Source organism: Artemia sp. Qi Xiang Cuo, chromosome 6, assembly GCF_049724085.1.
Source record: "Artemia sp. Qi Xiang Cuo chromosome 6, ASM4972408v1, whole genome shotgun sequence".
NCBI classification, from domain to species: domain Eukaryota; kingdom Metazoa; phylum Arthropoda; class Branchiopoda; order Anostraca; family Artemiidae; genus Artemia; species Artemia sp. Qi Xiang Cuo.
The window spans coordinates 39,038,458-39,151,253 of record NC_142799.1 but is presented as its reverse complement, the minus strand read 5'-3'; the positions used below and the strand labels follow the sequence as shown (position 1 = coordinate 39,151,253).

The 112,796-nt window shown below is 36.3% G+C and overlaps 1 protein-coding gene across 4 annotated transcripts; it reads right to left on the bottom strand.

Annotated features, from left to right (window-relative positions):
• Positions 1-6,028: 6,028 nt before the first annotated feature.
• Positions 6,029-101,949, bottom strand: LOC148951210 (putative sodium-coupled neutral amino acid transporter 10). 4 transcript variants are annotated; one of them, XM_089090728.1, is made up of 10 exons: positions 101,911-101,949; positions 93,329-93,506; positions 90,297-90,414; positions 44,018-44,194; positions 27,892-27,998; positions 21,705-21,820; positions 16,650-16,932; positions 14,529-14,771; positions 12,497-12,680; positions 6,029-9,199 (listed from the first exon to the last, which is right to left on the bottom strand). In XM_089090728.1, the coding sequence occupies exons 2-10, from the start codon at positions 93,410-93,412 to the stop codon at positions 8,226-8,228; spliced, it is 2,286 nt and encodes a 761-aa protein (XP_088946854.1). In that variant the 5' UTR covers positions 93,413-93,506; positions 101,911-101,949; the 3' UTR covers positions 6,029-8,225. The 4 variants fall into 4 exon arrangements, with proteins under 4 accessions (XP_088946854.1, XP_088946853.1, XP_088946855.1 ...); XM_089090727.1 differs by having other exon boundaries at positions 101,861-101,932; XM_089090729.1 differs by lacking the exon at positions 101,911-101,949 and adding an exon at positions 101,358-101,380.
• Positions 101,950-112,796: the final 10,847 nt, after the last annotated feature.

The window sequence follows — 112,796 nt, the reverse complement described above, 5'->3', positions numbered from 1 at the left end:
AGCTCGGGATAAGAATGAAATTCATTAATATTTTTCCTTCCCAACAAGTATTTATTCTCTGGTTAAATAGTACGTAAAAGTTCTAGTACACGAAGAATATGAATATCCTTTTGGAGTTGTCGTGAATGGAGAAGCAGACAGGGTGCAATTAGAAATTTGCTTCGCGAATCAGACACAGATATCTTTGGAGCATATTAATTTTTTTCAGATGAACATTCTGCAAGTAAAATTAAATGTCAATGATAATTGTTTATCGGGTTCGCACAGTCCCTATATCTAGACTAGAGGAATTTGAAAGAAATACAGTCCTTTTAATAATATTTTTCAAGCACCTTTAGCTCGGGATAAGAATGAAATTCATTAATATTTTTCCTTCCCTCTAGCACGACAGTTTGAAAATTTTTTTTTATTTTATTTGAATAAATCAACATAACAAAAAAACATATACCCCCAACAGAGAGCAAAGCTCGTAAAATTGGTTTTTAATAAAAAAAAAAAAAAAAAAAAAAAAAAAAAAACATTTCCTCATCATAACAAAAGAGAGAAAGAAAAAAAACCTGGTTAAAGAAAAAAACAAAGAACATAACAAACATAAAGAAAACAAACGCTGGACAAGTGGGGCATGGAAGGCTATCCCAACATGGGTAACAAATATAAAAAAAAAAAAAAATAATAATAATAAAAAAAATTCTATTCCACCATCACAGGTCAATACATAATTTTAATATTTTCTTCCTTAGAACTGATATTTGCCGAAATGACTCAATTTGAATTCTATCTTTCAGCCTATATTTATTTGAAATAAATGGTATTTGGTATCTAATTGAAAATCTAGATCTTTCACAATTAACAAAGGGAATTCGATATGTTCCAGAACACCTAAGAGCCGAAGGAGGGGGCAGAATCAACAGAGATTTTTCATAAAAATAACTACTAGGATCTTGTATTTTAAAATGCCATATTGATATATTAAGTTCTCTTATATGTTTCAGATCTAATAAATTCAAGAAAAGAAATAATGTTTCAGTTTCCGATGCATCTCTAAGTTTTGATGGACGATGTAAAAAATTTCCAAGTATTCTCACTGCTTTATTTTGAAGGATCTGTAGGGGTTTTATATGCGTCCAAAAAGTATTTAAATAAATAATTGTGCAATAATTTAAATAAGGAGCAATCAAAGAATGATAATATTTTTCCTTCCCAACAAGTATTTATTCTCTGGTTAAATAGTACGTAAAAGTTCTAGTACACGAAGAATATGAATATCCTTTTGGAGTTGTCGTGAATGGAGAAGCAGACAGGGTGCAATTGGAAATTTGCTTCCCGAATCAGACACAGATATCTTTGGAGCATATTAATTTTTTTCAGATGAACATTCTGCAAGTAAAATTAATGTCAATTATTGCCATTTTTTTCTTTATGTAGACAGAACACGGCAGAATCGGGGTGGTTCAGCGATCATGGTAAAAATCATGCTCAATAATGAGAAACTAGTAATTGTGGTAATTTATCGGCCTCCATCATCTAGTAAGACAGATTTCCTAAATATTTACAAAATATGTTTAGTCTATTGACGAATCTCTGAATGCCGTTTCTGATTCTTAATGACTTTAATCTCAATTTAATGGACAGTCTCCCATCCACCCAACAAGAAGCTGACAGGCATGTGTTGTATTTTTTAAAACTCACTATGTCTTATTCAACTCTAATATCTAATTCCTCTTCTTCTTTTGTTATGAATAATTTTTGAACCTGGTCCATGTGAAGCTACTTCTGTGGTTATGGAATATTAGTGTAATTTCAACACAAAGGATAGTTATAAAAGTAATTCTATAAAAAGGGAAATCACACACAAACAGATATAACAGCGTTAAAGTCAAAACTTAGTAAAATAAACTGGAGTGAACTTATTAAAGAGGAAAATCCGAATAATGCCTTAGATGCATTTTATAAGATATCAAACGGAAAATTGGATCATTGTTTTCATAAAACTACACCTGAAAAAACTTTCACCCAAAAAACAATGGAAAAGAACCTCAATCTTAAATTCTATTCATGAAAAAAATTGATTGTACAAGATAAGAATGTGATACTCTTTAGACCATAATATAGAGCGTTTCAGATCTAAAATAAAAATTTGCTAACAAATATTCTTAGAATAAGTGAAAAGACCTATTACGCAAGTTCATTTCAGAAATCAAGCTCACCTCAAACTACTTGGAATTTGAATAAAGAAAAAATTGGAACTAAAAATAAAACAAGACACCACGGTTAAATATAAATGAAAGTGGTGTTGAGCTGAAACACAAATTATAGCATTGCTGAATGTTTTAAGTCCTTCCAATTTAAAAAAGGACATAAGACAGATCCAACTAATTATCGGCCAATAGCTATTTTTTCCCCTTCGTCTAAGGTCACTGTAGAAAAATATAGGCAGTACGATCCTCTCCTATCTCAACCATTAGACAAAGCCGGACCAGGATGCTGCTCCTCCGTAGAGCATATAAACCAAAAGAAACACACGCGACATTAGATTTTTTCATGGGTAGGCACGCATGTGGCATCGGTATTCACCGCCTGGAGAACAGGAAAAGAAATAAGACGAATCGAGCGTCTAGGGAAGAGAGAGTTGGAAGAGTTAAAAAAGGAAAATAATTGGTCTGGCTGTAATAATGCAAAAGGTAAAGATAACATTGGTTTGAGGATGGAAAGGAAAACAAAGAATGAATTTATATAAGGATAATCAAGTTGCAAAATAAGTTTTATTTGAACAATGCCTTAAGGTGATGCCATTTGATGAGGAAGTTTAGCGTTTCGCATTGATATTTCAGCTCCCTAGTTTTATAATTTTTTCTCAAAGGGAAATTGTGTGGTCGGCATGAATGCAGATTTCCAGCTAAATTACACTTAGTCACTTCTTTTTTTCACATATGTTTATTGATATTGTTTTGATTTTTATAGTACCAAGGAGCTCATTAAGGGGATAATAAAAAAAATTCAACCTCCTCCCTTTCTGCGAAGAAGAAAATCCTAGAAATGCGCATGACTTAAATTATTTTTTTTAGCATGTACAAGTATTTTCCTCCATTATATTAAAGCTTAATGATTAGGCTACTGCAACTTATGTAAGTAAGGCCATAAATGGATCTAGTGAGGGACCATACCCCCCCCCCCCCTCCCTCTGGCTCCAAACATGCCCTGGACAAAACAAAGTTTGATTAGAAACAGACAAGAAACTTGGTAACTATAATGATTAAATAATCTTAACACAATTCTGTAACATTTTAAGTCTTATAAAAAATTTAAACGTAACCCGAAACTGGAAAGATAATGAAAATAATCGTGATGGTTAACTTAATGAGTCATAAAAAAATGCTTTCTGATGAGAAGTTTTACATAACTTGCAAGTTTGTGGCAGAATATTTACAACAATAATAACAACAAGCATTACTTTATATTCTTCGTATAATACAATTCTTTTGTATTTGTCCTTCAATTCTCTGAAAACTCACTAAGAATTTCACGACAAACCGTCCTTAGACGACGTTTGATGTTTTCTTGGATAGGGCTATTCTACCAGTTATTAGAAGAAAAAACAAAGGTCCTACATCAAATTTCGAAGGAAATTTTTATGGCCCCAAAAAATTATAAAAGAGGAAAAATTCAAGGGAATATTTTTCCTTACCAAGAAGAAAAGAAGTCTTGACGCAATATTACTATCTAAAACCAGAGATTATTGCGAAACCTAACAGATAATCTGTGCTAAAAATATTAGGTTGCCCCTTTGTGGTAAAACATTTTGTCGTAAATTCCGAATAGTCCTACCACCTCGTGGATCCCTCTCCTACGATTTATTAAATTCTGGCAATTTCCCTGTTGCAGCGTTGATCAGAAGTGAGCACTGGAAGTTTCCGCATTTGCTAAAATTTAATACTAACCGCCCTTTTAGAAATCCTAGATCCGTGACTCAGTCAAGTCATACCTGTGAGATGGGACAGTAGCGAACCACTTCGCCAGCTCACCCCTTTTGTTCCAGGTTCGCACCATCTTCCAAAGTTGATGGAGGAACTGAGAAATATACAATGGATCGCTTAAACAAAGGAAATGGGTGGAGCTTTTATACGCGCCGGCAATTTAGGTGACATATACTTTTTAGGATGATCGTACTGTCTATATTTCTCTACAGTGTATAAGGTATTAGAAAAATAAAAAAAAAACAAATTGTTTTAATATTGGTAAAAAAAATAATCTAAGAGTCAATTTGGATTCAGGTTTGGTCATTCAACCGAAGAAGCTAATACCACACTTTTACTATTAATTGATGATTCTCTGAATGATAAAAATCAAGTTTCTGCTCTTTCCATTATGACATAAAAAAAAGGCCTTTGACATGATTGACGAATTGAAAAAATCATTTACGGAGGAATTAGAGGTAAAAGGTTAGAATCATTAAAGTTGTACTTGCATGGCTAAAAAATTCATATGGATGTAGTATGATCATATACCAGGCCCTAGCTCTCTAGATAATATTGATGTCCCATAGGGGTCAGTACTATGACCCTTATTATTCCTAATGTACATTAATCAAACAGTTCGTGATAATGAACTGTGTGTACGAGGCGACCCGGCTCAATAGTAACCGAAACTCGAAAAAACGAAATTTTGATACCAATAGATATATCAGAAGAATCTGATTTTATGTTGATTTGAAATGTATAAGTTTCGTCACGTTTAGTCTGACCCATCAGAGTCTACGTGTCTGGGAAAATGTACTCGATTTCGGAAAAAAGGGGGAAACACCTCCCAAAAGTCACAGAATCTTGATGGAAGTCGCATCATAAAATTTAACACACGAGAGATCTTTACTTTATAGGTTTCAAGCTTCTATCTGCTCCTATCTACCAATCAGAAATTCTTAACCCCTATCCTCAAAGATGAGGAAAATCACTTTTTCCCATGGTTAGCATGCATCTCCGTATTTATTTCTAATTTGATTTTTTTTTTTTTTGCCAGGGTTAGCGGACTAGCACGAGAGCGCCGAGATGTTTAATACCTTGTTTACAACCTACTGCTCATGTCCAAGTGCCTATTATAAAGTCAACTTAATAACTGTCGTAAAAGTGCCATATGGCAGAAAAAATTAAATTTTTGGTGCCATTTCTGGGGTGTGAAAGGCAGGGAAGCTTAACAAGGGTACTATTGTAATCTCCATGGTAAAAAATCCTTAACCGGAGATAATACAAGTTTAAAATATTTTCGACTTTTGAATGTCATTGACTTATGGTAAGTCAATAACCACGCAGAAAAAGGTTAGATTCCAGCGGAGTTTCTTTCTAAACACAACAGTCAGCCGAGTCGAGAATCTTATTAGTTAGAATAATCTGTGATACAGGCATAAAATGTAGCTAAATGCCGAAGAAGCTTACACAAGGAAACAGTCTACAGAGTAAACTCGGCTAGAAACAGATTAGAGCTTGCTTGTCGACACAACCAATTTCCAAGTCCAGTTCCTATGCAATCCAACCTCCTTTTAACCCATCCCTCATTCAGCTCAAGCCCCGTGCATATCGAACCCTCATTTAACCCAAACCCCATTCAACTTAACCCCAATCCAATTCAACCCCACAAGAGGTTAAGTTGAATGGGGTTAAGGCGCAAGGGGTTTGTGGTGAATGGGGTTGAGTTACACGCACACCTTCAAGGCTTTATAGATTTGTTTTAATTAACTGTGTTTTGAATTAATACTTTATTCTGAGGCTCTCCAGTTTTATTGTTGTGGCAATAGCTCTGAGAGGAGAAGCCTCGATACAAGGTAAATTGCAATATTCAATAATATGATAGCATGTTGTGTTAAGATCAAGATAAAACGGCGAAACTTGAGACAAAATACTGAATATATTTCAAAGCGAAGCATATGAGATAAAATCAATGTAAAGGAACGTATGGACCTCTAATATTCGGATAAATGCTTAAAAATAGTCACTAAGCGAATATTGAAATTGGTTCAACATAGTTTGCAAGTTTAGTTCTAACAGATATAAATGTTCAAAAACACTTAATTGCCTAATCGTTCTTTTAATCAAAAATTTAGTACAAAAATAAATAAGGAATGCACAAATTTTGAAAATAACAAATAAGATATTTGATTAAACATGGAATTTAATAGTTAGGATCAAAAGACAGCATAAAGATATTTCGTTATCAAGCGATACTATCTACATACCGAAATTATGCGAAACATTTGTAAAACTGCACACAGGGGTGGAACGAGAATCAGTTATACACTCTTAATAATCTAGACATTGTGCCTTTTTACCTGACTCTAAAACATTAAATTGCATCCATACTCACGCCATTCCAAAGTAGTGGATCCGCTATAGAAAATTTCTATGTTCAACGAAAAATTTAGAATGCGTTGACTAGAATAATTGAATCATCAACTACATATTGCCCCATTTATTGTTGTTTTGTTAAACTTTAGCTTTTAAAAAAATGCATTTTTCTGTTCTTCTTTTTGGTTTCAAAAACGTTAAAATACTAGGTAAAAAAAAATATCTATAGGAAATATATCAGAGACACTTATTTAGAGTTTAATTCTTTCTATTTTAATTCCTACAGCATCCCAAGAAGACTTCTTTCACATACACTTCCTAGCTTCTATTTCCCAATGCGCTAATTGTAATTAAGTTATACAGATAAAGAAAAGCTTCCCTTTTTTTATTATGTTTTAAGTTTGAAATTATTCAGCGATCGCTAGACTCAGAATTTAAACTTGTAGCAAAAGCTTGGAGGGCAAAATTAAACTTGGCTGTAGAGAACATGACGCTAATATAGTCAATAACTCTAATAAGCACCGCTTAATTTGTAGCTATGTGTACTAAGCGCTAAGAACTACGCCGGTGGCTATGGGAATAGGATCCTAATTGCTATTTGATGGGCTCTTGTATCAGAGCAACCAGAAAACATTTATTCTTCGGCTTCTTTTTTTTTGCTAGAATATTAAATAGGTGCAACTGCGATTTAGAGCCTTAAGAATAGCAAATGTGAATGGAAAGTAAAGAGACAAGATGATTGAAGAAAATACCGCTACTTGGGGTCTAACAATGTAACAAGGATTGCAAGGATTTTTTGGCTTTATCTATTTTTTTTATCGATCTCTGTTTGTTTCTTTGCGAATACCTAGCTAGAATGTTGACCATTCTTTGTCTTTTTCATACTCAATAGCTTTTTATTGTGGTTATATATATATATATATATATATATATATATATATATATATATATATATATATATATATATATATATTACATATGATGCTATGTGCAGGTACGGTCCTTTTTTTTAGCCTTTTAACTTCCTATTTATTTATTTTTCTTGTACGCCCGGAACAACAACAACTTGCAAGACATTTTATTTTTTTTAAGTCCAAAATTAAATAAAATTTTTCTTTAGAGAATGGCCAGGAACAACAAAATAAAAGCTACTTTACTCCAGAATATCCTAAATGCAACAAAACCCAAATTAGAATACAATAAGCAAATTCACCACCACCAACCAAACTTATATTCAAGATTCATCTGTATGCATTTCCCTTCGAAAAAGCCTTTTTTTACCAAGATTTTTCACAGAAGCAGGTTTTTTTGCATCATTGACGCAAGTTCGGTGCATTAAAATATTTATATGCAACTGACAAAACGTGACCGACAAATCAATGAAATAAAATATTAAAAGGAATTCGCTGAACAACTAAACATATTTCCTTTCCTCTTAAGAATCGTGTTAAGGACTGCTCCCCCATTGAGATAGACAAACGGTTCCCCGACATATTTTTATCACTTGTTTTACATAAATATATGCTTCTTACTATCGTCACATCCAAAATGAAATTTGACTAATGAATAGATGGTAAGAAAACCTTTGACAAAAATATGGAATATAGATTTTTTGGCTGGGAAAATGTCACATTTTAAATTATCCGATGCCAAAACGTTCAGACATTTTTTTATGAATGAATAGAGTACTTCTTACGACATTGTATTCAAACATCATGACTGTAGCTATAGGCTAAGAAAATAGCTAGTCTATATAACTAGCCATATGACGAGAAAAAAAAACTGATCATAAACAAAAGCCTAAAAAAAATTGTTGTGAATCATACTTTTCTGACGGGCAAGGCATGTGATCTAGCTACAATAGAATTCTTGATGCGATATACAAGCCAAGGGTTAAACCTCTTTTTCTGGAACTACATTTACAAGTTTAATCACAGTAGTATTATAATGTACACTTTCATTTGCTTTGACTTGTCTCTTCACTGGGTTGGATTGTACACTGTCCTCTTTCAAGACAGTCTTGTTAATAGCTTTTTCTCCCAAAGCTTGCTGTTGAACAGCATTAATTGATGCATCTGCTTTATCAACTGAAAGAATATCTCTCCCTCCACCATTAATCGATTCTTGTTTACTTTCTTCTTGGATAAGGTTAAATCGATTTTCTTCACCATCCTTTTTGGTAGCTAAATTAGCTGAATTCTGCAGGCTCTCTATGTTACCTCCAGGTTTGTCTTCATAGTTTGCATTGTTATTCATAATTTTTAGATGTACAACATCTTTTCCAGTACTTTTAAGTGTATATTTAGGGTTAATCTTTCCTTGATTTTCCCTCATTTGTTTTTTAATAGCGTTTGATTTTTCTTCTTTATCGATACTTAATTTTTCTTCTATATTATTCAACTCATTATAATTTCTTTCTTCTTTATCGATACTTAATTTTTCTTCTATATTATTCAACTCATTATAATCTTTTTTTGGAATAATTAAGGTTAAATTTTTATTCAATGCTTTCCTACCCTTAGAAATAAAATTGTTTGTTTTGTCAATTTTCTTAATGGGCTGGTATTCACCTGGTGAGATTCCGACTTTTTTATATTCAGATTCGGCAATATCCCTTTCCTTGCTTATAGGTTCTTTCTTCAAATTCTCAAATTTAACAGTAAGTTTATTTTCAACGTTTCCATCTATTTCGGGTTCCTTAACTACACTTTCGATATGTTCTTCGTTTTTAATCTCTTCTTTGATAATCTCCTTTACTTCCTTATCTTCTTCTTCTTTTGTTTCAACAGGTGCACCACCATCGCTTTCAAAAGGTAAAGCTGGCTCAACACGCTTATCTCCAGTTAGACTTTCATCAATATTTCCTTCTAAAAAGTAAAAAAAAATAAGCTCATAGGAAAAATGACGATAATCAGAGCTAACTGATTATTACGGGAATGTCTGATAAAAACTGTGTGTTCTTCAGAAAATGAAATAAAATTTAATTTAGGAACTAATGCCAAGTTCAGAAACACTGGAAAAGCGGTATCCCAGTCGGTAATAATGGTCGTCTAGCCTGGAAAAACATTACCGAAATTTTATTTGAGGTGCCACAGGTTTCTGCACATGGTACCCTATCTCTCTTTGCTTGTATTAATGATATGAACAATGCAGTGCATGGTCTTGATTCTATTCTTAACACGCATTTACTAGGCCTTGGGGTTGGAATGAGAAAAAAACTTATCTGCATTTACAGATCGCGAATTCACAGTCGTTATGAAAAAAAGGAAACCATTGTATGGAAGGAAATTTATGAATAGCACAAACCACAAACTGGCTACTAGTTATGTTATTGAAATCATCTTTGGTTATTTACAGACGGCCCAATACAATTATTATCCAAGGACAACATGATTAACCTTTGGGGACTTTACTAAATTCAGAATGGATTTGTTCTCGTATTAGGAGGTAAATACAGACGAGATTTTAAGTTTTTTAAGACTCATACAGGCAAAAGCGGCCAAAATTGCTCGTGATATTAGTAATGTACATATTAATACTGCTACTACTACTAACAACTCACAGCAGCGCCAAGCTGCCTGAGGCCAACACAGCTACGCATGCTGCTCCTTTATCCCAATCTATTCAAGTCCTCCGTGTTTACACCCACCCAAGACGTTCCATTTTCCCTTAAATCTTTCCTTCAGACCTCCTCCAACTCCATTCGGGAACGACCTGCTTTTCGTTTGGCCCTAGATGGACGATCTTTGGTAATCTGACATCCTTCACCCAAAGACCGTGTCCTAGCCATCTTCAACCTTTCTCTCATCATAGCCCTAGAAAGCGGGATTTAACCGCATTTTCCGTACAGATTAATTTTTGAAATACGGTCAGGCAGACGGGTAACCAAAACAATCCGTAGACCATTCTCTGGAATAATCTAACAAATCCTCCTCGTCTTTCGGATGATTCATCGCTGTAAGTCACTGCAGCTTCCAACATTCTGAACTTGGCTCTCGGACTTATCTTTCTATTCTTCAAAACTTTTTTTTCAAACGTGAAAAACACCCCAAGCCTTGGCTATTCTACTTTTAACAGTTTTACTGCACTCACCGTTTTTACTAATAATACTACCTAGGTAAGTGAAGTTGTCTACTTGATCGATCATCCCGTTACCCGTCAACACCTCTTTAACATCACTCATTGCCAGTTTTAGGGACTTAGTCTTCTTAACATTAATCTTCAAACCTCTTCTTGCCCCCTGAATTCTTAAAACCTCCAAATAATCATTCATTTTGCTAATATTTCTATCTAGGACGCTCGAATCATCAGCATAATCAAAGGCTAGGTGAGTTTTACTTCCCCATTTGATTCTGTGCTGTCCCATAGTCTTTGCTGTGCTCCTTGGAACAAAATCCATCAAATGATCCATATAAATGAGGATAAAACGCAATTCTAGTTAACTGTTGATTCAATACGAAACCAGTTTCTAACCTCATCTCCTACCTTAACCGCAGCAATTTTATTCTCACATCTAGCACTAAATGCTTTAATGTAGATATCTGGTATGCCATAAAAGTATGGGACCTTCGCCAAAACTCTTTTATCTGCTGAATCAAACGCTTGCTCACAATCTATAAAATTGAGGACTAAGGGGCCTGATGAGCAAGGACTTCTCAATTATTAATCTAAGTGTGAAAACATGGTCGGCGTTTCCTCTCCCCTTCCTAAAACCACATTATTCTTCTCTTAAGACTGTATTTACAGCACATATAAATACATAAAAAAAACTATTTGTCCTACGCAGCATTTTACTGATGTTCAATTCAGTCTAGTACGCTCGACAACTTATGCAGTATTTTAAAGAGTGCCGATGCAAGTTTGTTTTTCTGGTAATGTTAAAATTGTGCATCACACTTTGAACAATATTCTTGGAACACATTTTGCTAATATATTTCTCTGTGGTCATGGAATAGGTGGCTAAAATTCTAAAAAAGACTTTAAAATGTTAGGATACCAACACATTTGTCGTCACATTCGGAATCAACGCGTGTTTATTCATTCGTGAAGATGATATTCATCATACTAAGGTATAATTATAATAGTTGCGCAACTTCGTAAGCGTTTTCTCAATTTACCTTTACAAGTCTTTTGTTTCATTTCATGCTGGATTTGTTATTTGTTCTAGCTATACAGGATTCCAAGAGTTTAAGAGCTACCTCTTTCTTGTTCATTTTTTTCCTATTTTCTCCCAAGCCAAAATAAACTTGGCTCATGGCAAAAAATGTCAATGATTAGAAACAACTAATTATTTACAGAGTATCTGTTAACATTGCGCGTTATATTAAGACAAAAAAGTTGAAACTTATTCAAGGACTTAAACATGTGTTTCGCCTTTAACTCCATCGCACCCACATTATCATTGATAAAGGGCATACTGAACTCGCAAATAAGACAATTAAAAATAAAACAATTTTCTGTATTCGATGGGATCATTCGGAGATACCTACAACACAGCACAGAACTTCTATACGAGTATCAAGCCTTAATGTTCCAAATATGCCTGAAGATGGGACTAAGACATTCCAACCTCCAGAATAGTCACATATCCAACACCCTCAAAATGAACAGGGACCCAGTACAGCTCAAAAGCTGCAGGTCAATCAAAATGTTGCCTATATTATGTCGCACACGCTAGTGGAAGACAAACACACTTGTTGAGGAACGCTTTGGGCTATGGAAATTGTGTCAAAGAAAAATAATGCGAAGCACATCTTCTGGTAAAAAGCCGCTATTTGCCTGCAGCATTGAAATTTCTGCTACGCATTCGTAAGTATTAGTGTACCTCTCAGAATCAGGCGATGACCCCACACAGTTTTCCTTGATAGGTGCTCTCACACACACTTTCGACTTGTATTGGGGTGAGAAGCAGCAGCTGGGCAACGTAAGGAAAGGCAGCCTGGGCCGATTAAACTCTTTAGGGGAGTGCGCTAAGGATCTGCTATCTATTCCGCAACAAGAGTCATGCGAGGGACATCTTTCGCAGATGGCATGGATCTCAATTTCATTTCTTATGCAGACGATTTGCTGCAGTTGGGAGAGGCGGCAAAGCTGGCATAAGCCAATTTTCATGATTGTATAAGTATGAGTTTGGTATCGATATTTAAGGTGGAATATTGTCTTACCTTTATTCAGCATATCTGCTTGTTCAATTTCCGGTTGAGCCTTTTCCATAAGCTTTATGACTTCATCGTCTTTGACAAATGAGGGAATGGCATTATCTAGAGATATATCCACTTTGCTTCCTTCTGGATAAATGGAATAATATGTACCAAAAAGAAGAATGGTCAAACCAATAAGTAAGACTACCTATAAGATAAATCGAAAGATAAAAGAACGAACAAAATAAGTAAAGAAAAGTTCGCTGAAAAAAAACTGCTAGCAAATATTATTGCTGAATAAAACAAACTGTTTACGCAATTAGTACGAACTGTCATGCTTGCAAATTTTTCTCTGTGGCTAATTCACACAAAAAAAAGTATACTTCATAAGTACAAAAAGGAAGATTCTGAACATAAATTCTGAATGAGGAGGGAGACCCCTTTTCTATGTCTTTTTTCATGCAAAGAAAATAACAGGTAGAAAAGAAATATAAAAAGTGAAAAAACTTACCAAAGATACCAAGATAGTAAAAATAACGTACCAAAGATAGTAAAAATGATATCTTGATTGCTTGAACTGGTCTAGTTTAAACTTAAATAAAGGATACGAATAAAGATCCTCCAGAGCCCTTGATGGCGCATAGCTTGTCAACGTTTCAGTGGTGGGGTCTATTTATATATATATATATATATATATATATATATATATATATATATATATATATATATATATATATATATATATATATATATATATATATATATATATATATATATATATATATATATATATATATATATATATATATATATATATATATATATATATATATATATAATATATATATAAATCTTTACAAAAATAAGGGGAAAACCGAGAATTAAAATCTTATTGAAAAAGGCAGTTATATAGCTTTAAGTAGTAGCGGGTGCCAAATTAAAGAAGAAAGAAAGAAGAAATACGAGTGGAAAATCAGCAAAAATAAGATAAAGACATCTAATACAAAACAGACTAAGAAAGTATAGCTTTCTCTTGAGGGTGTGGTTGTATTAGAGAATAAACAGATTGTTAATGCTTGAATTTTTACTCACCAAAAGCATTGTCAAATTTAAATAAGTAGTTTTGCTTCTTTTTTTTCATGATTCAACGTGACAACATTGATGAAAATGTGGTACTGGCCTAAAAACTTCATAATTCTGAAACACCCGAAAGAAACATCTTAAAATATGGCAGTTTATATATATATATATATATATATATATATATATATATATATATATATATATATATATATATATATATATATATATATATATATATATATATATATATATATATATATATATAGCAAAACTGTTTAGACGTCTGTACTCTACAAGTACATGCTTTGCATTTTGAAAAGTTATCCTAATTAGAGGTTTACTCCAACCAAATCTCTTATTTTCTTAACTCAGAACCCTGTTGAACATATCCCTGCGTAAACTCATGAGTAACACGAGTAACTCATCAAGACCTTGTTTCTACCAATTACCTTCATCAGGACATACCCCAGCAAGAGTATTATCCAAAAATCTTTATCTGGTGTGGAGTTTCTGGAGTTTCTTACGATGAAAAAAGATCATTAAAAAGACTTACATCATATCATCATCACTCCATATGTAACAAATCTTGCTAATAAGAAGCCAAAAAAACTACAAAAAAACACTACTTTATTTTTAGGTTCGTCAAGATAGTCATGATTATTACGATCTCATCTTTTAAAAGTCTACATAATAAGAAATTTTCTTTTTGTTTCTTGCTTTTATTTTTACATATTCAGTCATTTATTTTCAAGTTTCTTGATTTAGCTTCAATTTTCAGTTGTATGAAACATATTGAAAACGACAAAATATATGGCTCATAACTATACTTTGAAAGTAGCTCAGATAAGACCCTCTATGGCTCAGGAGCTTATCCTAGGAGTTTTTCTTCGGACCACTCAACCCCTGTTGCCTTATCTGCGTTACCTAAAAAACCAAAAGTGATCAGAAAAAGTATTTCAAAAATGGTTAATACCTGAGCTTTTGGTCTATCCTTTGATGACTTATCAACATCTGTAACTTGCAGCAAACAAATAGATGGTAGTATAACACATACGACTGTTCCAATAGTCGCCCCAACCAATCCAAGCACAAATTCGATATTAGGCACAGCCAATCCTACAAGTAATGTAGATCCAATAATAAAGGCAGTAATTGCTTTGAAGCGGAATTCAGGCATTGATTCATTTCCACTAGGATCATACGGGGATACAGTCACCTGTCAAAAAGGTGAGAACCAGCATTAAATTACACATAGGTTAGTACCATGAACTGACTGATTAGATCGTATTAACGATGTTAAGCAACAATTTTGAAGAGGGACTTCTCGCTAACGGAAACTTCCAGGAACGGATCAACAGTCACAACCAGGCTCTAGGAATGTTTTCCAAACTCTTCTACCCACCCTTTCTTGCGAGGCCTGGAAAACTCTATGACGAAATAAAAACAAACTTTGGCTTAAAGGTTGCTTATCGCGATCTTTGACCTTGTAAAAGTGGTACCCATGCATAAGCTGGATCATATCTCTTGTCAATTTTAAGACAGGTCAAGCTTGACAGAAAATTGGCATGCTTCCATTTTGTTTTTCAAACCTAACAGAAAGGGAAGGGGAGGAGTTAGGAGCTCGAGAACACATTCCCATGCCTTAGTTCTGGCTGATGGAACAATCTTGACAGTTTCATTCACGCAGCCCCTTAAGTTTCATAGTTCAAGGGAGCTACTCTTCTGGGGGTGGGGAAGGGGTCGAGAAGCAAACTTTGAACACTCAAATGGGCCATAATTTTGGGTATAGGTCCACCCCTGAACTTTTCATTAATACATCACAAATATGTCCCACCTTGGCGAGAGGCTATTGTTTTGCCTGTTTACTTGGCGTCATGTCTACAGAGGAAAATTTATGAATGAATGATTTATTGTTCCTCCGGTCCCCTTTTTATCTCATTGTTCTCAAAGCCTCCCAAATTAATTGGATAATACCACTGAGAAGGTGCATAGAAAACTATTGAGACCACTATAGAGCACAAAATTGCTTGCTTAAATGCATTTGTGGAAGGATACTAAGATTTAAATTCTAAACTATAAGCTTATGATCTTCAGGCTTACCACTGTCAACATGAACCATTCATTTCCCTAATATCGCAAAATCCTGCGGTAAGGACAAAAGCAAAGCAACAAATAGACAAAGCGTAGAAAAACATAACAGAGATATAAAAAAACAAACACAGAAATAGTAAAAATACAAAGGGGAAAAAATGGAAAAGAGTCCATAACAGTTGTCAATAGAATCCCACAAAAGCAGAATATAAAAAACTAGGATGACCAGGTGGGTCAAAGTAAAATAGAAAAGGCTTCAAAGAAAGACCAAAGTCTTAACAATTAAGAAAAGATTTGATGTTTTTAAAAAAATTTCTAAATATCAGAGAACAAACAACAGCTTTGTCTACACTATAACAGAAATTAAATGAAAGAACACACAAAAGTGAATCTCAAGATGGGAGTGAGGATAGAAGAAAAGCTCTATGAAGGATCGTTTTTTTTCCAATTTCGGCACACAACCTATGTGTAGTTTTAGCTCAAAAGGGCGCAGCACTTCTTATCCCCGGCTATACTGACGAATAGCGTTTCAAATTATTTACAAATATATCAACAAATTCAAAGTTAACCCATGCCGCTTAAACTTCGTAAACAATACACTTTCTTTTCTCATAATTAATATATCTCGTTTCTTTTACTCTTCGTGTCTTCTACTTTCTCTTCTATTTTTAGACTTGTAGTGAAAAACAAACTGATACTGAGCCACCAAAACAATTCCAGAATCAGATGAAAATTCTATGTTGTGTGAAGACTAATCTTTAAAATCATTTTTTCTCACTTTAAAAAATAATGCATTTTATAAAACTCCTGAGGAAAACGAGGGTGAGACGGGGGAGAGGGAGAGAGGGGAGAGTGAGAGGCGAGAGAAAGAGAGAGAGAGAGGAAAAGAGGAGAGAGAAAAACGGGCAGAGACGGACTGAGAGGACTAGTTGATCGAAACAAAAATATGAACAGGTTCTACAAATAATTGCAGTTAAATAATAAATACTGATAATTAACTTACCCTTCCAAAAAGCATTGAGTATATACTGGAACGACAGGGAAACACCAGCAATGGGAAACTTAGTAGTACAGACATCACGAAACCAAATTTAATGACTTCGGTGAACATCGATGGCTGCAGATCGAGAATAGCGTTGCCAGATGCTGAGTTACCAAATGCTACGTATCCGAGAATTCCTGTTGCTGCATAAACAAACGTACACAGATCTATAGCACGGGAAACAATATGATCCATCGTCTTTAGCGAAGGCTCGTGAAGTGACTCATAAACTTCAAATACTTGCCTAAAAATAAGTTAAATCAGCAATAGACCTTTCAAGAAATTCAAAGTTATAGCTAAAACAGACGATAGCGATCCTCAACATGAGTGGTCATCTCGAAAAAGCCTATTGTTACAAATAATGTTCTGTAGACCAGACTATTAGCATCTGGTACTGATTGATTTTTGAAGACAGGGGAATACTACATCCGATACACGTTTCATATGACGATAGAAACTTATAACAGCAAATATTTGGCACATAGCATAGCGGATGCTTTTATTTATTTTCACTTATCACTTTCAGAGACAACAAATCTTATTTTGGTTCTTATTCCATTAAACATGAGCAAAACAAAAGAATAGCATTTATCACCCTAGCATTTTGATATTCCAAATCCAACAAACTATTCTACAATTCATATATTACTGTTGTCCAGGGCACAGCACTAAACCGGGGTAGCCTTCATTGTCTCTTCCCTCCTTCGAGTTTTTCTTGTGTTTCCGTTTTATTGGATGACTAAATTTTATTACATGAATATTTAAAAAAAGATATCTATTCAAGCGAAGTCCTCTATTAGATCCTAGTTTCTGTTTTTCCTATTTATAAATGAAGATTTTATAAAGGCAAGAACTATATAATGGCCAGATTCATTTTAAATGAATCTTGGAATTATCGTTCCAAGATTAGACATTTCTTCTATCCAACAGCCAACCAACAGTGCTTCGGCCGTTCATGCATACATACAACCAGGCAATACTCATGTTCATACAGGTACAGAGAGAACAAAAGTCCAGAAAATGGTTGAAACGCTCCAATTTTCTTCCTCTAATCTTTGATTAGGACCGGCATTACGATACTAGAGACCTACTCACTGTTTAAGATAGGCTTAGTGAAGAATCTGAAGCAGAATATTGGGCAGTAAAAGAAAACAGACATGGTTTCTTTTTGACAAAGGCAACTAGTTTCACGAGAAAGCCCACAAAAGAGTAAAACCTATTGTTGAGCTTACCGGACTGGCAGAATAAGTAGTAATATTGGAATGTTACTACTTCTTTTTGATGTGCGACCAAACAGCGAATCTACCTGAACCTTTTAGGTTTTGGTTCATGCCATTTTGAACCAGGGGTGCCAATTCAGAAAAATATAGAGGGGGGGGGTGTTCTTTAATTTTTTTTAAATGAAGATACCAAAAACAGATATTGTTCAAAGATAATACCAAAGAGGTATTTTCAAAATAAAAAAATGAGCAGTTAACCCTCTTCCCAAATTGAAGCAATTGCTCTACAATAATATTAATAATAATAACAATGTATTTCAACCCTCTATACAAGCACGAAATGCAATTAGAGGAGTGTACAAGGGAAATTAAAGAAAAATGAAAGCACTATCAAGAAAAAACTAACGAGAAAAATAACACAGACAAATATTTTCGACATAAGTAGAAAGTCGACAATATTTTCTCGACGCTTACGGAGCCTGTCCACAAGATGGTCAATTTTTGAAGGAACATGGAAAACGCCATACCTACTTGAAATGTACCTGTTGGAAGTCCAAAGCAGCAACTGCAGAGGATATTTGCAAAAACGGAGGAATTTTCTTCCGCACAGATAGTGCGGAAAAAATTCCATAAAGGCACGAAGAAGAACAAATGTGCGGTGAAAAAGCGCTGTAAAGTCCGCCCAGGGCTATTTTAGGAAACTGGTCCTTAACTCGAGCAAGCAGCCCGTACAATTTTCTAAGCTTTTCTTTCCACACTACGACAAGTGTTTTAGTAGTTTTAACAGTTAGTCAAAACGGGAGACCTAAATATTTCAGAGAAGACGATGCGGAAATAGTTGCACTGATAGTTATGGGAGGTTGCTGAGACGAACCGTAGACGAGAAGCTCAATTTTAAAGAAGGCGACTTGGAGCCCCATCTCATTGAGACCAGAGCCGACTATGTCAACTTCATTTTGGTTTTACAATTGTACTTCCTCTCCCCTTTAATCCAGCGCCTTCCAAGGGCAATTTTTCTTCTTAGTCTTTTCTGAAGATATTAACATATTTTTATGAAATTTAACATTTGGTTGGTACTTCAAATGAAACTTTGATACTATTGTCCTAGTTTTTTTCTTGTTAAACCCTACTTGAAACTCCCCCGCCTACTACCACTTACTACTACTACTAACAACAACTCACCGCAGCACCAAGCCACCTGAGGCCAACACAGCTACGCACGCTGATCCCCCACCCCACTCTAGTAAAAGACTTGGATTCTACACCAGCTGATGTAGTCCCAAATTCCTGCAAACCTATCATGACGACATTCTTCCAATTTAAGTAGGTAAGGCCGACTTTTCGTTTAGACCTAGACGGTTGGTCGAAAACAACCATCTTCGGCAATCTTTCATCCTTTATCCGCACAAAGTGCCCTAGCCACCTCAACCTTTCTTTCATTATAGCCCTATAGGGCCGCATTGAACCATGTTTTTCGTATAGCCTATTGTTTGAAATACGGTCAGTCAACTAGGTATCCAGAACAATCCTTAAGCCATTTCTCTGGAAAACATCTAGCAAATCTTCATCCGCTTTTCGGAGCGCCCATGCTTCAGAGCCATATTTGACCACTGTCATCACTGTAGCTTCTAATATTCAAATCTTGGTTTGCAGACTTATCTTCCTATTCTTCCAAACTCTTTTTAACTGTTAAAAAAAACCCTGAGCCTTGGCTATTCTACTTTTGACATCTTCACTGCTCCCACCATCTTTACTAATAATACTACCAAGGTAAGTGAAGCTGTCCACCCGATCAATCTTTTCATTACCCAACTTCACCTTTTCATCTTCACTTATTCCTAGCCTTAGTGACTTAGTCTTCTTAACATTAATTTTCAACCCTATTCTAGCACCCTGAACATAGTCATCTAGGATGCTTAAATCATCAGCATAATCTAAGTCCAGGAGACTTTTTCCTCCCCATTTGATTCCATGGTCTCCCGTTGCCTTTCCTATGCTCCTTAATACAAAGTTCATCCAAATAATCCATATAAAGGGGGATAGAATACAGCCCTGCTTAACTCCCGTTTTAATACAAAACCAGCTGCTAACCTCATTTCCAACGTTAATCACAGCTGTATTATTCTTATACATAGCACTATTCAATTTAATGTATTGGTCTAGTCTACCATACAAGGGTAAGACCTTGACTAAAAATCTTCTTTCAACAGAATAAAATGCTTGTTCATAATCTATAAAACTGAGGACTAAAGGTGTATTATAACTAAGACACCTCTCAATTACTAACCTAAGAATGAAAATTTGGTTGACACATCCTCTACCTTTTATAAAATCGCACTGTTCTTCTCTTAAAACTTTATCTACGGCATCTCTCAGTCTAAAAGAGTATCATATTACTAAGTTATTTACTACCTACAGAGACCAGACTAATCCCTCGATAATTACCACACTCACTTTTATCACCTTTCTTATAAAGTGGCTTAACTAAGGTTTCCTAAAATCATTAGGTACTTCCCCTTTTTCAAAAATCATATTCATAATCTTCAGTAACTTATTTCCCAGATTTATAAAAAAAAAATAAAGCTTTCTTTACCCCTTCCCCAGGGGAAACTGCTGTCCATTCGAATCAAAATGTTCTCCATAACTCATTCCACAAGATGAAATCAGAAACAAACTTTTATATAAACTCGAAATGACTGATGGTACTGTACTCCGCAAGGGGTACCGAGATCAATATTTTGGAGTATCGCGCAATTAGTTCTGTTGAATGAATAAATAAAGGAGCTCGGTTCCCTATTAAAGACCTTCAAAGTAATGACTAATTTGGCAGTCGTCAAAACAAGCTCTGCTTTCACAAGAAGCAGTTTGTCACATGAGTCCCACAACTTTGTCTGAGGCTTAAACTCTGACAAAACATGCGTCTACTACTACATATTTACCTGGTGTCAAAGTTAAATCAATCTCTCTAGCTATTTTACCCCAACATAGAGGCAATCATCTGGAAAAATGAAAGTTATTTTGAAGCGCGAGTCAGGACATTCACAGAGTTAACAAGCTTGACCAGACCAAGGCTTATAGAATTAGTGTATTTTTCCTACAATCGGGTTTTGAACTTGACTGCAAATATTCGACCCTTTACATTAACCTCTATAGAAATAATGGTGTTTCAAAATCACAGACAAGGGCAGGACTTTTAAGATATAAAAAAAGGTTTTAGAAGAAAAATCAATTGTGACCTATTAAAAATGTACAAGCACACGTCAGACTTGAAATCTCAACTTATTCACTGTGCGCCAGTGAGAGGCTTATTCTGCTGAGTGACTATTTATTGACACAAATAGAATCTCTGGAGAATAACTGCCAATTCAATCAAGCACTTTTTCTATATATTATATCTTCTTCTTACATATACTATGCCTGCTTATTCAGAGCATTCCGAGTTACAAATGTCTAACCTATCAGCAAATTTAATATATCTGTGAAAAGATATGCTTTCACACATTCTTAAAGCAAGGCAAAATTGAGAAATATAAAGAACTGACCAAGAACAGAAAGAAAGCTATGTTTTGTTTACCTAAAGCAAATAAAATTTCACGAGACTAGTGGTCCAAATTCTGAAACTAGTGGTTGTAGCACTATTTTGTTGGGACAGAAACTTATCGGGAAGGAGGAGGCAAAAACCTACGAAATAGGTTTGTCCTAGTACTTTAGAAGAAGCTGTTCTTCTTTTCCATTTTCCTTGTGTACAGATACAATGTAGACGGTAAGTAATTTCAATATTATGCAAGTGACTTACGTTTGGCATGACTGAGCCATTGTTAATATAGGAACAACAATCAAGAATCCTGATGACCGCCAGATTTCCATTTCAGAATAGGGCTCAGAAACTTTTGGTGCAGCTTCAAGCAGAATCTGTAAAAATATTAGCAATCAAATTTAATTGAAATATACAACAAGTGCACTCATAACTAACCCTTACCAAAGATCTAGCCTGAAGTTTAATTTTTATAAACTCTCACACTGCTCTGTAGGACCTCTCACGCTAGCCAAAATTAAGACTTTAGGTGATTTTTATGTAATCTTGCGGACCAAATTTTGTCCGTAACGAAGGCAGTAGAGAGCAGACTATAGCTCTACATAGTATTTAACGTTAAGTAAGTTTATATTAATCCTGTTTAATTTCTATACATAATATGGCAATATATATATAGTGATGGCCGCTTGAGGCAAACTGGTGACAGCCACTCACCTATTGCGTTAGAATGTCAGATACCATAAACACTTTTAAGTGAAAGCCGTAAAACACAGTAGCCAAATATCGAAGAGCTGGAGCTACTTTTACTTCAGGGAAAACCACTTTCCAGAATTCAGTGTCCTTCTTTTTAAACTTCACTTTCAAAATTCCCAAGATTTCCATATACTCTTTACTGGTAGGTCGAGTAAAGTTGAAAAATTTTAGGTCATCATCACTAAACACCGTTTGCAAAAGATCCTGCAGGCTAATCATGATTAGGATGATTTTAGAAGATGATCCTGATGATTTTACTGATTTTTGTGTTAGCCTATGAAGGGACCTCTTTAAGTGTACAAGGTCATACGTAACGTAATGTACTTCATATGGAAGGGGTGGTCGTATAAACTTCGAACGGGGCTCATTCAATTGGAAATCGGAAGTTCTGGTGCCATTTTCAAGAGTCAAAAGTGAACAGATGGCAACTAACCCTCCTCACGCCCTCTTTTCCCTAAGTGCATGCGATCAAATTTTTGGAATAGCCATTTTGTTTAAGTCCAAAAATAAAATAACCATACCTCCAGGGTTTACAAAACCCTCAAAGCCCGGGGTATGGGTTGTGAGTTACGCAAGTTGCCCGTTGTTAACACATAAGTTTTTATCGAAAGGGTGGTCGTATAAACTTTGGAGGAGATTTATTTGGTTGTAAATCGAAATCTCAAGTTCTCTTTTTAAGAGTCAAAGTGATCGGAGGGTAATCAGCCCCCCCCCCCAAAAAAAAAATTCCCCCAAATGGATCTGATCAAACTTTTCCCCCCAAATGGATCCGATCAAAATTTCGAAATAGCAATTCTGTTTAAAATAGTCCATAGGCAAAATAAATATGCCTCCGGGGTTGACAAATCCCTCTCCCCCGGGGCAAGGGCTGTAAGTTATGCTAGTTGCCGGTTTTAACATAAGGTTTTTATGGAAGGGGTGGTCGTATAAACTTTAGAGAGGGCTCATTTGATTGTAAATCAAAAGTTCTAGCGTAATTTTTAAGAGTCAAAAGTGATCGGAGGGCAGCTAGCCCCTCCCTCTCCCAACGCACCATTTTCCAAATGCACACAATCAAAATTTTGAGATAGTCATTTTGTTCAAAATAATCCTAAGGTCAACTAACTATGCCTCCAGGATCGACAAAACCCCCCAGAGCCCGAGGGCAAGGGTCATGCAAATTGCCCATTGTTAACACATAAGTTTGTTATGGAAGTGGTATTCGTATAAAATTTGGAGGAGGCTCATTTGATTGGGAATCGAAAGTTCTAGTTCGCTTTTTAGAGTCGAAAGTGATTGGAGGGCGACCTGCCCCTCCCCCCCCCCCCCCACGCACTTTTTCCCCAAATGCATACGATCAAAATTTTGAGTCATTTTGTTCAAAATAGTCCAAAGGCCAACAAACTATGTCTCCAAGGTTAAAAAAAAACTCAAAGCCCCTGGGATAAGAACAGTAAGTTACGCAAGTTGCACACTGTTAACATGTAAGGTTTTTACGGAAGAGATGGTCGTATAAACTTTGGAGGAGGCTCATTCGATTTGAAATCGAAAGTTCTAGTTCACTTTTTAAGAATCAGAAGTAATCGGAGGGAAACCACCACCCCCATGTCCCTTTTCCCAAAATGCATCCAATCAAATTTTGAGATAGCCATTTTTTTCAATATAGTCCAAAAGTCAAATAACTATGCCCCAGAGGTTGACAACCCAGTTTCTGGTGCACGAGCTGTAAATTATGCAAGTTGCCCATTGTTAACATACAAGGTTTTTTCATATGACAGCTCGATATCGCTGCCTAAGTAAAGAGCGATGTTGACACATATTTGTTTTCTTGGCCAGAGCACTTCGTTTAGAAGGAGTCGTCGTAAAAACTTCAATTGGATTGGCAATTGAAAGTTCTAGTGCCTTTTTAATAGTCCATTTTAAAGGTGATTGGAGGACAACCAGTCCCCCCCCCCCCACCGGCCATCATTTTCCCAAAACACATCCAATCGAAATTTCTGAGATAGCCATTTTGTTCAGCGTAGTTGAAAAACCCAGTAATTATGTCTTTGAGGATGACAGTCCCCCCACAGCCTTCAGGGCCAGAACTATCGGTTATACTAGTTGCACTTTATTAACATATATAGTTTTTATGGAAGGGGTGATTGTATAAACTTCGGAGGGGGCTAATTCGATTGAAAATCAGAAGTTTTAGTGCGCTTCTGAAGAGTGAAAAGTTATCTGAGGGCAACTAGCTCCCCCCCCCCGCGTCCTCTTTTCCCAAATACATCGAATAGAAATTTTGAGACAGCCGTTTGATTCAAAATAGTCCAAAGATCATATCATACGGCCTTCGGGTTGAAACAAACCCCCAGAGCCTGGGGGCAAGGGTTGTAGGTTATGCCCTGGCGACATATAAGGTTTTTATAGAAGGGGTGGTCGTATAAACTTTAGGAGGCTCATTTGATTGGAATTGAAAGTTCTGGTTCCCTTTTAAGAGTCAAACGCGATGGATGACAACTAGCCCTCCCCCCGACGCCCTCATTTCTCCAAACGCATCTGAATAAAACTGTGATATAGCCATTTTGTTCAAAATGGTCCAAAGAACGTGTAACAATGATCCCAGGGTTGACATCCCCCCCCAGAGCCATGGAGCAAGGGTTGTAAGTTATGCCCTGGGAGCATATAAGATTTTTATGGAATGGGTGGTCGTATAAACTTCAGATGGTGCTCATTTGATCGGATATTGGAAGTTATAATGCACCTTTTAAAATTCAAAAGTGATTTGAGGGCAACCCGTCTCCCCCCTTCTCCCAAGCCCTTCATTTCCGAAAACAAATATCCAATCAAAGTTTTGGAACATCCATTTTCTTCAGCATTGTTGAAAGGTTCAGTAATTATGCCTTTGAGGATGTCTAGCCCCCCTCCCCCCTACATCCTCCAGGGCAAGGGTAGTAAGTTAGGCAATTCGTGCACTGTTTATATATAGTATGTGTTATTGAGAAGGGTAAGCATGTTTGACCTTTACTTTCCTAAAATACGAAGGGCATTCAGGTGAACCTTTTAGGGAATGTTGAGGGGAGTGTTGAGGGCGTAACTCAAAATGGTGTAGCTCAGGAGTGACTGAGTATATTAATTTGGAACTTTCATGAAATGATAAGGGAGATAATCAATTGACCAGAAAGGCAATATTTGCACGCTACTACTGCTACTACTACAGCTACCACTGCTTCTGCTACTACCACAACTACTACCACTTACTATTACTACCACCACTATAACTGAAACGACTGGCGGACATTCGAAAACATCCAAAAGGCACTATGTACATCTGGTTTATCGAAAGCGGAATTGCAATATCTGAGAGTATTAAGTTGAAAATTTCAGGACATGTTGAGGAGGATGTTTTAATGTGGTTGGAGGGCTGCTAGACTTTCTCCCTTGCCCTCTTTAGCTACCCTCTCTCCAAAAACATTCGATCAAAATGCTGAAATATCATCTTATTCAAAATAGTCTAAAGGTCAAATAATTATGCCTATGGGATTGACATGGCCCTCCACAGCTTTGGAGAGGAATGCCAAACACAATCAAAACGTAATACATGCAACCTGGTTGTCAAAAAGGCGTATCAGCAATAATCAAGGAACGGCTAAAGGTATTAAGTTGAAACTTACAGGGTATGTCGATAGAATGTTGAAAAGTGATTGGAGGACTACAAGACCCCCCCTCCTTTTGCCCTTTGTAGATGGCGCCTCCCCTCAACACTGATCAAAATTTTGAAAAGTGATTTTGTCTAAAATACGCAAAGGGTCTAGAAGCTATGCTTTTGGGGATGTAATGCCCCACCAAAGCCCCCAGGGCAAGGATTGTAAGGATGTAAGGATTTCGAATAACAATGCTTCGACAGTGATAATTTTCCCTGTAAAATGAACCCCTCCAAGCATTTGTTAGGAGGGGTAGGGTCTGAAATATCAAAGATGAGTTATAGGGTTATCATTTCCATGGCTTTCAAGGTGAGTTATTCTAACAATTATTTTTCTAGGGATCTATCTCACGGACACTGGCAGGAGGGAAAGGGAGCCAATGCCCACGGGCAAAAGACGACATAAAAAAATCTATGGTTGGGAAAATGAGAAACATTCCCTTTCAATTTCGATAAAAACAATGCTATTGGTAGCAATTACACATCCTCTCACATTGGGAAAATTTCTGGTGGCACTCATGATGCTTTTTCCAAGCCTCTCTACCATTTATGCTGGTCAGTATAAGAATATGATCTCTTATGTTACACAGAAACATTTTTTTTCGAAACAAAAGGGGAGGTATTACCCTACAGCGCCCATATTAAAGACTTAAACAAACAAAACATCCTACTAATGAAGGGAGATCAGAAATTAATCCCCCCCCCCTCGAAAAAAACTCCCTCCATATTTATCCAAAAGCTTACGGAACGCAAGAAAAGTTGGGCATCAAAATGCAGCATTGGGGGCTACAGGCACACTGCCCCCCCCCAACGAAAAAATCCACCTGTCCCTCCCCAGTAGCTGATGCGCAAGCATACATCACTATACATAATTCTATCAAGCCTCAAATGAATAAACTTAATTACATGAAGCTTTAAATGAATGTATCAGTTTTTTCTTTGTATAGATTATGTGCATTTTTAAGAGAATGTGTCAATGCACGGTATTGCTGCCTCTGGAAATGGAAAGCATAATGTAAAGCTTTGTGATAATATTAAATCGATTGACCATCTCAGGATATTCAAGCGATAGATCTTTCTCTTCTTTGGGGCAAAATTTTTACTTTGTGTCACACAATGGAAGAAATACCTCTTTGCTGTGGCATAATCTTTTTTGTTACTTAAAAATGAAGTAGAATTTAAATTTGCGTTTGAATACGTTTTCTCCCAGTTTTCTAGAACCATTGGTTCGATACGATCCTCATGGGAAAAAACAATTCTTCTCAAAAAAACTATAAAATTTTGCATTTCGTCGATGGGAGCTTGAAACCTCTGCAGTAAGATTCTCTCATACCCTGAATTTGATGGTGTAATTCTTATTTCTATCAATATCACTCACCCTTTTCGGATGTTTTGCCCCTTCTTAAAAAATAAAAAAATCTTCTCTGGCTCGTGACACTTTGTCTATAATATTTTAAATGCATTTTACATATTTAGAAACACCATAAAAAGGCAATTCTTTTAACGTACATACTGTTATCAAAACTCCTTATTTTAGGAATTCGATCCCTATCACCATGAGTTGCTCCTTACTTAAGAGTTCAAATTGTTTCAAATCTTCATTAAACTATACAAAAAATTTTATTCATTGACCCCAAACGAATTGATTTTCAAGAATGTTTAGAAATCTCACAGATTTGTGACAAAGTATTTATAAATAAAAATATTTTACACGCAACTTACAGGCTATAGAGCCTTTGTGGGGATCAATGCATTAATTTTTTTTTTTTTTTTTTGAAAATATATCTTATCTTATCTTCCATAGACAGAAGAAAAAGCTCGCCCACAGTAAAAAAAAAATATATATATATATATATATATATATATATATATATATATATATATATATATATATATATATATATATATATATATATATATATATATATATATATATATATATATAACAACAGTAAAATCAATGAATGTAACAATCTCAAAAACAACAACAAAAATCCTGAAAGGATTCTTTTTTTCGAACCGTAAAATGCTCACCTTAAATACGAGAAGGAAATAAAATCCAATAGAAGCAGTACAAATTCCTCCAAGGCTCTGTATGTCTCTTAACAGAGAAAGTGGATATGCTATTCCGCCAGCTGAACCTATAGTAAAAATGTACACTAAGTCACAAGTCTTTAAGCGGGGTTTATCGTTACTGGTCGTTAAAACCCCTCCAAGGGGGCAATGTTGATCCTTCATAAGCATAAATACAGCACTGTTTACCGCAGATTTGGTTTCAAGAAGGATTCAACCCAATTTGGAGAGGGGTTCAACTATGGGAAACATACTTTTAGTCATGATATAAAACGAAAACAAAAGATATTCTTGTTTTATTTGTAATATGTCGAGAACTGGGGGGAAGGGGAGGGCATTGAAGCCTTTCCCTCGGCTGAGACACTGTTAATTAGTCTTAAAAATAACAAAAATGTGTTACTTCCCTTGTTTCAATTGTGATTCTTGAATGACTTGTCTACAAAGCGACATGATATGGCAAATTCTATCTCAAAATGAAAAGGGTTAACCGAAACTTGGGGGATTTATTTACTAAATAGAAGAAGATTAGGCAGTGAAACAAATAAAGTCCAAAAAATACTTATTGAGACATGAGCTTTTACGGACAAGTCTAGTTTTTACGGACACACATGGACTCAGTTCAACTCAATACTGAACTCTTCAAATTTGACTTTTTATAGTAAATTCCTGGTTGATCAATTGCGTCTCGTCAGAGCAACACTTTAGTTTTGTCCTATTTTTCCATATATTTTTTTAAACATGCATATTTAACGGCCTACTGCGACAAAGCGGCAACGGTCTAACTTCGGTAATTTTTACGAAAACTGTAGACACCAAGCTGGACTTTTGCATATGACAATAGGTTTAGGGAAGTTGTGCGTAATCCTTGTCTAGGACCGAAAAGGGTGTTGTTTGTCTTTTTCTACCCCACACCCCAAATTGGAGCCGTGTGTCCTTATGATTGCGTTTCCTTACGATTGTGTAGTAGGATTGAGGCGTGTTGCAGCTTACTTGAAGTGGAAACATGAGAAGTAAGGGTGTGCACAGTATCAAGCGTACATTCAAGCGCACATTCACGCCTACAAGAATATGCTCAAAAGTGTAATAGATTTCAAGCGTACATTCAAGCGTAAATTGAATTGCGCAAGAAAAACCCATGGTCAAAAGTGTATACAATATGAACGGTACATTGGAATTGCGCAAGGAAAAGCCATGCCTGAGACACTACACTCACGCTTGAACATTTTAAAAAGATAATCTGCCTTGGAAACAGTTTGATGTGTTCGGGGAAATTACGTTCCTTGGTGTTGATTGACATTTGCAAAAAAGGGGTAATTAGTGATAGGATAATTTTTTAACATGAAATCTCTGAATAAAATATTTTTGGAGCATGTACTTGACGATGGAGAAAAAGGGTTAAGGTGATTAGCAATTACGAGCGGGGATTCCCCACCTGTTCCTAAACATTGCAAAAAAGATAGTCAAATTGCGTATTTAAGAATGGTTTTTTAGGGAAAGCTGTAAAACACCCAATTTGCAAATACTTCAATGTGTTGTCAATTTTGGAGTGAAAACCAAAAATACTCAGAATCGAAAATAAATAGGATCTGCCTCAAGGGAAAGGCTCAGAGGCCCTTCGTTCCCCCATTTCTGAGAGCAGGGCAGGGGGGGGTCAATTTTGAAGGGATAACCAAAAATGCTCAGGGGGAAGGCTCAGAGGCCCTTCGTTTCCCCATTTCTGAGAGCAGGGGGGGTAAAAAAAAAATGTTCAAGGGGAAGGCTCAGAGGCCCTTCGTTTCCCCATTTCTGAGAGCAGGGGGGGTCAATTTTGGAGGGAAAACCAAAAATGCTCAGAATTGAAAATAAAAGGGATCTGCCTCAAGGGGAAGGCTCAGAGGCCCTTCGTTCCCCCATTTCTGAGGGCAGGGGAGGAGGGGTCAATTTTGGAGGGGAAACAAAAATGCTCAGAATCGAAGATAATTTCCATCCGTCTTAGTTTTTTTTAACGATGCTCCTTATTTCTAGTTGAAAATGCTTATTTTTTAATTTAATTAGGAATGAAAAGTCAAACTCTAACATAAAGAACAAGATATTTTGGTGGGGGTAGCTCACTTCATATTCGGGATAATTTCCATTCGTTTTAGTTTTTAACGATGCTCCTTATTTCTAGTTGAAAATGCTTATTTTTTAATTTAATTGGGAATGAAAAGTCAAAGACTAACATAAAGAACAAGGTATTTCAGAGGGGGTAGCTAACTTCATATACGGGATGATTTCCATTTGTCTTAGTTTTTAACGATGCTCCTTATTTCTAGTTGAAAATGCTTATTTTTTTTAATTTAATTGGGAATGAAAAGTCCAAGTGCCAGAATGGTTGAAATCCACTAGCTAATAATTGGGGGCTTAGTCCACCAGTCTGAATGGTTGAAATCCATTAGCTCAGAATTTGGGTCTCAGCCAACAACTTTGAATGGTTGAAATCCACAAAGCTCAGAATTGGGGTTTTAGTCAACCAGCCTGAATAGTGGAAATCCAATACCTCAGAATTTGGGTATTAGTCCACCAGCCTGAATGGTTGAAATCCACTAGCTCATAATTGGGGTCTTAGTCCATCAGCCTGAATGGTTGAAATCCACTAGCTCAGTATTGGGGTCTTAGTCCACCAGCCTGAATGGTGGAAATCCACTAGCTCAGTATTGAGGTCTCAGTCCACCAGCCTGAATGGTGGAAATTCACTAGCTCAGTATTGGGGTCTTAGTCCACCAGCCTGAATGGTGGAAATTCACTAGCTCAGAATTTGGGTCTTAGTTCACCAGCCTGAATGGTTGAAATTCACTAGCTCAGAATTGGGGTCTTAGTCAGTGTTCAGATTGGAGCGTTGGGGTCCGACTATCTGGGCTTTATTTGTCAAGACCTGAATGCTAAGCGATGGACATGAGCTCGATTGGGACCCCATTGTGAAAACGGAAAACAAAAAACAAAAAATATATTGTTGGTATGTGTGTAGAGCATGGCATGGTTACCGCTAGGGGCAACAGTCTAACCGTTGACGGTTTTAGGTATCCGTGAATAAGTTCTAAGGCGAGAGTGGAGGTTGGGACAAACTTTTGGAGGTGCCAACCTCACCTACCCAGAGTCTCAGGCAAGTGACCCTAAATTTGAAAAAGTGGAAATTGGCTCAGATTTTCTAAACTGAGCTGAGACAATGAATAGATACTATTGGGAAAGTGATTGGAGACACTGAGCATCCGTGAACAAGTGCTAAATTGAGAGAGGAATTTGGGACAATATTTGGGGGTGCCCACCCACCCAGAGTCTCCGGCAGGTGACCCAAAAATTTAAAAAAAACACACAGAGAAGACAGACACAAAGAGACGAATCACACACAGAGAGGACAAACACACAGAAACGACACATAGAGACGACACATACACAGAGACGATACACACACAGAGTCAACACACACAGAGAGATGAGACACACACACAGAAATGACAAACACATATAGAGACGACACACATAAAGAGACGTCACACACACACAGATACGAAACAAACATAGAGACAACACACACATAGAGACAACACACACAGAGACAACATCCACACAGAGACGACACACACACACACACAGAGACGACACACACACAGTGACGACTTACAAAAAGAGACGACACACACAGAGAGACGACACACATAGAGAGACGACACACACACAGAGACGACACACTCAAAGTGACGACTTACACATAGAGACGACACATGCACAGAGAGGATACACACACACACAGTCAACACACACAGAGAGAAGAGACACGCACACAGAAATGACAAAACACACATAGAGACGACACAAACAAAGAGACGTCACACACACACATATACGACTCGCATATACATTTGACCCCCACATATAGACATCAGTCAAACACACAGAGACCCCAGACACACATAGCCGACACACACACACACACAGACGACACACACAAAGTGATGACTTACACAGAGAGACGACACATACAGACAGATAACACACACAGAGACGACACACACAGAGACACTACACACAAACACAGAGACGACACACTCAAAGTAATGACTGACACAGAGAGACGACACACACACACATAGGCGACAAACACACAGAGACGACACACATAGAGAGACGACACGCACAAATTGGGGGCTTAAAAAGGCAAAAATGGGTGAAATACATGAGTTTATCTGCCTTAACTCGAGAGTAGTTTGTTAGAAATGCGTCGGTGATAATTAAAAAATCGGATGCTAATCTCATACTAACAAAAGGATTGTAACAACTGATTGGCTCGTATATTTTTCATGATATTTCTAGCCAATTAAGATTAAGCACTGTTGGAGTTTAGGTTGGACATCACCAGGCAAGTACGAGGGAAATTTTTTGTTGGTGGGGGGCTTAAAACGGCTAAATTGGGTAAACTAACTGGGTTTATAAGACGGTTCATGAAAATCCCAATGTTTTTTCTGATTTTTTGTACCAACACCCATACTCCTATTGATGAGGACTGATGGTTCTAATTAAATATTTTTTTCATGAAAACAAACTATTTTTTTTAACAAATTTTTTTTTTGACTTCAAAATTATTCAACTTTTTGTTAGAGTTCTAGTTTAGTTTAGTTTTAGTTAAGAGTTTAGAGTTTTACCTTAGAGTCTTAGCTTAGAGTTTTTGTTAGAGTTCTAGTTTGATTTAGTTTTAGTTAAGAGTTTGATGTTTTACCTTTTAGTTTCAGTTAGATTTCTAGTTTAGTTTAGTTTTATTTAAGAGTTTAGAGTTTTACCTTAGAGTCTTAGCTTAGAGTTTTAGTTATACTTCTACTTTAATTTAGTTTTAGTTAATAGTGTAGAGTTTTAGCCTAGAGTCTTAGCTTAGTGTTTTAGTTAGAGTTCTATTTTAGTTTAGTTATAGTTAATAATTTAGAGTTTTAGCTTAGAGTCTTAGCTTAGAGTTTTTGTTAGAGTTCTAGTTTAGTTTAGTTTTAGTTAAGAGTTTAGAATTTTTAACTTAGAGTCTTAGCTTAGAGTTTTTGTTGAAGTTCTAGTTTAGTTTAGTTTTAGTTAAGAGTTTAAAGTTTTAGCTTCGAGTTTTAGCTTTGAGTTTTTGTTAGAGTTGAAGTTTAGTTATGATATTTCTAAAGTCGATTAAGATGAAGAAATGTCGGAGTGTAGGTTTGACATCACCAGGCACGTGCGAGGGTAATTGCTTGTTGGCGGAGGGCTTCAAAAGGCACAAATGGGTGAACTACATGAGTCTATAAGACGATTCATGAAAACCCCAAGGCTTTTTCTGATTTTTTGGACAATACCCATACTCCTATTGATGAGGACTGATGGTTCTAATTCAATATTTTTTTCATGAAAACAAACTATTTTTTTAACAAATTTTTTTTTTTGGTTTTCGAAATTATTCAACTTTTTGTTAGAGTTCTAGTTTAGTTTTAGTTAAGAGTTTAGAGTTTTACCTTAGAATCTTAGCTTAGAGTTCTTGTTAGAGTTCTAGTTTAGTTTAGTTTTAGTTAAGAGTTTGATGTTTTACTGTTGAGTTTCAGTTAGAGTTCTAGTTTAGTTTAGTTTTAGTTAAGAGTTGGGTGTTTTACCTTAGAGTCTTAGCTTAGAGTTTTAGTTAGAGTTCTAGTGTAGTTTAGTTTTAGTTAAGAGTTTAGAGTTTTAGCTTAGAGTCTTAACTTAGTTTTTGTTAGAGTTCTAGTTTAGTTTAGTTTTAGTTAAGAGTTTAGAGTTTTAGCTTAGAGTTTTTGTTAGAGTTCTAGTTTAGTTTATTATTAGTTAAGAGTTTATAATTTTTATCTTAGAGTCTTAGCTTAGAGTTTTTTTTGAAGTTCTAGTTTAGTTTAGTTTTAGTTAAGAGTTTATATTTTTAGCTTAGAGTCTTAGCTTAGTGTTTTTTTTATAGTTCTAGTTTAGTTTAGTTGTAGTAAAGAGTTTAGAATTTTTAGCTTAGAGTCTTAGCTTAGACTTTTTGTTGAAGTTCTAGTTTAGTTTAGTTTTAGTTAAGAGTTTAAAGTTTTAGCTTAGAGTCTTAGCTTAGAGTTGAAGTTTAGTTATGATATTTCTAAAGTCAATTAAGATGAAGAAATGTCGGAGTGTAGGTTTGACATCACCAGGCACGTGCGAGGGTAATTTTTTGTTGGTGGGGGGCTTAAAAAGGCAAAAATGGGTGAACTACATGAGTTTATAAGACGGTTCATGAAAACCCCAAGGCTTTTTCTGATTTTTTGGACAATACCCATACTCCTATTGATAAGGACTGATGGTTCTAATTCAATATTTTTTTCATAAAAACAAACTAATTTTCTAACAATTTTTTTTTTGGACTTCGAAATTATTCAACTTTTTGTTAGAGTTCTCGTTTAGTTTAGTTAAGAGATTAGAGTTTTACCTTAGAATCTTAGATTAGAGTTTTTGTTAGTGATATATTTTAGTTCAGCTTTCGTTTAAGATTTGTATGTTTGCCTGCGTAGTTTCAGTTAGAGTTCTATTTTTGTTGTGTTTTATCTAAGAGTTGAGTGTTTTAAATTCGAATAGTAGATTAAAGTTTTAGTTATAAATTAATTTTAGTTTAGTTTTAGTTAATAATTTGGAATTTTAGCTTATAGTTTTAGATTAGAGTTTTTTTTATAGTTCTAGTTTAGTTTAGTTTTAGTTAAGAGTTTAGAGTTTTATCTTAGAGTTTTTGTTAGAGTTCTAGTTTAGTTTATTTTTAGTTAAGATTTTAGAGTTTTTAGCTTAGAGTCTTAGCTTAGAGTTTTTGTTGAAGTTCTAGTTTAGTTTAGTTTTAGTTAAGAGTTTAAAGTTTTAGCTTAGAGTCTTAGCTTAGAGTTTTTGCTAGAGTTGAAGTTTAGGTTAGTAATAGTTAAGAGTTTAGAGTTTTAGCTTAGAGCTTAGAGAAATTTAATTGAGGAAATTATGAAAAAAAAAATAATTTAGACGGTGTTACGTGCGCGCACGTAACCCCGTCTAATTTTTTTTTCATAATTTACTGAATTAAATTTCTCTAAGCTCTAAGCTAAAACTCTAAACTCTTAATTATTACTAAAATAAACTTCAACTCTAGCAAAAACTCTAGGCTAAGACTCTAAGCTAAAACTTTAAACTCTTAACTAAAACTAAACTAAACTAGAACTTCAACAAAAACTCTAAGCTAAGACTCTAAGCTAAAATTTCTAAACTCTTAACAAAAACTCAACTAAACTACAACTCTAACAAAAAGTTGAATAATTTCGAAGTCAAAAAAAAAAAATTTGTTAAAAAAGTAGTTTGTTTTCATGAAAAAAATTTTGAATTATAACCATCAGTCCTAATCAATAGGAGTATGGATATTGTCCCAAAAATCAGAAAAAACCTTGGGATTTTCACGAACCGTCTTATAAACTCATGTAGTTCACCCATTTTTGCCTTTTTAAGCCCCCCACCAACAAAAAATTTCCCTCGCACGTGCCTGGTGATGTCAAACCTACACTCCGACATTTTTTCATCTTAATTGACTTTAGAAATATCATAACTAAACTTCAACTCTAACAAAAACTCTAAGCTAAGACTCTATGATAAAATTCTAAACTCTTAACTAAAACTAAACTAAACTAGAACTTCAACAAAAACTCTAAACTAAGACTCTAAGCTAAAAATTCTAAACTCTTAACTAAAACTAAAATAAACTAGAACTCTATCAAAAACTCTAAGCTAAGACTCTAAGCTAAAACTCTAAACTCTTAACTAAAACCAAACTAAACTAGAACTCTAACTAAAAAAAATAGTTTGTTTTCATGACAAAAATATTGAATTAGAACCATCAGTCCTCATCAATAGGAGCATGGGTATTGTCCAAAAAATCAGAAAAAACCTTGGGATTTTCACGAACCGTCTTATAAACTCAAGTAGTTCACCCATTTTTTGCCTTTTTAAGCCCCCCACCAACAAAAATTTCCCTCGCACGTGCTTGGTGATGTCAAACCTACACTCCGACATTTCTTCATCTTAATTGACTTTAGAAATATCATAACTAAACTTCAACTCTAACAAAAACTCTAAGCTAAGACTCTAAGCTAAAACTTTAAACTCTTAACTAAAACCAAACTGAACTAGAACTTCAACAAAAACTCTAAGTTAAGACTCTAAGCTAAAACTCTAAAGTCTTATCTGAAACTAAACTAAACTAGAACTCTAACTAAAAAAAAATAATTTATTTTCATGAAAAAAATATTGAATTAGAACCATCAGTCCTCATCAATAGGAGTATGGATATTGTCCAAAAAATCAGAAAAAACCTTGGGATTTTCACGAACCGTCTTATAAACTCATGTAGTTCACCCATTTTTTGCCTTTTTAAGCCCCCCACCAACAACAATTTCCCTCGCACGTGCTGTTTGATGTAAAAACTACACTCAGACATTTCTAAATATTAATTTAATTTATAAATATAATAACTAAACTTCAACTCTAACAAAAACTCTAAGATAAGACTCTAAGCTAAAACTTTAAACTCTTAAATAAAAATAAACTAAAATATAAATTCAAAAAAAACTATAATCTAAGAATAAAATATAAAAACTCAAAATTATAAAATGTATATCCACGAAAATATAACAACACCAAAAACTATAAGCTAAAACTCTAAACTGTTAAATAAAAATTAACTAAACTAGTTCTCTAACTAAGTATCCACGCTAAGGATATATTGTAAACAACCAAACTAATATAAAAAACTAAACTAGAGAAATAACTGAAAATCCACAGAAAAAAAAAAAAATATTACCAAAAACTAAACTAAACTAGATAACCCAATTAACCACGAAGCTAAGACTAAGGTAAAACTCTTAGCAAAAATTAAACTATACTAGAACTAAAAAAAACAGTTGTATAAAAGCGAAGTCCAAAAAAAAAATTTGTTAAAAAAATATTTTTTGTTCATGAAAAAATCTTTAATTATAATAATCAGTCCTAATCAATAGGAGTATGGATATGGTCCAAAAAATCAGAAAAAGCCTTGGGATTTTCACGAACCGTCTTATAAACTCATGTAGTTCACCCATTTTTGCCTTTTTAAGCCCCCCACCAACAAAAAATTTCCCTCGCACGTGCCTGGTGATGTCAAACCTACAATCCGACAATTCTTCATCTTAATTGACTTTAGAAATATCATAACTAAACTTCAACTCTAACAAAAACTCTAAGCTAAGAATCTAAGCTAAAACTTTAAACTATTAACTAAAACTAAACTAAAATAGAACTTCAACAAAAACTCTAAGCTAAGACTCTAAGCTAAATATTCTAAAATCTTAACTAAAACTATACGAAACAAGAACTCTACCAAAAACTCTAATCTAAAACTCTAAACTCTTAACTAAAACTAAACTAAACTAGAACTCTAACAAAAACTCTAAGCTAAGACTCTAAGCTAAAACTCTAAACTCTTAACTAAAACTAAACTATACTAGAACTCTAACTAAAACTCTAAGCTACGACTCTAAGGTAAAACACCAAACTCTTAACTAAAACTAAACTAAACTAGAACTCTAACTGAAACTCAACAGTAAAACATCAAACTCTTAACTAAAAATAAACTAAACTAGAACTCTAACAAAAACTCTTATCTAAGACTATAATGTAAAACTATAAACACTTAACTAAAACTAAACTAAACTAGAACTCTAACAAACACTATAAGACAATACTCTAATCTAAAACTCTAAACTCTTAACTAAAACTATACTAAATTAGAACTCTAACGAAAATTCTAAGCTAAGACTCTAAGGTAAAACAACAAACTATTAACTAAAACTAAACTAAACTACAACTCTAACTTAAACTCAAATGTAAAAAATAAAACTCTTAACTAAAATTAAACTAAACTAGAACTCTAACAAAAACTCTAAGCTAAGACTCTAAGGTAAAACTCTAAAATCTTAACTAAAACTAAACTAAACTAGAACTCTAACAAAAAGTAGAATAATTTCGAAGTCAAAAAAAAAATTTGTTAAAAAAAATAGTTTGTTTTCATGAAAAAAATATTGAATTAGAACCATCAGTCCTCATCAATAGGAGTATGGGTATTGTCCAAAAAATCAGGAAAAACCTTGGGATTTTCACGAACCGTCTTATAAACTCATGTAGTTCACCCATTTTTGCCGTTTTAAGCCCCCCACAAACAAAAAATTTCCCTCCTACTTGCCTGGTGATGTCAAACCTACACTCCGACATTTCTTCATCTTAATTGACTTTAGAAATATCATGCAAAATATACGAGCCGATCAGTTGCTACAATCCTTTTGTTTGTCTGAGTTTAGCATCCGATTTTTTAATTATCACCGACGCATTTCTAACAAACTACTCTCAAGTTAAGGCAGATAAACTCATGTATTTCACCCATTTTTGCCTTTTTAAGCCCCCCAATGTGTGCGTGTCGTCTCTCTATGTGTGTCGTCTCTGTGTGTTTGTCGTCTCTGTGTGTGTGTGTCGTCTCTTTGTGTAAGTCGTCACTTTGTGTGTGTCGTCTCTGTGTGTGTGTCGTCTCTCTATGTGTGTCGTCTCTGTGTGTGTGTCGTCTCTGTGTGTGTGTCGTCTCTATTTGTAAGTCATCACTTTGAGTGTGTCGTCTCTGTGTGTGTGTGTCGTCTCTGCGTGGATATTGTCTCTGTGTGTGTGTGTTGTCTCTATGTGTGTTTCGTATCTGTGTGTGTGTTGTCTCTTTGTGTGTGTCTTATCTATGTGTGTTTTGTCATTTCTGTGTGTGCGTCTCGTTTCTCTGTGTGTGTGTATCGTCTCTGTGCATATGTCGTCTCTATTTGTCGTTTCTGTGTGTTTGTCCTCTCTGTGTGTGATTCGTCTCTTTGTGTCTGTCGTCTCTGTGTGTTTGTCGTCTCTGTGTGCTTGTCGTCTCTATGTGTAAGTCGTCTCTTTGAGTGTGTCTTCTCTGTGTGTGTCTATCTCTATTTGTGTCGACTACGTGTGTGTGTCGTCTCTATGTGTGTGTCGTCTCTCTTTGTAAGTCGTCTCTGTAAGTGTGTCGTCTCTGTGTGTGTGTGTGTGTCGTCTCTGTGTGGGTGTTGTCTCTGTGTGTGTGTGTTGTCTCTATGTGTGTTTCGTATCTGTGTGTGTGTGACGTCTCTATGTGTGTTTGTCATATCTGTGTGTGTGTCTCGTCTCTCTGTGTGTGTTGACTCTGTGTGTGTATCGTCTCTGTGTATGTGTCGTCTCTATGTGTCGTTTCTGTGTGTTTGTCCTCTCTGTGTGTGATTCGTCTCTTTGTGTCTGTCGTCTGTTTTTTTTTAAAATTTTGGGTCACTTGCCGGAGATTCTGGGCGGATGGGCGCCCCCAAATATTGTCCCAAATTCCTCTCTCAATTTAGCACTTGTTCACGGATGCCCAGCGTCTCCAATTACTTTCCCAATAGTATCTATTCATTGTCTCAGCTCAGTTTAGAAAATCTGAGCCAATTTCCACTTTATCAAATTTAGGGTCACTTTCCTGAGACTCTGGGCAGGTGAGGTGGGCACCTCCTAAAGTTTTTCCCAACTTCCACTCTCGCCTTAGAACTTATTCACGGATACCTAAAACCGTCAACGGTTAGACTGTTTCCCCTAGCGGTTACCATGCCATGCTCTACACAAATACCAACAATAAATTTTTTGTTTTTTGTTTTCCGTTTTCATAATGGGGTCCCAATCGAGCTCATGTCCATCGCTTAGCATTCAGGTCTTGACAAATAAAGCCCAGATAGTCGGACCCCAACGCTCCACTCTGAACACTGACTAAGACCCCCAGTTTGAGCTAGTGAATTTCAACAATTCAGGCTGGTGGGCTAAGACCCCAATTCTGAGCTAGTGAATTTTCACCATTCAGGCTGGTCGACTGAGACCCCAATTTTGAGCTAGGGAATTTCAACCATGCAGGCTGGTGGACTGAGACCCCAATACTGAGCTAGTGGATTTCCGCCATTCAGGCTGGTGGACTAAGACCCCAATACTGAGCTAGTGGATTTCCACCATTCAGGCTGGTGGACTAAGACCCCAAGTCTGAGCTAGTGAATGTTCACACGTCAGTCGGGTCGACTTCGACCACAAGTCGGATCGTGGGTAGGTCACAAAGTCAGGCTTTTGGACTTAGACCACAATTCGGAGCACGTGGATTTCAACCATTCTGGCTGGTGGACCGAGACCCCAATTATTAGCTCGTTGAGTTAAACCATTCTGGCTCTTTGACTTTTCATTCCCAATTAAATTAAACAAAAAAAGCATTTTCAACTAGAAATAAGGAGCATCGTTAAAAACTAAGACAAATGGAAATCATCCCGTATATGAAGTTAGCTACCCCCTCTGAAATAACTTGTTCTTTATGTTAGAGTTTGAATTTTCATTCCCAATTAAATTAAAAAAATAAGTATTTTCAACTAGAAATAAGGAGCATCGTCAAAAACTAAGAGGAATGGAAATTATCCCGTATATGAATTTAGCTACCCCCTCCAAAATACCTTGTTCTTTATGTTAGAGTTTGACTTTTCATTCCTAATTAAATTAAAAAATAAGCATTTTCAACTAGAAATAAGGAGCATCGTTAAAAAAAACTAAGACGGATGGAAATTATCTTCGACTCTGAGTATTTTTGGTTTTCCCTCCAAAATTGACCCCCCCTCCCCTGCTCTCAGAAATGGGGGAACGAAGGGCCTCTGAGCCTTCCCCTTGAGGCAGATCCCATTTATTTTCAATTCTGAGCATTTTTGGTTTTCCCTCCAAAATTGACCCCCCCCTGCTCTCAGAAATGGGGGAACGAAGGGCCTCTGAGCCTTCCCCTTGAGGCAGATCCCATTTATTTTCGATTCTGAGCATTTTTGATTTTCCCTAAAAAAGTGGCCCCCACCCCCGCCCCTGCCCGCAGCAATGGGATAACGAGGGGCCTCTGAGCCTTCCCCGTGAGGCAGATCCCATTTATTTTTGATTATGTGCATTTTTGGTTTTCCCTCTAAAATTGACCCCCCCTCCCCTGCCCTCAGAAATGGAGGAAGGAGGGGCCTCTGAGCCTTGCCCTTGAGGTAGATCCCCTTTATTATCGATTCTGAGCATTTTTTGTTTTCCCTCCAAAATTGACCCCCCCTCCCCTGTTCTCAGAAATGGGGGAACAAGGGACCTCTGAGGCTTGTCCTTGAGACATATCCCATTTATTATAGATTATGAGTATTTTTGATTTTGCCTCCACAATTGACTACACATTCAAGTATTTGAAAATCGGGTGTTATACAGCTTTCCCTAAAAAAACCTTCTTTATTACGCAATTTGACTATCTTTTTTGCAATTTTTAGGAACAGGTGGGGAATCCCCGCTCGTAATTGCTAATCACCTTAACCTTTTTTCTCCATCGTCAAGTACATGCTCCAAAAATATTTTATTCAGAGATTTCATGTTAAAAAATTATCCTATCACTATTTACCCCTTTTTTGCAAATGTCAATCAACACCAAGGAACGTAATTTCCCCGAACACATCAAACTGTTTCCAAGGCAGATTATCTTTTTAAAATGTTCACGCGTGAGTGTAGTGTCTCAGCCATGGCTTTTCCTTGCGCAATTCCAATGTACCGTTCATATTGTATACACTTTTGACCATGGGTTTTTCTAGCGCAATTCAATGTACGCTTGAATGTACGCTTGAAATCTATTACACTTTTGAGCATATTCTTGTAGGCGTGAATGTACGCTTGATACTGTGCACACCCTTACTACTAACATGGCGATATTAAATTCACTTGACTTGAGGACCAAAGTGGGTCCATAGCCTATCCAATACAATAAGAATATGGCACAGCAAATTTATCTCTACTCCCAAAGAGAAGGGCCTGGGACGCCTAGCTAGTTTTCTGCAGTTAAGGTTACCATTAGATAACAGACATGATTTATAAAACAAACGGAAGTTTGACTGCATCACATGGGGCAGAAGCAACACCAGATTAAAACTTTTTGTTTTTAGAGTACTGAGGAACGTTTTTCAAGTTACATCACAGTACCACTGATGATCTTCAACGTTGAAACTTACTGTAAAGCAATGTGTTACTTTTTCCTCTACTAACCATTCTCAAGCTTCACCGAGTCAGAGTTTCTATAGATTTCATCTTTGAGGCACAATTGGCTGTTAAATCGCCGCTATCTATGGCGACGATGGTTTTTTGGGGGGTTCGTATAGGTTACCTATTATTGGTTTTTGATATGCATTCGCGACTAAGAGACATTTTTGTTTGTTTCCATCTCTATCACGAAGAGTGGCAAACAGGAATCCTAAGAGAAAAACTGTACATCATTGCAAAATACGAAAAGACTTTTCCGGGTTTGAAATCCAAACCAAGTTAATTGAACCGTTAGTGAATAACTAATTTTTTCCCTAATTGAATCTATTATCATGCCATTAATACGTAATAAAAGAAAAATAAGAAACAATAAAACTAAAGTTGTATTGTTGCGGAAACGTGAATTATTATGGTAACTTTTGATCGATTTTGTCAAGGACATTAAACTTAGAATAATTGTATCTTAAAAAAGGATGACACACAGAAATAAAACGGTGACCACAACTAAAATATTTCGGAAACGAATAGAAGTACAGAAAACACAGGCATACATCGCCGCTCAAAATTAACAAGCTTCAAGATTCTTGCCTACAAGTCAATCTATACAATAGAGGATAAATACCCGAACAATGAAACTTTTAAGCCTGCTAGCACAAAGGCTGTAACGCTCAGTGGTTCATAAATATCTTGATTAACATCTCCTTGGTAGAAGACGACCTCCTACCAATTTTCAAGTAAATACTCAGAAGTGGTGGACACCTCTGAAGATTGATTTACTCTGTTCCCTTCTCGTAAAATAACAAGTCCCATAAGCTTCAGTTGATCTGAAGGTCTATGAAGGGGAGCACAGCTCTGAAAATCATTTCCGAGACGATTTAATTTCATGTCCATGTCAATCATTTCATTCCATTAGATATTTGTCCAAGCAGGGCCGTATCCAGGATTTCTCTTCGGGGGGTATTTCACACAAGAATTTTTTCGGCGGGGGGGGGGGGGGGTTACACAAAAAAAAACTCAAAAACGCATAAAAAAATTGTTTATAACCATTTTTCTTACATATTTACGAGTCAGACAAATATTTCGACGGGGGGGGCGGGTTCGAACCCCCAAACCTCCCCCCTGGGTACGACCTCGGGTCATGTCTACTTTTATGCTGAAAAGCTGGGTGTGATAATAAGGGATTTACGAAAAGGATATAGACATTTAGATCATTGGTATCAACATACTTACAAAGCACGAAAAAGATACATCAGAAAAATTGACTCATAAAAAAATATTACCACAAAAGTGAATTAAGACGTTGCCCTGAATTCATTAATGGATTGGAGCTTTCTCAGCTAAGAAAAGGAGAAAAATTATCTTATAAACATTTTTCTGGGAGCCCAAAGTAATACATAGAAAAAGTTCATCCAGTTCAAATTAACAATATGCTAAAAGTTAAATGCAACAGATACAACTGAACTTTCTTGAATAATGAATATTAAAAAAAAAGAAAAAAGAAAAACGTTAAGGAACAGTAAACATTCCATTGTTCAATTGAACTATTCCCTCATAAGGCGGCAAATTTAAATAGTATTACTGGATATAAATTTGATTATCCACTCTCAGAAGCAAGTTTATTTTAAATAATAGCTTTATTTCAACAATAAGGGTGTAACATTTTTTTTTTTACGAGAAGCCGTATTATATAACCGAGTCATTTCAAGAGTCAGGAAAATTTACTCGATTCCGTTCAATCCTTTAAAAAGCACCGACTGTCCCAATTTTGATTCAGCGACCCACCATTAAAGAAAACTCTAATGATTATAACGGACTAAAGACCGTAAAAAGGCCAAAGGAATAATCATACACGCCTGTAGATAATACCGCGATGAAGAATGACGAAACGAATTATCTATAGGTATAAGGCGCCTTTATTAGTTTAAAACAGATTTCCAGTCCTTCAAAATAATCACGCAACTTTCAAAAACCTACAGGCTGTGAAAAAAAGTATAAGAAAGAAACATACTAATCATAGCAAGGTTACGGATCCATAGTGGGCTGCTGTCAAATCCAAAAGTATTACCAAGAATTTGTGGCATCAGGTCCCCAATGACAACAAAAAATGCCACAGCACATCCCATCAAATAGCCAATAATACATATTTCCACCATCCATTTACCAGCCAAACCGAAAGTCTCATACGCTGAAAAATAAGTAGTTTAGAAGCATTGGCGGTCTTGCATATTCATTAAATGATCTAAATAGATAGAAAATGAAGCGTAGCTCCAGCAGTTCAAAAGGTGTAATGGATGCCAAGCTGGAAAGGATTGCTGCTACAAAATTAATGAATTTTTTTTAACTTTAGTTACTTTTTAGATATGACAGACGCAACTCAAGTTGTGTAATCTGTTACTTTACGGTTTTAACTTGAAGTAACTTAAATGCATACATTATCTAAATACTAGGGTACCAAGATTTGAGGGAAGGAAAATTTCTCTAATTTTTTTGTTCCTTGAACGTTTTGTAGATTTCTGATTTTTTTTCTTCTGATTTTAATCTTCTCTCCTTATTTTATTCCTTTGTTTTTTTTTGTATTCTTTTGTATTTGTTTCCATTCTTTTTTCTCAGCTAAGGTGAAAGACCTCGAATAATACATGTGAAACATTCACGTTATTTTTGCCTTTTCTTGCCTTCTTTCTGACCTTAGACATGCCTCTTCACTTAGTCTGTGATCTAAAGGCCTGTACCTTTCAGGGAGTGGTACACATCTGCCGCAGTTGGTGTAAGAGTAATTATTTGGGTAATCGATAGTGTTGACTTCAAATATTGGGCCGTATTGGCTCGCAACCGTGTAGAACAGGTCGATTTTTGCCTATAATTCCAAAATTAGCATATAAGGACGTCGTTGCACAGCCTATTTTCTGAAGCTCCAAAATTAAAACCAGATTATAACAACCTATACATTCTGAATCTCATGGGTAATTGTCTTACTTGTCTTTTAACCATACCTTTGACATTGTCCCGGGAACAGCGTGTTCATATATGTCGGCTTTTATTTCACAGAAACGACACGCAATGATAAGTATGGGATTCAAATATAAAAAGAAGCAATTAATGAGACATCTAAGACATTTTGCCTCGTCATTGTGAACCGCCCGGCACCTTAAAATGTTGTAAAGATAAGCGCTAAAAACGATTACGCTTTAGAAACAAGATCGATACGATCCTTTCTAGTGTCTAGTTAGATTGCGATATGTGCTTAATTAAACTGTTCTTTCAGCTAGACATTGCACTCTGAGCCATCAGCCGATTCAGAAATCCCTCGTATATTCACAGGCGATCTTTTTTTTGGCGAGATAAAATTTGCACGTTAAGACTATGTGAAATAATAAGATAAAAATAGTGACATGACAACCAGTGAAATCTCAACCTTCCAAAATCTCAATTTCTCATCAGTAAAATCAAGCAGGTTGGGTTCTACGAGCTTAATTTTTTAATCACGAGCATAATCAGGTAAAGAGATGAACAGAATAAATAACTAGATAAAATTAGTCGCAATGCAAGAAAATACTTACAGAATATCTACCATGATCTGAATCTGGTTTAGTAACTAAAATGCTTTTAACAGTCGGAAATAACAGATGATTCAACAAACTTTTAAGCATTAAGCGGCAACTTTTTTGTTATCAACTAGTTGGGGAATCCCCCAGGGCTCCATTCATCATTGTTTTCCCATGAGATCTCATGTGTTTTTCATATTTCTCTTGGGACAAAATTTGTCCCGTTTTCTTATATTTTTCCATGTTTTTTAAGGACTGTTAATAGTTAGAGTTTCTAGCTGATAAATAGTTAGCGAGGCAACATGCCTAAACATTACATACTTGCCTCGTAGAGTTTAAAAAACAAATATAGCAACCTGACATGTTGCAACTTGAGATCCTGAGCAAATGCACGTCCTACATTTAAACTAGGGTCTTGCATTAGAATCGAAGGTCATGAATAATCTACATATTTGGCACACTTTTGATTTTGCACAAACGAGATAAAAATATTATAAAGAATTCAGGTAATTCCGTGCACAGGAATTTTAGTTGTTCTACAATTTAATTTGCAATTGACAAACAGAGATAAAGGGTCCCACACACTGACACTTAGTCTGTGTGAAGTATCATTAACACTCCTTTTAACCAAAACACAAAGAAAGCTGAAGTTTATAAGGAGTTCCACGAATGTTACAATATAAAGGTTCAGAAGCTCTTGGTACCTAGCAAGACGAGGTGGCTGTCCGACACTCGTATTTGAAATGGTTTGTTTAGCAGTCCAATGCCCTTTCGTTGTCCTTTACAAGTTTAGCTCCTGATCACCCAACACATGCAAATGACGTTGTTTTGGTCTATTCATTTGTTATAATATAAAATCAGGATTTCGCGTTTGCCGAGTGCGCATTTGAATTAATTACTGACTATAACAAGACCGCCTGGACTACGCAGCCTCTCATTTACAAACTTAAAATGAAAACTAAAGATTTGCTACGTGCTTCGATTCTTCTTTAGTGGCGTCCAGCCATATCACAGGCTCCGATACAATGAGCTTGGATGTTGACACCAGTGCTTCCACTTTGTACCAACTAGATTTCTGTTCCGTCTTTTTAAAAATCCTGAAAATTCTGACACCCGACCGCAGAAAATCCGACTATTTTTACGACACCGTGGTGGTCCGAAATCAGAAAAATGTCCAACTCGACCCGAAAAATCTGACAAAAGTCCGACTACAAGAATAAAGCTTCTCATTTTCTACACTATTATAGACTTTCAGAACCGCTCAAAATGGTTTCTCAAACGTCTTCTTCTGCAAATGATTTTGGCAATTTCAGCTTGCTGTTGTGTTAGGCTGAAAAGGATGCAGTGAGTCACTTTTGAGTTCCCCGATCCGATCCCGCTGCTCCCGCTTTCATCCTTTTGGCTCTTCTTTTAGCACACAGCCGCACTAGAAATTCCTTGTGCTGACGACACAGCTATTTGCGACTCAGACGCCGTGGACCATTAGCCAAGACACTCTGTTTTCAAAACGCCGTCAACCGCGTGAAGAAGAAAAAGAAGTTGCAACAAATTCGGAATTTTGACGAAAAACCGAAATTGTGAACCAAAATCCCTCTCCTGGGCGTAAAAAAGCCTGTTTATTTTGCTTTCCATACTATTTTGTTTTCCATCCTAGCCACTCTGGCATAAGTAGTAATCATCAGGTTGATGAAATAGCAAAAAATGCTATAAATATTGACCAGCCAAGTGGGAGACCAATCCCAATTAGAGATATTTACCGATGGAGGCTATCAGATATTAATTTTAATAAAATTAATCCTATCCTTTCCCCCTTTCCCAATAAGTATCTTTCTAAAATTTATCATAGAATTCGTTCTGGAACAAATGGACTAAATTTCCTTGCATTCTCATATAAGTTTTCTAATTCAAGTGGTTCCCTGTCCCCTCTTTGCAGGCATTGTAATATGAATAATGAAATTATTGACCACTGCCTATTTGAATGTAATATGCTGACGTCTGCACAACATACCTTGCTTTGTAAACTGTTAAAATGCTTCAAACACCACAAAATCTCACTATCAGCCAAGAGCCTAGCCAACTATACCTGCACACAGAGCCCAGAAATCGATATCTATCTTCTTATAATTGAACTCCTTGAGTCAAAAGATCTACTGAAAGATATCTGAGAATATCTAATAAATAAGAGACAAGCAAGCCAGTAGCTCTGTAGCCCACAGTGTGAAGCAAAATGAAAAGGGCTAAATAGTACCAACTGAATAGCCCGCCTGCTGTGAATTAGAAGAAGAAGAAGAAGACGAAAAACCGAAATTGTGAACCAAAATCCCTCTTCTGGGCGTAAAAAAGCCTGTTTATTTTGTTTTCCATACTATTTTACCTTCTGCTTTGCCTTTTTTCCATCGGATCAAATGGCCGAGAGCACCTTCTACTTCTTCTTGGGCTGCTGTGCGGTGATCTTGACCACGTTCTAGACAGTGTTATACCTTATGGGCCTAATGGTCCAGTCCAGTACAGGCTCTCTACGAAGGTGACGAACGCGGTGACGATTTCAAAAATGCTTAGCTACTCATGAGTATTAATTTATTGTAAAACTGGTATCAAAAATCATACTATTAATTTAAACAATTATGGCAGTCTTTGGCAATAGTTTCGAATATTCAAAAGAAAAAAAAAAAAAAAAAAAACGCTGTAGCTTCTGCCTTGTAGATTGCACAAGTCCATAGGACTATGCCCAAACGAGCGATGTAAACCTGATTGTAGAAGCATAAGAAAATGTATATCTTTTCCGCTCTCAAGATCAGCCCGGCGATTTTCGCCGTGTACGAGACATCCAGAATAGTGGAAAAGTAATGCAAAACAGGGTTTTCGATTTTTGTTTTCTTTTAGGAGAGATACTTACAGCTTAAACATTCACTTATGCTCCTTACCCTCTTACGTCTTTCATCTGCACCTAACTTAAACTAAAGCTGCAGTTCCACTAGACTGAACGCTCTCGTCTGCGGTCGCGTTTGCTCTAACACACTTGAGTCGTTTTAAGAGGGGAGCATCGACCTCTAAGTCTCGGGATACATATTTCTTTCTTTTCATGTCAGACTTGGCCTGCATGATAGAGGTAAGGGTCACACTTTTGAGCGAATTCCTATGATCTGTTTTCACGTCTTTCAACGTAGAAAAGAACCGCTCTACAACTGCGTTCGAAAACGGCAAGGTCAAATGATGCTGCACAACCCCCACTATGTTGGGGAATCTCTGCGTACCATTTGGCGTCTTCAAAGAAACCACATGGAGCCAGAAATCACAGACGTCTGTCACATCTGGAAGATCAAAGATCAGTAGACTCCGCCATTCTTCTATAATTTTTCATGCATCCCACAATGGTGCCTTACACCACAGAAGGATCTTTTGGAGAAGAGTGACAGCACGGATATCCAAAGCTTTCCCTGGGTCAAGTATTTTACAAAATGTAAACAGTTCATCTTTAAATGAAAATCGTTGCTTGATTTGCTTTACCGCCTTTACATACAACTTCCGAGCACATGCATAGATGACTTTCACTTCACGTTCATCTGCTTTTGTACTCGGGTCTGATTGCAAGGTCTGAAGAGACTCGTGAGCTGCAACTCCCAAGCACACATCTTCCACTGCAAGGTATTCAGTTGTGTTGTCGGGGTCAAGATTCAAAGGCGAGGTTGATCTGACGTAGCTGGTCTTCATGAACTTCATGGCCAGTTTTCTCAAGAGTATCTCCACCTCTAATTTTATTTTGTGGAACAACGGTTTTTCACTTTGGAAAAGAAGATTGAAATCTGTAAACAGCTCCAGTACATAGAGCTGGAACTCAAGCTGAATCCGAAGCAGTGGATTCTTTAGGGTTTGCCATGCCCTGTCGTTTGAGTGAGCGGGATCTTCAGCTACTACTAACTGAAAGTAGCTAAAAAGTGCATCCCAATTCTGCAATAGTCGCTGAACGCACATCCGAAGTGATAGCCAACCTGTCTGACCTGGGGCAAGCACGTTCAGGACTGGGGTGTCAGTAAATAGCTGATGTAGTTCAAACTCAGAGCGCCTTTTGGCATTCATGTTGAAGTGATTGTATACAGTCCGACGTAGATCTTCCAGTTGCTTTGGCAATTGTTTGCAAGCATAAGAAGCCACCAAATGAATGGAATGGCTGCTGCACTTGACACACATCACAGATGGGAATTTTTCTTTGATTCTGCTGACTACGGAGTTCTCACACCCAAACATAGTATTGCAAGTGTCTGCACAGAACCCAACCCAGTTCTCCGTAGGTATTTTTTTATCTTCAAGAACTTTGCATAGCAGATTGAAAATAGTTTCCCCCTTCCCGTCGGAAAACTCAACCATATCTAGAAGGTCGACTTCTACTTCGAAATCCTTATTGCAGAACAAAACTGCACTTGCAAGGTGTTTTTTTTACTGCCACATCAGTTGGTTCATCAATAATGATAGAAAAAGGCGTCAATCTCAACTGATCACACAGAACTTCATTGTAGTGCGGTCCTAATGCCTGTCTGATCACATTTGTTACATTTCGCCTGCCCAGACTAATTTTTTCAACAACAGCCTTGTGTGGCAAACTTTTCAGAAAAGGTACAAGAGTTTCTATAAATGATAAAGGCAGATTGTTTTCGACAATGAAAGCAGCCAACTTGGCTTTTAGGCTTTCTTGTTCGTTTTTGTCTGTGGTAAGGACATGATCAATCCTTGTAGTGAGCTTTCTTGAAGCCTCTAATTTCCTTACACTTTCGCTGTGCTTCGCACTCTTCGCAAGTTTTCGGAGTTCGGATTTACCACAACACAAGGACTGACTGCAGTGCGAACAGAAAGCGTTTTCTTCAGAAGACTTGTCCTTTGCAAGCCACTCTTTAAATTCAGGCACATTCAGCCAGTTGAATTTGGCTTTTTTCCTCTGAGCCTTATTTCTTGGGAAGGATTTTTTTCTTCTCCATTTCTTTTCCGCCTGTCTTCCCCACTAAGATATTCAATGTCAGTTTTAGAAGATGATGAGCTGTCCGACATGATGGTACTTCCTGTAAGCAGAATTGATAAGTAAAATGTAATAAATTTATTACAGCAATGGATCTAAAAAGTATGCTTCACTTCAAAAACAAAGAAATCCACTGTCTCTTCACTGTTAAAAGCTGCTCTTCTTAAATCATAATGCCATTTTAACAGAGATATTAGCAAAAGATGAACCTGTGAAGCACATTGAATAATTGTGTAGATGATATTGAATTAATCTCGTAGATGATAAGTTTGCTGTTTTCAATACAGTTTGACTGAATAATTGTAGCTTTCTTGATCTCAATAGTAAAAAGAAAAGAAAAAACGAATGTGAATTATATAGCCTATGACACTTTTTGATATATTAAAACAAAACTAATCTATGACACAGGCTACACCAACCTGAAAAAGCCTGCGTAAATCTACTGTACGATAGTCAGAGTAGCCTTAAAGGAAATTGAAACCCTCCTGACCTTTTAAACCTTCCTTGTAGGATACCCTAGTTATAGCCAGTCAGGAACTCTACTCTTTTGAGACTATCGCGCAATGGAGCCAACTTTGGCTGATAAGTGGATATGCTACTACTGAGTGAATGCCCAAAACGAGATAGAGTCCCGAGACAGCTAATTTCCACTCAGGAGAAGATCTACCAATTTTTCTCCTAAGTGGAAGTTAGCTTTGCTTGGGAATAATTTCTCTTTGGGCATTACTGACAAGAGACAGATTCTCTCCATTCGAGGAAGTTGCCTGGGCTGGGTGATGATCGCAAAATAGTAGAGTTCCTGACTGGTTAGCTATAGCCTACTGCTCAGAGAAACTTTTTTTTTCTCCTTCCATACCCAGGTTCCAGACACATGCAGCCACAGCAGGGTAAATGTAGGCTACATGTAGGCTATCCTGCTTGGTGCAGAATCCATTTATTGTATCCTGAGTGGCCATAGTGCTGTTCAGGATAGCTACGATGGTTCAAGTGTGTTTCGCAGATAAGTTCTAGACAAATTCTGGGTAATTTCTCTGTTAGAATTAAACTTGACTTCAAGAAGAGTGCCATAATTGCCAGTCTTTTACCGATCTACATACCTAGACCCACACCCAACTTGCATTCTTCTTTTGAGTAGACCATTTTGAGATATTAAAACATTCTGAACCTGTGAAGCACATGGTGTCACTAAACCATGGTGGCCTAGCTCTCTTGTAGGCTACTATGTTGGCAATAGACTTTCTAATCTTATACTGGCATTGGAAAAAATTCTCACCTTAACTTTCCTTAGATCTCGAAATTAACTGAAATATCAAAGCAGATTGAAGCACAGCATGTGCAAATTTTCCAAAATTGTACCTTGTCAAACTGTCGCCACTAACGCTAATGACGTTCCGAAAATCCCTAACAGAATTGGCCTTCTAATTTTACTAGTTTGAAAATCCTTTTTTATTGAAGTTGGAGACTCCAGTAATCTAGAAAAATACACATCCGAAAAATATCCGTTTTTTACTGAAAATCTGAGAAAAGTCCGAAGTCCTCCACGATATTTTTTTGTCCGACAAGAGGGCCGGAAATCCGATAATGTAGGTAAAATCCGACATAGTGGAAGCACTGGTTGACACTGAAATTGACTACTTGCCTATTAAAGACATCCCACATGAGCGCTGATGCACCTGAAATTCTTTGAGAATATGCCAACGAAAGAAACCTCTATTACAAAGACGGAATTAACCAAATTATGCTAAGAACAGCAAGCGAGTTCTACCAGGAATTTGTCGGTCAATCGTTCGCTAGGTTCAATTTTTCATGCACTTCAATTTTTCTATTTAACCGCTTGTCAATGCTTGAGCTATGTAAGGCTGCAGACATGGAACCACTAGCCAATGGAGACATTCCACGCATGTAATCTCAGAGAGGGTTTTAGGGGATAGGACCACCAGGAGCATCCTTACTTGTAAGAGTGCCTTAAGATGATAAAAGCTAGTCTAACTTCCAAAAAATGTAGTGGGATGCCTGCTATGAACCCTTAGCCAGACTTGAGGTTGATTTTCAGTGACAATTAGTTGATTTTTAATATTTTTGTCACAGTTAGCATATCCACACTGATCTTCTTAAAGCCCAATTTGTTTCCCATTTCTTAAAGCCGAAGTTGAATTTGTTGAAATTACATACAATAAAATTATCATGTAAAATTGCAAGTTTTCAAGTTTTACAAAATCTAGCGTTTTGGGGCTCTGGTAATATGGTTTTGAAAATTTTGAATCTGACGTCTTCACAAGGGTCACTTTCATGGGCGCTGGAAGGGGAGCATGCCCCCCCCTGGAAATTTGGGACTATAAAGTAATTATAAGGGAACCAAAAGAAAAAAGGCGGAAAATGGAAAAAATGTGTTTTGCCCCATTGTTGACTGCCTTCCAATAGATTTTGACCCTATAACGAAAATGTAAGAGCCTAACTATTGATAACATTCAATCAAAGAAACAGCTTTTTTGATGATGCCAAATATGTATATGTTTATTTATAATTAGTGGAGTTATTAGTACACAAGAAAGTTCATATAATAAAAAGAAAACGTAAGGAAAACAACTTAATAAGGGCTAATTTCGGAAAAAATATGCCGTCAACTTTTGCTTGCATTGCCAGAGTACCAATGAGCTGATGTATGAAGCCACTGAAATCAGAAGTGTTTCCCTTGAATGGAGTGCTGGGAATTGCTGTATTTTTCTCTTGAACGGATACGTTTTTGTGTTTTATTATCATTTATTTATTTTTCCAGGAGTGATTGTATTTATCTAGTTGTCGCTTTAAAAAATATTTGGTTTTTTACAGTTATGAAGAATAAAGGTGTAAAATATATTGGTTTTTGGTATTCAAAATTAAATTAAAATATTGAATTATAAATTTGTATTTGATTTTCTTAATCTTTGTTTTATTTTTTTAATTTGAACAACTTTCTTTGATAATGCGTCACTTTTTATAAGCAATTGAGTCAAAAAGCATTAAATATTTTGGTGTTTGATAACCAAGTTCAAAACTGTCGACATTGTTAAAAATATCCGTCCAACGCATCGGCATTGCTCAGCAGAACTTAATATTGGGAGTTTATATCTTAGTTTTTATAAGTAGGCTATTGTTTTGTGTAATATTTTTAATTAATTACTTTTTCCATTTTTATATACTTTTGCATAAATTGACATACATCTTTCATTGCCTTTAGAAAAATGTTTATCTCAAAGCTTCATTAAATAAAAAAAAAACTTTTTCAACTGAAAGTGAGGAGCAACATTAAAACTTAAACGAACAAAAACTCCTGTTTCAGGAGTTGTTTTTAAAGAATTGGGACAAAATTTAAAATTTAGCGTAAAGAGCTCTGTGTTGTGGGGAGGAGGCCTCCCTCCTTATATACGCAATAATTTCTGTTCGTTTTAGGTTTTAATGTTGCTCCTTACTTTCAGTTGAAAAACCTTGTTTTTTTAAATTTAATTTCTGATCGTTCTTTCAATAACACTAGGATACCTGGCTCCCCCTCCATGGAAAAACCCCCTCCCCATAGAAATATCCTCTGGGCAATTCAATCCTGGCAAAAATTTACCCCGGACAATTACCCTTAACATCTTCACGCCTAAAATTAAATTGGTAAAGAAAAGGCAAGACATATAAGGAAATTCGTATAGGAATTCTGGCAAATTCACCAACTGTAAAATTTCCCCTGAAAAGTTCACCCCTGGAAACTTCCCTCTCCATGGCAAATTCTTCACGTGTAAAATCCTCCCAGCAGAATATTCTTTCTCCCCTCCCAACTCGAAAAATGTATACATGTTCCCAATAGCAAATAAAACAACGGATAAATTTTATATCTTAAAAACCTTTCCCCAGGGGCTGTAGGGAGCATTTTATCTCTAAAGACATAGTTATTGGGCCTTTCAACTATGCTGAAGAAAAAACCTATCTCAAAATTTTGATCAGACGATTTTGGAAAAGGTGGCGTGGGAGGGGGCCTAGTTAACCTCCAATTATTTTGGTCACTTAAAAAGACAACTAAAATCTTTCATTTCAATTAGAATGAGCCCTCTCTCGACGGTCTAGAACCCACTGGGTCGATACGATCACCCCTGGGAAGAAAACGAACAAAGAAACAAACACGCATCTGTGATCTCTCTTCTGGAAAAAATTTCAAAATTCCACGTTTTTGCAGATATGAACTTGAAACCTATATAGTAGGGTTCTTTGAAACACTGAAACTGATCGTGTGATTTCATTAAAATTCTATGACTCTGAGGGGGTCTTTCCCCCTCTTTTAGAAAATCGGACAAATTTTCCCTGGCTCGTAGCTTTTTATGGGTCAAACTATACTTAATGTAACTTATATATTTGGAATCATTATAATAAGCTTTTACCACGATTGATTACCACTCTTTGATTACTCATCAAAATCCAAACATAGATCATTGAAATATTGGTCGTTTTTTCTGCGTTACCAAAAGTACTGTATTCGTAAAACTTTACAGTTTCATGAAATATAATTAAACAAATAGAAAAGGGTTTTCAGCTAAAGTAAGGAACAAGTTTAAAACGTAAGACAAATTACTCTGTATATAAGGCAGGGCCGTATCCAAGATTTTTGTTCGAGGGGGGGGGGTATCCAATTTTTTCCCGTTGACTTTGTCTAACATCCTCGAGCAACATTACTTTAGCTTGAGACCGTTAGTCCGCCCCTTGCGAACGAGGACGCGTCCACTATGCATACTTTCGTATCTATAAGGGGTATTTTTTTTTTTTTTTTTTTTTAGTAACGCAAAAAAAATAAAATTTTTTAAATACATTTAAATAATAAAAGCTATTTTTTTTTTTTTGCGGAAAAATAATCCAAATTTTAGGCTCGTAGTAGTCTATATATTTTTTAGTTTTTTTTTTTTTTTAACTAAAGTAAGGGCGAATATATATAAAAAAAAATCAAGGTGACTATTTTCCTTACCTGCAAAAATTTCGATGAACTTGTATGGACAGATGTCAAAATACCAATGGACTGCAAGGAGGGCTGAGCCACTCAATCGTTCTTCTCCTGTTGAATTTCTCAGCCAGGTATTGAGCCTTCTGAGCGTTGAGAAACTTCTTTCCGGAGTAGCAGTGCTAACAGGTAACGTCGCAAGAACAGCCAGAAGAAGAAAAACATTTGGAAAAAAGGTAGCGTCGCATGCCTGAAGCGAAGACACAGCACAAGTAGGCTTCTCTGATACCGGAACATTCTCCCACTTGATGCGCCATAGCTCAATTTCTTGCTTCAGACAGTCTGGCTCGGGAAGAAAATCGCCATACAATTCAACCAATGATTCCAGGTTTAATGCCTTCAGATTGACAGAAACAATTTTGGCAAGAGAAAGGACGCTGAGATTTGACAGCAGTCGTGCTGTCAATGTCGATTTGTGCTGAAGCACAAATCGTTGTTTCAGCTCGGAAGTGAAGTGGTCCAGGAAAGGAATAAAGAACGAGGTTCTATAGTGGTTGAGAAGGTCTGGATCGTCTGCGTGCATACTCCGGCCCTCTCTCGTCCTTGGACGAGTCATCTCCAGTCCTAAGTCGCTGGCAAAACGCTGAGCTTCGTCGAAAATAGACGTGAAAGCAGTAGCAGCATTTCCTCGCACTTCCTTTGTTTTTGAAAGGACAGTTTCCACGTGCCTGCATGCAGCTGCCAAATCACAGTCAACTGACTGAAAAGTCTTGCACAATGGAAGCGTAAGGCAGAAAAGCTCTTTGACCACATGGAGACACACAACAAATTGCGACTGGTTCATCGTGTCCAGAAACTGCGCCACTTTTGCAGAAGTTTTTGCATGTACCTTCTCTTCAAGAGCTTCTAGGGATCGCAGGATTGGTCGGTACAGCTCAAGAAAACGCACGACTGAATCGTGGCGCTCCATCCATCTTGTTTCGTAGAGTCCAGTTAAAGTATGTTTCCTCGAACCCGGTAGTATTCCGTTGATCTTCTCTTTTAAATTCTGTGTCCTGAGTGGGGAAGTATGGTAAAAACTGCAGACTTGTGACAAGACACCGAAGAAATGCTTTAACTCCAGAATAGAGCATACAGAAGAGATGACCAAGTTGAGACTGTGCGTAATACAATGGACGTTAAGCGCCTTAGGATACATTTCACGTGTAACAGTCTTGACACCCCTAAGATGCCCAGTCATTGCTGCTGCACCGTCATATCCGTGACCAACCATCTTGTTCAGATTAAGACCAAGGCTTTCGAGAAATTGCAGGATTGATGAAGCCAGACCTTGCCCAGTCAAATCAGAAACTGGGATAAAACCAAGGAATTCCTCATGCAAGTCCCCTTTGAAAGTGTAGTGGGCGCAAACAGACAGCTGCTCGGTATTCAAAACGTCCGCTGTTTCATCAGCAAGCACCAAAAAGCATGGAATTGCGTTTACTCTTTTCACAATAGACTGCTGAAGAAGCTCCCCGGATGTGGCAATAATACCATTCTGGATGATGGGAGAAAGGAATGTGGCATTTTCCGCAGCAGAAGGAAGGTGTTTCTTCAGAGCAGCGTCACGGTGTCTTACCCTTAACCGCAGTATTACTCGAAAGTTGCCATCACTGTGAGAAGGCTCTGCATCCGAGACCGAAATTGGGCCGGAATCGTAGGTGCCACGAAGGGCAAGTTGTTGCCGCCCACAAAATATCACCGTCTCAACAATTGGTCGCATCTGGCGATTTTTTTGAACCTGCACTTTCCTCGCCGCGTCTAGTTGGTGCACGATATTCACCTGCCTTTTCTCCGAGACAGAAATGAAGTTTTCAGCCGATACGATGCAGTTTATATAAAACTCTGCTTGTTGGTGAGCTGTGAAGCACTCTATCGCATCCTTCCAGTTCCTGAATAGTTTGGTGACTAGATTCCCCAAGCGCTGGTGGCAGCCTTTGCCAGCAGTCTCTGACGAGAACAGAACGCAAAATCTGCAAAAAGCAGTGTCCTCAGACGGAGAGTAGAACAACCAACTGAAACGAGCGAGCCAAGTTACTGAAACTTCAGCTTCCGTTTTTCGGATACTGGAAAAATTTTGGAGACATCTGGAGTCCAAGGGCTATTCAGCAAACGGAGTTTAGAATTTGATTCGAGACTGGATGATTTGTTGACAAAACGACCGATGTCATTTGCAACAAAGACTGGGTTGGTGCAGGTGCGTATTGCATCGTGGTTGGTTCCAGTTCGCGTGATTCAGAAGCTTCAACGATGGCTCCAGTACTCATTAGATCCACACGCGTAGATGAATGCTCTGCAGACGTCACGCTAACGCCACTGTCAGAAACATACCTGGTCTGCTTGGGCGCGAAAAACGACGTAATGTCACACTTCCTCTTCATGTTGAAAATCGCTCTTCTCTTAGCCAAGTCCGAAATTGAACTGAACTAAACTGACAATCTTGCACTCTCTTATACCATACCTCGAGCGCCCATTAATCCTAATTTACTATGCAAGGTCAGGTGAACATGAGGTTACCTAATTGCGTAAGCTGATCAGAGCGCATATTATTAACCCTAACTTACTATGCAAGGTCAGGTGAACATGGGGCTACCTAATTGCGTAAGCTGATCAGAGCGCATATTATTAACCCTAATTTACTATGCAAGGTCAGGTGAACATGGGGTTACCAACGGTTACCTAATTGCGTAAGCTGATCAGAACCGTTAACCCACAAAATACAATAGGATTTAGTGTGGGAGCATATTTTTTTTCTGGTAAGGTTTTGTCTTTACAGGTATTTTTTAGACTAATTTTCGACTCGGTCAAAAATTTTGGGGGGGGTTCAAACCGGGTAGCCCCCCCCCCCTGGATACAGCCTTGATATAAGGGGGACTGCCCCTTTCTCAACACCTTGGTGATTAAAAAAAAGTATTTTTAGTGCTTTTTTAAAAATCTTATCTTTCCAACTGTAAATTTTCTAAAAAATTCGGAAAAAAAGTCGAACTTCACACTAAAGAGTAAGGAGCTAATGAGGAGACAGACCGCTTCATATTAAGAATAATCTTTTCAGATAGATTTTAAATCTGTTTCTTGCTTTCAGCTGAAAAGCTCTTTTTTTTAATTTCTGATTGTTTTTCAAATCAAACCCAGGCATAACCAAGATATAATTTGAGGTACTTGTCCCTTAAATCACTGGTTAATTGCTTTTAAAATGTGTAAATCGATAATTGTACGTCCGACGTTTAAATTTTCAATTTCAATTTTGGATAAAATTTGAATATACTTAAAAAATTAGCGATGAATAGTGATTTTGGTAAAAAGTTCTTATTAATATTACTGCAAAAGAATTTCGGCTGGAAGAAAAGGAGTATTATTGTTTGTATGGATGGAAATTCTGTGAGAATTTTGATCATCTACAGAACTGAAGCCATCACAACTTCTACAATAGGATTTTCTTATCGATAAATACATCACATATATCTACATCACACACATCGCACTACATCACATATACGTGTTTAAATACATTAAAGTACTTCATATAAACAGAAAAAGAAAATAACACCATTTAAAATTGCTGAAAACTAAGTTCCTTGCAGAATTTGCCATCCCAAAGAAATTTCCTGGCGGGGCTGATCACCACCTAAACAATGACTCACCCCCCTCATTATAGCCGATTCGCAATTACAGATCGCCAAACGTAGCCTAATTCCATTACAAATAAAGCAAATCAACTTGGTTGAATCCAGCACTGCCACCGCGTGGCATAACTTCTTTTACAACTAAAAAGGCTAAAATATAGTTATTCATACTTTTAAATCAATTAGCTTCTCAGAATTTTAAATTTATTGCAAATTCATCCTCTTTGAAGTAAAGTCGTAGTTTTGTCCCCTAAAATAGCAAAAAAACAAGACTTTCCCCTGATCCAATCTATATGGTCCATGGGGGGGGATCGGGGGAAAGTGGGTGCAATAGACTTTGCTGGCATGGGGAACTTCTTCTGAATATTGGCATACTCATCTGCAATGCCTCTATACATGACTGGATTTCTTAACCAGTTATGTAGTGTGTGTGAGCTATTTGATTCAATTTTTGTAAGATGTTTTGTCAAGAGAAAGCTACGTCTCTCCCTTATTGCTGTTAATCCACTCTCCATAAGCAGAAAATTGGTGCTTGTGAGTTTCCTAAGACCAAATATGAGCCGTATTATATCATTTTGTGTTGTTTCAATTTTTTGTATCTGGGTCTTTGCACATGCACCATAGACGATGAGCCCATAGTCAATATGGGGTCTTATATGTGATTAAATAAAAAAAACAAGTTTTTTTAACTGAAAGTAAGGAACGACGTTAAAACTTAAAACGAACAGAAATTATTCCGTATATGAAGGGGGCTGTCCCCTCCTCAACGCCTCGCTCTTTACGCTAAAGTTTTTTTATTGTTTAAAAAAATAGAGTTGTGAGAAAGTCAAACTTTAGCGTAAAGAGCGAGGCGTTGAGGAGGGGACAGCCCCCTTCATATACGGAATAATTTCTGTTCGTTTTAAGTTTTAACGTCGTTCCTTACTTTCAGTTAAAAAAACTTGTTTTTTTTATTTAATTTTTGAACGTTTTTGAATTAATGCAGGTTTTGATTTTGGCTCACCGTACATGAATAATTAAAACAAAATTTGCATATTATATTTGGTTAAATGGCTTTCTCGAAACTTGTTTAATTTTATTTACGAACGTTTTTATTAGTAATAAATATACGTAACTTAGAATTAACTTACGTAACGAACTTCTATATTCATAAATTTTTAACACGTATATTAGGGGGTTCGCCCCCTAGTCAATACCCTGCTCTTTAAACTATAGTTCGAATTTTTTTTCCAGTTCTTTAAAAATGACCTCTTAATCACAATCAGTTGATCAGTTGAAAAACTTGTTTTTTTTATTTAATTCCTGATCTTTTTCTTTAATAATGCTGGGAAATCCGGCGCCCCCGTCAGAGCAATGTCCCTTCCCCCATGAAAACTTCCTTCATGGAAAGATCCTTCCATATAGCCCCCGACCCGCTCCGTCCCCCACCTACCAGAAAAAATCTCCTCTGAAAAAGTCTGTATACTTCCCAATAACCAATACTATATGTTAACATTGAGTAAAGTTCATAACTTTCAGCCCTCCCCCTCGGGACTTTGGGGGATCAAGTCATCCTAAAAGACATTTTTATCATATTTTCGACCATGCTGAACAAAATGGCTATCTCAAAATTTTGATCGGGTCACTTTTGGAAAAAAATGAGCGTGGGAGGGGGCCTAGTTGCCCTCCATTTTTTTTGGTCACTTAAAAAAGGGCACTAGAACTTTTAATTTCCGTTCCAATGAGCCCTCCCACGATATTCTAGGACCACTGGGTCGATACGATCACCCCTGGGAAAAAAAAAAAAACAAACAAACAAACAAACAAACAAACAAACAAATAAACATGCATCCGTGATCTTTCTTCTGGCAAAAAATGGAAAAATCCACATTTTTGTAGATAGGAGCTTGAAACCTCTACAGTAGGGTTCTCTGATACGCTGAATATGATGGTGTGATTTTCATTAAGGTTCTATAACTTTTAGGGGGTCTTTCCCCCTTTTTTTGAAAATCAGCCAAATTTTCTCAGGCGCGTAACTTTTGATGGGTAGCTCTAAACTTGATGAAAGTTATATATTTGAAATCAGCATTGAAATCTGATTCTTTTGATATATCTATTGGTATCAAAAACCGTTTTCTAGAGTTTTGGTTACCATTGAGCCGGGTTGCTCCTTACTTACAGTTCGTTACCACGAACTGTTTGATTTATAAAACTGGAGTAAGGTTTTCTCCTTACAGCCCCAGGATGTAGAAAGAAGTCTTTATAGTATATTTGTTTTTCTATAGCATTTTTTTATTGTGTTTGCAATGTGGAGATGGAAATTAAGATTTTGGTCAAGCATGAGACCTAGGTAATTAATATTATTATCTTCTGAAATAATTGTTTTATTTAGAGTTATTTTTACATTAGCATGGTTTCACTTCCGGTGAAATTGGATTATTTTTAACTTGGTGGGTGCAATGGGTAAATATGAATGTTGAGAGAATTTTTAAAACTGGAAAAGTGACTTTTGCAGATTTGACTGTGCTATCTGAAAGGTGTTGCCAGATGACCATAGCACCAGATCATCAGCATATTTTAGATTCGTGTTGGGTAGGTTCATGTCCCAGAGATATAGGGCAAATAGGAGGCAACTGAGGACTGCTCCCTGAGGTAGGCCTTTGGTTATTGTCTTTTGGGGTGAAGAGGCTGGACCAACACAAACAATGAAACTTCGCACTTCTATGAAGGATTTAATAAAAGATACTAGCTTAGGGGGTACTCCAAGGTTTGCAAGTTTGTTTAAAAGGATTTGGTGGTTCACATTGTCATATGCCCCTTCAAAATCTAGGAAAGCTGCAACTAGGACATTATTTTTTAGAATGATTCATTTATTGCATTTGTTAGGAAAATGAAAGCATCTGTTGAGGAGTGGTGTTTCCTGAATCCAGTTTGAGTGTGAGGGATCATATTATTTTTTTCAACAAACCAGATGAGTCTGTGATAGATCATTTTCTCCATTATTTTCCCCATCACAGGAGTAATCATTATGGGCCTATGAGACTCAAGGTTATCTTTTGGTTTATTTTTCTTTAGGATTGGTAGGAGGGACGAACATTTCCATATATTGGGGAACATAGAAGATGCCCAAGCGTGATTATAACAATTTAGCAGTTCTTTTTTGTATGAAGGTGTGAGATTCTTTATCTATGTAGGGTGTATATTGTCATAGCTGCTGCTAGTTTTGGTCCTTATATGATGTATTGCATTATTCAATTCCTGGATTGAAAATGGATTAGTTATGTACTCGGATCCTGGGCGTGGTTGGTAACTTGGGTTCATAGGAAATGGGGACAGTGTTCTTTGATTATTTGATGTTAGCTTATAAACAAAAAGAGTTGCAAATAGGTTAGCTTTTTCATTATCATTGTCGTAGTTGGTCTTACTATGTATAAGTTCATACATCAATGGATGGGGGTAAGTATTTTTCACACAGATGTGGCTTATGACTTTATGTATAATTGGCTCATGTGTTTCTCTGGAGAGGTTATTTGCAAAATTATTCCAGTATTTATATTTAGCATCTATTATAGTCCTTTTTAGATTAGATTCTGCTTGTAATTTTTTTAAATATGTAGTAGGTGATGGTTTTTTTATGAATTCTGTCGTAGCTGCCTTTTTTATTCTCCATTTATTTAGGCACTCATTTGTCCACCATGCTTTAGGAATTTGTTTAGGGAATGTTTTCTTATGTGTTGTCCTGGGGATAGCATGATTAGCTGTATTTATTAGTAAAGTCAAGGCTTCAGCATGTGTGTCAACTGTTGTGTTAGAAATGCATGAAATTTGGGTGAAACTTGTAATTTCATCATTTAGCTTATTTTGGAACATAGACCAATTTGCTTTAGTGTTGATTTATTTGGAGGTATGAGATAAAGTTTCAGCAGGTTCACTTAGGGACCAAACTATAGCAAAGTGGTCAGTACATAGACTATCTATTTTATTTATGTAAATTTTATTCAAAAAATTTAATGAAACAATTTGTAGGTCAATTGTGGAGAATCTGCCACTTTTGGGGTTGAAATATGTATTCAGGTGTGGAGGGGTAGCAAAAGCTGATTCATTATCATTTGAAGTCATATACTCAATGAATTTACCAGCTTTATTTGCTGGTTTATTCCCCCACAAAAGGCTGTGGGCATTGAAATCTCCACAAATAATGATGTTTTTCAACATATTAGGATTATTTATATGATTAAAGAAATCCATGGCATCTGTAGTTTTGCCATTAGGGTTATAAAAACTAATATGTAGGTTTTTAAATTATTCAGCCAAACACTGATACCAATTGCATCAACATCATTTGCAAAATCTGGAAAATTGATGCCACAAAAATTTATATTGTTTTTAACTAATAAAGCTACTCCACCTCCTTTTCTCTCTGAAGATCTATCCTTTCTGAGGATAGCACATCCCAGAGATTTAATTTGTTGATTTTGGGTTAAATGAGTTTCCTGGAGGGAAGCAATATTAATGGAATTATTATTCATAAAAGATATTAGTTCATTTAGCTTATTTTCTGTGAGTGATCTTACATTCCATTGGAGTATTGATATATGTTGTGTTATTGATTTATTCTTCATATGACTGTGTATCAATGTTCAGCTTTGTTAAAAGTAAAGCAAGATCTTTTTTTGCTTAATTGAGCATATCATCTGGGATGTAGATTTTTGCCAATTCTGCAATGATCTTTGTTTTCTTTAGTTGATGTATGTTCATGGCCTGAACTGCATGATAGTTTAGAATGAATAAGCATTTTGGGGATTGCATTTTTGGCTGTGCATCCTGTTTGTCGGTTAAGGGATTAATTCCTGGTAGTGTTTCTGGTTTGTTTCTTCTTGAGAGGGGGGGCCAGGCTGACCTCATCTCACTTGACAAGGAGGCTTGTTGGCTTGGTGATTCCTTTTGATAGGGATTTGAGCTAGGGGGCTTAGAAGATGGTGTTTTATATGGGGTGCTTGATGCATTGGGGGTGTTTTACGTGGGGGTTTTGGTTTGTTTCATTACAGACTTTATTTTGTATTTTTTGGCAGCATTTTCTTACAATTCTGCAAAGGGGTATGGGATGGCCTTATCAGTTGATATTTTGAGCGTTAGAGCTCTTTTATTGTATTCAGGGCATAATGATTTATTTGTAGATTCATGTGGGCCTTTGCAATTGATGCATGTAGGCTGAGTGTTGTTGCAAGTTGTCAACCATTTAGGATGGAAAGCTTTACAATTACTACACTCTCGAAGAATTTCATTGCATTTGCTTGTTGTGTGTCCCAGTTTGAGACACTTCTGACAATGGATAGGCTTAGGTTTGTATTCCTTGTGTGGTTTGATTTCCCCAAAAAGGAATAATTTTTCTGGGATATTAATTTTTTCCTTCAGTGTGAATAAGAAGGATCTACTAGTTTTTAGGCCATTCGAGTTAGGTTTGCCAAGTTGGGTAACATCCTCAACTGGGATTGTGTTTCCAGCCCTATCTGAGAGCCCTTCTTTTGACTCCTAAGTGGATATCTCTGGGGGAACATTATAAACTAATATTTTTGTTGGTGATTGTTTTGGGTTCCAATTAGATGCAATAATTGGGGTATTCAGAAGGGATTTTAGGTTAATTATTGTATCTGCTAATTTCTGATCTTCTACAGCTATTATCAGAGATCCATCATGGTTAATATTAAGAGAGAACATTGATTTTAGCAATTTAAAAATTGCAACTCTTATTGCAGTGATCATTTTTATTTCAAAGGGTGTAGTAGGAGTAATTTTAAGGTAAATTCCCAAGTTTTTGGAGGAAGGATCTTGGGCAGGGAGAGGGGAAATGCTTTTGATTGGGGAGATTTTTTTCTTTTTTTAGAGCTTCTAGAAAGGACCTTTTGAAACCCATTATCATCATTTATGGTTACATTAGCCCCTACACTTATCATTGTCCTATTCTCCGAATTGGAGCTATCATTTGAACTTTGAAATGGTGTGCTTGACCAGCCAAGATGGGTATCTTTCACTATGGCACTTTCACTGGAATTTGATTTGGGATCTGGGGGGACTTTTTTTTTTGGAGGACTTCTAAACATTGCCTATTGGAAAAAGCTTTAAAAAAAAACTAAAACAAGAAGAGATAATAGAATGATATCAAACAGTCTGCACTATACTATGGGGAGGAGAAACACCACAGTATAGCCCTGAGGATGAATTGAGCAGGATTGGTTCAGTACAACTGCTGATTAAATGCGATAATATTCACAAGAAAATTTATTTTAAATTTCTTATAAGGTTGCTGTTGTTGTTGATTTCCCCTGGGAACAATTATTTTAGCTCAGTGTTGCCGATTGGAGGTTGCCAATAGAAGATTTTATTAGGCAAATCTTATAAGCAAATTTCAACATTTTCTTAAGGTGCGTCGACAGCACTGCGTTGTTTTCGGGATGTCAACGGAAATGGAGGACAAATTATTCTTGAATGCTGTGTTGAACTTCGTGAGTCGTAGTATGGAAAAAAGAAAAAACTGAAGCGCATAGTTGACATAGGTATCAACTTTTTCACACCAGAAAAAATTTTGAAAGCCAAAGAATCGCTTCATCAAATAATACAGTTTACAACACACTCTGACATTCACGCAAAAGATGAAGAGAACTTTACGGACATTTGCAGGTGGATTCACAAAGCTCAAGTCAAAAAGACCGAATTGCCGACCTTTGTTATTGATTATCCCTGCTCAGTCCCAGCTACTAGTGAAGCTACTGCAGCAACCGAGCTATTAAGGTGAAGAATTGTATCGATTTATCAAGAACCATTTTGCTATTAATGCCAACAAACCCATCGAATGTCCAAGCGCTTCAAATCAGCCTGATAAACCCTTCTATGCAATCGTCCTGAAAAATCTGCCCGAGTTGCTTGATACCCCCAGTGCTAGGATGTGTAGATTCCGTATGTGGGGATACTAGTGACATATCTGAATTACGGAAAGTCAAATCGGACTGGAAACTAGTGGTTCGTTCGAAAGACACAGCTGAAACCATTGTTGAGTCAATCAAGACCAACCAGCCGCAGATTTCGGCTGCCATAAAGATCCCTAACTATATTGGTGTAGTGAAACGAGTCCCCTCTGACGTATCAGTGGGTGAGCTAACTGCACTAATCCCCAGAGCTACGAAGTATGAACAGCTTGGCAGTGTCCGTACGTTCAAGGTATTTTTCTGCTGTCGATCGGATTTGGATAAATTTCTTGAGGACTCTGTGAAGATTTATTACGAAATGCTGCCCACTGAAGAATTCCGTTTCTTACCTTGTCGTTGCTACTCGTGCCACAACCAAGGTCACCTAGCTGCCGAGTGCACCAATAGCCCTCTGCTACAGATGTGGCGCATCTGACCACGTCTCCAAAAAGAACGATGCAGAAAAGTGTACTCGTGGTATGTTTTGCGTTTCGTAGAAGATAGCGGGTCATACCTGCTAATACGTGAAGTATCTGGAAAACCAGCAAAAGGCAACTCATTAACATGCTGAATAACGAAATCTCGGATATTTCACTACTCTCTTGGAACATAAACGGAAATTTTTCCAGGCGGTCTCTTGTGATTGACCAGTTTGCGAATAAATATAATATGATATGCCTGTGAGAACATTTCATCACAGAAGCTGACCTAATCCTACTAAATCTCTTGCCATCCTACTCTGTATTCTCCTTGCCTGTAAGACGTTCATTTCTGTGAGGCTGTCCGTCTGGTGTTATTGACAAGTTGGTTAGTAATCGTCTCGCGTGCAAAGTATGCGAGAACAGAGACAATTTTCTTGCAATTAGACTACCTGCTAGTCATAAATGTGTACCTTCCAACTGATTACCGTGACGACAAATCTGATAGTGCTTTTGCTATAAGTGCTGCCAAACTAGCCCGCTGTCTTAAGAAATCCGAGGGCGATTCCATTGAGTGCATGATCGTGGGTGACTGTAACCGTAATTTAGAAGTTGATAGTAGTGCCCTAAACGGTCGGTGTTGCATTCTAATTGGGATACTTGAGAACCGTATTACTATTCACCGAAAGAACCAGGACTTTTCGTATATGCACCAATCTGGTTCTACGTCCAATCTTGACCATATTGTTAGCTCCAGTTCTTTGCCAGTACGTAAGGTTCTTGTCCTCCCGAATAGTTTCACTTCGGATCATTTCCCAGTTCAGTGTATTGTCAGTAGGCCTATCTCGTTTTCCGCTGCGAATAATTCATCGGCATTCACTCAGAGATGGCATGAGGTTCCGGTTTGGCGTAAAATTGATAAAGAAAAGTTTCAAGATTCTTGTGATCTTATTCTGTCAAAAGTTCGCGTACCGTTTGACCTACTTATGAAATTCTCTCATAGTGATAAAAGAGATGTGCGGCTACGTCTTAATATTTATTACGCCGAACTGACCCATACTCTTCCGTTTGCCGAATCTCAGGGAGTGCCCAAGTCTCGTGTCAAATAAGGAACTCTAGAAAAGGGATGGTCTTCTAACCCTTTGTTACATTTAGCATGCGACCGAGCTACTTTTTGGCACGGGATATGGAAAGAACGTGGTAGACCACGCTCAGGAGTAGTTAAAGAGATCAGAGTTGCATCTAAGCGTAGGGTTGGGAAGGAACTTATTCGTCACCGCGCGCAGTTGAAATCCGAGCTTTCTGAAAAAGTAATTAAAAATCCTAATATGTTATGGAACATTTTTGATAAGAAAGAGTCAGTGGGTCCCGGGTCAGATATCCGATCCTTAACATGGATAAATTATTACCTTGATGAGTTTTCAGCCCCAAAAACAGGATCTTAACATTTCTGTTCAAGAAAAGTTTTCATCCCTCCTTTCATCAATTCCAGATACAGATTTCCTAGTTACCTAATCACATGTGGCATCCGCGATCCGACGGTTGAAAAAGAAGAAGTCGGCTGGCATTGATCGTGTATCCACCCTTCACCTTAGCTATTGCAGCCCTACTTTCATGGGACACCTAACTCTTCTCTTTCAGATGATCTTCACCACTAGACTCGTACCATCGGCATTCAGTACTGGGTCACTTCGGCCAGTCCCGAAGAAAGGAAAAAGTGCTTCGGAATGTGCTTCGTTCAGACCGATCACAGTGGCACCAACGCTTTGCAAAGTCTTGGTTCCAGTCTGGGTTCCAGAAGGGTCTTGGTTGCGGCCAAGCCATTTCTGCTTTGGCTTCAGTCTTGATTGACGCTGATGAATCGAAGGAGTCCATTTTTATAGGTCTGCATGACGTCCGCCGTGCCTATGACTCACTTCTGCATGACCATCTCATTCTGGATATGGGAAAGAGAGGTGTACAGAAGGACATCCTACTACCCATTAAAGACATGTACGACCACCTACAGGCTTAACTCCTACTTCCTGGCCATGGTCGAGCCCTCACTGAATGTACACCAGACGTGATGCTGTCCTACCGAGGGAATCCTGTAGTCCCAGTAAAAAAGTGTGTTCGACAAGGATCAGTCACATCTCCTTGTGCCTTTAATAACTGTATTATTGAGCCAAATTCTACTATCGAGACAACATGCATAGCTCGTGGCATAGACGTTACGATGATAGCCTACGCCGATGACATTCTGAACCCCAGCCGCACAGTCGCAGGTACAGAGACCATCTTCTCCATACTACAATCAAATTACAGTCGCATTGGTCTTGAATTTAACCCACAGAAGTCGGAGATTCTTCTGTTCAACTGGCGTCAGGAAGAGGTCTCGTCTGTGAGGCTGGGAGAACTGTCTGTAGCCCCTGTCCCGAAAATTATTTACCTTGGTTTTCCAATTGGAAAGGATCTCAAAACTACCCGCTGCTTTCTTATTGATCATCTCCGTAAATGCTTGGCTTTTTCTTACAGTAAATTAGTTTCATCTAAAATCCGTTTCAACCGTTTAATTCTGGCTCGACTTTATAACGCAGTATCCCTTCCCTATTTCCTGTATCTAAACCCATTTTGGAGAATTTTTCCCCAGCCAGAGATTAGAAAGCTCAGATCCGCGTTTTCTAAGTATGCGAAGTTCTTGTTGCGGCTCCCGCCGTAAGAAATTTGCATCCTGTTAGAAATTTAAAATTGCGGACCCGACGGCAGCTCTAATTGAACAAATTAAACGGTACAGCGAGAAAGTTTCTTCCCACCCTTGGTACCGTTTGCTATGGCAGTGAATGGCTGTCGATTTCATTTTGTTCGCACTAGTGCCTCGTCTTTTCTTTTTTCTTTCGTTTATACACCGTCTGTGTTTTCCTTTTGTTGTAGACGGGTTACAAATAAATAAACACTTAGTTAAAAATAGGGAGAGCCTTTCCTGCCTCAAATCTAGGAAGTGGGAGTTTATAATTTTATCGTCTTTTGCTTGTTTAATTAAGTCAGCTGTAATTGCGTTAACATTGAAATGGTTTCAATTTTTAATTGAATGATGATTGAGTCTCTTTTCGTATGAGTCCAATTTATGTGACGATTATTCTCAATCTCGGTGTCAATTTTTCTCTGATAATATATTGCGTATATTACCAATAATTTAACTGTTTATTAATTATCCATTCTTTTAAGCATTTTGTTTTATGCAATGATGTAAAAAATCCGTGATTGAATATTTTCATTGTTTCTGATTTTTATGCATATCGGAGTAAATGAACCATTTGTTGAGTGATACGAATTCAAGACCAGCGGACGAAAGTGTCGTTTAATTGTTTTAACGTCTCTTGTCATATTTAGACTAGTTGATATGATTATCTACTGTATATTTTTTTAACTCACTGATGATTATTTGGTTTAATTTTTTACCAATTGCGGCTAGATGCAACGATGCTCATGTTGCTTATTTTTGTTCAGTACTTGGGAGTTTAAAAAGTAATATATGTTACGTATCTGCATTGCAGTGAATAATTAAGATTTTGTTTTCTTTTTTTCTTTTTTAGTGATACTCCGTCTTTTGTACCTTTTTTTTGACGGGTAATGAATCAATAATAATAATTTGTTGCCAAGAGTTTAGTTTTACTATTTTCCCTAAAGACAGTATTTTATTGTCAATATTTTTCCTTTTTGATCACGTTTTATTCGAAAATAGGACAAATTTATACCTAAATAACACTTTTAAAGCGCTAATGGGTAATTTTTAAAGAATCTGTTTAATTTTCTGGAGCAATATTTTGAGTTAATAATTCAATAAATAATTCGCTAATTGGGTTTCTATACACTTCAAGGGATTGTATTTAAAAACAAGGAATTAATTATGGAAGTTTTGCTTATTCTTTTGATGAAACTAAATTTATTGTTTAAAATGTAATGATTTGTTAAAAAAATGGATTTTTGGAAATTATAAGGTGTTTAATTTTTGTCCAATGTTATAATGAAGGGTGAGAAACTATCTAAGTTTTCTTTTTTTTTTTTTTTTTTTAGTAAAGCGCAGATAACGGGCGTCTAGGGGGCCTTACAGCCGACTTGTTTGTTTTCTTAGTTAATTTTTGTTTTTCTTAGTTAATTTTTTTTACATTAGTCATCATAGTGACCAAGGGCACCGGCAGAAAATTTTCCAGGGGGGTGGGCAAATGCCAAAATATCAGTGGTGGTTGGGTAACAGGGAATATATTCCAGGAATTTTTTTTCGTAAGAATAAGTTTATTTCTAAATACTTTTAGGAAAAAACTTTCAAATAAAAATAGCAATTAAATTTCCTGGAAAATGAAACAGAATAAAATAAATTTTAAACCGCAATGATTCCTAGCGAAGGGATAAATTTGTTTAATCAATAATACATTTGATTATTATGCATTTAATCTTAAAAGGAAATCAAACTCAAACCGAAATTACAGAAAGATTGCTTTGGTAGATTATAACAGATGTAGACTTGTCTTTATGCAATTTCCTACACCTTAGAATAGTTTACAGAAGTAGTAGAGATACTCAAAAATCATCCTGCCTGCATAGATACCAGGTTTTGATTTTATAACGGCCATGTAAAATGCACCTCTTTCATAACAGGACAATTTTTCCGACATTATACTTTTTCCGACATTTTATGTATTCAGACATTAAAAAAAAAAATAAAATAGAATAGCGAAAAAAAGAAAAAATTTTAACTTGCTATCCAGCTGTCAAATTGACCCTCTTCCTTTTTATTAGTAGAGAAGAAAGTACCATTTTGCCAAGGCCCCCGTACCAAACAGGTTTTTCTGGTAGAACCTTATACTTCTAAGGGGCCCCCGTACCAAACAGGTTTTTCTGGTAGAACCTTATACTTCTAAGGGGCCCCCGTACCAAACAGGTTCTACAGGGCATTACACCTTTGCCAAGAGATTTACGCAATTTAAGGACAAGTTTTTCTGACATAGATTTCTAGTTCTTGATATACAAGTTTTTTTTTTAGGTTAAATCCGTGGTCATTCATCTGTAAGTTGATTAGTAGTTTTTTTTATTTTAAACTTGGCTAATAGGTTTTTAAACCTATTACTACGACCGCTACATGCATTCTATTTTTGGAACTAGGAGCGAGATTGTGTGATGCTATCAGACTGGTTTCGTTTCATGGGTTCATTAATAGAAGGACTAATGTTTTTGAAAAGGGTAATTACTTCTTTAGTTTACGAGATTTGCGAATTTTTTGCGAAAACATATTTGCGTAAAGGTATTTCGATGGTTAAGAATGCCTCACGGGTAATTAAAGAATGGGATGCTTGCATCAACAATACAAAGAATATGCACAGATACTTAATAGATTTGAAACTTACAAGAGACATTGGTTAGAAGGTATTCAATAGCTTAATTGAAAAGTAACGATAGAATGACATTGTGACTTGACCTACCTTTACCTCGCCGATGTGGTCTGTATAATACATAAGTAACGTTTGAAAAGTATTGTCAATTTAAAAAGAAATGGCTGAAAAGTGTTTTGAGGGGGATGGGTTGCATGGAGGGTTGAGTGGCACGAGGGTTCAGTTAAAGGGGATACAGTTGCACGGGGTTTTCGGTTATACAGGGGTTCAGTTACACGGGGGAGTCAGTTGCACGGGGGTTGAGTTAAATGGGAATTGAGTTCCACGAGAGTAGTGCTTTGTCGTGGTTTAGCCGTGAGGTCCCTTACCACAACCCAAAAGGGCTCCGATCCCCCCCCCCCCTCCCTGCAGGAGCCCCCCGGTCCTCAAAGGTTCTCTAGGCTCCCAAAAGGAGCCGTGGTTTACCATCTAACTTTTACATTATCTTAATTTTAAAAGTTACGTTTGTAGGACTCTGTTGTTTTAAGCCAGTGTGATTTTTTCTTTACATGGTGTTCGTTCAAAAAAGCGAGAATTTCTGTTAAATAAATAATTCTTATATTTTTTCCGTTCAATTGAAGGCGAGGATTTCTGTTAAATAAATAATTGTTATACCTTTTAAAATGACTTCACGGGGTTTGAGGGGGCTCTGTTGTTTTGAGCCGTTTGATTTTTTATTTAAATTGTGTTCGTTCAAAAAGCGAGGATATTACGTGTGATTTTTTTGGGAAGTCTAATGAATTTATTAGTTACCGAGAGTTCAATGACTCCTCCCCTCAATGACTTCCAGGGGTTTTTATGACTCCTCCTCACAATGAATTCAGATGGTTTTAGGACTCATCCCCCTAGCCATAACTCCATTCAACCTTTTTTTTCTAAAAACCAGTATTGTCTATAACTTAATTTACGTTGGTTAAACTTCCGATGGTTAAGAAAGCGTAACAGGTAATTAAAGTATGAGGAATGGGATGCTATAATTAGAATGATTTTAAGTTGAAAAATTGTGACGTAAAAATAACTCAGTTATTTGCTTGCGTGTATAGGAATTCCCATGTTATTTGCTTGCTTGTATTTTGTGTTAAAATAAGTAGTTTTTGTATCTTTTAAGAGCTTTAAGGGGTTTGAGAGACTCAGTTGCCTGATTCCGTGTGGTTTTTCTTTACTTGGTGGTCATTTGTTGTATCTTTTAAAAGAGATTTACAGAGTTTGAGAGACTAAGTTTCCTAATTACTTGTGTTATTACTTGAAGTGGTGATCAATAATAAACAATAATGTTTGTTAAATCAGTAGTTTTTGTATCTTTTAAAAGAGCTTTAAGGGGTTTGATAGACTCAGTTGCCTGAGTCCGTTTTGTTTTTCTTTACTTGGTGGTCATTTTTTGTATCTTTTAAAAGAGCTTTACAGAGTTTGAGAGACTCAGTTGCCTAATTCCGTGTGGTTTTGCTTTACTTGGTGGTCATTAAAAACGAAATTTGTGTGTTATATAAGTATTTGTTGTATCCTTTAAATGAGCTTTAGGGGGTTTGAGAGACTAATTTTCATTATTCCGCGTGGTGTTTCTTTAGTTGTTTGTCAAGTTTATAATAAATCATATGTTAGATACATGGATTGATTTTCTAAGTTACCTAATTCATTGTGTTTTTTATCTTCTTTTATGTAATTAAAATATTATTTTGTGTTTTAAATTATTTTTTTTTTTATATTTTAAAAGTGATTTAATGGGTTTGAGAGACTCAGTTGACTTATTCCGTGTGGTTTTCCTTTAATTGGTGTTAATTAAAAAAGAAATTTTTTTGTTAAATAAGTAGTTTTTGTATCTTTTAAAAGAGCTTTAAGGGGATTGAGAGACTCAGGTTTAACTTGAAAATTTTAATTTTTCTATTTTTTTATTTGTTCATTTTTTTTTTATTTATCTTAATTTAAATTTTTTTTCTATTTAATTTGATTGTGGCTGTGTTTTAAATTGTCTATTTTAATTTTTATTTATTATTCAATGTTCAATGTTAATTTCTTTCGCTGAAATGCAAGAGTTGGAATATTCCAGTAGTGCTTGGTTGTGGTTTACCTCGTCACAGTTACATTTTCTTGATTTTTCAAAGTTCATTTTGAATTTCTTTCGTTGAAATACAAGAGTTGGAATATTTCAGTAGTGTTTGGTTGTGGTTTACCTTGTCACAGTTACATTTTCTTGATTTTTCAAAGTTCATTTTGAATCATTCAAGAAACGTGATTAAACACGTTTTTAAACTACATGCTATTTGCATGCCTTTCCTTGGCACCTTTCCAAAACGAGCGGGGATTCCCCGCTGGTTCCTACACATTGCAAAAAAGTGAGCAGTACGAAAACTCCACGTTTTCAACCAGACTGGTTTTTTAGACAACACACCCACAGAGATGACACACACACATAGAGACGAGACACGCACACACACGACACACAAACAGAGTCATAGTGAGAGAGATATCCAAAAAGTTGGGTTGATCTAGGTTCACTTAGAGTGGCGCGCCACTCTAAGGTCTCTCAAACCCCTTAAAGCTCTTAAAAGATACAAAAACTAATTATTTTAACACAAAATACAATCAAGCAAATAACATTGGAATTCCTATACACGCAAGCAAATAACTGAGTTATTTTTACGTCACAATTTTTCAACTTAAAATCATTCTAATTATAGCATCCCATTCCTCATACTTTAATTACCTGTTACGCTTTCTTAACCATCGGAAGTTTAACCAACGTAAATTAAGTTATAGACAATACTGGTTTTTAGAAAAAAAAGGTTGAATGGAGTTATGGCTAGGGGGATGAGTCCTAAAACCATCTGAATTCATTGTGAGGAGAAGTCATAAAAACCCCTGGAAGTCATTGAGGGGAGGAGTCATTAAACTCTCGGTAACTAATAAATTCATTAAACTTCCCAAAAAAATCACACGGAATATCCTCGCTTTTTGAACGAACACCATGTAAAGAAAAAATCAAACGGCTCAAAACAACAGAGCCCCCTCAAACCCCGTGAAGTCATTTTAAAAGGTATAACAATTATTTATTTAACAGAAATCCTCGCCTTCAATTGAACGGAAAAAATATAAGAATTATTTATTTAACAGAAATTCTCGCTTTTTTGAACGAACACCATGTAATGAAAAAATCACACTGGCTTAAAACAACAGAGTCCTTCAAACGGAACTTTGAAAAATCAAGAGAATGTAAAAGTTACAAGGTAAACCACGGCCCCTTTGGGAGCCTAGAGAACCTTTGAGGACCGGGGGTTCCTTCGGGGTTGGGGTGGGGGGATCGGAGCCCTGTGGGGTTGTGGTAAGGGACCTCACGGCTAAACCACGACAAAGCACTACTCTCGTGGAACTCAATTCCCATTTAACTCAACCCCCGTGCAACTGACTCCTCCTTGTGACTGAACCCCGGGATCACCGACGCCCCCAGGCACCTGGATCCCCTGTCACGGCACGCGCGTGCAACTCAACCCTCCATGCAACCCCTCCCCCTCAAAACACTATTCAGCCATTTCTTTTTAAATTGATAATACTTTTCAAACGTTACTTATGTATTATACAGACCACATCGGCGAGGTAAAGGTAGGTCAAGTCACAATGTCATTCTATCGTTACTTTTCAATTAAGCTATTGAATACCTTCTAACTAATGTCTCTTGTAAGCTTCAAATCTATTAAGTATTTGAGCATATTCTTTGTATTGTTGATGCAAGCGTCCCATTCTTTAATTACCCGTGAGGCATTCTTAACCATCGCAATACCTTTACGCAAATATCTTTTCGCAAAAAATTCGCAAATCTCGTAAACTAAAGAAGTAATTACCCTTTTCAAAAACATTAGTCCTTCTATTAATGAACCCATGAAACGAAACCAGTCTGATAGCATCACACAATCTCGCTCCTAGTTCCAAAAATAGAATGCATGTAGCGTTCGTAGTAATAGGTTTAAAAACCTATTAGCCAAGTTTAAAAAAAAAAAAACTACTAATCAACTTACAGATGAATGACCACGGATTTAACCTAAAAAAAAACTTGTATATCAAGAACTAGAAATCTATGTCAGAAAAACTTGTCCTTAAATTGCGTAAATCTCTTGGCAAAGGTGTAATGCCCTGTAGAACCTGTTTGGTACGGGGGCCCCTTAGAAGTATAAGGTTCTACCAGAAAAACCTGTTTGGTACGGGGGCCCCTTAGAAGTATAAGGTTCTACCAGAAAAACCTGTTTGGTACGGGGGCCTTGGCAAAATGGTACTTTCTTCTCTACTAATAAAAAGGAAGAGGGTCAATTTGACAGCTGGATAGCAAGTTAAAATTTTTTCTTTTTTTCGCTATTCTATTTTATTTTTTTTTTAATGTCTGAATACATAAGGGATTTAAGTTCGAGTGGAAAAATTGTCCTGTTATGAAAGAGGTGCATTTTACATGGCCGTTATGAAATCAAAACCTGGTATCTATGCAGGCAGGATGATTTTTGAGTATCTCTACTACTTCTGTAAACTATTCTAAGGTGTAGGAAATTGCATAAAGACAAGTCTACATCTGTTATAATCTACCAAAGCAATCTTTCTGTAATTTCGGTTTGAGTTTGATTTCCTTTTAAGATTAAATGCATAATAATCAAATGTATTATTGATTAAACAAATTTATCCCTTCGCTAGGAATCCTTGCGGTTTAAAATTTACTTTATTCTGTTTCATTTTCCAGGAAATTTAATTGCTCTTTTTATTTGAAAGTGTTTCCCTAAAAGTATTTAGAAATAAACTTATTCTTACGAAAAAAAATTCTTGGAATATATTCCCTGTCACCCAACCACCACTGATATTTTGGCGTTTGGCCTCCCCCCTGGAAAATTTTCTGCCGGTGCCCTTGGTCACTATGATGACTAATGTAAAACAAATTAACTAAGAAAAACACAAATTAACTAAGAAAACAAACAAGTCGGCTGTAAGGCCCCCTAGACGCCCGTTATCTGCGCTTTACTAAAAAAAAAAAAAAAAAAAAACTTAGATATTTTCTCACCCTTCATTATAACATTGGACAAAAATTAAACACCTTATAATTTCCAAAATTCCATTTTTTTAAAAAATAATTACATTTTAAACAATAAATTTAGTTTCATCAAAAGAATAAGCAAAACTTCCATAATTAATTCCTTGTTTTTAAATACAATCCCTTGAAGTGTATAGAAACCCAATTAGCGAATTATTTATTGAATTATTAACTCAAAATATTGCTCCAGAAAATTAAACAGATTCTTTAAAAATTACCCATTAGCGCTTTAAAAGTGTTATTTAGGTATAAATTTGTCCTATTTTCGAATAAAACGTGATCAAAAAGGAAAAATATTGACAATAAAATACTGTCTTTAGGGAAAATAGTAAAACTAAACTCTTGGCAACAAATTATTATTATTGATTCATTACCCGTCAAAAAAAAGGTACAAAAGACGGAGTATCACTAAAAAAGAAAAAAAGAAAACAAAATCTTAATTATTCACTGCAATGCAGATACGTAACATATATTACTTTTTAAACTCCCAAGTACTGAACAAAAATAAGCAACATGAGCATCGTTGCATCTAGCCGCAATTGTTAAAAAATTAAACCAAATAATCATCAGTTAATTAAAAATATACAGTAGATAATCATATCAACTATTCTAAATCTGACAAGAGACGGCAAAACAATTAAACGACACTTTCTTCCGCTGGTCTTGGATTCATATCACTCTCAACAAATGGTTCATTTACTCCGATATGCATAAAAATCAGAAACAAGGAAAATATTCAATCACGGATTTTTTACATCATTGCATAAAACAAAATGCTTAAAAGAATGGATAATTAATAAACAGTTAAATTATTGGTAATATACGCAATATATTATCAGAGAAAAAATTGACACCGAGATTGAGAATAATCGTCACATAAATTGGACTCTTACTAAAAGAGACTAAATCATCATTCAATTTAAAACTGCAACCATTTCAATGTTAACGCAATTACAACTGACTTAATTAAACAAGCAAAAGACGATAAAATTATAAACTCCCACTTCCTAGATTTGAGGCAGGAAAGGCTTTCCCTATTTTTAACTAAGTGTTTATTTATTTGTAACCCGTCTACAACAAAAGGAAAACACAGACGGTGTATAAACGAAAGAAAAAAGAAAAGACGAGGCACTAGTGCGAACAAAATGAAATCGACAGCCATTCACTGCCATAGCAAACGGTACCAAGGGTGGGAAGAAACTTTCTCGCTGTACCGTTTAATTTGTTCAATTAGAGCTGCCGTCGGGTCCGCAATTTTAAATTTCTAACAGGATGCAAATTTCTTACGGCGGGAGCCGCAACAAGAACTTCGCATACTTAGAAAACGCGGATCTGAGCTTTCTAATCTCTGGCTGGGGAAAAATTTTCCAAAATGGGTTTAGATACAGGAAATAGGGAAGGGATACTGCGTTATAAAGTCGAGCCAGAATTAAACGGTTGAAACGGATTTTAGATGAAACTAATTTACTGTAAGCAAAAGCCAAGCATTTACGGAGATGATCAATAAGAAGGGAGCGGGTAGTTTTGAGATCCTTTCCAATTGGAAAACCAAGGTAAATAATTTTCGGGACAGGGGCTACAGACAGTTCTCCCAGCCTCACAGACGAGACCTCTTCCTGACGCCAGTTGAACAGAAGAATCTCCGACTTCTGTGGGTTAAATTCAAGACCAATGCGACTGTAATTTGATTGTAGTATGGAGAAGATGGTCTCTGTACCTGCGACTGTGCGGCTGGGGTTCAGAATGTCATCGGCGTAGGCTATCATCGTAACGTCTATGCCACGAGCTATGCATGTTGTCTCGATAGTAGAATTTGGCTCAATAATACAGTTATTAAAGGCACAAGGAGCTGTGACTGATCCTTGTCGAACACCCTTTTTACTGGGACTACAGGATTCCCTCGGTAGGACAGCATCACGTCTGGTGTATATTCAGTGAGGGCTCGACCATGGCCAGGAAGTACGAGTTTAGCCTGTAGGTGGTCGTACATGTCTTTAATGGGTAGTAAGATGTCCTTCTGTACACCTCTCTTTCCCATATCCAGAATGAGATGGTCATGCAGAAGTGAGTCATAGGCACGGCGGACGTCATGCAGACCTATAAAAATGGACTCCTTCGATTCATCAGCGTCAATCAAGACTGAAGCCAAAGCAGAAATGGCTTGGCCGCAACCAAGACCCTTCTGGAACCCAGACTGGAACCAAGACTTTGCAAAGCGTTGGTGCCACTGTGATCGGTCTGAACGAAGCACATTCCGAAGTACTTTTTCCTTTCTTCGGGACTGGCCTAAGTGACCCAGTACTGAATGCCGATGGTACGAGTCAAGTGGTGAAGATCATCTGAAAGAGAAGAGTTAGGTGTCCCATGAAAGTAGGGCTGCAATAGCTAAGGTGAAGGGTGGATACACGATCAATGCCAGCCGACTTCTTCTTTTTCAACCGTCGGATCGCGGATGCCACATGTGATTAGGTAACTAGGAAATCTGTATCTGGAATTGATGAAAGGAGGGATGAAAACTTTTCTTGAACAGAAATGTTAAGATCCTGTTTTTGGGGCTGAAAACTCATCAAGGTAATAATTTATCCATGTTAAGGATAGGATATCTGACCCGGGACCCACTGACTCTTTCTTATCAAAAATGTTCCATAACATATTAGGATTTTTAATTACTTTTTCAGAAAGCTCGGATTTCAACTGCGCGCGGTGACGAATAAGTTCCTTCCCAACCCTACGCTTAGATGCAACTCTGATCTCTTTAACTACTCCTGAGCGTGGTCTACCACGTTCTTTCCATATCCCGTGCCAAAAAGTAGCTCGGTCGCATGCTAAATGTAACAAAGGGTTAGAAGACCATCCCTTTTCTAGAGTTCCTTATTTGACACGAGACTTGGGCACTCCCTGAGATTCGGCAAACGGAAGAGTATGTGTCAGTTCGGCGTAATAAATATTAAGACGTAGCCGCACATCTCTTTTATCACTATGAGAGAATTTCATAAGTAGGTCAAACGGTACGCGAACTTTTGACAGAATAAGATCACAAGAATCTTGAAACTTTTCTTTATCAATTTTACGCCAAACCGGAACCTCATGCCATCTCTGAGTGAATGCCGATGAATTATTCGCAGCGGAAAACGAGATAGGCCTACTGACAATACACTGAACTGGGAAATGATCCGAAGTGAAACTATTCGGGAGGACAAGAACCTGACGTACTGGCAAAGAACTGGAGCTAACAATATGGTCAAGATTGGACGTAGAACCAGATTGGTGCATATACGAAAAGTCCTGGTTCTTTCGGTGAATAGTAATACGGTTCTCAAGTATCCCAATTAGAATGCAACACCGACCGTTTAGGGCACTACTATCAACTTCTAAATTACGGTTACAGTCACCCACGATCATGCACTCAATGGAATCGCCCTCGGATTTCTTAAGACAGCGGGCTAGTTTGGCAGCACTTATAGCAAAAGCACTATCAGATTTGTCGTCACGGTAATCAGTTGGAAGGTACACATTTATGACTAGCAGGTTGTCTAGTTGCAAGAAAATTGTCACTGTTATCGTATACTTCGCACGCGAGACGATTGCTAACCAACTTGTCAATACCGCCAGACGGACAGCCCCACGGAGATGAACGTCTTGCAGGCACGGAGAACACAGAGTAGGATGGCCAGAGATTTAGTAGAATTAGGCCAGCTTCTGTGATGAAATGTTCTCACAGGCATATCACATTATATTTATTCGCAAACTGGTCAATCACAAGAGACCGCCTGGAAAAATTTCCGTTTATATTCCAAGAGAGTAGTGAAATATCCGAGATTTCGTTATTCAGCATGTTAATGAGTTGCCTTTTGCTGGTTTTCCAGATACTTCACGTATTAGCAGGTATGACCCGCTATCTTGTACGAAACGCAAAACATAGCACGAGTACACTTTTCTGCATCGTTCTTTTTGGAGACGTGGTCAGATGCGCCACATCTGTAGCAGAGGGCTATTGGTGCACTCGGCAGCTAGGTGACCTTGGTTGTGGCACGAGTAGCAACGACAAGGTAAGAAACGGAATTCTTCAGTGGGCAGCATTTCGTAATAAATCTTCACAGAGTCCTCAAGAAATTTATCCAAATCCGATCGACAGCAGAAAAATACCTTGAACGTACGGACACTGCCAAGCTGTTCATACTTCGTAGCTCTGGGGATTAGTGCAGTTAGCTCACCCACTGATACGTCAGAGGGGACTCGTTTCACTACACAAATATAGTTAGGGCTCCTTATGGCAGCCGAAATCTGCGGCTGGTTGGTCTTGATTGACTCAACATTGGTTTCACCTGTGTCTTTCGAACGAACCATTAGCTTCCAGTCCGATTTGACTTTCCGTAATTCAGATATGTCACTAGTATCCGCACATACGGAATCTACACATCCTAGCACTGGGGGTATCAAGCAACTCGGGCAGATTTTTCAGGACGATTGCATAGAAGGGTTTATCAGGCTGATTTGAAGCGCTTGGACATTCGATGGGTTTGTTGGCATTAATAGCAAAATGGTTCTTGATAAATCGATACAATTCTTCACCTTAATAGCTCGGTTGCTGCAGTAGCTTCACTAGTAGCTGGGACTGAGCAGGGATAATCAATAACAAAGGTCGGCAATTCGGTCTTTTTGACTTGAGCTTTGTGAATCCACCTGCAAATGTCCGTAAAGTTCTCTTCATCTTTTGCGTGAATGTTACAGCGTGTTGTAAACTGTATTATTTGATGGAGCGATTCTTTGGCTTTCAAAATTTCTTCTGGTGTGAAAAAGTCGATGCCTGTGTCAACTATTCGCTCCAGTTTTTTCTTTTATCCATACTACGGCTCACAAAGTTCAACACAGCATTCAAGAATAATTTGTCCTCCATTTCCGTTGACATCCCGAAAACAACGCAGTGCTGTCGACGCACCTTAAGAAAATGTTGAAATTTGCTTATAAGATTTGCCTAATAAAATCTTCTATTGGCAACCTCCAATCGGCAACACTGAGCTAAAATAATTGTTCCCAGGGGAAATCAACAACAACAGCAACCTTATAAGAAATTTAAAATAAATTTTTTTGTGAATATTATCGCATTTAATCAGCAGTTGTACTGAACCAATCCTGCTCAATTCATTCTCAGGGCTATACTGTGGTGTTTCTCCTCCCCATAGTATAGTGCAGACGGTTTGATATCATTCTATTATCTCTTCTTGTTTTAGTTTTTTTTTTAAAGCTTTTTCCAATAGGCAATGTTTAGAAGTCCTCCAAAAAAAAAAGTCCCCCCAGATCCCAAATCAAATTCCAGTGAAAGTGCCATACTGAAAGATACCCATCTTGGCTGGTCAAGCACACTATCTCAAAGTTCAAATGATAGCTCCAATTCGGAGAATAGGACAATGATAAGTGTAGGGGCTAATGTAACCATAAATGATTATAATGGGTTTCAAGAGGTGCTCTCTAGAAGCTCTAAAAAAAAGGAAAAAAATCTCCCCAATCAAAAGCATTTCCCCTCTCCCTGCCCAAGATCCTCCCTCCAAGAACTTAGGATTTTACCTTAAAATTACTCCTACTACCCCCTTTGAAATAAAAAAGATTACTGCAATAAGAGTTGCAATTTTTAAATTGCTAAAATCAATGTTCTCTCTTAATATTAACCGTGATGGATCTCTGCTAATAGCTGTAGAAGATCAGAAATCAGCAGATAAAATAATTAACCTAAAATCCCTTCTGAATACCCAAATTATTGCATCTAATTGGAACCCAAAACAATCACCAACAAAAATAATAGTTTATAATGTTCCCCCAGAGATATCCACTCAGGAGTCAAAAGAAGGGCTCTCAGATAGGGCTGGAAACACAATCCCAGTTGAGGATGTTACCCAACTTGGCAAACCTAACTCGAATGGCCTAAAAACTAGTAGATCCTTCTTATTCACACTGAAGGAAAAAATTAATATCCCAGAAAAATTATTCCTTTTTGGGGAAATCAAACCACACAAGGAATACAAACCTAAGCCTATCCATTGTCAGAAGTGTCTCAAACTGGGACACACAACAAGCAAATGCAATGAAATTCTTCGAGAGTGTAGTAATTGTAAAGCTTTCCATCCTAAATGGTTGACAACTTGCAACAACACTCAGCCTACATGCATCAATTGCAAAGGCCCACATGAATCTAAAAATAAATCATTATGCCCTGCATACAAGAAAAGAGCTCTAACACTCCAAATATCAATAGAGAAGGCCATCCCATACCCCTTTGCAGCAATGAAAGCAAATACAGCCCCACAATACCAAATAAAGCCTGTAGTGAAACCAACCAAAACCTCCAAGTCAACCGCCCCCAATGCCTCAAGCACCCCCGATAAAACGCCCTCTTCTAAGCCCCCTAGCTCAAATCCCTATCAAAAGGAATCACCAAGCCAACAAGCCTCCTTGTCAAGTGAGATGAGGTCAGCCTGGCCCCCCCTCTCAAGAAGAAACAAACCAGAAACACTACCAGGAATTAATCCCTTAACCGACAAAGAGGATGCACAGCCAAAAATGCAATCCCCAAAATGCTTATTCATTCTAAACTATCATGCAGTTCAGGCCATGAACATACATCAACTAAAGAAAACAAAGATCATTGCAGAATTGGCAAAAATCTACATCCCTGATGATATGCTCATTCAAGCAAAAAAAGATCTTGCTTTACTTTTAACAGAGCTGAACATTGATACACAGCCATATGAAGAATAAATCAACAACACAACATATATCAATACTCCAATGGAATGTAAGATCACTCACAGAAAATAAGCTAAATGAACTAATATCTCTTATGAATAATAATTCCATTAATATTGCTTGGCTCCAGTAAACTCATTTAACCCAAAATCAACAAATTAAGTCTCTGGGATATGCTATCCTCAGAAATGATAGATCTTCAGAGAGATAAGGAGGTGGGGTAGCTTTATTAGTTAAAAATAATATAAAATTATGTGGCATCAATTTTCCAGATTTTGCAAATAATTTTGATGAAATTGGTATCAGTGTTTGGCTGAATAATTTAAAAACCTACATATTAGTTTTTATAACCCTAATGGCAAAACTACAGATGCCAAGGATTTCTTTAATTATATAAATAATTCTAATATGTTGAAAAACATCATTATCTGTAGAGATTTCAATGCCCACAGCATCTTGTGGGGGAATAAACCCGCAAATAAAGCAGGTAAATTCATTGAGTATATGACTTCAAATAATAATGAATTAGCTGTTGCTACCCCTCCAATCCTTAATACATATTTCAACCCCAAAAGTGGCAGATTCTCCACAATTGACCTACAAATTGTGTCATTAAATTTTTTGAATAAAATTTACATAAATAAAATAGATAGTCTATGTACTGACCACTTTGCTATAGTTTGCTCCCTAAATGAACCTGCTGAAACTTTATCTCATACCTCCAAATATATCAACACTAAAGCAAATTGGTCTATGTTCCAAATAAGCTAAATGATGAAATTACAAGTTTCACCCAATTCATGCATTTCTAACACAACAGTTGACAAACATGCTGAAGCCTTGACTTTACTAATAAATACAGCTAATCATGCTATCCCCAGGACAACACATAAGAAAACATTCCCTAAACAAATTCCTAAAGCATGGTGGACAAATGAGTGCCTAAATAAATGGAGAATAAAAAAGGCAGCTAGGACAGATTTCATAAAAAAACCATCACCTACTACATATTTAAAAAAATTACAAGCAGAATCTAATCTAAAAAGGACTATAATAGATGCTAAATATAAATACTGGAATAAATTTGCAAATAATCTCTCCAGAGAAACACATGAGCCAATTATACATAAAGTCATAAGCCACATCTGCGGGAAAAATACTTCCCCCAATCCACTCCTGTATGAGCTTATACATAATAATACACACTATTAAAATGATAATGAAAAAGATAAGCTATTTGCAACTCTTTTTTTTTATAAGCTAACATCAAATAATCAAAGCAAACTGTCCCCAATTCCTATGAACCCAAGTTACCAACCACGCCCAGGATCCGAGTACATAACTAATCCATTTTCAATCCAGGAATTGAATAATGCAATACATCATATAAGGACCAAAACTAGCAGCAGCTATGACAATATACACCCTACATAGATAATGAATCTCACACCTTCATACAAAAAAGAACTGATAAATTGTTATAATCATGCTTGGGCATCTTCTATGTTCCCCAATATATGGAAATGTTCGTCCCTCCTACCAATCCTAAAGAAAAATAAACCAAAAGATAACCTTGAGTCTCATAGGCCCATAATGATTACTCCTGTGATGGGGAAAATAATGGAGAATATGATCTATCACAGACTCCACTGGTTTGTTGAAAAGAATAATATGCTCCTTCACACTCAAACTGGATTCAGGAAACACCACTCCTCAACAGATACTTTCATTTTGCTAACAAATACAATAAATGAATCTTTCTCAAAAATAATGTCCTAGTTGCAGCTTTCCTAGATTTTGAAGGGGCATATGACAATGTGAACCACCAAATCCTTTTAAACAAACTTGCAAACCTTGGAGTACCCCTAAGCTAGTATCTTTTATTAAATCCTTCATAGAAGTGCGAAGTTTCATTGTTTGTGTTGGTCCAGCCTCTTCACCCCAAAAGACAATAACCAAAGGCCTACCTCAGGGAGCTGTCCTCAGTTGCCTCCTATTTGCCCTATATCTCTGGGACATGAACCTTCCCCACACGAATCTAAAATATGCTGATGATCTGGTACTATGGTCATCTGGCAACACCTTTCAGATAGCAGAGTCAAATCTGCAAAAGTCACTTTTCCAGTTTGAAAAATTCTCTCAACATTCAAATTTACCCATTGCACCCACCAAGTCAAAAATAATCCAATTTCACCGGAAGCGAAACCATGTTAATGCAGAACTAACGCTAAATAAAACAACTATTCCAGAAGATAATAATATTAATTACCTAGGTCTCATGCTTGACCAAAAACTTAATTTCCACCTCCACATTTCAAACACAATAAAAAAATGCTATAGAAAAACAAATATACTAAAAAGACTTCTTTCCACACCTTGGGGATGTAAGGAGAAAACCTTACATCAGTTTTATAAACCACATATACCACCCCATAATGACTATCGGCTCATCATCTATGGTGCATGTGCAAAGACCAACATACGAAAAGTTAAAACAATACAAAACGATATAATACAGCTCATATTTGGTCTTAGGAAACCCACAAGCACCAATTTTCTGCTTATGGAGAGTGGATTACCAACAATAAGGGAGAGACGTAGCTTTCTCTTGACAAAACATCTTACAAAAATTGAATCAAATAGCTCACACACACTACATAACTGGTTAAGAAATCCAGCCATGTATAGAGGCATTGCAGACGAGTATGCCAATATTAAGAAGAAGTTCCCCATACCAGCAAAGTCTGTTGCACCCACTTTGCCCCGATCCCCCCCCCATAGAATTGGTCAAGTCCCATAATAAATAATGACTTCTCAAAGTGGAATAAAGATTTAACCCCCATTGCTTTTGTCCAGAAAAAAATTGCAGAACTTAATACAATTACCTATAAAAATCATTTTCAAATTTTTGTTGATGGGTCAAAAATGAATGAGAAGGTAGCAAGTGGTGCTTTCCTTCCTCACCTGAAAATTACAATGGGCGAGAGATTATATAATAATTTATCTATAATGTCTGCTGAGTTAAATGCCATAATCATGTCATTAGAACACCTTAAGGAAAACCAACCTTTGATTGCAAATTCAAATAATATTATCATATATTCCGACTCTCTATCAAGCCTTGAGTTGCTGGCCTCAGCTCCTCAGTATAAGTTGGACATTGACACTTATCATTGTCTCGGTATTAAAGATAATCTTGCTTCAAATGGCATAAAAACTTATTTTCAGTACATTCCTAGCCACTCTGGCATAAGTGGTAATCATCAAGTTGATGAAATAGCAAAAAATGCTATAAATATTGACCAGCCAAGTGGGAGACCAATCCCAATTAGAGATATTTACCGATGGAGGCTATCAGATATTAATTTTAATAAGATTAATCCTATCTTTTCCCCTTTTCCCAATAAGTATCTTTCTAAAATTTATCATAGAATTCGTTCTGGAACAAATGGACTAAATTTCCTGGCATTCTCATATAAGTTTTCTAATTCAAGTGGTTCAATTCCCCTGTCCCCTCTTTGCAGGCATTGTAATATGAATAATGAAACAATTGACCATTGCCTATTTGAATGTAATATGCTGACGTCTGCACAACATACCTTGCTTTGTAAACTGTTAAAATGCTTCAAACACCACAAAATATCACTATCAGCCATGAGCCTAGCCAATTATACCTGCACACAGAGCACAGAAATCGATATCTATCATCTTATATTTGAACTCCTTGAGTCAAAAGATCTACTGAAAGATATCTGAGAATATCTAATAAATAAGAGACGACCAAGCCAGTAGCTCTGTAGCCCACAGAGTGAAGCAAAAAGAAAAGGGCTAAATAGTACTAACTGAATAGCCCGCCTGCTGTGAATTAGAAGAAGAAGATCACAGCGGTCAAAGTAACTAAACCATAGATAATCCGATTATAATAAATCTTCAAATAAGTGTCCACTGGGAAATTACTCACAATGTAAAACAGGGGTTTATCCAAAAAAGAGTTCTTTACACCACACACTCTAGATCAAGACATCAAGACTGAATGTGTTTTATTCTAATTTTTTTCTTCATTGCAAACTTCATCATGATTTTTACTGTTGGTGTTATGACAAAAAAAAAAAACAGTGTTTATAAGATTTAGTGTATTTCGACACGTGTGTTGACTAGTGGTAAATACTGATTATGTTACTTTTCCTTTGTTGAACAAAAATATTAAACGATTCTGGGATGTGGCTTTGGAATTTGCCGATGAGTTTCCAGTTGCTAGAATATCTAGCAATATCCCAGAGGTTCGTTGGAGGATCCCTCACCGACCCAAAAAAGGGATTGTACCCTAAAAATAGATTTTTTTTTCGTAAAAAAAAAATTTCAATAGTGGTATGTTGAAAAGACTTCCAGTATGAATCATATTTTACTTTAGCTTATCTTTCATGGTCAAAGTAGTTTGAAACTATATAACTTATACAGTGTAAAACCATTTAAAAGGAATTACACAGCATATAATAAAACTATACAAAGTATAAGTATAGAACACCAAACGGGTTTCATTGAATAAAGTATTTGAGCTTGATAAGCCTGGTGAGAGAAATGACACCCAATTAATGATTACCTAAATGTTTGAAATTTAAGGTACCTGCAAATGTGATCACGTGAACGAACATTATTATTTCCGCAGCTATGATCGACCACCATTAACCATTGCTGTGAACAACATCTTTTTTACTCCACTTAGACGTTTAAGCCAGACGCCTTGAAGATTTATGCGCCAAGTAGCCATTTTGATCACCGTTTATACTTTAGGATTTCCCACTAAATGGGATTTTTTAGAACTTTCAGACGTAAAATTTAAAATTTAGCGATTTGGGGATTTTCACAAGTTGTCTGGATTTTTTTAAGGCTTCTGCTAATGATAATAAAGAGGAACCATATATTTTAGGATCTTCTGTCCATTAAAATTTTAATTGGAAGAGCGTTATGTTGAAATGCTTGCCGATACTGGATAGAGACCTCAATTTGTCAATGAAAACAGCTTAATTGACATGGAAGTCAATGATTGAGAGGTCTAAATTTTATTTCATTTCTATAACAACATTTAGACATATCCATAAATGGCCGACTCTGGATCAGCTCAGACACTACATCTCGTCCCTCACCAATCCCTTGTTTGAACGTATTAGAACTTATGCGGGATGGAAACAAAATCAACCAGGAATGGAATCGGCAAAGTCTCACCGATGTTAAAAATATTGAAAAAATTGATGCATTACCCACTAGCATTTGCTTTTTTCAAAGAAAAACACGACCAGAATCAAGCTATATACAAAAATAAACCGGCAGTAACATTTGGGTTTACTATTCCTTTCTCTGGTGTTGTAGTTGAAAGATCTTTTAGGAGATTAAAAATTATAAAGACTGAAAGATGGAACAAAAAGCTTAAAACGAAAACGCTGCTCGAAATTCAGAATACAGCAGGAATTGGGACCGAGAAAGTGTCACATGCATTTGTAGAGACGAGCGGCTATTCTGCTCATGCACTTTCAATACTTCAGCTACCATCTGCAGAGGATTGAAGGTTTTGATTAGTCAACTAGATTCTGAATCTGACTAAAAATAGTTTTCCTTCATGTTTTGCTCAAAATAACTAGACTCTGAGGCAATTACTGGATTGTTCACACTGGTCTCATAGGCAGTGTGACCTTACAAGCCAAATTACAAAAAAATAGCCATATAAAATAAATATTTTATTTATTTTGAACACCATATCTACCCCAGACATGCTGACCAAACCAATTAAGCATTCTTATAGGTCATGTGTAACAGTAAATAGAACTGAAGACCATTTCACTTACTTTTTGTACTACACCCTATACCTCTTATTGTTCCTAACTACACGAATGTTAAACAATGTCTAGGTATCGTTTCATTTCTTAGCTTTTTTGTATTACTCAAAGTACATCTTAAGCAAATTTCTATTCTTCAAGTTCGAATTTCATTCAGATTTTGAGAGATTTGTTGACAGACAATTTCACTTCATATGATTCAGATTCCAGAATCTGGTGCTGGAATATTTCAATCACGACCGAACTTAAATATTCGATAAATAAAAGACATTGTTTTCAAAAACAGTATTAAAGAAATTTTATGGTATAACGATCTATGAATTTAAGGTGGTTTGACCTTCAAGCAGAATTCTCACTTAGCTATACTTGTGCTACGTACTCCCATCCTCTGACACAGTTCTTTAGCAGGGTGTTAGTGGTCCAAGTTTGGAATTAAGTAGCGTGCTAGCCTAGCAGTTTATTACTGATTTCCAACAGTAGTAGTAAGCGGTAATTTTTATATTAAAACCTCGCGAGTTTTTAAACTGTACCAAGATATGGTATTAACTATCGGAAGTGACCTCAAATTCGAATCCTCCCCCTCCCTCTAGAATTCTGCCTAACTTGCCAGCGGTAAATCCCGTATTTTGCAGCATTCTGAAGTGTTAGGGTACAGGTGTTACCATATAATTTAGTTCTACAACAATTAGAGGGTATATATGTGGCATATAACAACTACCCAAAGTACTTACCAAGCATTTCATAATTGCGTCTTCGAGCCAACAAAGCTGCTTTGACTAAATGGTGACAGACAGTCTTTGTCAGTAATCCAACCAGCCATAGAGCAACCACTCCTAAGACTATACCACACTGCAAATTAAAAGTTAAATTTTAGGAAAGTCTATTTGCATATGATAATAAGTTATTTTGGAGACGGTAAGGCTTAGTAGTCTAAGCGTCAACTCAGTTTGGTACGTCCACAAACAATGATAATGATAATATATAATTATTGTTTTTCCAAAATTATATGGAAAACGTGCTACTGCTTTACCTCAATTTTATTGGGTAATGAGCTGAAAATAATCTGTTTCAACAAAGCAAAATCAATTTTCCCTATTAGTAGCAGTCCTGTTTGGACAAAAGCGATTCTACCTATAGGCTACATTGATTTTTAGTTATTCATTCCTGATGACTAAGTTTATTCTCATATTTAAGCAAAACTTGCCATAGTCAGAAGATAACAAAATTCATGGTCCCAGGCTGCTAAAAAGTGAAGAGTCCTGTTATTAGCAGTCCCATTTGATAAAAAGCGATCACACGTACACATTGATGTCCCGTTCGACCAACAGTGATTATAAGATGACACTGATGCCTAGTTATACATCCCTAAGGACTAGGACTATGCTTATTCTCATATTAGAGCAAAATTTGCCAGTCAGAAGATAACTTAATGACAAAATCCATGACACCAGGCCGCTAAAAAGAGGAGTTTTGTTATTAGCAGTCTCGTTTGACTAAAACGAGCGTCAGGGCGACAAAAAACTTAGGGGCATATATGTCACTTGTCAACCATTTACCAAAGTTTACCCCTGTTGTTTTGTCTGTTGAACTTCTTTCTAAAGTAATCAACAGATGAGTTTTCAGGGATAGCATCACTGGGAGACTTGTACTGTATTTCTATGTGTTTGCCTTGTTGGCTTGGCAAACAACAGTACAATTAGAGATAGGTTCTTGGAAGGATGACGGTGGATGTACTTGTAATAAACAGCTATTGATATCGCATCAAATCTCTCGCTTCGGGGCTGTAAAGGTACCCAGCTGACACTACGAATCGCATTTGTAGCCCTAAATTGGATAATTTGAAGGGGTCCCAGTATTGTTTTATGAGGCCATACTAAAAGCGGGCATTCATATTCGGCCATAAGCGAACACATGACATGGCTTGTACAGGGGGATACTAGAACTGTATGGATAAAAGTTCTTAAAAGAAAAAATAACACAAAGCCTTGTTGCGCAGTAGGATTCAAATGTACAGGCCTAAGATAGGTCTGAGGAAAGGGACGTCTGTCAGGCACCTGCATAGAGGGAACTCCTTGAAACTGGTCCAAAGAATACTACTGAAACAAACAAAAATTCTGCTCTGAAGATTATATTTCGTATTTTTGACCCACTCCCCTCCGATTAAGTTTATTATATGTTTACTATGCTATATTATAGGTTGTTATACTATACAGTATAATACACATTACTATATTATATACTATTTTTGTTCTTATTATAATATATATATTATACTTATATAGTATTACAGGTAGTAAGATGCTTAGAAGGGGCAGTTGAGGAAGAGAGAGTAAAAAAGACTGGTCCAAAGATACCTTTGCCTTAGGGTCACCTTAGACCAGCCTGCCAGCCTTAAAAGCTTGTAAGTTTTCAACTCCTCGTCATACAAATTTCGTTATGGAAACAGTTTTGATGAAGAACTTGGGCATTGATAGAAATTGAACATTTTGCTGAACATGATCACAAAAATGTCCAAAAAACAATGCTTAACTGAACAGCTAAGGTATTTGAGGATATTTGATTTTATGTATTGTTTTATCTGTGTTTCACATATTTATTCTGCTTTAAGCTGTAAATCTAGTTCTCACAATGGACCTCTTAAACATCCTAATTATGGTCCTGCACGTCTAGAGGACATTTAAGAAAACACAAGTGCACCTTTCTTTTGGGAGGGGGGCTACTTTTCGAAAGAGGCAAATTATATAAATATTCTTTTTTTCATATGAAAACAGCCATAGAGATATTGGGAAATGCAGGGTTAAGGCTTGTAGCCCCCCCCCCCTCCCCCTCTCCCATGCATAATGTGAGATGGTCACTGTTCTTGAAACACTATCTAAATTAAGAGTAATAATGTTTAATGCATTAACATATGACATCAAAGCTCATATCTGACGTTCCCAAACTTCTGAGATAACTGTCAAAACTATTTGCTAAGCTGATCTCTAAGAAGAGCTCAGCAACGCAAAGAAGACTAGGAGGATCAAATTGTGATTGAATGTTGAATGCCCTGATGACCCTCCCTTTAAGAACAGTTTAGCAAACAGATTTTGACAATTATCTTGAAAGTGTTAAAAAGTCAAATATGATCTTTAGGCATGACAGCAACAATATATTGCCCTGTTGATCTTCTCTTTGGGAATAGCTTAGCAAACTGTTTTTAGCAAAAATTTCAAAAGTGTGAAAGCGTCAGATCCAACCTTGTGGCATGACAGTGGTGAACCCGTTTTACCAGAATCCATTTAGAATGGTACCATACTTTCATCAATGGTAATGGTTCTTTCATTTTGGTGACACCAAACCCTAAGCAAAATTCCAAGTATATTCCAATGCTCCCTTTATGTGTTGATTTTAAGGGCTAATCTTTCACCCATGTATAATAATCTTTAAAAAACAACAGCAATCAAAGATCAAGTCCCACATACCAATGTCTGGTTGACATATCCCCAGAGAAAATGGGTACTTTCAGTTAAGAAACCCAGCCTGAAAGGATTTAAGGAGACTAACCCAAATATAGGTTATACTTATTTTAGTAAAATACAGTTAGTCAACCATTTCCATAGATATGAAATTTATGTCAAGAATGAACATAACAAAAAGAAATTTACCATCCATTGATGATTAATTTATTTAATTATATTGCATAATTGTAAAAATCTTCATTTATGGAATACAAATATTACACAGATAAATGTCCACTTAGGATGGTCAAAATCTTACTACCTACCTGTTTAAAGCAGTATGGCATTGTCAAAATTCCAACTCCAATTATACTATTTGCCAGATAAAATATTCTAGATGAATCTGTCATTCTTTATGATATATGGTCCTGTTACTTAGGTGACTGTTCAAGTAAAACTCAAATATTATATTCGAAGTCTTTGTGGAAATATGCAGATTTTGTCCTACAAAAAAAAAATGAAATTGAACAAAAAACTGGAAATGTTGCAGATAATTTGTTCAAGATGGTATTGGCAGCATGACTCTGTAAGCTCACTCAAAGTCAGCTTAGCTCTAAACATGGGTAGCTGCAGAAATCTGGGAAAGGTAAATAGGGAAGGTGTGTGAAAGCACTGTATGGGTGGCCCCAAACCATTGCACTTCCTTGCTACAGGGCTATGAAACAGACTAGCCCCACTGGTATAGACTGTCAAGTCCAATGCCACATCTTTTATCTTTGAAAAAAATTAAAGCAATTCAAGTCAAATTGGTTTATTGTATACACCAAATAATTAATCTACAATAACAATCAAACTAACGGAAAAAAAGCCAAACTCGATTAATGAAAACTTTACTTGCCACAGGAATCCTGCTAAGGAAACATAAAATAAAACAAAAGAAAATAAGACACGTTACAGTCCTCCTTCTTCTTGCACATGGGACTCATTCAGCACCATTAAACAAATACCCTTAATCAAACTTAATTATACAAAATATTCATCTCCTCAGAGGGAGACAGAATCAGGATCTAGTGCACTCATCAAAGATAAGTAAATAAAACAACAATAAAAAATGATAATATAAAACCTAAAATTTAGTATATGATGAATTTGAAAGAAATAAAAAATCTCTTAAACTTTCTTTGCAAGGAATTTCTTTAAATCTGCCTTCAATAAACAGTGTTAACTTCCATCTCATGTCTTCCTGGGAGAGAATTACATACCTATGCATTTGTTATGTCAACCAAGAAATCAGACTGAGTACTTGCCAAAAAGAGTACAGGTTAACTTCCACTGTCTAATGTTAACTAATAATGTTGGTTAATAAATTTTTGTAAGCCAGTGGAAAAAAAATTGTTAGCTAATGAAGAACTCCCAGAAAGATGTTAATCAGGTAGATAATGCAACACAACAAAAACTCAGGAAGAAAATTGGCAGGGCCAATCAATCTAGCCTGTCCCTAAAGGTATTTATAAGAAACCAATCAAAGTATTTGTAAACTGAGATACATTAGCACTCATGGATTAAACGCTGGTCATCCTGCTTTACTGCATTTTATTTTTTTACCTATTTCACTTCAAATCATCTAAAAATTTTCTCCAGCAATCATCTGAAATTCTGCTGGTCATACAAAATCTAAAAGATAATTTGGCTTCTGGTTTTTACTGAATACAAGCTAATGTGTTAAAAACTGTTACCCTGTCAATCATAGAACCTCTTATTGAAATGATAAACTTGTCCTTTGAAAAAGGAGCATTTCCAGAAATGCTTAAAAAAAAAAAAAGCTATAATTATTCCACTGTACAAGAAGGTTGATCCTTTTATTGTTTCCTTGAGCAGATCCAGCTAGTTAGATAGTTACAGACCTATTCCCATTCTTTTAGTTTTTTCAAAGTCTTTGGAAAACCTATGCAGCAGCTACTGCAGTTTCTGGAGAGGAAATGATTTCTTAATAATCACCAGTTTGGGTTTAGACCAGGGTACTCCACATAAGATGCACTAACAGCATTGAGCTTATGGGTAAACAAAGTGCTGGATTCTGACCCACAACCTATCAGAAAAGCATTTTATAGTATGTAACATTCAATTCTCTGTGCAAAACAGAAAAGAGTAGGGATAAGAGGCAAAGCTCAAGATTGTTTCAAATCATATCTGAAGGACTGCAAAATTTATATGGGAAAAGATATATGAAACAATGCACTTCCCAACTGTGGTGTCCTCCAGGACTCAATATTAGGACCACTGCTTATTCTGACCCAAGTTAATGATTTCTGAACCTAGTACTCACAAATCTTTGCTGCAGTCACCTATGTTACAATGAAGATTTTCTTCAGCCCCAAAATAATGATAATGAGCTTGTAGCTTTTGCTGCTCATACTATGCTTGGATGCTGTGAAAACAATTAAGACAATGCTCATGTATAGAATTGAGGGATGTCCTGGAGGAGGCATATCTCTGGGTGGAGGCTAACCAACTTTTTATTAATGCTGAAAAACATTGTATTTTACTGTTTTCACAAGTTGGGGGTGTCCATCTGAAGATGTGTGGAATACAGATATCTAGAGGTTGTATTAGTTGATCAGAAAAGTGTTTCACAAAATACCTACCAAGGAGCCCTCCTTAATGAGAACATGTCATTCCTGCATCACATCCAAGCAGTAGAACTATACCTATTTTGGAATAATAAAAAACAGAAGAATACCTTAAAGCAGAAAACACTAGTCCATGTTAAAGCCCCATTTACAACATTGTGCATTAATCAGGCAATCAAACTTCAGTTCTCACTTGCAAAAACTAAACCCAATTCACAAAATATTTTTGTAAGGTTGGATGTGTAACATGTTTGTATTAGTTGGAAAGAATCAAGAGTATTTGTCCCTGGAATTACTCCATTGGTTGTCATGCCTGACTTTTGTGTTTAAGTTACTAGCTGAAAAATTGCCAGCTTCATTTAGTATATTATTTAAACCTATTTCAGATCAGCATAATTTGCATACCCAATCATAATCAAACTTGCACATACCCATTTCCCCAACTGTACAATCAGACTTTGCTCCAAATATAACATGTGCAAGGACATGGAATATGATTCAAGAAAAGCTGGCAGATAGGAACTCTGTTGTGTTATTTAAGGAAAGAACAATAAATAATCTAGTATAATTTTTAAACTGAGGTGTGGTAACTAAATAGTTAAAGATTATTTTAAATAGTTAGTCAGCAAATCCACTCTTCAACAGCTAAATCATTGTAAAGTCTCTATCATACCACGTAGAAATTGGATTGCTTCTCCATTGGATGTTTCAAAATCTTTTTAACAAATATGTGAATTATCTTGAATATTTTAACCATACACAGCACTCAAAATTTCAAATATAGGGGAGAGGGGGGAAAACCACATGGGGGTCACTCTATACATTGGAGCTCTTGTCTGAAGTTTAGCTATCCTGTTAAAAAAATTTCCAATAGGTATCCTTCATGTAATACATATTTGCTGCAAATTTAGATTTTTGACAAAAGAGAAAACTGAGAAAAGAGGTAAGGAAGTTTCTATATGCTTGCTGGAAATCCTGACATATGTAGTCTTTGTCAAAAATTTTCTAAGTTATTTTAGCTCTTGGGCTGCAAGTTAGCACAATCATACAAGGTATGCCCCTGCTATTTGAATGGCAGTTTTCATCAGTAAATGCCATTATCTACAAAAAACTAAATCTTCAAAATGGCATCAATAAGGGATGACACTGGACACTATTTTTGGAGTAACTCTAGACATTCTTTGCAGTGTCCAGTTTTGCCCTATACTAATGAAAGAGTTTTCCTAACCTGGAAAATAGAATTAGATGTAGCTGGAGGTAGAAAAATGAAAAATATTCCAGTTTTGTTATAAAGAACTTTTAGGCTTCTTTCTGTTCTATGCCTCAAAGCATGAAGTGGTGAGGATGCTGCAAAACAATACCAGGCAAAAATGCAAGGTTTTGAGCACAGTGGTGCTAGAGGTAGCAATAATGACAATGACAGCATTCTGGAGAGCACTAAGCCTGTTTTTACTCCCAGACAAAAGAAAGACCTCACTGCATACCTCAAAAAATGTGTACTACTGAATAACAGGCTGACTCTCTATGAAACAAAACAGTTTGTCCCACAGAAAACCTGAAAATAAGAGCCAGGCTCATGTTCCCAGCTTTAATGCCATTATAATTGGTTCCTTCTTTCAAAATCTTCAGGAGTTGTATTGCAAGTATAATTTTCCCTCATCAAATTTGGAACTGCAATAAAACAGGAGTAATCACAGTTGTCCAGGCCCTAAAGCTGATTGCTAAAAAGGGTGCAAAACAGGTGGCATCGACCATGTCAGCAGAAAGAGGGGAAAATACCACAATGTTATGCTTTGTATCTGAAACTGGTCAGACAATTCCACCATTGTTTGTTTTTCCAAGATTCAAAGCTTCACAGAGGAAGGATCAAGATAGACTACCAGGATGCATTGGCTTTGACCATTGCAGTGGATTGGTGACCTCAGAAAATTTCCTTTATTCTATGGAAAACTTTCTAAAAGAGGTCAAACTCCACAAAAAAGACCCTGTTTTACTCTTGATTAAAAATTATGAAAGGCACTTTTCAGTAGAAATAGTATCCTTGTGCAAAGATAACCATATCCACCACCTAACATTTCCTCCCCATTACTCTCATCATCGCCATCCCCTTGAGAGTGTATGCACCACTGAAACATGCTATCAAGGAGTCATTTGACAACTGGATGTAGTTAAACCCTGGTCAGAGAATTTCAATACATGAAATAACAAAGTTATACAGGCATCCCTTTCTGGAAAAGCTGAATCCTCAAAACATCAGAGATGGTTTTGAGAAGGAAGGAATTTGACCTTTAAGTCCAAATGTTTTCATGAAATCCAACTGTCTGCAAGCTAAAGTGACAAACCACACAGGTCCAGCTGAACAGAATGCCCCAGATCCTTCCAATATGCATTATCCTCATTCTGGTTCAGATTGTGCTTCATCTCCCGTCATGAAGGATCAACATCAGTCAACACCAAACTTGCCTAGGGCCCTAACTCCTGAAAGAATAAGACCCTATCAAAAGTCAAAAATGCAAGAGGGTTTGCACAAAAACTGTAGGAAAGGCAAAAGTAGAATTCTGACATAAATGCCAGAAAAAAAACAGTATAAGCAGAGACTGAGCTAAGGCTTACTAAGAAAAAGAGAAAGTCACTAAAAAAAAGTCTCACATATCATTCATTGCTGACAAAGTTGGTGAAATTAAAGAAATAAGTGGCAGAGTGGCAAAAATAAAATACCTGCATAAGTTTAGTGGGAAGTTCATCTTCCCTGAATGTTGAGATTGTGCTGAAACTGACTTTCAAGATAATATTATGGATCTTCCTGAATTGGTTTCAGCAGGAGAAACTGGGCAAACAGTCAAAGCTCTTGTATTTGGCTAACTTGCATAATATCTGAATTGAAAATTAATATCATCTGAATACATTATTACAAGCATTAATTAATGAATGTCCAGAAATGCCCCATATATGTCCAAAGTCACCCTGTGGTTGGGGCAACTTTAGATACTTTTTGGATCTCACCAAGAAACAACTTGATGGAAGTCATTGAAAAAAATCACACAGAAAAGTGAATAATTAAGCTATCTATATGTGTAAAAATGAAGTATGTATTGTTAGAAGTATGCCTAGAAGGGTTTAAAACCTCAAAATATACAGTTTTGTACCTCTCCCCTACTGATAGACAAACAGTGAGATCTAATCTTTGACACAAGATCTTAAAGTTTGAACAACATATCCTAATGACAGACACAGTCAACCTTACATAGACTTAATCTAAGACAAGTGTGGTGAAACAAAAAATAATTGTATTTATATAAACTAACCTACAGTGTAGAGCTAACTTCTGTCTAAATTCAAAGTTAGAAGGACAAGATTTTTTCCAAGATTAGAGTCAGCCAATACCAACAAGTCTAGTCTGAATTATCAGCCAATCACAACTATTTAACACTATACACATAATGTCCAAGATTAGGAGCCTGCTGCCTATGTAGACCTATAGGAAAGAAAATTTTGGTAAAATTCTACTTTAGCTACTTTTGTCTATCTTGGAAAGGGGGTAGGTTAGGAAAAAGAAACTTTCCGAGAGGGACCTACAGGCCAAAGTATGTCCTGGGAAAGTGTAGCTACCTACCTCCACTGCTTCTTTTAGAGGTTCCTAAAATATTGCTTACATGAAAATATACCTATTGAAATTTTGACAAAACAATATTTTACCTTGATTTTTAGTTATAAGTTTTTTTTTTCTCTGGCTTTAATTCTGAAAATGCCATTCCTGTTATTTGAAAAGAATTTTAAGCCATATCAATGTTTTTTGTTTTTTTCAAAGTTTTGGAAATGTATTTTTATATCTTTAAAACCTTAGAAATTGGGATTGAGCAAAGGTGTAAAGCTGAAAACAATTTTATTGTGCTTCATTTAAGCAGAAAATCTATTTTGCAAGGTTTCACTTTTATAACATTCAGGTTTCTAAAGGTCATCTAAGGTCAGGACCCTCTAGAGGGAGAAGGAGTGGAGGTAGGTACTTCAAAATACCTTCCCATGACATACTTTAGCCTGTAGACCCATCCCTGAAAGTTTCATTTTCCTAACCTAACCCCTATCCAAGAGGACATCCACCACATGGCTAATATGGGAGTAATGTTCATTTGTGATGCAAATAAATGTTATATTTAGATTGAGGATGCAATTCTAGGTATATATTTGCACATTAGGGGGGGGGGTATACATTCTGTGAGTATATAGGTTCTAAGAAATTCATGAATTTCTTAGAAAAACAAGGAAAGAAGAGAAGATAAAGGTTCTCCAGCTGCAAAATGTGTTAACTAGGATTATTCTGCATATTATGAAGTAAGAATTGTTTTCTTAGTGTCTCCTTATGTCCAGCTGGACTTCTAGGCTGAAAATACTGGTTGGTAGGTTGGCTAATTCAAAGATTTGTATACATATATACACTGTCAAATTAGCCATCTGGTGGTATCCCCTATCCAAGATAGCCAAAAGTAGCTAAAGTAGAATTTTAACAAATTTTTAATCAGAACATCTAGCCAAATAGGCTAATGGGGGTCTTACCCTAGGGTAGGAAAATAAATCCTTCAGTAATAGAACCAGGGCCAAAAACGTAAACTAGGTTACTCTGGGAAGGTATTGCCAATGCTAGTATCTTTCCCCTTTTCTGATTTTTGTATTTTAGAAATTTGTCTACTTGACAGGTCTCTATACCTATTGAAAATTTGACAAAAAAACATTATACCTTAATTTTTCAGTGTCCAGTCTCTTTCTCTCTGGTTTTAGTCATAAAAAATGCAATTCCTGTTATTTGAGTAAAATTCTAAGCCATATCAAAGCGTTTTATTGGTAAATATTTACCAAATCATATTATTGAGTTACAACTAAAGTGAATATACCACTCAATGCCTTTTTTTATGCTCTTTCCAAATATAATAATCATTTTTGTTGGAAATGTATTTTAGTCCCCAACCTATAGGCTACATACCAATTCAGGGTAGCCTATATATTTGCACATTAGGGGGGTGGGGGTATTTTATTTCTGATGTAAATGAGAGGTAAGTTTAAACTTTCCTTCAACCACCCTAATGTGCAAATATATACCCTGAATTGATATGTAACCTATATAGCCTAGGGGAGGGGGCTAAAATTCATTTCCAACAAAAATGATTATTATATTTGTAAAGAACATAAAAAAAGGCATTGAGTGGTATATTCTTTTTAGTTGTAACTCAATAGGCTAACATGATTTGGTAAATATTTACCCAAATATATAACCTGAATTGGTAGGCTATATAGGCCTATAGGGGAGGGGGCTAAAATTCAGGTAAAGTTCTACAAAATCATATTATTGAGTTAGGAATAAAGTGAATACACCATTCAATGCCTTTTTTTATGTTGATTACAAATATAATTAGCATTTCTTTCAGAAATGAATTTCAGCCCCCCCCCCCCTATATAGGCTATACCTAACCTAACCCTGATTTGGCATATATAGGGGGGGGGGCTGAAATTCTTTTCCAATAGAAATAATTATTATATTTGTAATCAGCATTAAAAAAGGCATTGAATGGTGTACTCACTTTTGTCCTAACTCAATATTATGATTTCATAGAACTTTACCAAAATTCATTTCTGACAAAAATGATTATTCTATTTGTAAATAGCATAAAAAAGGGCATGGAGTGGTATATTCACTTTAGTTGTGACTCAATAATATGATTTTGTAAATATTTACCCATCAAAGATCAATTCCCTTTAGAGGGAGAATTAGCACGGTAAATCTCTACCAAACATATTACTGACTTATACATAAAGTGAATATTCTACTCAATGCCTTTTTTTATGCTGATTACAAATATAGTAGCCTAATCATTTCTATTGGAAATGAATTTCAGCCCCCCTATATATGCCAATTCAGGGTATATATTTCTATAACCTAACCCTGAATTGGCATATAGGCTCTAGGGGGGGGGGGCTGAAATTCATTTATGATATAAATGATTATTATATTCATAATCAGCATAAAAAAAAAGGCATCGAATGGTGCATTCACTTTATTCCTAACTCAATAATATGATTTGGTAGAAATTTACCATTAGCAGAGGTAGGTACTTCAAAACACCTTCCTGGGAGATAGGCCTACAAGGCTAGTCTGTAGATCTAAACCTGAGTTTCATTTTGCTAATCTAACTAGCCTATTTTCCAAGATAGCAAAACGCAGTTTGTCTAGAATTTTACCCGGTATTTAGCTAAATAAAACATCGGGGCCTTAGCTGTCATAAAATTACCCAAAAGAATCTGGCAAAAAACAACTGCACAGACTTTTACTGTTTCTTCTATTCTGGACTAATTCTTTCGCAGTCAGAGTTGTCCGTTGAACAGAATTTAAGGTGTTAAACAGAACCATCAGAAAGTAGTACTTTGTTAAAAGTACAATCATCCTAAATTTTAGCACCGCATTTTGCCGATTTCTCTTTGGTTTTACACAATGTTTGAGGATTTTATATATTTTATCTGTGTTTTAAAAACCTTTCTCAACTTCATGTTTTTGGTTTTGTTGCAGAATGGCCTATTGTCATCAAAGTGTGGCTCGGGAATGACCGTTTCAGGAATTCACAAAAGTAGCTAAAATCGAAATGATCTCAAGTGAAGAAACTGATGCTGACATTCACTCATCTACAAAAAACTGAAACTGCATTATCGTCCGAGCATAAAAGTATTGTGATTTCAGAGCCCCCTTCCCCTACTCCATTTGGGGAGTACATAGTATAGTGTTGTGACTCCACGCATTTGCTCCTTTTTTTTAACTCCGGTCACTTCAAGTAGAAGGGGTGGTCGTAAATACTTAGGCGAAGGCTCATTCGACTGGAAATTGAAAGTTCTAGTTTTCTTTTTAAGATTCGAAAGCAATTGAATTAAAGTAAGATACATTTTGACACAAAGACATTGTGTTTTACTAAATCTTCCATTCAAGTTACACAAATGCTCACGACTTTACAAAACGATATAGCATGTATGGACTTGAAAAATTCAATCGTCGTAAATAGACAAGACTGTTCACATGAACAAGCTCAGACATCATGAAATGAACCGATCAGACACAGGAAGAAAAACAGGAAAAGACATAGGAACTAAATAATTTCTGAGACCACACTGGCTAATCATGATAAAACGACAAAAATAGTTAAAAAAAGAAAAACGAGGATATACAAGCCAGTGAAAAATGTGGAATAAAATGTAAATATTTTAATTAAGACCTCCGCTTGACCGTCCTAAGTGCATGATAATAAAATAAAAAAATACTTGTTCGCCTTTGCAATAGATATTCCTTATATTTTTGGTACAACAACCAATTTTTCACCCAAATAAATGGCCTCCCAATGGGTACGAGCCTTTCATCTTTTTTGGCCACTTTTGACATGGAATTTATTGAAACCTCCGCTTTGAATATTTTTCCTCTGAAACACCGCTTCTGGAGCCGGTTTGCCGATAATGTTAACTCTGTCTGGAATCACGGAGAGGTAAAACTTAACACTTTTTTTATCTCATCTTAACAGTTTGGATTCCAACCTCACCTTGGAACTGGAAGATAATAATAAACTGCCTTTTTTGACGTCTTAAAATTCAATAAATCTCTCAGCTTTGAATATTCGATTTATAGAAAACCTACACTTAATGATAGGTATTTGCATTTCTCTTCCAACCACCCTCCTTGTGTAAAAAGAGGAGTAGTCATATCTTTAGTTGATCGTGTTATAAGAATTTGTTCAAAAATTCACATAATCCCAGAATTGAATTATCTGAAGGACATTTTGTTTTGCAATAGATATCCCATCAAGTTACTGGAATCCATCATAGAAAAAAGACAAAAAAGGCAGAAAAGGATTCATTAACTCCACAGACTCCAACGGATATCATCCCTTTAGTGGGTAATAAGAAAGTATTTACTGTTTTGCCCTATTTTCCCAAATTAGGTGACAAGCTGCAAAGAATTCTAAAAAAAAAATTCCGACCTATTTTAACAGCGGCAAAGATAAAACGAGCCCTATTTTGGGTAGTGGTGTTTATAGGGTTCCATGTTTTTCTGGCTGTTTCAATGTTGGAAGAACCCACCAGCAATTAGGGGAGATTTTGTTGGAACACAGGTCCTCAATCGACAAAGGTATGGAGCTAAGCCAAAGGCCTGAGACTTTTGATTCCGCCATGGCTCAACACGTCTACGACAGCCCGCACCATGTCGTTTTATTTGATAACACCTCCATTATTGCCCCTGTTAAAGGTCTCATCCAAGTTTTCAGGGAGGCAGTTGAGATAAAAAAAAAGTACATTCATTAAAAGGTAGCTCTCAATAGAGACACTGGGGAAACCTATTTAAGCCCCATTTATAATGGGGCCCCAAACTAATTAATTCTGATCTTTTTTACTTAAATAAAAAAAATCCCATTTTGCAACCTAACCTAATCCGTGACGATTAAAAAATTAAAAATTGAATTCCCATTCAGTTTTTTATTCAGTTACCTTTTCACCGTTACATGAAAAGGGTCGTCAAATTTTAGTTGTGCTTTGTTTTAAAGTTTGAAAATTTTTTATAGTATCCTTGGATTTTTATTAGTATTTTTTATTTTATTATCGTGCACTGAGGACGGTCAAGTGAAGGTCTTGACTGAAATATTTCCATTTTAGTCCACATTTTTCACTGACTTGTACAATCCTCGTTTTTCTCTTTTTAACTATTGTTTTCGTTTTTATGACATAGGAACACAGGAATAAACGAGTAAAAACATGAAAAAGAAGGTTGAAGTGAAATTTTAAACGATAATAAGAATGAACAAATCGAACAATGAAACTTTTCTTAGATTTATTGATTGAAATTAAGAAAAATGATCAAGCACCTTTGGGTAAGGGGCACTTGGCAAAGAATGGCGTGGCTTCTATGCAAGTTTTTTTTCTTCTTAAAACCCCTGCACGGAGAAGAAGTGGTTGAAAAGACATAGGAAAGTGCTCATTCGATTATAGATTGAATGTTCTAATGCTCTTTTTAAGAGCCGAACGTAATTTGATTAAAGTAATACGCAATTTCTAAACAAAAAACTACACTTTTTTGGTAGTGATGTCATTTATAGAGGCTCAAAAAACCGGGGAATAGAAATTCTAAGACAGCCAATGAATTTTTTGTAGTCTAAGTTTTTAAACAAGAGGCTAAGATCCCTCGATCTTGAAAAACAGCTTTACAGCATAACATGAATGCTGCAGTGAGTTCTGTGTTGATTCAAAACCGTCACCTGATATTGGCATGAATACTGTAATGATTACCAGTACTGAAAAAATAACATAACTGAACTATCAACCGTAGTGTTTATGGTATAGTTTTGTTAATAAACAACATAAATAAACTATCAGCCTGGCAAAACAGCCCACAGTCGGTTGGATACATCAAACACCAGGACGAAAACAGAGAAAAAGATAGGGGCATGAGGATAAAGCAATAACAGTGCGGCCTCTAGGTGTTTTTCACTCCAATTCATGCTGTCTTAGAAATTTAGGAGGGCTCATTTGATTGAAAATAGAAACTTCTAGTGGAAATTTAAAAGTGTAAAAAGTGATAATATTAAAGTGAGGTATAATTTTTATAAAAACTGCGTTTTTGTTGTGTTTCGTGCTTTAAAAAGGGTCACTAATAAATAACACAAATGAATTAAAAACGGAGCGAGCACCGGGACAAAAACAGGAAAAAAGTAGGAATTTGAGAACGAAGTATCACAGGAAGAAAAGAGTAAAGGAACGAATACAGGATGAAACAAACAAACAAAACAGGAAAAGGTAGATTTCTGAAATATAGCAACAAAGACAGGTAAAATGTAAAACCAAATACTGAAGCTAACACAGGAACCAAAGAACCCGGGAACACACACAGGAACAAGCACAGGAACCAAACACCGTAAGAACAAAAGGTGGAACAGAGGATCGAGCACATAACCAAACACAGGAACTACGTTGGAACGAACATAGCCGCGAACTATTTGGAAGAACGAACACAGGGTCAAACTCAGGAACAAAATTTGTTACAAGATTAAAAATTGAAAACTGGGACCACCACCTTGTAGCATCCACAGTTATTTTAAAGTGAAATTTAGGAATGCTATTTACTTACCACATAGTTATGACACCCATACGCTTTAGAAGGGGGAAAGATAGATTTAGATAGGGGGAATTCTAAAAGGAGTTAAATACTAAACAAATTGGAGACCATAAGAATTCGATTATTTAGGGGTTTAGTGGAATTATTTTTAGGAAACTCTTTCGGTCTTTCAGACTCTTTCAGATTCAGAGAATCTGAAACGGTACAAGGTACAAACAAACAAGAACAGAAAAAAATATAAAAGAAAAAACTAAAAAATTTCGGCGAATCGGATTGCATACAAATGACTGAATGAAAAAAAAATAAATAGAGATCTCAAAAGAGAAACTAGACAATGATCCGAATACTCCAGAGCTGCCGCCACCTTCAGAGGGTATAACTGTAGTTCCAAGTGACAAAAATATTTTTGAAAACCCCGTTAACTAATCAGAAAATACTAAAGATGCATTTTCGACAACAAAAAGGACTAATGAACCATTGGTTTCAAGAATAACAGAAGTACCAGAAATCAAAGTGATTAAAGCTGCAGAAACTGATGCTGACGTAAAATCATCGGAAACAATTGAGGCCGGAAAACCGTCCATACATAAAAGTATCAGAGAAAATGGTGGCTGGGTTATTATTCACAATTTTGTTTGATCTTTTCTATGTTCAAAATAGGGGGAAGAATACTAAATTCCCGCAGAAACAGACGATGCTCCTTCTGGAGAATTAATTTAAAAAAAAAAACTTTCCGAAAAATAAGTTTTTCAAAGAAAAGTAAAGGCCATTTTAAACTTAAGCTCAGCAGATACAAATACATTTTAAAATTCAAACTCAAAACGACCAGAAATTACTATTAAAGAATAAATGAAACCCAAAACGAACAGAAATTAAATAATCAATCCTAACAAAAACATACAACAAGTAATAATATAAATGAATAAATAGATTGTAAAGTGAGTAATGCTTAGATTTAATACGAATATCAAGCTTAAAACGAAAAAAAATTTTCCTATTGAAGTTTAAATGAAACTTAAAACGAACAGAAATTAAATAAACAATCAATGCAAACAAACATACAATAGATATTAATGTAAATTAGTAAATAACTCTTAAAACGAGTGAAACTTAAATTGAATGTGCAAATCAAGCTTGAAACAAACAAAAATCACTACAAACAAGAGTTTGGGTATAACCTCCTTCTCTCATTGTAAATGACTAAAACCTACTGCTTCATTGGCGCTTTACTGAAAACCAATTTTATGACAAATATTTTCTTTTGTACTTATTATTGAAAATAAACATTAAAATTATGGTAAAATTTTGAACTGATGAGCTTTCAGCAATTAATATCACTATGCATCAAATATACAGTTTAATTTATTAGCTCTTTTTAAAGTTGTTAAAGACGAATATAGTTTCACTACAAACAAGTGTTTGGATGCTGCCTCATTTCCTAACTGTAAATAGAAACCAAAAGCCTACTGTGTCATTGGCGCTTAACTGAGAGTGGATTATATCACAAATATTTTCTTTTCCGGTTCTTACAGTATTGAAAACAAAAATACAATTACAGTGAGATAAATTCTTAAACTGATGGATCTTTCAACAATTAATATCATTATACATCAAATATTCAATTTCGTTTTGTTTATACTTTCCAAGACTGATCAAGACACATATAGTTTTCAGTAAGCGCCAATGACACAGTAGGTCTTAGGCGTTTACAGTAAGAGAAGAAGTTGAAACACAAACTATCGCTTGTAGTGATTTTTGTTCGTTTCAAGCTTGATTTGCATATTCAATTTAAGTTTCACTTGTTTTAAGATTTATTTATTAATTTACATTAATTTCTATTGTATGTTTGTTTGCATTGATTGTTTATTTAATTTCTGTTCGCTTTAAGTTTCATTTATATTTCTATAGGAAAATATTTTTTTTCGTTTTAAGCTTGATATTCATATTCAATCTAAGCATTACTCGCTTTAAGATCTATTTATTCACTTATATTATTACTTGTTGTATGTTTTTGCTATGATTGTTTATTTAATTTCTGTTCCTTTTGGGTTTCATTTATCCTTTAATAATAATTTCTGGTCGTTTTGAGTTTGAATTTTAAAAGGTATTTGTATCTGCTGAGCTTAAGTTAAAAATGGCCTTTACTTTTCTTTGAAAAACTTATTTTTCGAAAAGTTTTTTAATTAACTTTTTTTAATTTTTTATTGCAAAAAATTTCAAGTTATCAAAAATTCCTTATTTCAAAATCAAACTTAAAAAAAAATCAAATATTCATCAAAGTAATAAAACTGATATCAAAGTAACAATATCAAAGTGAAAAAATGGGTTTGTGTAAACCTCGGAGTTTTTATTATCTGATGTTTGAACTATTTTTAACGAAATCCCTATCTCAAAATTTTTATCGGATGGAGTTAGGGGAAAAGGGCGTGGGGGGACTAGATTGAGCTTTGGTCTCTTTTGACTCTTTAAACGTGAACTAGAACTTTCTATTTTCAATCAAATAAACCCTCTCTGAAGTTTATACGAGTAGCCCTTCTATAAGAACCATATATATCTCCATAGTATAACACACAACGCCTATCCCAGGGCCCTGGGGGCTTGTGTCGAGCCTGGAGTTTTAATATCTGATGGCTGAACTATTTTCATCAAAATGGTCACCTGCAATTTTTATTGGATGGGTTTATCCATCAGATATACCCAAAGGCGTGGAGAGCGGGAGGAGCTAGTTGCCCTCTCATCTTTTTTGACTCTGAGAAAATGAACCACAACTTTTAATTTCCATTCAAATGAACCCTCTCTGAAGTTTATACGAGCATACCTTCCATTAAAACCATGTATACCCCCAGAGCAATACTTACAATGCCTGCCCCGGCCCTGGGGCGGTGCCGACACAGGAGTTTTTCTTATCTGATCTTTGAACTACTTTTAACGAAATGACCATACGTAAAGGAGTTTTTGTTATATGATCTTTGAACTATTTTTAAAAAAATGGCTACCTCAATTTTTTTGTCAGATGTATTTGGAGGAAAAGAGCTTTGGGGGTCAGTTTACCTCTTAGAACTTTTGACTCTCCAAAAGGGCACTAGTACTTTCGCTTCCTCATCAACCCAAGCTCTTTTTAAGTTCATATAACAGCCCTTTCTATATGAAGTGCCTCTGGGGAAAAAATAAATGGAATGTGCGGGGAGGCTAGCGACCGTCTAATTACTTTTGACTCTTAAAAAGTAAATTACAACTTTCAATTTCCAATCAAATGAACCCTCTAGGAATTTTATACGGGCATCCATTCCATAACAACTATATATGCCCCTAGGGCACAACTTACAACGCATACCCCCGGGCCCTGGGGGGCTGTGTCGACACCGGAGTTTTTTGTTATCAGAAATTTGAACTATTTTTAACAAAATTTCTATCTCAAAATTTTTATCTGATGCATTTAGGGCGTGGAGGAAGGGGGCTAGTTTCCCTCCGATCTCTTTTGACTCTTAAAAAGTAAACAAGAACTTTCAATTTCAAATCAAATGAGCCCTCTCGGAAGTTTATACGAGCATCCCTTCCATAAGAACTATATATGCCCCTAGAATATTACTCATAACGCCTGCCTCCGGACCCTGTCGGGTTCCGTCGACACAGGAATTTTTCTTATCTGACCTTTGAACCTTTTTAATGAAACGGCTTTTATAAAATTTTTATCGAAGGGCTTGGGAAGAAAACGGGTGTTTGTGTGTGGGGGGGGGGCTAGTTGCCCTCGGATATCTTTTGAATCTTGAAAATTGAACTGTAACTTTCAATTTCCAATCAAATGAGCCCCCTCTGAGGTTTATACGAGCAATCCTTTCATAAGAGCCATATATGACCCCAGGACAACACTTAAAAGGCCTATCCCCCCGGCTCTTAGGGGTGTTTTTGTTATCTAATTTTTGGACAATTTCCAAAACACTGGCTGTCTCAAAATTTGTAGCGGACGGGTTTCGGGAAAAAAGAGCGTGGGGGGGGGGGGCTAGTTTAACTTTCTTGACTCTTAAAAAGTGAACAAAAACTTTCAATTTCCAATCAAATGAACTCTTATGAAGTTTATACGAGCATCCCTTTCATAGAAACTATACATGCCCTTAGGGCTTAACATAGAACGCCTTCCCCTGTGCACTTGGGGGTTGTATTGACACCGGAGTTTTTCTTATCCGACCTTTGAACAATTTTTTTTAACAAGATTTCTATCTCAAAATTTTCCTCAGATGGGTTTTGAAAAAGAACGCGGGGGGGGGGGATAGCTGCCCTCGGATCTCTTTTGACAGTAGAGTAAGAGGTTCCATTTCTACCGGTCCTATAGCAAGACATTTCTACCGGTCCTATAGGTAAACATTTCTACGAGATGTATACACCTTTTCAAAGAGAGTGACTATCCCCATGCATAGAGGTAATACTTCTACAAGAGATTACACCTTTTCAAAGAGAGTGAGTATTTGACATTTTTGCAAAAAGGGATTCGCAAATTGGACACTATGAACGATATTATTTAATGTTTTGAATAATAGGAGTGTGACTGATTCTAATTAGCGATTGTATTGTATGAAGGGGGAGAAAAAAAGGATTAAACTGATTAGCAGTTAAGGTAACCCCGAAGGAGTTGTTAACTCAGGTAATTTGTTATAAATTTGAAACATCATCAGTCTATGAAAACGGCTAACGACGTTCCCCCATTTCTTAGGGGCAGGGGAGGGAGAGGGGGAGTCAATTTCAGAGGGAAAACCAAAAATACTCAGAATCGAAAATAAACGGGATCTGCCTCAAGGGGAAGGCTCAAAGACCCTTCGTTCCTCCATTTCTGAGGGGCAGGAGAGGGCGGGGGGGAGTCAATTTCAGAGGGAAAACCAAAAATACTCAGAATCGAAAATAAACAGGATCTGTCTCATGGGCAAAGCTCAGAGGTCCTTCGTTCCCCCATTTCTGAGGGGCAGGAGAGGGGGGGGGTCAAGTTTGGAGGAAAAACCAAAAATAATCAGAATCGAAAATAAATGAGATCTGCCTCAAGGGGAAGCCTCAGAATGCGGTTTCCTCGTTCATCCAGTTCTGAGGGGCAGGAGCGGGAGGGGGTCATTTTTGGAGGGAAAACCAAAAATGCTCAGAATCGAAAATAAATAGGAATCTGCCTCAAGGGGAAGGCTCAGAGGCCCTTCGTTCCCCCATTTCTGAGGGGCCGGAGAGGTGGGGGTCAATTTTGTAGGGAAAACCAAAAATAATCAGAATCGAAAATAAATGAGATCTGCCTCAAGGGGAAGGCTCAGAATGGGGTTTCGGTTATACAGGGGTTCAGGTACAGGGGGGGTTCAGATGCTCGGGGGGGTAGTTAAATTAGCCGGGAGTTGCGTGGAAGTTGAGGTGCACGAGGATTCAGTTGCATGGGGGTTCAGTTAGATGCGGATTCAGTTACATCGGGATTAATTAAATGCGGTTGAATTGCATAGTCTCGTTGGAAAAAATTGGAGGTCATACTTAAACAGTTCTATTAAGAGCTATTGCTGTGGAAATGGCTCATTTTTGAATTGAAACTATGCTTTTCTGACTGAAGATACACATTTGAATCAGAAAATGCGAAAATGTACACAATTGAAACAGAGAAGTATGTTTTGACGATATTTTCTATAATTTCGTCTAAAAAATAGGAGTTCACGCTTAAAAAGTTCTATTAAGAGCTATTTTTATGGAAATGGTTATGTACACAATTGAAACAGAGAAGTGTGTTTTGACTGTATTTTCTATAATTTTTTCTGAAAAATAGGAGTTCACACTTAAAAAGTTCTATTAAGAGCTATTTTTTACGGAAATGGTTCATTTTTGAACAAAAACTACGCTTTTCTGACTGAAGATATACATTATAATCAGAGAAATGTGTTTTGATAGTATTTTCTATAGTCTCACTGGAAGAAATTGGAGTTCATACTTAAACAGTTCTATTAAGAGCTATTGCTATGGAAACGACTCATTTTTGAATTGAAACTATGCTTTTCTGACTGAAGATACACATTTGAATCAGAAAATGTGAAAATGTACACAATTGAAACAGAGAAATATGTTTTGACGATATTTTCTATAATTTCGTCTGAAAAATAGGAGTTCACGCTTAAAAAATTCTATTAAGAGCTATTTTTATGGAAATGGTTATGTACACAATTGAAACAGAGAAGTGTGTTTTGACTGTATTTTCTATAATTTAGTCTGGAAAATAGAAGTTCACACTTAAAAAGTTCTATTAAGAGTTATTTTTTATGGAAATGGTTAATTTTTGAACAAAAAATACGCTTTTCTGACTGAAGATATACATTATAATCAGAGAAATGTGTTTTGATAGTATTTTCTATAGTCTCATTGGAAAAAATTGGAGTTCATACTTAAACAGTTCTATTGAGAGCTATTGCTACGGAAATGATTCATTTTTTGAACCGAAACTACGCTTTTCTGACTGAAAACATACATTATAATCAGAAAAATGTGTGGGACCATCAAGCACAGTGCTATGAGCTAGATTCCTATTGCGCATTTTCATTTTAAATGTTATTACAGATCCGAGTAAAACCATTATCAGTATACCTCATTCTTTCATTCTAACTTAACTTGTAGGAATAGGACTTCATTCGAACAAGTAAATCAGTTTTATTCAATGTATAATAGTGTACAAAAAAGACTATTATTTATCCTCAATTCCATGACCATGACCAGGTGCTAACGTCTCCATCTCGCTCGCGCTCAATTTTCTTCTCAATATACGGTAGAAATTAAGGCTAGGCGATCTCCATATTTCGTAATATCCATCATGTGTAATGTAGTGATAATCGTCCAATGTAGGTTCCCGATCTAAAAAAAAAATAAAAAATTAAAAAGCTTAAAATATATGGAATTTGTCAATTTGTAGTTTACGCACTAATATCAATATTTGTAACGATTCTATTGGGGTTTTGGTTATACAGGGGTTCAGTTACATGGGGGGTTCAGTTGCACGGGGGTTTAGTTAAATGAGGCTTGAGTTGCGCGGGGGTT

Coding starts and splice junctions, on each gene's coding strand:
- LOC148951210 (XM_089090728.1), bottom strand. CDS start 93,412: ATGACAGATTCATCTAGAATATTTTATCTGGCAAATAGTATAATTGGA. Junction 16,933..21,704: donor ATGGCTCAGTCATGCCAAAC/GTAAGTCACTTG, acceptor ACTTATTTTTAG/GCAAGTATTTGAAGTTTATG. Junction 9,200..12,496: donor AGCAGATATGCTGAATAAAG/GTAAGACAATAT, acceptor TTTACTTTTTAG/AAGGAAATATTGATGAAAGT.